Source organism: Meles meles, chromosome 2 (assembly GCF_922984935.1).
Source record: "Meles meles chromosome 2, mMelMel3.1 paternal haplotype, whole genome shotgun sequence".
Taxonomy (NCBI): domain Eukaryota; kingdom Metazoa; phylum Chordata; class Mammalia; order Carnivora; family Mustelidae; genus Meles; species Meles meles.
This window is the reverse complement of record NC_060067.1, coordinates 100,442,837-100,587,015: the sequence shown is the minus strand read 5'-3', so window position 1 is coordinate 100,587,015 and position 144,179 is coordinate 100,442,837. Positions and strand designations below refer to the sequence as shown.

Here is a 144,179-nt window from a genome sequence, read left to right as displayed (position 1 = left end):
TTAAGGTAGTTTTGCTAATAGGTGACCCTTAGATAAACCTCCTAAGAAGAGCGATCATGTCTAAACTTTTAAGCTCTGCGTGGAAGGGAACAACCATCTCATCATCCCTCAGATCAGTTTACTACCAGGTAAATATTTAGTTCAAATGCAAAACAATTCTGTATTGCACTGTTGAAACCTTACTTGTAGCTAACCCCAAATCTCCAATTGTCCTCTTCCCATTGTCATGTCCTTGATGGAACTCCTTCCGAGCTTCCCTTTAGTTTCCAAAAATGCCCCCTAGAACAGAAGTCCTTAACTGGGTGCAATTTTTCCACCAGGGGATATTTTGTAATATCTATAGACATTTTTGTTTGTTATGACTGGGAGGATGATACTGAAATCTACTGGTAGAAAGTAAAGATGCTGTTAAACATCCTGCAATGTAAAGGACAGCCTACCTCCCCCCCCACCCCCGCCACACACACACACACACAATGATCCCTTCTAAGACAGTAACAGTACTGCTGTTGAGAAACCTTGCTCTACGGTATGAGGCATATTAATATCCTGGTGGTCCTAGTGACCACCATAGAGACCTCTCTTGTCTATATTTATTGAATTTAATTGTACTGACATGAAAAACAGCAAACCTGATACTTATAAATAAATAGAGGAAAACATGAGCAATTCACAGAAATTATAAAGATTAATTATTAAGTGACAACGCTGGGCTAGGCATCATGTCCTTACAACTCCGTGAAAAAAGTACTGCTTTCTTCTCCACTTTACAGAATGGAAGTGAAGTTCAGAGAGAAGTTAATAAACACGTTTCAGGTCACATAGATTGAAAAAAAGTAGAGCTGGGATCTGAATCCCAATGTGACTCCAAAGTTCATGTTCTTTCCACAGCAGCTTCAGAATGATCCTTTCCCATGGCGAAGAAAAGCACAGAAAGAAAATTCTCTAATGACTCATTTCCTGAAATTCCTACTTCACAGCCACGAGGCATATGAATCCATTCCCTGACCTGCTCTCTCCCATCTGCCTTCCAGTGTGGCTTCCTGAACAGGAGGAGACTGGTGCAAAGAGGAGACACCCACACTGATGGTGTGAGCTTAACCCTTTATGCAGCATTTGGAAATCCTCCTCTTATCTATCCCTCTTGGTAATCCTCTGAAATAGGCAGTATAAGTATTTTCATGCTCCTTTTAGGCACAAGGAAACTCAAGTTTGATAAGGTAGATTGCCAAAGGGCTTGTGGCTGGTAAGGAGCCAAGAAAAATCCAGATTTTGACTTCTCACTTGAGCCTTTTTCTTCTGCTTGGTGCTTGAACCGCCTCGCTGAGTCTCCCTTTTAACCATCTGCTTGCTCGTTGGTCAATAATTTTGTGGCCTTTATTCCAGACAAAGTCCAAAGCTGACACGGCGAGGTACCGTGATTGCGCTGGTGGCCTTTGTTTTCGTTTTCTCATCCACTTCATATTGTGGGGTGACGGTTAGCCAAACCCCTCCCTGCCCCCCTCAACATCTGTACAGCTATGTCTAAATATGTACGTAAAACTTTTGGTTCACTTTAAAATTGTATCATGAGAATGCGTACTCTTACACTGTTAAGTCTGTTTCTTCCTATTTTTCCAGTACTGGGCAGTCATCATCAATACTTCAGGGAGGTCTCTTTCTTCTTAAACTGAAATTGTGATTCCTGCGCTGTGGGGTCTGGAGAACGATGGAGCTGATTAACTTCCTCCTGTGGTGCCCACCCAGGAACAAAAGATCTTGCAAGATTGGCTATTTGGCAAAACAACTTAATTGAAATTCTCATCCACTTCTTACACAAATGTGAATTACGGTAAAGAGCAAGGTAAAGATATAAACCATTACTAATACTAGATAAAAAATATGGGTGACTATTCATTTGATTTCCAGATCAAGAAAAATTTTATATGTGCAGAAGTAATGAAAGAATTCTCAAAAGAGTAGAGCACAAGGTTGAGAATCAAAGTTTGGAAAATTTTCCTTCCCCAAAGTTGTAAATAAAATTAAAAGGCAGCCATAGAAATAGAGACTGGAAGGGATACAGGGGCTTTGGAGGGGCTGCTCGTGGTTTGTTTCTTGGTCTTGGGCTGGTTAAATGGTGAATACTCATCTCATTGAGGGGTATATTTACTTTATATGCCTATGTGTGTGTATATATATGAACAAAAAGTCAAAGGCAAACAGAGAAAGGCAAAAGCAAACTCATATATTTCATGACTATGATTAACATAAATGCAAAACAATAATGAAACTCAAACAATCCAAAGAAAATTGACCAGAGAAATAAAAATAATTAATGAACACAAAAACATTTAAAAATATTTTTAATCATAAAAGCAATGCCTGTACATGCTACAAAAAAAAAAAAAAACTTTCAACAATACAGAATAATACAGAATTAAAATTAAGATTACTTCATTCTGGGGCACCCAGGTGGCTCAGTGGGTTAAAGCCTCTGCCTTCAGCTCAGGTCATGATCCCAGGGTTCTGGGATCGAGCCCAGCATCTTGCTTTCTGCTAGGCAGGGAGCCTGCTTCCCTACCTCTCTCTCTGCTTGCCTCTCTGCCTACTTGTGATCTCTGTCTGTCAAATAAATAAATAAAATCTTTAAAAAAAAATAAAAAAGATTACTTCATTCTTCCTTGACTCAGTCTTGCTCCTCCGGAGGAAACCACTATTAATAGTTTCTTTTTCACCCTTCTCTAAATTTTCTATATCTAGTATAAATGGAATGATACTATGGTAGTGCTCATAATATTATCCTTCCAGAAAATTTCTATTTATAAACATACATACATATTTAAAGCAAGTGAAATCATACTACATATCCATTTTTGCTTTGTTTTGTTTTGTTTTACTGAACAATATCTCCTGGAGATCTTTCTTTATTAGTACGTGAAAATCTACCTCATTCTTCTTCATGGATTTACATTATTCCATCGTACCATGATTTACTTAACTATTTCTCTATTGGCCATTGAGGCTGGTAAGTGTGTGAGGGTACATGCGTGCATGTGATTATAAGTGATGTTACAATTAAAATTTCTATAATTATTTTTGGGCATTTGTTTGAACAATTGTCAGAAAATTCTTAGAAATGAAACTGTGGAGTCAAAAGCATAGTATTTTTAAGTTTTGTGAAGTAGTTTCAAATTGTTCTTCAAGGAGTTTGCTTACCTTTGTGTAAGGTATGTATATGACAGTGCTTGCTATCTTCCCAATCCTTTACCAATGTTAGATATTACCAGTCTTATTAGTCCTTGACAATCTAATTGGTTTAAATGGCTTTCACTTTTATTTTTTTATATAGGCTTCATTTTTTTAAAGAAGTTTTAAGTTTGCAGTAAAACTAAGAGGAAGAAACAGAGATTTCACATAAACTTCCTGCCCCACACATGTATAGCTTCCCCCATTATTAACATCCCTTACCAAAATGGTACTTTTTTTTTAACCAAGCATGAACCTACACTGACACATCAGAGTCACTTAAAACTCACGGTTTGCTTTAGGGTTTGCTCTTGGTGTATATTTTTGGGTTTGGGCAAATGTGTAATGACATATACACATAATTACGACATCGTACAGAGTATTTTCATTGCCCTAAGAATCTTCTGGACTTCAACAATTCATCTTTCCCTCACACTCAACCCCACTCTTGCCAACCATGGATATTTTTAGTCTTCATAGTTTTGTCTCTTTCAGAACATCATATAGCTGAATCATATAGTATGTAGTCTTTTCAGGTAGGTTTCTTTTACTTAGTAATATGCTTCTCCTTGTCTTTTCATGACTTAGCTCATTTCTGTTTTAGAACAGAGTAATGGTTCATTGTTTGAATATACCAATATTTATTTACCCATTCTTCTATTGAAGGACATTTTGGCTATTCCAAGTTTTGGCAATTATGAATAATGCTTCTATAAACATCTGTGTGTAGGGTTTTGTTGGACAGAGTTTTTAATTCTTTTGGCATGGTAAATACCGAGATGTACATTTGCTGAATCATATGGTAAGAGTGTGTTTAGTTTTGTAAGAAATTGCCAAACTGGGACACCGGTTAAGGTCAGGTCATGATCTCAGGGTCCTGGGATCAAGCCCCACCGTGGGCTCTGTGCTCAGCAGGGAATCTGTTGTTCCTGTCCCTCTGGCCCTCCCTCTGCTTATGCTATGCTCTCTCTTTCTCTCAAATAAATAAATAAAATCTTACAAATTGCCCAACTGTTTTCCAGATTGGCTGTTATATTTTGCATTCCCAGAAGTGTGAGTGAGAGTTCCTATTGTTCCACTAACATTTGTTGACATAAGTGTTCTGGATTTTGGCCATTCTAATTGATTTACAGTGACACCTCATTGTTTTGATTTGCATTTCCTTGGTGACATAAGATGTGGAACATCTTTCCTATGCTTATATGTCATCTATATATCTCTGTGGTAAGATATCTGTTAAGAACTTTGACCTATTTTTTTTTAATTTGGTTGTTTTGTTACAGTTGAGTTGTAAGAGTTCTTTGAATATCTTAGATACCACTCCTTTATGAGATGCATTTTTTGCAAATATTTTCTCCTACTCTGTGGCTTATCTTCTCATTCTCTTAACATTGTTTTTCACAGAGCAAAAGTTTTTGATTTTGATGCTGTCCAGCATATTAATTGTGTTTTTCATGGATCATGCTTTTGGTGTTATATTCAAGAAATCATCTCAATATCCAAAGTTATCTAAGTTTTATCCTATGTTATCTTCCAGGCGTTTTATAGTTTTGCATTTTACATTTAGTTTTGTGGACCTCTCTGACTTAATATTTGTGAAGGGTATAAAGTCTGTGTCTAGATTCTTTTCTCTGTGTCTTATCTTTTGTCAATACACACGGTCATAATTACTTAAGCCTAATAGTAAGTCTTGAAGTTGGTAGTCTCTAGTCTTCAACTTTGTTCTCCTTTAATATTGTGCTGGCTATTCTGGTCTTTTGCTTCTCCATATGATCTTTATTTATTTATTTATTTATTTAAAGATTATTTATTTATTTATTTGACAGACAGAGATCACAAGTAGGCAGAGAAGCAGGCAGAGAGAGAGGAGAAGCAGGCCCTCTGCTGAGCAGAGAGCCTGACGTGTGGCTCAATCCCAGGACCCTGGGATCATGACCTGAGCTGAAGGAAGAGCCTTTAACCCACTGAGCCACCCAGGGGCCCCCTCCATATGATTTTTAGAATCAGTTTATCCATATCTACAAAATAATGTGGTGGGACTATGATTGGGATTCACTGAATCTATAGATCATTGGGAAGAAAGGACATCATGACAATATTGAATCTCCCTATCCATGAATATGGATTATCTCTCCACTTATTTAGTTCTTCTTTGACTTTTTTCCTCCAAATTTTATAGTTTTCATCATATAGCTCTTGTACATATTTTGTTAGATTTATACTTAAGTATTTCATTCTGGGGGTGCTAGTGTAAGTGGCATTTTGTTTTTACTTTGTATGCAGGGAAGTAATTGACTTTTGTATATTAACCTGTGTCCTGCAACTGTGCTATACCCTCTTATTTGTTCCTGGAGTTTTCTTTTGCCATTCTTTCATATTTTTCTGTGTAGATAATCATGTTATCTGCTAACAAAGACAGTTTTATGTCTTCTTTCTTATTCTGTACACATTTTATTGCCTTCTCTTATCTTACTGAAGTAGCTATGACTTCCAGTACAAAGTTGAAAAACAGTGGTTAGAGTACATCCTTGGCTTCTACTTTTGAATTTTGGTTCAATTTATAATGATCTTAGTGGGAAAGTTTGAGTTTCTCACCATAAAGTATGTTAGTTATAGGTATTAAGTTAAGAAAGTCCCTCTCTATTACTAGTTTACAGATTGTTTTTCTCATCAATGGATATGGAACTTTGCCAAATGCTTTTCTTTTGTGTATTGATATGATTATATAATTTTTCTTTTTCAGCCTATGATATGATGGATTACATTAGTCAAGTTTCAAGTGTTGAACCAGCCTTGCATACCTGCCATAAATCTCACTTGATCACAGTGTATAATTATCTTTTGGATTTGGTTGAGGATTTTGCATCTATGTTCATGACAGCTTTTTATTTTATTTCTGCTATTATATGTGAAGTTGAGCATTTATGGAGAAATATTAAACCTCAGAACCTCAACAAAGCAAGGAGGTCATCCATGCTTGGGTAGGGTGGGGGAAGAAGGAAATGATAGTTTTGAAGTCTGAGTGGGGAAGTCATTGACTATGGGTAGTATTTAAAGCCACAGAGATGGATCACAATACCACGTGAGAAAGAAAGAAGAGAGAAAAGGACTGAGAATGGAAATAGAGAGCCTGTTTCTACTTCTAGCTTTGACCTGGACACAGGTCAAAACCAAGACATCCATTTTTTTCTTTATTCTCAGAGAAGATCTCCCTCTCACCAAATTTTCTGACAAATGACTTGTCGTCAGTTTGACTGGGCTTAGGAATGTTGGTAAAATGTTATGTCTGGGTGTGTCTTTGAGGGTAAGTCTGGAAGAGATTAGCATTTGGATTGGTAGACTGAGTAAAGATTGCTCTCACGAATGCAGACTGGCATCATCCAACTCACTGAGGACCTGAATAGAACAAAAAGGTAGAGGAGGGGAGAATTTGTTCTATGTTTGTGCTGGGATATACATCTTCTCTTACCCTCAGATATTGTTACTCCTGAATCTCAGGTCTTGCACTTACACTGAGGTTTAAAGTATCATCTTGCCCCCATCCCACTCTTGGGCTTTTGGACTCAGACTGAGACTTAAACAATCAGCTACCCTGGTTCTCAGGTCTTTGGACTCTGACTAAAATTCACCATTGGCTTTTCTTTTTCTCTAGCTTGTAGATGGCAGGTACAGGGACACCTCTATAATTACATGAGCCAATTCCTATTATAAATCTCTTACTTGTCTCTCTCTCTACATATATATCCTATTGGTTTTGTTTCTCTGGAGAACCCTGACGAGTACATATAGATTACAGAGGTCTTTTCATAGGACTGAAATTTATTCCTAGGGGTTAACCTTCTTCTCACATGTTCCTAAGCAGTTTTGGTTCAATTTATAAAGAGATTTCTAGAAAATCAGTTTCTGTCTCTCCACAACTAGGAAACACTTAGAAACGCACTTACCTCTCCCCTGTATTTATCTGTCTCCCTTTGAGTTTTCCTGGTTTCTCGGAACATCACTCCCAATGAGAAAAAAAGGTAGGTAATATTCTCATCACTGCTACAGCCCAGCTCGGAACCCTCAATGCGTCTCTTATCCTCCTCCTACCATTCAAGGAGACATTTCTGAAAATGTGTTGCTGTTGTGAATAAGTTCTACAAGTTCCTGCAGGTGATCCAGACTATTGAGTGTCCCTGCTTGGCACTACTTCTCTGGAACCATCCGTGGGCCCTCTTCCCTTCTCTCTACTTGGAGAGTAGAGAGAAATATTAAATTTTCCCATTTCCCATTATTTCCAAACTCTGCTGGGACTGACTCAAGTGGTTTTAAATTCCATAGCATCAACTCTGCTAACTCTCCCAGTATTGCTTGATGATTAAGTACCCTCCACCAACTTCTCAAGCTAATATAGTATTCTTGTGGGGAAGTGTTATGATGGCATGATATTATAGGAAAGGGAGGGGGGAAACAGGAGATGGAAAGAGGGAAGAGAATTGACACTAATTAAGCACAGATTCTGTGTCAGGCACCATGCTAAGATGCTTTGCATGTTCTCTCCTTCATCCTTTAAAACTTGGAGAATGGATTATTGTAACCTTGTTTTCCTGATAAGAAAAACAACAGATCAAAAATGTTAAATTATTGGACCCTAATCATTCAATAGGAAAGACTGAACTTCAGCTATGTATGAATCTAAAGTTGTTCTATATTTACTATGTGAGGCTTTATCTCCCTTAAGCTGGATCATATGTTTCTATTATGGCAACCTAAAACCCCAAGAGATACTTTTCTTTGTTTTTGATCTTTTTTTTTGGTAACCATATCACATTGTAAAATTGTTTGGATTTTGTGAAGTTACTTAAAAACAGTTTTACATGAATGGAATCATACTGGGAACATTGTTTTTCAGCTCAGCTTTAAACTTCTTGCTTTTATCACCAACTAACAGCTTAGAGGTATTTTTTGCATGGGCAATTGCATAGACGCTTGTCCCCATCCTATATCTGGTGCCTTTAGTTTTACATTTATCTGCATAACAAGCATTAGTTCATGCCCTTGTAATTTCTTGTATTTGTTTGGAAAGGATTTTTTTCTTAAAAAATGTTGAAAATCTTGAAAAAGTAATATAATTTGATAAGTGAAAATGGTATTTTATTACAGCTTTATTTCGCATTGGCTCTAATTATGAATGAAATTAAGTATTTTTTGAAATTTTTTAAAAAGATTTTTAAAAATTTATTTATTTGACAGAGATATCACAAGTAGGTGGAGAGGCAGGCAGAGAGAGAGAAGGAAGCAGGCTCCCTGCTGAGCAGAGAGCCTGATGCAGGGCTCTATCCCAGGACCCTGGGATCATGACCTGAGCCGAAGGCAGAGACTTTAACCCATTGAGCTACCCAGGCGCCCCAGTATTTTTTGAATATTTAAAAGCCATTTGTAAGTTGTGAACTGTCTAGTCATGTTTTGCTCATATTTCTACTAGATCATTGATCTAGTCTCATTGATTAATGAAAAGTGTTTGTTTATTTATTTATTTTAAAAGACTTTATTTATTTATTTGACAGAGAGAGACACAGCGAGAAAGGAAACACAAGCAGGGCGAGTGGGAGAGGGAAAAGCAGGCTTCCCGCTGAACAGGGAGGCTGATGTGGGACTCGATCCCAGGACCCTGGGATGATGACCTGAGCTGAAGGCAGCTGCTTAACGACTGAGCCACTCAGGCACCCCGAAAAGTGTTCATTTATTAAGGGAATTAGCCCTTATGTGTTGTAAACATTTACCCCAATTTGTTGATTATATTTTGATCTTATTTTCTTTTTTTAATACACCAGAACTTTCTTTTTTGTGTCATCCAATTTATCATTCTTTCCTTTTTTGACTTGAGTTTTATAACATACATAAAAAGCATTTGCACACCTAAAATCATAAGAAGATCCTTTCACATTTTCTTCTATTATTGTCACACATTTCTTTTTTAACTATCATTATTTTGAAATGACTTTGTGATAGCCTTTATTTTTTATTTTATTTTTTTTTATTTTTTAATGTTTTAAAGCAGGCTCCATGCCCACCATGGAGCCCAAGTTGGGGCTTAAACTCAAGACCCTGAAGTCAAGACCTGAGCTGACATCGAGTCAGACACTTAGCCGGCTGAGCCATGCAGAGACCCCTGTGATTGCCTTTAAGTGAATCTCTCTTCCTCCAGCTTCAGGGCTCCTTGAATCCAGCCTTCATCCTGTAGCCACAACGATCTTCAATATATAAGCTGAATTCTGGTACCTTACTGTTTAAAACAATTCATGATTTCTGTAACCCACAGATAACTTTTATCTCCTTAACATGGCATACTCCCTGATGTGACCATTACTTTTTTTTTTTTTCCCCAGTAGGCTCTTCTAGTGATCACTCTGTTGTCTCTCAGTTCTGTGACTAGTCATGATGTTACTTCAGCCTGGCAGCCTTGTGTCTGACCACCTCAGTTCCTTCTCCTTGGAAAATGCGTGTTAATCCAGCCCTGGCCTGCTCATGTGTCACCTCCTTCGTGAAGCCTCTTCGGCCTCTGCCCGTAAGTGTTCCTCAGCATTGGCTCCTTGCATGTACCTCCACCGTGAGTCCCTTATGGTATGGCACTGGCTGACTTACTCATATTTTTCTATTAGGGCAGAGGCCTTGTCTTATTAATGCTTGAGCTCCCGCGCATGCGCAGATTTTGGAACATAGCATGTTCCATAGCATATCGAGCTGAGCTTGACAATGGTTTGCTGGAATGAGATCCTTATTCCATTTCAGTGTTACTCAGCGTAGGATTAGGAAACACTTGCATCAGAATAACTCTGGGTGCCTATTAAAAAGTGGAAATTATTGGATCGACCACAGATGTGCCAAATCAGATTATATTGGGATGAGGCTTAGGAATCCTTAGTTTTACCAAGGTTCTGGAAACCCCAAAGCCTGCTTTTTTCTTTCTTTCTTTTTTTTTTTTAAGGTTTTTTTTATTTATTGGACAGACAGAGATCACAAGTAGGCAGAGAGGCAGGCAGAGAGAGAGAGGGAATCAGGCTCCCCACCGAGCAGAGAGCATGATGAGGGGCTCGATCCCAGAACCCTAAGATCATGATCTGAGCTGAAGGCAGAGGCTTAACCCACTGAGCCACCCAGGCACCCCTGCTTTTTCTTTCTTAACTAAGGTGAAATTCATGTAACATAACATTAACCATTTTGGAGTGAGCAGGTCCACGGTATTTAGTGCAGTCAGCATGGTGTACAACCACCACCTGTATATAATTCCAAAGCATTTTCATCACCCAAAAGGAATGCTGAGTTCTTGGCAGCTGACCATCTTTTCTGTCTCTGTGGACTTACTTACAATGGATACTTCATATGAATGGAACATTATAATATGGGACCTTTTGTGCGTGGCTTTTTTCACTTAGTGTACCATTTTCCACTTGCAGCCGCACTGTAGCATGTCTCAGCAGTTCATTCCTTTTTATGGGTGAAGAATATTCCACTGTATGGATATAAGATCTGGTTTTGAGAACAGACTCCACTTAATTCTTGGCTTCAGGCAGGCAAGACACTTAGCCTCTCTAAGTCTCAATTTTCTGAAATCTAAAATGAGGACAGTTACACGAATTTGGACACCCATGGCCCAGGGTTGTGTGTAGAAAATGAGAGAAAGCACATGAAAATGCCTGCTACTTGATCAGCCCAGTGGCACGTGTCAGACCCAGAGCCCCATCTACCCCTGGGAGCGGAGCTGGAGGGAAGGGCTGAGGGTTGTAGAAAGAACTCCACCTGGGAAGAGAGTTCAAGGGTCTAATGGTAGATGTCTACACGAAATGCCAACATCAGAAAAACCCAGCTGAAAGAAATGTAGTGTCACATTGACGGCTGGAATGCAGCCTCATGGTATCTAGGAATGGCTGCATTCAGACATTGCCACAAAGAGACGAGACAGCCCTCTTCGGCAATTAGTGGCAGGCCTACTGTCTTGACGAAGGACAAGTGGGAGGTGTCATCCAAGTAGGGGATCTTGTCTCCAAGAAAGCAGACACAGTAAGTCATGGGATGTGAGAGAACAAAGTAGCCTGTGTAGTCAGAAAGAGGGTGCTGAGAAGGTCTGGCTCTAAGATTCATTGATGCCGGGGTTTACTTGAACTAGAGTTTACATCTTGCCCTGGGGGCAAGATTGATTCCTCCAAATTCCCTCCTCAGAAAGGAGAGGGGAGCCCTGGGGCAGTGAGGCGGGACACTTACCTGGATAGCATTTTATACAGAGATTCGTGTGATATGTAGCCAAGGGCTCGTTCTTTTCTCCCTCATGGCTCGTGTGTTTCTTCCTCATAAATCTGGGTAGGTTGTGTGTTCATCACATTACAATAACCAGTTCAGGCAACAATAGGTCAGTAAGACAACCTCTGTTTCCTGCGCCAGGAAGGAGCCAGGTATGGAATGCGCCAGAGGGTAAGGAGACCTTTCTTCTGGAGACGGCCATCCCAGGAAAAACCAGGAACCCAGAAGCCTAGATCCTGAGACAGTCTGGCTGGAAGCTCACTCTCCCCACCTCTTACCATCTCAGGAGACATGCTGTGGTAAAACCTGTGGAGAAAAATTATAGAGAACTTGTGATTTTCTAGATGAGATTCTGAGCATCACTAATTTTTTTTTAACTTATGTGAAAGTATTACTTTGACAACAATCAAATTAGAATGTTATGTAAGCAAGGTTAACCACCAAAAGGCTATAGTGAATATTTTATGTATCTATATTTATTTAAAATTTATATATTATTAAAATATATATAGGATTTAATATATAAATATATTATTAATATATTATATATTATGTTGTTAAATATGTAAAATTTATATGTTATTAAACTATGTTTATGAGTAAAGTAAAAAGCAACTTAATCTAAAAAAGGAATAAAAAGAAAAAATAAGACAGCATAGTAGAGATAAGACAAAATATAATGATCATAAAATCCAAAACTATCAAAAATTGCCAATATTAAATATTAAATATCTGTAATCAGTAATAGTAATAGAAATACTCTCAGACTGGAGTAATAAAATATCTTCATGATTAAATAATCTGGAAAAATAGAAGATAAAAGATTAGTAAAAACTATATCATATTAATGTAATAACAACCACAGAAAATCCTTAGCTTTGTCCATTATTTAGCTATTATTTTATAAGTACAATTATAAAATAATAAAAGGCCTATAATTCCTTTAGATTACCTAATGACTTATGTAGCTTAAGACTACTAACTATAGGGGTGCCTGGGTGTCTCACTCGGTTAAACATCCTGCTTTTGATTTTGGCTCAGGTCAAGGTCTCAGGGCCCAAGGTCTCAGAGTCTCATGGACCTCAGTCTCCATGCTTAGCGGGCAGTCGGTTTCAGGATTCTTTCTTTCTCCCAGCCTCTCCCTGCACTCACACGCACTCTCTCTCTCGCTCTCAAATGAGTTAAAAAAAAAAAGAATACTTATTATTTATACCAACCCCCCCAAATCCACAAACTCGGCCTCAGAGGGGAAGTAGTTGAATGAAGGGGAGGTGCTGACTTTGTCTCATTGTTTAGGAATCATGTGTTTAATAGCTGTTTTGCTTCCAAAAATTACTCTTCTCTTGCTGGATATGTCTGCAATGGAATTTGCTGAGCAGGACAACTTTGCTTTTATGGCGTTCGCTTGTGGGACAGTTAATAATATCCTGTGCCTGCCTCCTCATTCAGCTATGACAAGACTGCTCAGGAGACTCAAACAGTAGGCCTCTGTGCTCCTCTCTGGGTAATTATACTCTGCGCCCCCTGACAGATGAATTAAGCCTTCTAACTTAGACCAACCTTGTGACCACAGCTTGGACCCACTGCCCTGTTGCTGTCATTTCTCCTTCAATCATATTATGCTTAATCAGCTGTTTGGAGTCTGATATTATTAGCTAAGCTGCACACATGTACTTGAATCAGAGATGGTCAGCCTAGCTACACATACTCCTGATGGAATGCAAACTTGGCTTTTTTGGTTCTGATGTCTGAGAGAACTGCATTCTCCACCTCTTAAACCCACTCATTTTCTGAGGCTCTCAGATGGTTACAGCTTAAGTCTGATGGTAATTACAACTACCCTTAAACTAAGCACCTACCGCATACTAGATATGTCAGTCACAATAGTTATCTTTTATTGATGGCTTACTATGTGCCAGTCATTGTTCCGAATACTTCACATGTATTATCTCATTGAAACTTCCCCACAGTTCCACGCATTGGTATGGAACTTCACTAATTCTATGTTAATGACGATAAAACTGGAGCCCAGGGATGTTAAATAATTTGTCCAAATTTATGTAACTAGCAAATACTAGCAGTAGATTGGAATCATGGAGTCTGGTTTCTGAAGTCCATTCTTGACCACTAAACTATACTGTTTTGCCTAACAAATACCATCTCAGAGGTAATAAGGGAACAGATCTGATAGGACTGTATTAATAAGGACTTTGGCTTTTATTTCGAATGAGATGGAGGATCCACCCAGAGTCATAGACAGTGACCCGATCTGACCAGCGAGAGGGATGGACACAGATTGGAGGGGGAACTGCAGTGAGGGCAGGGAGACCACTTGGGAGTTTTTGCAATATTCCAGTGAGAGATTTTGGTGGTTTGGACCAGAGCATGTAGGATTGCAGCAGTATCTATTTTCAGAGAAGTTCTTTTTTATTTTATTTTATTTATTTTAAATTCTTATATAGCTAACATACAGTGTTATATTAGTTTCATGTGTACAGTATAGTGATTCAACACTTCCATACAACACCCGGTTCTCATCTCAGCAAATGCCCTCCTTAATCCCCATCATTTATTCTGCCCATCCCCCTACCTGTCTCCCCTCTGGTAACCATCAATTTGTTCTCTAGAGTTAAGAGTCTGTTTCTTGGTTTGGTTCTCTCTTTTTTTCCTTTGCTCATTTTTTGTTTGTTTGTTTGTTTCTTAAATTCCATGTATAAGTGAAATCATATGGTATTTCTCTTTCTCTCACTGACTTATTTCACTCAGCATTATACTCTCTAGCTCCATCCATGTAGTTGCAAATGGCGAGATTTCATTCTTTTTTATGGCTGAATAATATTCCTTTTTAAAAAAAAATTAATTTTTAGGGGCGCCTGGGTGGCTCAGTGGGTTAAAGCCTCTGCCTTCGGCTCAGGTCATGATCCCGGGGTCCTGGGATCGAGCCCCGCATCGGGCTCTCTGCTCCGCGGGGAGCCTGCTTCCTCCTCTCTCTCTGCCTGCCTCTCTGCCTAGTTGTGATTTCTCTCTGTCAAATAAATAAAATATTTAAAAAAAAATTAATTTTTAATTTTTTATTATGTTCGGTTAGCCACTGTATAGTACATCATTAGTTTCTGATGTAGTGTTCAATGATTCATTAGTTACATATAACACCCAGTGCTCATCATGGCATGTGTCCTTCTTACTACCCATCACCCTGTTACCCCCTCCCCGCAAGCCCCTTCCCTCTGAAACCTTCAGTTTGTTTCCTGGGGTCCGTAGACTCTCATGGTTCGTCTTCCTCTCTGATTTCTCCCCCTTTGGATTTCCCTCCCTCCCCCTACGGTCCTCCGTGCTATTATGTTCCACATAGGAGTGAAACCATACGATAATTGTCTTTCTCTGCTTGACTTACTTCATTTAGCATAACCCCATCCAATTCCATCCATGTCAATACAAATGGTGGGTATTCATCCTTTCTGATAGCTGAATAATATTCCATTGTACATATTATTTTTTATTTTCTCAGATCCTTCATAAATTTCTGTGTATATTGAGCCAAAACCACTGATTCTGATGAAATTTCTACCAGTACTTTTTGCATAACTACTTTATGCAAAAATAGATATTTATTTGATCTTAATAACCACTTTTAAGATTCCAAGAAGGTCCAATTCAGAATGTGACCATGCCTTTTATTCACAGCCATTGTGATCTGTAAGATGTGATTATATCCTCTCTTGTCCCTGGATATTCCTGACACACTTGTGGTCTTCAGCACATCTCTGTCAAATGCGACAGGTTAAGGCAGCCTAGTGACAGCCAGAGTTGAGAGAGAGCTCCACACAGCCAGGTGGGAATAGGCAAAGCATAGTATCTGAAGTGGGTGGCAAAGGGTTTTAGGCTTCCAGATGACATTAATAGAGACTTGCGATGGAAGATCAAACAACAGGAGATACCCTGCATTTCTAAACAAGTTGAGAACCAGTGTCAGGGAAGCTTATCGAACGTGTATGATGAAACCACTAAGGTATGATTCAGGGGCAAAATAATACGTCTCTCATTTATACTCTAAATGCCTCACCAGTCCATAGACAAGACTCCACAGATATGTGCACTCTGTCCGTGGAAGTCCCCCAGACCACCTCCTACTTGATTCACCACTTTAATTTGGCCTTATTAACTCCATGATTTCCTGCATTTGGACTCTACCCTAGGCTTCTTCACCTGAGCTGGCTTGCTCTCTAACAGGCTTCTAGCTTTGACTTTGGTTGTATGTCCTCTCCCCATTCACTGGCTCCCAGGTCACCATCGTCTGGGAAGTGTCACTAAGTGTACTCTGTCTTGGAGCCTGGTTGGACTGTCCTTCAGCTGGAGGAAAATCAGACAAGGAGGAGTTAGGACAACTGGAGGCACGTGGGATTCCCACCCGCTAACCTTCACGACTAGTCCTCCTAGCACTCCCAGCCCTCGGGCAGGAACGGAGTGGAGAGGAGAAAAAGGGCCAGAGGCAGGAAGCTGGCTCAGGCCTGACACCAGAAAATGAATAGCTTAAAGCTACAAGGTTATGTATGCTCTCGGGTCAGGACTTCAACCTGATGGATTATTTTATTGGCCTCTCTGACTTAACTGGCTCCATTCTGTCTTTCCTGAGGTGTGGCAATCACAAATATACATAGTAATCAGGTACAAAGCAGCCACCTTTGTGAATATGGCTATAATAAAAGTTCCGGACAGAGTTTTCCCCACATACCTCATAGGCTTATTTAGCCTCAATAATACAGTGGAATATTTGGGGGAAGGGAGAGTAAAATAGATATAATTCTTCTGCATTCTGATTTTAAGAATTCCTACTCTTAAGAGATTATACTACAAGAAAATTCGGATTACATTTTTCTAAAGGTATTTTTTCCTGGCTTTAAAAAAAAAAAAAAAAAAAAAGGCTTTCAAAAGCTTCTGACAAGTTACTTCCATACATTTGGCAATTAACTCCTCCAGGGGTCTACAAAGTGGTACCAAAGCCTCTCTTGGACCAGTAGGCATGGCTTGTTCTCCATTACTACATTTTTAGCAATTATGTATCTTTTTATATTCAATATCGCTAAGGGGTTCTTCTTCATAATTGTTTGTTCCTGCCTTGTGTTCCCAATATCCTCACTTATCTTTGTGAAGATATTTATTATACTTACTTAAATTCCCACTCTGTTCCACTGGTTCAGCTTTTTCTTGAATAGGGCATTTTATTTATTGTCTGTCTGCAGCTTGACTCTTGTTCTCAGATGTCTTGTAATTTTCCATTCTGAATTTATCTTTATTGCCTCGGGACAACAACAGCCCCGATCACATGCAATATCGTTAATTAAAAAAGCAAAACAAAACAAAATGAAAGACTTAGAATAGTGACTGGTAAAGAAAGCACCAAATACTTGCAAACTGTGTTGTATTTACTTTCTATGGGTACATACATATATATACGGAATTACCCCAAAACAGCTGCTTAAGACAACGCCCTTTTATTATCTCATAGTTTATAGGTTAGAAGTCTGGATGAGCTCAGCTGATGTGGAGAGAGAATCAAAGGCCAAAATCAAAGCGTTGTCTGGACTTGGCTCTTAAATCTTGAGGCTCTGAGAAAGAACCCACTTCCAGGCTCATTCAGGTTGTGGGCAGAATTTGTTTATTGCAGGTGAGGAACTGAATTCCCTTTTTTACTGCCTGTTGTCAGCTTGACCACTCTCAGCAACTGTAGATTTCCCTCAGTTATGTGACCCCACTTTCTCGAGCCTGACAGGGTGCATGGAAATTCTCCCTAGGCTTCCCTTCTCTCGGATTTGCTCTTTGGCTGAAGAAAACTCTGCTTTTAAAGAGCTTTCCTGATTAGATTATGTTCCCCCTGGTAATCTCTCTTTTTTAAAATTCAAAGTCATTCATTTGCTAAGGCTAACGCCGCATAATACCAGAAACCAGTGGTTTGGGGGTAACAAACAGCTCCCAGTTCAGGAGACTAGAAGTGCAAAATCAAGGTGTCAGCAGGCAGCTTTTTGATCCTCCAGTGGGCCGGGAGGGGGAATCTTGCCTGCCTCCCCCCAGCTGTTGGTAACCTCAAGCATTCCTTGCCTCTGAATGCTTTTCTCTGTATTTTCACATCATTATCCTCTCTGCATAGCTTTCAATGTCTGATTTCCCCCTTTTCATAGGAAAACAAGTCTTACTGGATTAGGGCCCATTCTGGTGACCTCATCTTAACCTGGTCTTCTTCAAAGACCGTATTTCAAATAAGGTCACATTCACAGGTGCTGGGTGAGGATTTCAACACCTTTTTAGGTGATACAATTCAACCCACATCAATGAGTACCCTTAATTACATCTATAAAATCCTTTTTGTCATATAACATAATGTAATCGCTGGAGTAACTCTCTTCAAGAAAGTTCATGGGGCCATCTTATCATTATTTTCTCTTCTTTTAGACCTTAGCAGTGAAAGCCTTCACACTATACTCAAAGCATAGAATGTAAAGAATGCCTAGTTCCAATCATGTAAGGATCTAAAAAATCTGGGGAATTATCATATATTTAAAAAAACAGTATGAAATGTTGAATCTACTGAATCATTTTCAGTTTTCTTCAGTTATTGGTGACCTAAAAATAGTATAGATTGCTTTAAAAATGTTTTATCTTAAGAAATATATATTCCAAATATAAGGTAGCAGAGACTTAAGACTTTCAGGACTATGGTAATTCTCATTAAAAAAAAGTCTGAATTTTCATTTACATGGGTGCTATTTGCATTTGCTAGAATTTCAGCGATGTGTGATGCCCAAGCAGTCCCTTTGACATTAGCAAAAATACATTTTTAGATTTTAGGACTCATATGCAGACCTGGGAACACTATCTACTACCAGATAAAGTTAATGGGGCTTTGTGGAGCAACTAAGTGAATCACTTTTTTTTTTTTTAAAGATTTTATTTATTTATTTGACAGAGAGAGAGATCACAAGTAGGCAGAGAGGCAGGCAGAGAGAGAGGAGGAAGCAGGCTCCCCGCGGAGCAGAGAGCCCGATGCGGGGCTCGATCCCAGGACCCTGAGATCATGACCTGAGCCGAAGGCAGCGGCTTAATCCACTGAGCCACCCAGGCGCCCCGTGAATCACTTTTTATTTTAAAGAAAACTGTGTGGAAAAATCCATAGGTGGCAGTGTGAATTAAATTTGACATTAAATTTGTAAGGTTGCCTGGGTGGCTCAGTGGGTTAAAGCCTCTGCCTTCGGCTCAGGTCATGATCCCAGGGTCCTGGGATTGAGCCCCACATCAGGCTCCCTGAGCCTGCTTCCCCCTGTCTCTCTCTGCCTGTCTCTCTGCCTACTTGTGATCTCGGTCAAATAAACAAAATCTTAAAAAAAAATCCCAACTAGATACTTTAAAAAAAGTTTTGACATATGTAGTTATGGTATTTTAGTTTTTAGGGTCTTGATGGCTCAGTAATGAATGAGTGATATCTATCTATGAGGGGACGGAGTATAGTAGTTGCCTTAGCTTGTTAGGACAACCATAACAAAAGCTATGGGCTGAGGTCTTAAACAACAGAAATTAATTTTCTCCCAGTTCTAGAGGATTGAAGTCCAAGATCAAGGTGTTGGCAGGATGAGTTTCTCCTGAGGACTCTCTCCTTGGTTTGCAGATGGCTGCCTTCTGGCTGTGTCCTCAGATGGTCTTTCCTCTCTTTGCCAGTGACCTTGGTGTCTGTTTGTGTACTTGAATTTCTTCTTATAAGGATATCTGTCAGATTTTATTGGGGTGCATTCTAATGGCCTCATTTTAACAACTTTAAAGGCCCTATGTTTGACTACAGTCACATGCTGGGGAGCTAGGAGTTAGAGCTTCAATGTATAAATTCCAGGAGGACACAATTCAGTCCACAACAGTGGTTAAGCTTATGGGTTTTAGAATCAGTGGGACCTAGTATCAAAAGTCATGCTTTCAGCATTCTATATCCATCAGCATGGCGCAGGTTAGGCTGCAGTGATGAATAACCCCAAGGCACACAAAGATTTCTCACACATGCTACATGCTGAAATGGACAGCTACTCTCTGCTGTCCCCACTCCAGAACCCTAGTTGACAAGAGTTGACATCAATGTCTGAAACACTGGTAGAAAAAGAACTATGGTGAATTCCACACGGAGTCCTCAAACTTCTGCTTAGAATGACACGTAGCATGTAAGTTCACATTTCACTGACCAGAGCAATTTACATGGCCATGCCCTACTTTAGGGGAGGTGGGGGTGCTGGGGAAGTAAAATCTGATGGGTTTTTAGAAGGAGACAGAAACTGTAATATTTGGGAATAGCCTCAATATCAAGAAAAACCACTGAATAATGAGGGCCATAAGCAAGTTATTTAATCCCTCTAGGTCTCATTTCCCTTAACTGAAAAATGGAATAACATAAATATTAATACCCATCCTGTATGGTTCTTGTGAAGATTAGGTGTGATAATGAAAAGAATGCACTTAACACAGTGTTTAGAAAGGGTAAAATACTCCATAAATTTTAGGTGTTATTATTATTATTATAAATAATATTAGAGCTAGAAAATAGAGAATTAGTCAACCCTTCTTTTTCTTCTTTTAAAATATTTTATTTATTTATTTGAAAGAGAGAGAGAATGAGTGGGGACAGGCAGATGGAGAGGGAGAATCAGACTGCCTGCTGAGCAAGGAGCCCAGCAAGGGGCTTGATTCTAGGACCTTGAGATCATGACCTGTGCTGAAGGAAGAAACTTGACTGACAGCCATCCAGATGCTGCCCCCCTTCTTTTTCAATAAATAAGGGAACAGAGGCCTATAATGGATAAGTGACTATCACTGCCTAGACTAGAACTCAAGACAGAATTTATTACTTCAGTTGATTTTCCTCTATTGGATGTTGATTTTCATAGCCTCTTAAAAATATTTATTTATTTATTTATTTATTTATTTATTTATTGGGGTAGTCAGTTAATCACCCAACTCTTGATTTCAGCTCAGGTCATGATCTCAGGGTTGGTGAGATCCAGCACCGAGTCGGGCTCTACACTCAGTGGGGAGTCCACTTGAGGTTCTCTCTATCCCTCTGCTCCTCCCACTGCTTGTGCTCTTTCTCTGTCTCTAAAATAAAGTATTGAAATATATATATATAAAATTTAGTAATGTATATATAAAATATATATACATATATACCTAATATATGTATATATAATATACATATATAATATATATTAGATATACATAATATATAATACATAATATATACATAAATGTATATATATTTATATATAAAATATGAATGGGCTATAATGAAGGACAATCATGGAATTTATAGAGTTTGGGAAAATTCCAGATCCTGCAATACTTTAAAGGACTGAGGACTGGAAATGCTTTAGGCAGATTCTCTTTATCAATGGGTTAGTGGTTGTGAGATGGGAACAGGAAACCACAGGGAAGAAACCAAATGAACTGCTGAAAATGAGAAAGAAATGAGAAGAAAAACACGTGGCCAAAAAGCTAGTGGGCACCACTGCTCAAGAACAAGGAGTCACCTGAGTTGACAGGTAGATATGAATTGGGTATACAAAATATGAGGGAAAAAGAATTATCTGAGGGTCCACAGCTGCCCTCCTTACATGCACGATCCTTTCACAATGCATTTCCTGAACTAATATTCTCTGCAGGAAAGTGGTCTCTACTGGGAATAACAAACAAGACATTATCAACAGCCCCTTGAGGACAGACCCCTTGGAGGGTCTGCTCCTTCCTGTATCTTACAGAATACCTGGGAAGGAGCTCCCCATTCTTTTATGCTTCTTTCAATTACCAGATAACATTAGCATTCTAATTGAAGAGTAGAGTCTATTGAAAAGATTTGCTGACATTGAAAAAAAGTAAGGTAATTAAAATGTTTATGAAACTGAAAATTAAAAAAATTTGAGGAACAACACTGCAGAAATTGTGACAGTGCCAGAATTACCTAGAATAGCTTTGGCCCAGGCACACTTTCTCATTTGAGAACAGTTTGGAATCAGGCCAAGTGACTTGGGTTGTAATTCCGACTCCCACCCTTTTAACTAAGTGACCTTGAACAAGGTGCTTAATGTCCATAAGTCTTAATTTCCCTATCAATGGAGATAGTAATGGAGATGTGGAGATAATAATAATCAATATTGGAGATATGAATGGAGATATAAAAGGCAGGGTCTCTTTCTGTCAGTTTAAGAAAAGAATGCAGGATTACCTAGGCTGCCTGTACACATTTTGTAGCAATAGTTTTTAATTAAATCAGTAAGTTGAGGTAAGGTTCAGCAATGTCACAGAGGAATGATCAGTGTTTCTGTGTCTCTATTATTTGTGTGTGGTACAGGATATCTGAATTTGGCCAACTGTTCATGTTGACAGGCTTCAGGAATTGTGCTGCCACTAGTTCCATGTAATGCATGAAAAAGGGGAGAATCCGAAATGGTAAAGTAGCAAAGACTTCATAACTGTATCCAGGTGTACACACATACACACATGCAAGCTTAAGTGTCCTTGGTGGCAGTCATACCTTTTCAGTTTTACTACATAATTTACATGAAATTGCATATAGCTATACATTCATACTAATGAATGCATGATTACGACTTTAAGTCATCTTCAGGATCATACTTTCATTCAGTTATTTACATTCATACAATTTCTTAATTTTGTACCAAATAATGTGCTCTGCTAATGTTGGATGTTACTCTTAAGAAGACTAGAAGGTAAATTTTCCATTGGATTAAAGACATACAAAGCAAATAATTTGTATCATTAAATTATGTATGTCTATATGTATGCTGATATACTTTAATAAACAGAACATAATATTAAAACAATTTTAAAACCTGTGGTGCCTGGGTGGCTCAGTCAGTTAAGGGTCTGACTCTTGGTTTCAGCTCAGGTCATGACCTGGAAGGTGGTGAGATGAAGCCCAGTGCTGGGTTCTGGACTCAGTGGGGCGTCTGCTTGGAGAGGCTCTCCCTCTGCCCCTCCCCCCACTAGCATGCTCTCAGGCACCCACGCATGCACAGGCATGCTCTCTCTCTCTCTCTCTCTTTCTCTCTCGTCAAAGAAATAAGTAATTAAAAAACAAAACAAAAAATAAAACACTTCACCAAATAGGAAGTATGTTTTATTTCGTATTGAGAAATGTCAAAGAACAGTATAATAAACACCCTTATAACCTCATCTAGATTCATCAAGTGGTAATATTTTTGCCATACCTGATCTGCCTCCTTCTCTCTCTCTGTCTCCATAGACACACGCACACACACCTATTATGAATGAACCCTAACTAAACTATGGACTTTAGTTAATGACGTATTAGTGTCAGTTCCTCCACTGTAACAAATGCACTTCATTAATGCAAAATGTAAGTAATAGGGGAAAAGAGGAGAGAATGAGGGGCCATATGGAGAATTCTGTGTTCCTTCTCCTCATTTTCTATAAACCTAAAACTGTTTAAAAAATAAAGTGTGTTGATTTAATATTATATTACATTTATTGAATATTTAATTATATCATATAATATTTCAATTAGATATCTATGCTATTGGCAACAGGAAAGAGGATGTATGACAAAGAGAAATCAGTATTTGCAACATGCTCAATGCACCATATGGTGAAATGTTCTTAAATTTGGTTTTACCGGGTTTCTCAGTTAAATTCTTGTAAACTTACTCCTAATGAACTGCACTGCTTCAAGAGAGTTGACCACAAGAGAAATCATTTCCATAGCAAAACTAAGCTGGGGAGAGTTTCCTTCTCAATAATGGTGTGAAGTGGCTTCAAGAACTTCCTAAATAAAACAAGGATAAGTTTATGCAACAGGTAAACCCTGATTATCTTGCCCTCAGGAGGACTGAGACAGGAAAACATTTCCGTGGCTTATATTGGGTCAACTTTCTCTTCAAGTGAAGTTTCTTCTTTGGACAGCACCATGTAGGAGCAAAGAATGGGATGTGGACCCCTGCAATGGCAGTCACAAAAATCCATGTTGTCCTGGAGTCCAAGGCAGGAGTTGTCATGGACAGAATGAATTATTGTTGAGGGCCTCCAGTGTTTCCCACATTAGCTAGTTGTGGGCAGCAAAGGTGGCACACTTGGAAACTAGGACATTGTTAGACTGTTAGCTTATCTCACTTCTTTTCCTTTCAAAGCCTAGTTGAGTTATGAATATTGTGAATTGGAAATTAGAAAAGGGGGGAATGTCATGGAAGGAGGTATCAGTTTGAGTATCAGTTGAGAAAACACACACACACACACACACACACACACAAATACACATGCATGCCTATAGGATTTTGTCTATAATATAGTTCAAGACCCTTGGAGGTTAGAGGCCATGAGCATGAGGAGGTAGGGTGGGCCAATGGCCCTGAAAACAGGACTAAAAGGACTATCCCATTAACCAAGTTGTGTGTGTGTGTGTGTGTGTGTGGCAGAAAAATGGGGAGTTGGGGTGGGGATGCGGTGAGATTTTAAGATGGAAATAAACCTATCTCCCCCATCCCCAAACCCCATGCACATTTATATGCCTGGCACATTTAAGAGTTTCTCTAGGGAATAGTCTTTAAGAATGGAACTGCTGGATCATAAGACATGCAAATCCTCAAATTTACTAAACTAAATCAGATTATTTCTAGTTTTGTTTCTCCTAGTATGTAGTGTTCTTTATCGTACTTTTTAAAGAGCAGAGGTTTTTAGTAAAGTCCAATTAATCTTTAATACTCTTAATTTAATACCTTTTTTGTGTCCTAAGAAATCTTTCTGCGTCCTAAATATTTTCTTCTAGAAGTTTTATATCTTTTACTTTTCTTTATGTTTCTGATTCTTTTTTGAAACACAGGTATGCTGGTTAGGACTGGGATTAGGGTGAGGCCAGTGAGACACTCACCTTGGGCACAAAATTTAAGGGAAACTAAAGATCTTGGTAATCAAGAAAAATATTTTAATGCAATATTTTAAAATCAAAATTGATGCAATAAAATCCACGATGAGTGAATTGTCCAAATTTCAAATAAAGACAGATCAGTATTACTGATTTTTTGTTTTACCTCAGGCTCCCATATAGTTTGGCACAGCACTCCTGTATATAATTCTTTACTGACATATTTCTCACTCTTAGAATCTTAAATATATTATGCCACTGCCTTTTGGTCACCCCTGTTTCTAATGAGAAGTCAGCTGTTAGTATTAATGTGGTTTCCTTGTACATAATTAGTTGTTTTACTCTTGCAGCTTTCAAGATTTTCTCCTTGCCTTTGGCTTTAAAAATTTGATTATGCTATCTCAGGATGTAGATGTCTTTCTGTTTATCCCACTTAGAGTTCTTTAGGCTTCTTAGATGTATAATGATTTACATCAAATCTGAGAAATTTTTGGCTTTTATTTCCTCCAAAATTTTGTGTTTTTTTTTTTCTCTCTCCTCTCCTCTGAAACTCCCATTACACATATGTGGATATGTTTAATATGTCTACAGGTTTCAGAAGCTCTGCCATTTTTCTTTATTCTTTTTCTTATCTTTTCTTCAGAGTGGATCAGTTCTATTGATCTATCTTCAAATCCTTATTCTTTTTCTCTATCAGCTCAAATTTGGTTTTGAACCCCCTAGTAAATTGATGTCTCCGCCTAGTTTTTTTTTTTTTTTAATTCTTTTTACTTTTAAATCTGCCTTCCTAGAATTTCCTGGATGAGCATAACTCAGTAGTCAGTCAATGACTGGTCAAAAGTTTGCTTAGCATCAGTAAGGTTTCTACACTTTGCCATTAACTCTGAGTGTAGATCGGGGAATGCTTTGAAACTTCAGGCATTCAGAAGTCTGCCCCAGATTTTACTTTCTGCACCCACAAGGTCCAATGTTCAGACAATGACAATTAGATAGCCTTTTCCAGTCTTTCCAGTGTTTAAGCATGTCCTTGTGCATGAATTCAATCTTCCTGAGCCATAGAAATACATGGGAGCTTACCAAGACCCACTATGGCTGTCTCATTTCCCAGATCTCCTTGTTAAATTTCTTGCTGATCTGCTGATCTGTTACTTGTTCCAATTACTGCAATCTCGGGCTAACTGCAATGTTGGCCTCCCTGCATATTTGCCAGAGATCATTATTGCTTTCATCAGTAGTATGGGGTATGTGTTTTCTGCATTCTTTTTTAAATCACTCAGCCTGTTCAGACACTGAGGCTTCGCATCTTCACAGCTTGCCCCTCCAAATAGAACTCTGTGCCATGGAGCTGATGGGGCATGGGATGCAGAATGGACACAGCCATAGCCTAAAACTTCACAGACTCCCACTAATGGTACAGTGGTTCAGTAGTTTTTCTTGAATCAATGCTTCTCAAATTGTTTTATGTCTGTGGTGAATTTCCAGAGTCTTGAAAGTATTGTTTTTGAAAAATTGTATCCGATTTATTATTATTCTTTGAGGCAAGTATATGCTAAGCTTGTCTCTGAAGAAGAGAATTTTCCTTCTGGCCATTCTGGAAGTGCTGCCACCTGTAAAGCCCTTGAAAACCTAGCCTTTAAAGCCACACAGCATCATTTCTGCCTCATCCTATGGGTCAAAGTGAGTCACAAAGACAGCCAAGTTAAGAGGATGGAAAAATAGACCCTACCTCTTAGTGGGAAACACAGCACAAAGTTGCAATGCTAAGTGGCTAGCACACAGGGTCAGGATAATTGTTGCAATCATCTTGCCAACAATCTATTACAGTGTGAAGAGATATAGATAGAGAATAGAGGGAGATGGACAGAGATGTGGATAGGGATGTAGATATGGATATAGACATAGGTATACCTTTACATCATTGTAACTTCCTTATCCTCACCTAAATACATAGTGACAAGCGAAAGGCATGCTAAAGAAGAGACAGAAATAAAAGGCATCATTGCAAACAAAACCTCTATTTTAGATGTAGTTTACAAAGTCTTTGCAATGCCCAAATTAAAGTAGATTTAAGTAAAATAGCTTGAGAAAAAATAATGTCTGCTTGTGAAGGGCCATGAGTCACTAAAAGTTCATGCCCTGATTCACCAGCACAGTTGGGCAAAGCATAGTCCTCGTGAAGCAAAACTGTGACATTTTTCCGTGCAGAGAGAAGGAATCTATTTCATCCTCTCTCTTAACAACCTGATGAGGTAGGTAAATATTACTAAAGAGCAAACGGAGATACTAAGCTACTGACAGAGCTGACAAGCAATGCAGGCAAGATTAAAACCCAGATGGTCTGTTTCCACAGTCTGGGCCACATTTCAAATAGTATTCTCCCATGACCCACTGCTGGGGTTCCTTCAGGCCCGTTCAAAGTCCTCTAGTTATACCTAGGAGTGCACAAGTATATGACCCGTGCAGATAGCACTTTGAGCAACTACATCTTATCCCACATTTTCTCTAACATTCCTGCTCTTTTCTGGTTCCCCATAGTTACGGCCCCTCAATGGGCCAAACCTCAGGAAGGCACTGGCTGTCGATGGTGCAACCACTCTATGACTTGCTCTCTCCTACCAGTGGTTCTCCATGCTGAGTTGGGGCCCCCAGTCCAGATACAGCACTAACACCCAGCAGGGGCAGTGTTGCCCGCGCTGGCAAAATCTGCTGCTGCTGGCAGATGTCAGACCCTGTCAGCAGGAGTGCTGAACTGAGCCGGGCCTCCAGTCTCTCTCACCACACTGGCCTCAGGCAAAAGTCAAGGTGGGCAAACTGAGCCCAACAGCAGACACTGCTATCTTCAAAAGTCACGCTTCTCTTTGTGTGGAGTACTGGTCTAGAATATACTTGAGGGCTCTCTCCCTTACGATGACTTTTGCTTCAAGAGGTAATTCAATACAGATGTAAGTAGACTCTTGATGGGTCTGTACCACCAGTCCTCAATCTCTTGACTCATTGAGGTAAGTATGAGAAGGTCTCTTAAGCTCTATTACATTTAAGCTGAGATCCCCACAAAAATGTTGTCTTCAGAACCTAGCAGTGTTTAGCACTGGTCAGTAGGTGTAGACGAGGCTATGCAGTCTGGGCCAGTACTCTGGCATCAAACTCCCATGTAACTAGCACTGTTATTCAAATTACATGAGTAACAATAGATTTAACAAGTATTTTTCTGGTGATTCTCATTCTGATAAATGATATTTTCATATACAGGGGAAAGAATAAATTTCATGAGAAACCTTGGGCTTTTACCTTGGTATTCTAAAAAATTCTTTTCATATTGAAAGTTGGAATACTTCATTAGGGGCTTATTACAATTTGCTGCTTCAGTATGATTTTCAATATGCTATTTTTCCAGAGCATAAAAGCTTACTCTCTTGGAGTAGATTGTATTAACATTTTAAAGTAAAGAGGATTAACACGTATAATTATGATTTTTGTTTTGGTTTCTTTGTCATATTCCCATGAGTGAATCAAAACTATTTCCGTTAGCTTTTTATTTTTATTTTCCTTAATATTACATACACTTCTCAGGCAAAGAAAGCTTCTCTTAGCACATTAGGGTGGGCTCTTAGTAAGTGGTCAAAAGGCATAAATATACCTCATATCATGATTTATTTTTACCCATTAAGAAATTCACCTAGCAAGTAAGTTCTCACTCTATTGAGGATGATAAGAAAAGCATGGAGAATTGAATACATAGTTTTCCCTTAAAGCTGAAATACTTATTTTCTGATTTTTAAAAACATAATCCATATATGTGGAAATACTAGCAATAGGTAAGGCATAGAATTGCCTGAGAATTTTAGTTTTTGAATTAACATATTTTAAAAAGTTACTTCCAATTCCATACTGTTTCATGATAATAAAACTCACTTGATTTGGAAGTTCAATAATCCAAGAACATCCACTGAAGAGGTATTTTCTTTCTTTCTTTCTTTCTTTCTTTCTTTCTTTCTTTCTTTCTTTCTTTCGGAGAGTGAGAGAGTACAAGCAAGGGTGGGGGCAGGTAGGGGCAGAGGGAAAGGGAGAGAATCTTAAGCAGACTCTATGCTGAGTACAGGAACCCCACATGGGGCTCGATCTCAGTCTCACAATCCTGAGATCATGACCTGAGCAGAAATCAAAAGTCGGAATCTTAACAGCATCCCAGGTGCTTCTGAAGAGGTGCCTCTTTTAAAAATATATCCCATGGGGCGCCTGGGTGGCTCACTGGGTTGGGCCTCTGTCTTCAGATCAGGTCATGGTCCCAGGGTCCTGGGATTGAGCCCCACATCAGGCTCTCTGCTCAGCAGGGAGCCTGCTTTCCTCTCTCTCTCTGCCTGCCTCTCTACCTACTTGTGATCTCTATCAAATAAATAAAATCTTGAAAAAAAAAAACCAAAACTTTAAACATATATCCCACAAAAAACCAAGATCCATGAATTCTGAAACATTAGTATATTTGCTAAATTAGTGTCTTTTTAGTTCTCAGGCTCTTAAAATTATTCACTTAGAAAGCTATTTTTTGAACCTGAAAGAAATATGGAGAATGGTATTTCTTAAAACTGCTAAAATGTGAGTATAGTTGGTATTTTTGCTTTGGATTATAGGACTACATATAGTTACATAAATCATATTTAGGAAATATAGATTTTTTAAAAATTTACAGAATGGTTGGAAATAATTTCCATTATAAAGTGGGAGAAGAAACTGCATACCAGGAAAGAGTTTTATCTGAAAATAACAAACTATTGGAATTCCTGGGGTTTTCATGCATGGACAGTACTGTTCCAATCAATGCATTCTTTCCCTACCACTCCTCTTAGTCTTATTTATTTTATATATATTTTAGGGTATTAAGGGAAAGCATTTTTATAGATCCAATGTTTTACATGGCTTTAAATAGTTACAACTACCTTTGTGAAATAGGTCCTAAATCATTACATTCAAGTGTAAGCATGTCTGTGTGTCTGAAGGTTTTGCAAAAGACAGTACAAATAAAGTTTCACCATGTGAAATCTGCAAGTAAATAATTTTAATTCCACATAAGTTAAGTCTTGTGCAGACAGCATTTATTTTTCTTATACCACATATTTTTCTCATGGAAGATCCTTCACATTCTTATGGTGATTTTTTTATGAACAGAGAAGGCTAGATTTGAGACTTAAGTGTGCCGTATTTAATAAGTTAAATCAATGTGTAAAGCTGTACTTGGCACACAATAAATTTATATGTGTATTAGCTATAACCATTCAGTGTAAATGGTGAGTGATGAAAAAGAACATAGAATTGGGTAAGAGTTACATATTCACCTCAAAACCTTCCTCCTTTGTCACTCACAACAAAGTGAAATAATATGTGAAATTTCATGGAATCTGAAGGTGAAGTTTAAACTGGGCAGAATTCCCCAAAATCTCTATTCCCGGGCTCTTTGTTCTTGTTTCATTTTGGTACTTATCTCTAATAATGCTTTAGCAGATAAACAGATAAACCCTGTTCATAAGAAACACATCTTTGACTTCTCCTCTGTAATTGGAGTATCTAAGTTTCAATTTCATACATAATAACTAGCCCCCAGGAGTAATCAAAAGCACAACAGTCATGCCCACATTAACAGGAAGATTGTTTCTCTTCTATCCTGGGTTCTACTGACCTTGATATGTTCCAGAATTTCTTAGGATGCTTACTTGTTATGAAAGATCAGCCTTTTTTGCTTTTGGCTTGCTGCTGGAACTGGAACTCAGATTGTTCCCTCTCTGAGAATGACCACACATGCTATGAGAAGCTGGGTGTCTTAAACATGCTATGTTGCCTCTACATGTTAACATAGTTAATGCCTGTATAATCCAAGGAAATTCTCCATTAATCTTAGCCAGCTTTGGATCTTGCTGCTAGTGCCTCATGGTGATGATTGTTGCAATTACCAGAGTAGTTCTTCAAGGTGCAAAAAAGGATAGCCATCACCAAACCACAAGTAACATTTAGATTGGTCTGCTCTTCTCTCTCTCTCTCTCTTTTTTTTCTCTCTCTCTCTCTTTTTTTAAGATTTATTCATTTTATTTTGGGGGGAGGTGCAGAGGGAAAGACTCTCAAGCAGATTCCATGCTGAACATGGAGCCTTAGGTGGAGTTTGATCTCATTACCCTGAGTTCATGACCTAAGCCAAAATCAAGAGCTGGACGCTTACCAGACTGAGCCGCCCAGGTACCCCTAGATTGGTTTGAGCTTCTAATATAAAAGTTCTTAATATCACTTGGACCACCACTCAAACACAAAAGTCCCATATTCCTGCCCCATAGAGGTGGATGACTAATTTAAGAGTAGTAGTATTGCCTGCCCCCTATGAACCCAAATCTTCAGTTCTCCCTGACTACACACTCAGCGCAAAGAACAGGTCACCGATTCTGTATCTTTCTACTTCATGGAAACTTCTTTCCCTAGAGCCTTCCATGCCCTTCCCTGACCTAGTCAGAGTACATGGATCTTTTTTTTTTTTTTTTTAAATATTTTTTATTTATTTGACAGAGAGAAATCACAACTAGGCAGAGAGGCAGGCAGAGAGAGAGGAGGAAGCAGGCTCCCTGCAGAGCAGAGAGCCTGATGTGGGGCTCGATCCCAGGACTCTGGGATCATGACCTGAGCTGAAGGCAGAGGCTTTAACCCACTGAGCCACCCAGGAGCCCCGTACATGGATCTTTTAATTTAATTTCCATGCCTTCAAATTCACTAATCTTTTCTTCTGCAATGTAAGCTATCATTAATCCCACCCAGTGTATTTCTCAACTCAGACATTGTCATTTTCATCTCCAGAAGTTCAACTTGGCTATTTTTACTTCTTCCACATCTATTTAACTTTTGAACATTCAGAATATAAAAATTGTTTAAGCGTTTTTGTCTGCTAATTCTAATATGTGTGTCAGTTCTACTTTTAATTGAGGGATTTTTCATCTATTTAGGGTTCCTATTTTCCCACTTCTTTGCAAGCCTGGTGACCTTTCATGCTAGATGTTGTAAATTTTTTCATGTTGTATGCTGGATGTTTTTGTGTTCCTATCAATATTCTTGAGATTTGTCCTGAGATATAGTTAAGATAGTAGGAAGACACTTTGATCTTTGGGTCTTGTTTTTAAGATTTATTAGGTGAGGGGCGCCTGGGTGGCTCAGTGGGTTAAAGCCTCTGCCTTCGGTCAGGTCATGATCCCAGGGTCCTGGGATCGAGCCCCGCATCGGGCTCTCTGCTCTGCGGAGAGCCTGCTTCCTCCTCTTTCTCTCTGCCTGCCTCTCTGCCTACTTGTGATCTCTGTCTGTCAAATAAATAAATAAAATCTTAAAAAAAAAAAAAGATTTATTAGGTGAGAACAGAGCCATCTTTAGTCTTTGGCTGATAATTTCCCACAGCTGTGACTAAACCCTTCAGAACAATCTGCCCAATGTCCAGTGCATGGAGAGGTTTTGCATGTGGCTGACACCCAGCTTATGTGAGTGCTCGTACTGTCCCTCTAATTCTTTTGGGTTTTAAGGAAACTATTGTTTCCTTACCTAAAGGAAAAGAGTCACCCAAAAGAATTAGAAACTATTGTTTCCTCACCTAAAGATGTACTAATGAGTACTGTGCTGCATTGTCCGGGGGACACACTGTAGATCTCTAGAGTCTTAGCTCCATCTATCCAACTCAGGAAGTCTACTAGGCACTTCTTGTGCTTCCCTTCTCCACCACAGCCTGGAAACTCATCCTTTGCTGAACCCAAAATAGGGCTCATCTAACTTGTTTCCTGGGGAAACTGCCCTATGTTGCCTGATGTGTCTGTTGTCCTGAAAACCATATACTCCATTTCACCCTCATGTTTTTGTAGTATTAGGAGGAAGCTTACATCTGATGTCTGTTGTTCAGTCTTGGCTGAAGGTGTAATTGCACCGAAATTTTGAATACTGGGCAGACTTTAACAATTTCCCATCTTGGAAGGAAGGATTTGAAGAGGTGGTGTTTAAAGAATATCTAAATAAGAGAGGTTGAAGGATGGAAATCTTATTAGAAGAAAGGACTTAAAGCTTTGTTTTCATAATATTTTACATAACACTGAAATAAATATACATTACATCAGAGATTGAAGGAGATTATGGGGAGGGGTTGAACCTGTTCATCGTACTGCCATTGGATTGGGAGTCTCAGTGTCTGTGCTACCAATAAGTGCATGGGATTCTTATACAAGTCTGTCCTAAATCTCAACTGAAGATCCCAACATCATCTTGGCAAAGTTTTTGTCCACAAAAAGATTAAAATTGTACCCACCTCCTTTCAACAACTTAACCGATGGAAAGGAGAACACTTAGTAGAATATATAAAACATAGCAGAGCCTTCTGCTCTGGAACTTCGCATAGTCTGGCTTCTTAGTTGTGGATCTGGGATGCAATACACAAGGGAACGTACGTAGTGTGCGGTACCACGGGAGTGGGATGAAGCTAACAAGCAGGGCCCTACTGAAATCATGGGGTCACGTTTGCCAGATTTATCACATGATCCATATTTCATGTGGATATAAAACAGCCCAGCACGTGCTTTCATGAAGCCTGGGTGACTCTTCAGAGGAGAGTAGTAAGGACCATCAGAGAAAGAGGTTATTCGTCTACGGCCATACCACCCTGAACGCGCCCGATCTCGTCTGATCTCGGAAGCTAAGCAGGGTCGGGCCTGGTTAGTACTTGGATGGGAGAAAGAGGTTATTCTCCTCTGCATGTACGAGGAAGTACTGATCTAAGTAATGCCTGCCCTCCACCTGAGTTCTTAAGGAGACTATGGTTTCTGGCACCTCTAAAGTAGACGTCATTTTTTGCAAGAACCTATGCTTACCCACATGCAGTTAAATTTTTGAAAGAACTCCACAAAAATGGCTGCTTTAGATGCTGCAGGAAATACAGAAGTGGGTGACACGGAAGTACCTGTGATCTAGGAAGGGAATAAGTCATGTATTTATTAATAGTAGCACAAGGGGGCGCCTGGGTGGTTCAGTTGGTTGAGCGACTGAGTTTGGCTCAGGTCCTGGATCCTGGAGTTCTGGAATGGAGTCCTGCGTTAGGCGCCCCGCTGGGGCCCGCGGTTGTGGGGGGGGCGGTCTGCTTCTCCCTCTGACCTTCCCCTTCTCATGCTCGTTCACTCTCATTCTCTTTCTCTTTCTCAAATAAATAAATAAAATCTTTTTTTAAAAAAAGTAGCACAAGGTAAGGAGAGGTCAATAACAATATCAAGTGTCAACAGAAGAAATGTCAAAAGATTACAGATAAGTGACAGAGAAAATAATAGTATTTTTCAGTTCAGAACGGTGAGCAGTCACTAGATGGAAAGGCTTCAATAGGCTTTATGGAAAAAGTGGGGCGTAAAGGCTGAGCTTGTGAGGATTTCAGTGAACAAATTTTGAATCTGTTTTGAATCTTTTTTTTCCCCCTGCAAGATTCATTCTTACTCATTTCCATAGAACTTGCATTTTACAGGGTCACCTTCTGGGGTAAAGGAAAATTTCAAGAAAGGGAAAATGGCAGCAATTATGAAATTCTGCATTTCTCACCGTTGAAACTCTAATTCGTTACATCCTAGAGACAGCTGAATCCGAATTGTTCCTGGTTCTCAAGCTGTGGCAGTCCCACAAAACTGCCTCTAGACTCTGACCTCACCAAGGCCGGGAGGGAGAGACATCTTTCATAAGGCGGATACCTTTCCATTGAATATGAAATAGCGCGAGGAATCACCCATCATTTTGATCACTACCCGAGTCAGTGAACATGACTGATGAACAAGAGACAAAGCTGTTCCAGTACCGCTGTGTATGTTCATGCAAGACCGGTAGCATCATTTTTCTGCGGTCTGTAAGACTATTTCATAGACTGCAGGCTCAGAAAACTGCTGAAGGCAGAACTCTTGCCAGTGAAGCGGATAGAGTATGCTGCTTACTCCTCTCTCCCCACTGGATGTGGAAGAGCAAATGTGATCTGCATATACCAAGAGGAATGCTAAGTAGAGCTAGGGAAGTGAAGACTCATGAAACCGGACAAATAAAGACAATTAAACTGTAAGAGAATGCTGTGTGCAAAGGTGACTTGGGGCAAGTTGGAGAAGGGTGCATACAGCCAGTGAGGAGTGCGGAGGTGACGGGTGCATTCTAAATGGAGCAGAATAGAGTCACCCCCTCACTGTACAGCTTCTAAGTGATTGGATTATGAGACCGTTTCTGGACTTGGTTCGATTGTGTCACTGAAGATATAAAACATAATTTCAAAACATCTTGGACAAAGGTTGGCATTATATTCCATAAAATTATCATCACCGTTATAATTATTCTTCAGATTGAAATTTCAGGAAGTCTTTTTTACTTCATTTCCCACTTCCTACAACATATGACATTTAATGTCAAATTGAACTTTTTTCTCATCATGCTAAGAATTTGACATGTAACTTTTCAAATAGTATGAGTGCATTAAGAGAACATTCAAAGATATAATGTCAAAACTTCGTTTTTATTATTCTAGTGCCAAATAGTTTAAAACCATTTCTATGTAAAAAGTATTGATAATTGAATCCAGCAATTCCATCGTACTTTATTTTTCTTTTAGAAATAACTAGCAGTAAGTAAATGAAATAAAATTACTGTATATCAGAACTTTATTCATATCAGAAGTGGAATCATATAAATTGCATTACGAATACCAAGATGGATACACATTCCGGAGTATGTTCATCAGACAGAGGTAAGGATGTGAGGTCCAGATAATCATATAAATTAATATTGCTTTAATTATTGTGTATACAAATGGTGTTGGGAAAACTGGACAACCACATGCAGAAGAATGAAACTGGACCACTTTCTTACACCATACACAAAAATAAAATCAAAATGGATGAAAGATCTTAGTGTGAGACAGGAAACCATCAAAATCCTAGAAAAGAACACAGGCAGAAACTTCTGACCTCAGCTGTAGCAAGGGAAACAAAAGCAAAAAGGAACTACTGGGACTTCATCAAGATAAAAAGCTTCTGCACAAGGGAACAATCAACAAAACTAAAAGGCAGTCTATAGAATGGGAGAAGATATTTGCAAAGGACATATCTGATGAAGGGTTGGCATCCAAGATCTACAAAGAACTTATCAAACTCAACACCCAAAAACCAAATAACCCATTTAAGAAATGGACAGAAGACATGAAGAGACACTTTTCCAAAGAAGATATCCAGATGGCTGACACATGAAAAGATGCTCAATATCACTCAGCATCAGGGAAATATAAATCAAAACCACAATGAGATATCACCTCATACCTGCCAGAATGGCTAAAATTAACAACACAAGAAAAAACAGGTGTTGGTGAGGATGCAGAAAAAGGGGAATTCTCTTGCTCTGCTGGTGGGAATGCAAGCTGGTACAGCCACTCTGGAGAACAGTGTGGAGGTTTCTAAAAAGATAAAAATAGAGCTACCCTAGGACCCAGCAATCGCACTACTAGGTATTTGCCCAAAGAATACAAAAATACAGATTTGAGTGGATATATACACCCTGATGTCTATAGCAGCATGTCTATAGCAGCATTATCAACAATAGCCATACTATGGAGAGAGCCCAAATGTACATCAACTGATGAATGGATAAAGAAGATATATATATATATATATATATATCTTATATATATATATCTGACTCAGCCACTAAAATGAATGAAATCTTGCCATTTGCAATGATGTGGATGGAGCTAGAATGTATTATGCTAAGTGAAATAAGTCAGTCAGAGAAAGACAAATACTATAGATCTCACTCATATGTGGAATTTAAGAAAGAAAACACATGGGGCACCTGGCTGGCTCAGTGGGTTATCTTATATATATATATCTGACTCAGCCACTAAAATGAATGAAATCTTGCCATTTGCAATGATGTGGATGGAGCTAGAATGTATTATGCTAAGTGAAATAAGTCAGTCAGAGAAAGACAAATACTATACGATCTCACTCATATGTGGAATTTAAGAAAGAAAACACATGGGGCACCTGGCTGGCTCAGTGGGTTAATCCTCTGCCTTCAGTTCAGGTCATGATCTCAGGGTCCTGGGATCAAGCCTCACATTAGACTTTCTGTTTGGTGGGGAGCCTGTTTCTCCCTCTCTCTTTGCCTGCCTCTCTGCCTACTTATGATCTCTCTTTCAAATAAATAAATAAAATCTTGAGAAAAAAAGAAAGAAAGAAAACCCGTGAAAATATGGGAAGGTGGAAAAGGAAAAAAGGGGAGAGGGAAACAAGTCATGAGAGACTCTTAATGATAGAGAACAAACTTAGGGTTGATGGAAGGAGGTGGGTTGGGGATGAGCTAGATGGGTGATGGGTATTAAGGAATGCAATTGTGATGAGCACTGGGTATAGTTTCCAAGTGATGAATCACTGAATTCTACTCCAGAAACCAATATTTCACTGTATATTAACTACCTAAATTTTAAATTAAAATAAATGAATAAATTAAAAAAATTGTATATAGGGGCACCTGGGTGGCTCAGTGGGTTAAAGCCTCTGCTTTCGGCTCGGGTCATGGTCCCAGGGTCCTGGGATCGAGCCCCACATCGGGCTCTCTGCTCAGCCGGAGACCCGCTTCTCTTCCTCTCTCTCTGCCTGCCTCTCTGCCTACTTGTGATCTCTGTCTGTCAAATAAATAAAATCTTTAAAAAAAAAAAATTGTATATAAAAATCAGCTTATGATTTATATCCTCAGAAGACAGAGATGAATGAAAAGCACCAAGACATTATAACCACTATTCCAAATTGAAGTCAATTCCTAAACTCAAAAATGCTTTTAAAAACGTCCTGTTCTATGGTGAGTGCTGTGAAGTGTGTAAACCTGGCGAGTCACAGACCTATACCCCTGGGGCTAATAATATGTTACATGTTTATAAAAAAATTTAAAAAATTATAAAAACAAAACAAAACAGAATAAAAAAAAAACCTGTCATGTTAACTGTGCATTCATGTATTACCAAATTTGTTGATTGCCTTCTTATGTGCCAGGCACTATGACAGAAAAGGAATTATTAAATATTACAAAATAGTTAATCTTATAACTAATAAACCATGGGAAGAGCCTTGGGCTGGATGTCTAAATGTGGATCTTCCCTCATCTGGCTTAGAGACCTTTGGAAGTTTACTTAATCTCACGCTAAGTCATAGTTTCCTTGTCTATAAACTAGGTTATATCTAAAATTGCTTTGCAGCTCTAAATTGCTATGTTTTTATGAACAACAAATTGCTTTGCAGCTCTAAATTGCTATGTTTTTATGAACAACAATTTTGCGTTTATTTTTAAATAAGTTATGGTTGAATAAAATCTTAGGACAAGTTAGAAATATTGGTTAGGCTTTGATGCTAATGAAACCATGCTCATAACTTCCATTTTGATCTAAGTTCTAGAACAGTCTCATACCAAGTCCTACTGACCAGCTGTGCGGAAATTCAAGGTTAGGGCATGGGTGTGACAGATAAGTGGCAATTCAGCTGGGAGCCCAAGTCCTATGAGATAGCACCATAATTTCACCTTTGAAGACCAAAGGACAACACTAAGATTCATTGATTCCTGTTGATTTTCCATTATAGACACATAGAAAGTCTCTCTAGGAATTGGTAAAAGGCAGAAAGTGTAACCAGGACAATTGTGCTTTTGTTTGCTACCTCGAAAAGGCACTGACAGTTTGAGGATGCTCAAGCTCATTGAGAAGCTGAAGAAACCTGGAGAAAGGACTTTCTCTACTTAAAGATGGAAAGTGTGCTCCCTATGTCCTGAGTAGCAGATCTTGTAGCCAGTTTGGGGAGAAAACAAGGCACAGGCATTGTGTATTATTCAAAGCCAGTTTTTGTTCAGATTCCCAAACAAGAGATATTCGTTTTGTGCCTTGTATGTACTTGGCACACTTCTAGCAAAGGAGATACCACAAGAAGTTCCACTTGGTGGAGCCTACAGTCTTATAAAACAGGTGATACATTAATGAGTGACTAAGAGAAATGACTTCAGGTGCAGAGAAGGTTATGAAAACTATGCAATCGTGTAATGGTATACAAAGTGCAAGGGAGAAGGGAGGAAAGCAGTAATGAAAAAACTAAGGGCCCCTGAGAAAGTGACATTTGAGATGGGGCGTGAGAGGGGAGAAGAAGACAGCCTTGCAGGAGTGTTGGGGAAATGTGTTTTTGTTTTTTTTTTAAATTTGTTTATTTACAGCATAACAGTGTTCATTGTTTTGGCATCACACCCAGTGCTCCATGCAGTACGTGCCCTCCCTATTACCCACCACCTGGTTCCTCAACCTCCCCCCCCCCCCGCCCCGCCCCTTCAAAACCCTCTGGTTGTTTTCAGAGTCCATAGTCTCTCATGGTTCATCAAGATGCCCTTCAACAGATGAATGGATAAGGAAGATGTGGTACATATACACAATGGGGAAATGTGTTTTAAGGGAATAGCCCAGAGAGGGGACTCTGGAATGTTCAAGGAACAGAAAGAAAGTTCGAGTGAATGGAACCCAGGGGATAAGAAGAAAAGACAACTTGAGGTACTTGCAGTAGAAAAGACTTTCAAATTGTTTCAATTGCATTGGGAGGCTATTGAGAGTTTTAAGCAAGAAGTAAGATGATTTACATTTTTAAAAGATGACTATGGCTGCTGTGTATGTGTATTGTGTTGTGTATGATTGAGAAGGGAAAAGTAAACTTTATAAAGAAAAGTTTCATAAAGCTTTTCTTTACTAAAAAATAAAATCTGATTTAAAACATTCGCTCTATTGGCATATGTGTGTGCATATCACACATCTTCAATAAAAGCTAAATAGGGTATGTTCTTATTTGACTGTCCCGTAACCCATGCTGTAAAAACAGCTTCAAGGGAAGGAGTGACAGTAAGTAATGCCCAAAGGACAGCCCAGGATAGATGGGTGGGGAGGGGCATGGCAGGGCGGGGTGGGGCATGGGAGGGGTTGGGGGGTCACGTGGGAGAGAAGAAAGGGAGGAAATGCATAGCACAAGAAAGGATATCTCAGAACAAATTAAAGATCAGTAATCAAAAATATGATTTATGGCAAGATGCAAAAAGAAGGAGCCCAGATAAATAATTAATCGTATCCTGCTAAAACAGTAATATGGAATGATAGCAGGAAATGGATTTGTATTTTCTAGAGACAGTATAATGTCTTTTCTGAGTTTGCTTAACTCATCAGATCAAGATTTGGAGGAGCTGGTTATTACCGCCCAGGGAAGTCAGAGATGTTAATAAACATCTAGGTTTTTTCATGAAGGACTAGAGCCAGTATGCTAATATGTGTGTGTTTATCTTTCACTAAATACTAAATAACATAGTTTCAGGAAAATGCGCAAAACAAAGTAAGAAAAACAACACAAAAAACTGCAAAAGAATTTTCCTGGAATCCTATATGGGAAAACCAAAGAAAATGATTGTTTTTTTTTTTAACCCTTTGATTTATGTGTCCTGGGCTTTTATTTATGCGTATATTTTTACAACAGGAATTTCATGTTATACATGTCATTCTGTTGTCTGCCTTTATCACTTAACGTATGTAAACAGAGATTACATTTTGTCCATTTTCTTTTTTTTCTTACGATTTCTGTATTTGTTATTAAAACACTCAAATACAATGTTACAATAAAAATTAGTATTTTAGGGGCGCCTGGGTGGCTCAGCGGGTTAAAGCCTCTGCCTTCAGCTCAGGTCATGATCCCAGGGTCCTGGGATCGAGCCCCGCATCGGGCTCTCTGCTTGGCTGGGAGCCTGCTTCCTCCTCTCTCTCTCTCTGCCTGCCTCTCTGCCTACTTGTGATCTCTGTCTGTCAAATAAATAAATCTTTAAAAAAAAATTAGTATTTTAGAGTGAAAAAGTGGTAAAATGTTGTATAGACTTAGTCCAATTTTTAAATTTATAATTTCTCGGGGGGGGGGCAGGAGTAGAGGGAGAGAGAGAGAGGAAGAGAGAGAATCTTATGCAGGCTCCACCCCACAACCCTGAGATCATAATGTGAGCCAAAATCAGGAGTCACACGTGTAATTGACTGAGCCACCCACATGCCCTTAAATTTATAATTTAAAAAGGAAATTTGTGTTTCCTTCAACTTTAATTTTTTTTGTGATTATCATTTTATCTACTCGTTCTCTGTGTATATCTTCTATGAATTTGGCATCATGAGGTACAGTTTGGGGAATACAAAGAGATTGAAAAACATAGCGAATGACCCTAACCTCAATATATTATATGGGGGAAAAGGCATAAATATGTCAAGTCAGTAAAAACAACTCAAAACAGCAAATGAATAAGTGGAAGACAGTGTGCAACACACATTCTGCAGCACTTTGGAACAAAGAAAAGCTAATTCCATGAAAGTAAAGTTAGTTTCTTTAGTCAAACACATTTGTGTGCAGACATTACACCAAATACTGTGAACGCAAACAAGCGAGAGATAAAATCCTGAAGATCTAGAGCTATGCTGTCCACTAGAGTAACCACTTGCTAAGTGTAGAGCACCTGGAATGTGGTCAGTCCAAACTGAGATGTGTTGTAAGCATAAAATACACTAAATTTTGATAGTATGGACAAAATGTAAAACATGTTATTAATTTTTATATTGAGCGCATTTTAAAAATTTTGAGTGCATGAAATGACAATGTTTTGGGCATATTGTGTTAAATAAAATATACGACTAAAATTAGTTTCATCTGTTTCTTTTTCATTTTTTTAATGTAGCTACTAGAAAATTGAAAGTTACATATATGGCTCACATTTAACTTCTATTAATCAGTGCTGCTCTGGATTTTAAAAATCTGAACAGGAAAATGGCAAATTAAAGCCCCAGGAAACAACCTCTACAAAAGTGCAGGGAGATAGGTAAGAGAGGCTGAGATGGTCAAGCACTTACGATCCACCCAGCAATGTGTGAGGGGGAGGGATGAGTCTTGGCTGATGCCATAAAGAACTGTAATTCTCAAATTTAAAAATAAAATATGGAAAGGAATGAGGAGATACAATGTTCTTGTGGGGAGGGATGATACTCAGCTTCAGACAAGCTTGAATTGCAGATGATGGTGGGATATACTGGTGGACACAGACTGGCATCATTTTGACGTTGAATCTCAGGAGAAAATTTGGATAGGTGATGAAATTTGGGGGTTTTCTGAATAGAGGTAATGGTTAAGTTATCCAAGGCAGGGAGAGAAAGAAGGGAAACTGTTTGACTGTGGAGGAACTACATTTAGAGGAAAAGAGGAGAAGACATTAAGAAGACAGAATGCGTGGAGAGAAGAACCAAAGCCATGGAGTGTCATTGGAACTGAGGGAAGAGGACAGGTGAAGGCAAGGAAAGGTTCATTCTTTTTTTCTCTGCCCTTTTGTTTATATTCGTTCAGTCTTCATTCACCACACATTTAGTAAACACCCACTCTATGTCAGGTATTGTGAGACTTGCTGGAGACACAGCAAAAAACACTGGTGGTGAAAAGAGTGTGGTATAGAGGGAGGTTTGGGGGGTAGGAAGCTGTGGCGGTGGAAAAGCAAATGTAGAGATTATAAAGCTTTGCACAAATGACAAAGTCATCAGTGTATCGTAGCACCAAAAAGAACATAAACCAACCAAAGACAGCATTAGAAGATTGCTTAATGCATATATAAAGCATATAATGAAGTTAATCTAATATTTAATTATATTTATGTTTACCATAAATACACTTTTCCTTACATTTGTTTCTAGAGTATTTATGTTTGCGGCAAATATACTTTTCCTTACATTTGTTTCTAGAGTATTCTGAAGTGCAAATAAAATGACCTCTGGAAAACAGACATAGACAAAGCAGGAGCTCAGCCTCAGCACCCACGATGGTTTCACAAGATAATGCACGAGAAGGCTGTCCTATGCTTTGTAGGCTCTTTAGCCTGATCCAGGGCCCCTTCCCACTAGAGCCTAATAGCAACCCCCTCACCTTCCCTCCCTGAGGCTTGACATTCAGAGATGTTGCCAGATATTTCCAGATGAGCCCAGAGGGAAGGGCAAAATTGTCCATGGTTGACAACTGCCAGCCTGAAGTAAAAAATCCACAATTAATAAAACTAATCTGTTGGATAATGGAAACTAGCTAAAATCATGGTGGAGGGTAAGTCCTTCAACTTGATAGCTAAAGGAATAGAATTTAATTTCTTATTCAGGTAAGACTCCATTCGTAGTGTGGAGATGGGAAGCGGTATGTGGTTGTTGGAAGGCTGAGACATCTTGCCTCTTGTGACTCTTCATTTCCAGTATATGATTTTCCAGATTTCCACGAATGTCAACATGTAGCTGGCAGGCCAAGGAAGAGAGTGTGGAACCACACAGGTGGTATTTATGCACCAGGTCTGCAGAGAAGTCTATTAGCTAAAATAGAATTACATTTCCACAGTAAAGAAGACTGAGAAGTGTTGCCGCACTGTGAACCCAGAAGGAAAGGGAAATGTGCTTCATGAACAACTAGCCAGTCACTGCCAATAAGCCACAATTAACTCGGACCTCAAATGTCATTTCGCCCTTAATTATCAGATTTGAGTGTCTACATGAGTCGAATTGATAAAACTGTTAGTTAAGTCTCCATATGTCTTATTGCCATGTGCTGACACTGTTTTGTATTTTTTTAAATGATTTATTTATTTATTTGAGAGTGAGAGTATGAGCAGGAGGGAGGGGCAGAGGGAGGAGAAATCTCCCCGCCCAGCAGGGAGCCCCTTGAGGGGCTCTGTCTCAGGACCCAGATCGTGACCTGAACCAAAGGGAGAGCTTAACCAACTGAGCCACCCAGGAGCCCCTGTGGACACCACTGCATTGGAGTTGGGAGTTTTGAGTTTCGGTTGCTAAAGGAAGGCAAAAAAGCAAGTACGGGCCTCTGCCAAATGACACACACTTAATATGCAAACAATTTAATAAGCATTTGGGCAAATGAACACTGCTGATCTTCAGAGAGATGCAGGATAGAATGTTAGGTGTTATGACTAAAATCACAGATCAGATGGGAACTTGAATGCACAGCCAGAGTTATGCCAGGAAAGCAACATGGCTGACTCTTGATATGGGGGTGAGTATACTTACTCCATGTCTATAATGCTGTAGCTGAGACTCATGAACCCATCCATCATCAACAAAACAAAATAGCCTTTAATAAAATCATCTGTGATGATAACTCACTGAGTTCCTGAAATCTATGACTCACTTGAAATATAGAATAACAATTAGTTTGCATCAAACAACATTAGTGCAGGACACTTCTCAAGCTTATTTTTTTATTCTTTCACTATTCTAATATTTGTCATCATTTAACTAATAAGCGAGGCAGTACTTATACTACCTAGATCTCAAATCTAATTTCTCAGCACCGCAGGGCAAGAGGAGCACCCTTGGGGCAGCAGAGGGCACAAAGTCGTGCAAGATCCACATCCGCCTCAGCTCAGGGCATGTTGAGCCGGGGGGGGGGGGGGGGGGGGGGGGGCTCCCAACCACGTGATAGGCTTGACGATAAATAGGCATGTCTTCCATGTTGGACCTTGTAGCACATTTTTCTTAGAAACAATATTGTGATTTGTTGCCTAGGCTAGTTGCAGGATCTACACAGTCTATAATGTAAGCAAGATACAAAGTTATTCATGGAGGAGTCTGGATGAACCCACAAATAGTACTAAATTCTTTTTGTTGGATTTGGATGCAGCATGATGTGGTAAGTAGCAGCTGGGGCTCATAATAACTAACTCATAGAATTGCTGGATGCATTAAAAAGACAGCAAATAAAAGACATCTGGCAGCAAGTATGTACCATGAAGGTTGGTTCTGTGTCATTCCATTTTCTTCTTCTTTCCTTCCACCTGAATGCAATTACTTTTCCTTACATTTGTTTCTAGAGTATTCTGAAGTGCAAACAAATGACCTCTGGAAAATAAAATAAAAATGTATCCTCCTCATGGTACAGGCCTGTTCAGAACAAAAATCAAGTTAAAATACATATTCAGAGCAGCAGTGATAAGAAATGAGCATAAACTATCAGCATGTAGCTGAATAATCTTTACAAGGACGTGAAGCTAGAAGGGACTTTGCCTTGGACATGATCTTAGGTCTTTATAAAAATGTCAACAGCAGTTGGCACAGCATTTTTCTTCTATGTATGGACTTTTTTCTGAGTTACTGCAGTGGCCCAGCAAAATAAATCCTATAATGAGGGAGGTCAGGGTGGGGCAGGCATGGCTAGCTGACCACCAAAGACAGGTTCCCTTGCTCCTGAATGGTGGAGCTGTTGCTGTCCGCCTGTCTCTTTGCTTTTAAGAGGAGTCATGTGACGAGTTCTGGGCAATGGTACGAGTGAAAGCAAAGCTTAAGACAAAAGCATACTAAAAATGTGATAAACAAAACCCAGAAGAGATGTCAAGAAAAGAGAACACCAACAGTAGAAACAACATTCCTGTAACTCAGATGGATGACTTTGATCCTTTCAATGCAGTTAAAGCCTTTACCCCCAAAGAAAACAACAGTTAAGGATACATTTTATTTGTTAAAATTAATGTGGTAATAAAAAACTTTCAAACCAAACAGCCAGTGTTAATAAATAAAATTTGGAAAATTATAGTTCTTTCCTCTGAAAGAAATAATATTCCCAAAGAAAAAGAATGGATCTCTTAGAATTTTTGTAGGAGATAAACTCTGATATCATCATTGCTAGTATAATTCATTCAGAACTTGTATAAAATAAAAGAATGTCAGGTGAGTTATTTTCCCTATCCCAATGTTATTTTTGGAGACTTCTGCAGATAGGAGAAACAAGAGAGAGAAAACATTGCCAAGAATTTTGACACAACAAAGACTGAAAAAAAATGTTGAGTGAATTCAGCACATTAGGAAGTTTTAAAATTCAGAATCTAGAGCTATTGTTTAGTGCACTGGGAAAATTTATAAAAACAATTTTGAAATTCTGAGAGCAACAGAAATCTGGACTATATTATCACTATTATTTTTCTCCTGCTGTTTCTCTATCCTCCCACAGTCTCCCAGTGTATTTGTGATATTATATGAATATAATATGAAAGCAGTTTAAAATTATAGAAACAATAAATCCTTTTGTTTTCTTTGCTTTTCTGAATATTCAAAACTTCTGCATTCTAAGAACAAAGTGTTTATATACATGTCTTTAAGAGTATTTACTACCATTTTTAATGAATGTCCACATTTTAAAGTTTATCTTAGAATTCCTTGTCCAGTGTTAAGACTTAAGTGTTTATTGAGTCAATATTAATTTGTTAATGAAAAATGAACAACTGAATAGTGGCCCAGACACTTTTTGAGAGGTAGGTAAAGTGAACTGATTTTTTTCCAGGGTAATCCAAATGGATAACAGAAATATGATTGTTGGAGTGTCTCGGTGGCTCAGTTGTTTGAGTTTCTGACTCTGGATTTCAGCTCAGGTCATGATTCAAGGTCCTGAGATTGAGTCTCCATTCCAGGTCCATGCTCAGCAGGGAGTCTGCTTGAGAATTCTCTCCCTTTCCTCCTGCCCCTCCCCCATCTCTCAAATAATAAACAAATAAATCTTTTTTTTAAAAAAGAAACATGATTGTTGCCTGTGACTAACGAAACCCTGGTGCACGTGGGTGATGTGGGTGAGGGACATCATGAAGACAATCTTTGTACCCCAGAAAACCCTGCAGAAGGACTCTCAAGTCAGTCTGGAAACAATAAAGAATAGAGAAGACATAAACCGATCATTTTGTTGATTTTTATTTTTTGTTGAATTATATTTAGATATGTTTTGGAGGTTTCTTCTCATCACCTTCTTTGAAAATCCTTCTTCTTTGCTTCTTGACCTCTTTCTCACTCTATTCTTCCTCGTCTTCCCTGCTGTATAGCTCTTCACATTGTGTGAGTCTTTGGACAAATTCATTATGACCAACTAACAAAACTTAGATGTGGTGTGCTAAAGATTTTCTGTCCTGATATCTGCAGTTTTTTTCAGCTCTTGGAAAAAGTTCATTGAACTTTTCATTTTTCATTTTTCATTTTCATTTTTCATTTAATCTTGAAACCAGCTGAACCCTTTAAAACATTTGCTGAGTCCAAATAAAGGATGAAGAATAGGAAATAAGATGTAATTGACCAAGATGTAATTGACCAAGATGTAATTGACCAAGATCACACCCAACATTGCCAGAAGGATTTAATCTTCCTGGTCGGCCGAGTCAAATGCAATGGTGCTCTCCTTTTGCAATTCCAGCTAAACCTTTATAGTAGGGAAATACCTGAATTGACCATCGGGTTTATCAAACTGACATGGTTGATAATGGCAACCCTGTAGCAAACTGAAGACAAACGGGTTCCCATCCTCTTTGTTCCCCATATTAAACAGCCTGATTTGCAGATTCTGCTTCTTCTGTGATGACTATAGCTTGCCATTATTGTTCGTTATTTTGTTGAACCATGGAGTTCAGCTCTGATCAACTGATAGGAGTAAAGAGTCAGTCAAATAGTTACACTATTGCATTAATTACTGACATTTTTGGAGATATTCCTAGTTCTCCAGGGTGAGCTGGCAGCACCCCATGTCCATAGAAGGCTCAGTAGCCTCTGGGATAAATGTCATTCTTGGGACCTAACAGAAAAGCTTTAAATTGAAGCTCCAAGTGAAAAAGAGAGGTCCACATTGTATATTCAGTATTACAGTATGTCTCTTAGATCAATCTACCTGCTTTGGGAAGGAATTAACCAAGAAGTCTCTTATCTCCTCAGGATCAGGTGTGATTTCCAGGTCCTCATCTCTAGGGAGTCTCTTTCCAGTCACTCTTGAAATTTGAACTGAGTTTATCTCAGCATTTTTGGTATATTATGCCCATGAACCCCTCCTAGTCTGGATTTTTGGTGTTCTTTTCCCTCCTTTCTATTTATCCATTCATTTGTTTATTCAATAAGCAGTCAATGAACATTTATGTCATAGACAGAATAGAGACAGAATAGATATTAGACTTTGTTCCTTGGGTACAAAATAATAACATATATTGTCAAAAGCTCTGGACAGCCAGAGTGTGGTCTAGGATCTATAAAGAACAGCTCTGCATTCACTCCACAGGCTTGAACCTACTAAGTGCAAACTGACCAGAGGTAGCCTTTTCAAGTTACTTATATCTAATGTAAATTTTTCAACACAGGATTAGCCAATGGAAACTGCTGAATCTAGGTGAGTGCCTACAATAGTTCATTGGTCTCCTTGTTGAAATAGATTCTCCCTCTTTCTCTCTCTGTCCTCCATCAGTGACTGCCTTGACCTTTGCTGTGGATTAGATTTGGCTTTCAAGATCAAGCGCCTCCTGCCACAGACTCAATATTTCAGTGTCAATGAGAGGAAGGACAGCAAGTACTGCTGTCATGGAATGCAGTGTCATCAAATTATGAAAGCTAGGGGCTTTATATTTAGTAAACCCTAGTATGTTGATCCTAGATGTATGTAATGCACACGTCAGCTCTGCTACACCCACTTATCTGGCTGGCTGATTTACCTCTACAAGGTCAGCTGACCCCCATCATACCGATACTGATCAGATGTAGAGCCCTTCACTGGGCGTAGGCAGCCGTATGGGTTGGGACTAAGATGCTGTGCTTAGAGCTGGGACTTAGACTCAAAATTTACACAGATGTGTGCATGTGTGTATACACACATACTACATACATGAATTTAAGGTATGGTATTTCTATCAAAAAGGTCACATTTAAGTAATGGATTTTTTTATGGTGGAATTTTTGGCAGAAGAAGGGAGATATTTTGTAGCAGTTGACCATTCTTAATCCCCTTTAAGTGCACTCTATCCCAAAGGTCTAGTCTTTTATTTTATAAAGGTTCTGAGTGAATTATACTAGCAATGATGATTTCAGAGTTTATCTCCCACAAAAATTCTAAGAGATCCATTCTTCTTCTTCGGGAATATTATTTCTTTCAGAGGAAAGAACAATAATTTTCCAAATTTTATTTATTAACACTGGCTATTTGGTTTGAATTTTTTTATTATCACACTAATATTAACAAATAAAATGTCCACATTTTAAAATTACATTTTCGGGGCGCCTGGGTGGCTCAGTGGGTTAAAGCCTCTGCCTTCGGCTCAGGTCATGATCCAAGGGTCCTGGGATAGAGCCCAGCATAGGGCTATTTGCTCAGCAGGGAGCCTGCTTCCTGCCCCCCCCATCTCTCTCTGCCTGCCTCTCTGCCTACTTATGATCTCTCTCTCTGTCAAATAAATAAATAAAATCTTTTAAAAAATAAGTAAATAAAATTACATTTTCAGTCTAGCCACAAGCATAGGGCCGGTGGTAACATTGTTGTCTTTTCTAGTTGAGGTTGAATTTAAGAGTTTCAAGTGTGTTTGTCCTAACTGAGATTATTTTAGAAATTCTTCCAGTTTAACACAGTTATGTACATTTTTCCAAATACTTTTCATTTTAGTCATTATGTTGAGATAACTATGATCCACATTTTCCCTTTCATTTAGTGAAATGTCAGGTGATCGTTCCAATAAAGAGGGGCTTTCTAAAAGGCTCAAGCTCAGGAATTTGATTTGCCAAAACTAAATATGCTATGATTTAAAAAGTCTAGGATTGCTTGCTTCAGAATGTGAAATTAGCAAGTATAAGTGAACTTTTTGTAGTTGAGAAAAGTATATCCCACTTCCCTTCAATTCTATTTTTCTTACTACTCTTTTTGGCGAGAACAATGGAAAAGTACAGAGCAAAATGGACTCTTTGGCTTTTAATGTCTTTATTCCCCGTCCCCCCCCACCCCCCGTTTGTTTAACTGGTAATTCAGAACACTTTAAGTAGCATTTCTGAGTATTCCATGGAACACAAGTTCCACAAAAGTTACCTCATCAAAAATGGTCTCTCATCAACTCAATGTAAAAATTATTCAATAGTCTATCCTGTCTGGAGATTCACAATATACATTACCATCTGGGGGCTCTGAAAGAATGGACGGTAATAAAAGAACATTCTTAATTTTACCTAACCCAGCATTGCCTCGTCTGCAAGTACATCTATTAATACCCATGAATTGTACTTTAGGAAATACTGACAAAGATTTTTATAACTACTTAACCCTTCAATATTTCTCCTCTGCAGAGAATGGAGGCATTGTCAGTAGATATACTGACTTTGGACTCAGATGACCTGGGCACAAACTCCGATTCTGCTATTTGCTGATTGTGTGACCTTGTTCAAGTGCCTTAACCTCTGTAAATGTCAGTCTTCCCATGTCTAAGATGGGCATCAAAATAGTACGAACCTTATAGAGTGGATGGGAAGACTCAACTAAAAACTTCTATAATGTACTTAGCACAATGCCTGGTGCATAGTAAGCTCTCAAATTTTTGATAATTATTATTGAATCATTACTGTTAGAGATGGCCTGGGGTTTACACCTTAGCTACTCATGAACGTTCAAGTCCCTGCTGTGATTTCTGTCTTGCCTTGTCATTCAGAGGCAACCCGATTTACACAGATAATAGATCTCCCAACAGGCCAGCTTTCCACATCTGGTATCTGCTGCAAACATGATCTACACATCAAAGTCTAAGGAAGCCAATCTCACTTGGAGGCCAACTGCAGAGATGAGTTTATCTACCTCAGTGTAGTTATTTAACCTAACGAGTTTATCTTCCTTGTGTTCTGTCCTTTCGATCCTTTCCCTTTCTGCCTCTTTTTTTTCTTTTTTCTTTTTATGCTCTTCAGCTCCAGGACCACTTTAGCTAATTTCACGTTCCCTCCCTCTTCCATCCGGACTGAACGGATTCAGAGTCACTTGGCATTGCTTTGCTAATCCAGCAATTCAACAAATATTCACGGACTACCTCAGTGGTCCTTGAATTTTTATGTATCCCTTTGCATGTCCAAGTCCAGGGTATGACTTTGGTAAAGGCAGAGTCTGAATGTTTATGTAACGGGAGGGGAGAAAAACCGAAAAGAAAACACTTGGCTTCCTTGGCTAGCTACCTGATGAAAGGCTGAAATCTAAGAAGCCCTGTGGTTAATTAAGAGAGACTGTGAGCACAACAGGAAGGAGCCACAGACCCAGTGGCAAAGGTTGAGTTTTTCTATCGCAAGCACACTTCTTCCCCAGAACGCTCTCTCCCTGAAAGCTGCTGACAGGGCTTTGGCAAAGTCTCACCCTCCCGCTCCCTGATAAGCTGAGCCCTATTTTATGTTTAACTCACTCCTGAGCAGGAGGGGCCGGGTGGGGATGCGTTGTTTATAAGGAGTTGCGACAGTATTCGTCAGTCCTCTTCCTCCAGCTCAGCCTCCCCTCTGGAGCGCTTATCCCCCCCACCCCCACCCTTGTTTCCGCGTCCCTCCTTGAGTGGCTGGTGGGGAACGTGAACGGAGAGGAAAGAGGCAGGGAGCCAGAGAGGGGTGTGGGAAAAAACGAAAACAGGCTGCCAAGCCAGGGAATTCCTCCCAATTTGAAAAGGAAGTCAGCTGACCTTAATTAGTTAGGTAAATTTAACATCCTTTTATGCGTAATATTTGACTTTGGAAACAAAAATGAACTTTGCGGAGGGAGAGGACGCTAAGAGGTACTGCATTAAAACGAAACATGTGGCCATAATCTGTGTGGTGGTGGTGGCGGTGGGATTAATAGTAGGACTTTCCGTGGGCTTGACCAGGTGCAGCAGCTCCACGGGGGACGCCGGGCAGGGCCCAGCTCCGGTCCCCTCTGAAGCTCCTTCCCCGGAGAGCCCACCTGAGGACCAAGGGGTCTGCCCTGCCAGAGAAGATGAAAGTGGAGGCTGGAAAAACTTCAGGCTGCCGGACTACATCAACCCAGAGCACTACGACTTGGAGGTGAAGCCCCTGCTGGAGGAGGACACGTACACAGGCAGCGTGACCATCTCCATCAACGTGAGCACGCCCACCCGGTACCTGTGGCTGCACCTGCGGGAGACCAGGATCACCCAGCTCCCCGAGCTGAAGAGGTCCTCCGGGGAGCAGGTGCCAATCAGGCAGTGCTTCGAGTACAAAAAGCAGGAGTATGTGGTGATGGAGGCAGAAGAAGAGCTTGCGCCCGGCAGTGGCGAGAGCGCCTACCTTCTGACCTTGAAGTTCGCTGGCTGGCTGAATGGCTCACTGGTGGGATTTTACAGAACGACGTATGAGGAGGACGGACAAATCAAGTAAATATTCATTTTTGTTTTATTTACCTTCAGCTCACATATTTGCTTTCCATTTCTTTCCCTTTCCTTTTCACTTTCCACCTTTTAATTGTTTTGTGGTCTGTTACCTAAACCTGGTTTCAATTCTGCCTGTCTGCCTGGGGGACAAAAACTCTTTGCCCTGTGGTATTTTCAAAGCCTATCAGAAAACCTCAATGTACAGAGTGAGCTTCATGGAGTCCAAAGAATCAGTGTAACTCTTTAATTTCATCAGGAAAAATCATAATGTACTACATCCTTTCAGAACGCTGAAACTACTTACAGAAAGTACCTCCGGTTTTTAAAATACATGTGTTTGGTAAATTTTGCTGCCATGGTCTTCCGTTTTATGACAATGATTTAAAAGTGAACTTTAAAAAATATATTACACTAGGGCACCTGGGTGGCTCAGTCGGTTAAAGCCTCTGCCTTCAGCTCAGGTCATGATCTCAGGGTCCTGGGATCAAGCCCCACATCTGGCTCTCTGCTCAGCAGGGAGCCTGCTTCTCTCTCTCTCTTTTTCTCTGCCTACTTGTGATCCCTGTCTGAATCAATAAAACATTTTTTAAAAATTACACTTAATTTAAGAGAAAGTCAGTAAATGTCCATTATAATTTTGAGTCTTTTAGTGGAGAAGGGATGTTGAAAGGGTATGGAAAGGGTATGTAAAATCCACAGAATTGTCTTTGTGTCTTTATCTAGGAAGGAAGGCAGAAGTCTGTCTTTATCTTGTACGGCCAGAACAATGATCCACACATAAGCTTTTAATAAACACTCATTGAGTTCACATGTTAGTGGCAGCGTATGTATAACTTTGGGCTTATTGTCAATCACACAATACGTGACGGTAATGCTAAGCCGTTTGCAACATAAACGATATATCAAGTAATTGAGGATATAAAGATATATCAAGTAATTAATATATGTCTTTTTGCATATGTCTTTGCTAGACACAGAAACATATTTCTGTGTCTAGCAAAGATGGTTACTTGCCTTGACAATCTATCAGTTGCTATTAGTAGAACTATGTTAAGGCATAAATTCTCTCAATGAATTAAAAAAAAAAAAAAACTTCACTCTGTGGGTGTGGGTCTTGCATCAGGAAGGAAGGCTATACTGAGGTATCAGTGAACTTGAAACTGCTTTGACCTTTGCTTATGTGGATTCTTGACAAATCATTAAGAACCTTAGTGTCGGGGCGCCTGGGTGGCTCAGTCATGAAGTGTCTGCCTTTGGCTCAGGTCATGATCCCAGAGTCCTAGAATCCAGCCCTGCATCAGGCTCCCTGTTCAGCGGGAAGCCTGTGTCTCCTTCTCCCATTCTTCCTGCCTGTGTTCCCTCTCTCACTGTCTCTCTGTCAAATAAATAAAAGCTGTAAAAAAAAAAAAGAGAGAGAGAGAGAGAGAGAGAGAGAAGAGAAGAAACCTTAGTATCACAGTTCAGCAATATGAGTCTGGGGCCAGCTCACTGAATATCCCTTCCCTATGTTGTTTTAAGCATCTTACAGAGCAAAGTAAAGCTTTTGGTCAGAATTCTTCCCATTGTTTGCCAGAGAGACCCAGGGACTAAAATGAAATGTTTAAGTACTCCTATATTACTGTAGGATACACTAACAAACTGAATAGAAATGATAGTTTGAAAAAATATTTGAAGGGAACAGGCTCATATACTGTATCTCTATCTTAATATCACTAGCAATAAAACAAGCTTCTTTATTGTTGACATACTTTTTGTGTTTATAAAAATTAACAATAATAAAAGCATGGAAAGTTATAAAGAAGGAAAATCAAAAGAAACTATAAAGAGAAACTTCACATCCAATGGTAACTTCGGTTACATGTTAATAAGTACTTTTTTAGGCAATCAAATTGTAATTATATAATGTCTATGTATTTGTCTATATACCTTTTTGACTTCATATAAGGATTTCCTCTCATTCTTCCATATTTTCAAGAATATGATTTTAAAAGGCTGTGTGTAAATGCACTGTTATTTTTTAAAGACCTGTTTCCTAATACTGAATATTTAAATTGCTTTCAGGATTTATTAGAATAAAAGCATCAGAAAAGAACTTAGTTGGAATAAACCTTTAAGTATACATCTGTTTATTTCAATATGTTAGGTTATATTCAATGAAAAAGAATTGATGGGTCAAAGAGTACAAATATATCAAGAAACTTGTAACATTTATTTTGTTCACTTCATAAATAACACACATTCACTCCAGAAAACTTAGAAAACAGAGAAAATTGTATCCCTTAAGTATAATCATTATTAATATTTAAGTAGATATTCTTCCTGTATTTTTTCTGAATACAGATGAAGATGGCATTGTCTTGGACTGTATTGTGTAACATGTTTTTACAATATATCAACACTCTAACATGGTTGGGTAGATGATCTAATGGATACGTGATAGTCTATCATATGAATATAATATACTTTATTCCACTTTTCCATTAAATTTGGACATTAAAGTGTCTCCCACTTTTTTTATAAACACCTATGAAAATATAACAACATTCTTATAAAAATATGTATAACATTTTCTAATAATTCTATAGGAAAATTTCTAGGGCATTGGCCCAAACTGCATACATGTGGATGCATGCAATTGTGTTTATGTATACAGGTATATACATATGTATAATATGTGCATGCACCTATGTGTGTCTCCAAACTGACTTTCAAAAATATATCCCAAATTACATTTCCACAAATAATGAATAAAAGTGCCTATTTCTCTGGGCTTCACTTAGGATTTAATGAGTTTTTAAAGCGTTCCCAATTTGGGAGGGAAAGGCATAATGTAAGGAAAAATATCCGCCTTCAAGAGATTCTAAAAATTCATTAGTTGAACTGAAGACAAGTCAAAACTTCCAAGTGATTATTGCAAAGTCTTTAAAATTGTTCCTTGGGTTGAGACAGTAGACACTTCATCTGAGTAAAGCCACCAAAGTATAAAAATTCTATACACTACAGGAAGGCCAAAAAATATGGAAGATTTCATTGGTAAATTTCTCTTATGGACTTTACACGTTTAAGAAAGCATTATATACTAAAATATATAGTATTCATTTGACTTTGAATTATTTTACTGTACCAATAAATTTTACCATAAAATACATATACTTGAGGGCGATCTCCTGAAATGCGGCCGTCCTAATGGCTGGCCAGCAAGTACCGAGTTACAGCAAGACTGGTGAGGGAGGCAGGCTCAGGTGGGTTCTCCTGGAGGCCTGGTAACCCTGAGCTCAGCAGCTGTCCTTGGTAGCAGTTGAGCCTCTCAGGTTACCCAGCACGCGGCTAGTGCTGCCCTGTATACATGGTTTTGAAACAGTTCTACACATATTCGGTAACTCATTTAGGCTAAATGGAACACTTTTTGTTTTTTTTTTCTTGTTATGAAATATTTCAAACATATAAGGAGAATCCATTGTTCTTTTTTTTTTTTTTTTTTTTTTGGCAAGCCTGCAAGTAACATTTTTGACAGCGCAGGGCTGTCGGGGTTCTCATCCCCAGCGCCCACGTAAGGATGCAGGAGTGAATTCACTGAGAGCAGCAGTTTTCTTTCCTATTATATAGTGACCTACATAATATTTGATGCTGATACAATTTAAAATGCCATCATAGCAATACAATTTTAAGCGTGCAGTCAAAGTATATTTCCTGACACTTCTGTCTTATTGTAAAATTCAACTCCAGGTCTGAATATTCACAGTTGCCTGTTATCATCGGGATGTTACCGTTGCAACCACAACGCAAACTAAACCTGAGTATGCTCAGTAGTAACCAAAATTATTTGATTTCTGCAAATACAACCAGGGCTTGACCTTGAACTTCACAGAGAGGAGTCAACTGTCTGAGCTTCTTGTCCTCAAAATTTAGAGGCAAGAGGGGAGTTGGAGAAGAAGGTAGGGCCAGGTTAGAGCTCCCTGGCAATGACAGCCATATCGTCTTCCTGGGGACAGAGTTGTACTGAGGCTTAGGACTAGAAAGTCTGAGAAGCTTAGAAGTTGCTTTCCCTACTCTGGTCTGTTCCTTATGATTGGAAGAAGCCACTTTTAAAAGGATTGGAAGGTTTGGAGTATTTTTCTGCCCCCACCACCAATACACTCCACATTCTCACTGTGTTTTGTAGCATTTCCAGTTGCTTTCTTCCCAAGCAGAGTTCCCCTCTCCTCACATCTCCAAAGTGCATACTATTTTCTTCTCTCCAAGGGCCAGCATTTCCTTCTCAGTGTTTGGACTACCCTTACACAGCATTTTCCAACTCGTTATTCCACACAGTTCCAGTTGCACAGGATATTAATAGCTATTGCTGGGGTGGGGGGAAAAGCAGGGGAGGGATTCTGTGGCCAAATTCATTTGGGCAATAATACTAAATACAAAAATGATACGTTTCTTTCTTCCTTTCTTTTTTTTTTTAATGATGGGACTTCTGAGAGACTTTTATATAATATCCATTCTGAACCTCTAGAGGCTACCATGAATCTCTGGAGTATGCAGTTTCCCAACTGTACAAGACTGTGGAATCTTCCATAGCCGGGAGTTGGGCTGTCCCTCTCTTACTCACCAGCTAGCACAGTGAATACTTAAATATTGCTGAATGGATGTAGAGAAACATTTTCCCATACAGGCTCTCACATGACTAATGTCCTCTGGTACATGCTGGGATATGATACAGAGTCCCAGCCCATTTCCCATTGAGGAGCCCAATTTCCACCAATAACCTCTCTATCTTCCCACTCAGTTAGGATGGACATTTTTTCCTTGGTTTCTTTTCTCCCCATCTCCTTAAGTGGAAGAGATCCTTTTTTTTTTTTTTTTTTTTTACTTGGGGAAGCAGTCTTCATATTTTAAGGACTGAGAATCATTGGAATTAAGAGGAATTACAGGAATTTACAAGAAGGACAGATGTTTTCTAGTTTGGGTTTTCTGGGAGTTTACAGCATTGCTAGGATTGAAGCCAAATTCTGATACAATAGGGGGGTGGGAAAAGGCAAAGGCAAGTAAGAACATAAAAGCAGGTAAAAAGGAAAGGCACTAAATCCAAAAAATAGAGTGAGGATAAGAAATTAGTTTGTAGAAGAGGTTTATATGAAGAGGCTAGCTAAATATAACTCCGGAAAACCTGTCAGGGAAAAGAAAGAAAGCATAGCTAATGGCAGGCTTGTAGGAAAAATTAACTGGTGCCTATTTAGGTGGATGGTGAAGGAAAGAGCTAAATTCATGTGTAGGTATATGGGAGATATTGCAATGATCCCGGAGAGAGAAGATGGGATCAGGTAGGATGGTGATTTCAGAGCAGTCAGAAGAGGACACAATGGAGAAAATAAGAGGTAACATGGTCAGGATTTGCAGATTAACTGACTGCGGAAAAGGGTGTGTTAGTTATGGGCATAGAATGGCCTAGATACCAGATCTGATAGCTCACACAGTTACCTGATCCTGGAAATAGAGGAGAAGAACCAAGGTTAGGAGGGAAGGTCATGAGTTTGTTGTCAGATGCCTGTCAGGCATCCAGGAAGACATGTCCAGTAGGCGTTTGGATAAATAAATCTGAAGCACAAGGTTAGGGCTTATGAGAAAGATCGGGAGTCAAGGGGAAGCATGGCAGGAGGGAAACCAGTGAGATGGTCTTAGTTAATGTTCACATGTAGGGATCTGTATACTCACTGGTGGATTTGAGCTTGACATTTGAGTTGTATGTCAGTTTATTCATTATATTCTCAGACTGATATGTTATCAGTTTAAGAACAGATTTTTGTTGTTGTTGTTGTTCTTGTTACAACTTGTTGCTGGAAGCTTGGTAATTTCTTTTATTTTGGAAGCAAGGAAAAAAAAGGAAATTTAACTTGACCTTGAATGCCTTTTATATAGAAAAAAAGCAACTGGATAATAAATTTAAATAATTAAATGGTTCATTCAAACCACCACAGAAATATGCTAGAGTCTGGGGGCGCCTGGGTGGCTCAGTCAGTTAAGCATCCGACTCTTGGTTTCAGCTCAGGTCATTATCTCAGTCTCCTGGGAATGGAGCCCGACACTGGGCTCCCTGCTTAGTGGGGAGTCTGCTTCTCCCTTTCCCTCCCCCTCCCCCTTGTTCACACACACGTGCTTTCTTTCTCTCTCTGTCTCTGTCAAATAAATATATCCTTAAAAAAATACATTGGACTCTGAATAATCTAGGTGGGTTTTCTTGCCCCAGTCAGCTCCCCTGCTTAATTCTGGAACCCTTTACTTAGTCTGCACAGACTCTTAGCAATTGTGGGTGCCTCCCCTCCATCAGATGGCCTTTGTTTAAGGTTTTCACCCAGACCTTGCCCTTTCTTTTGCTGGCTTAAGTTACTAAATTGCTGAACATAGCCCGAGAGTCTTCATTGGAAACAGTGCACCAGATGATTTATGAGGTAATCAAGTAATTCTTTTTAAAGTTGACTCAGAGTGAACTTGGTCTGTGACTTGCATCCTCACCCCCTCTTTCTCCAGCTTTCTCTAAAGTCACCTTGAATTGATGTGCTCAGAGAAGTCAGAGGGATTTCTTTCCTTTTGTAAATTAATAAGCTACATAGAATTGTATTTTTAATGTACTGGGTTTAGTAAGTGACTTATTAACATGACATAGGGAGGCCCCTATGGAAAAATGGTTGAGCTCAGCACATTTGCCTGGGATTATAATTATTCAGGACATGCTCAGGAGTCACTCCTGAACATGCTGTACTCTCAGCCAGGCTTTTCCCATTAATTTGCAGCACAACGCATCCAATTCTAAAAAGAAGACGTTTTTAATCGCCAAATAAAACCTCCCCAAAGAAGTTATGTTCTAAAGTTGTTTTGCATCTCAGATACTTTGTTTTAAAATTTTTAAATGTTTGGAAAACTTCAGTAACTTTGGGTGGAATTTAGGATATAGAAATAGGGGCTTTTGAGTTATACAGGAGTTTGTGAGAAAAAAAATCACAAGTTACCATGGAAAGATATCGTTATATTGCCGATGGTATTTACACACTGAGTGCTTTTGTTACAGTACGGCTACTCCTGTTTAATGGATGAATTTGGGAGTCTCTTCATTGTGGAACATGCATTCACAGAAAGCATAGTTAGCCTTCTGAAGTCAAAGAAAATTGATGAGATGTATCCTAATCCTAGCATGTAAATGTGAAGGGAATTTCAAATATATTACTATGTGCGGTCTACCCCTTCTCACCCCCACATAACCCTGGGGAAGAGGCCAGATGTACTTTGGTAACCAGGTTTGATAGATCAGGACACTAAGAATCAGTATGTTTTGTGACTGGCACAAGATCACATTTTATTTTTTTAAAGATTTTATTTATTTATCTGACAGACAGAGATCACAAGCAGGCAGAGAGGCAGGCAGGGAGAGAGGAGGAAGCAGGATCCCCGCTGAGCACAGAGCCCGATGCGGGGCTCGATCCCAGGACCCTAAGACCATGACCTGAGCCAAAGGCAGAGGCCTTAACCCACTGAGCCACCCAGGCGCCCCCACAAGATCCACATTTTAAAAGAGCTGAAGTAGGTTTGGAATCTGGGGATTTTTACTCTAAGAAGAGGGTTTTCCCCGGGGCATCTGGGTGGCTCATTCGGTGAAGCATCTGACTCTTGATTTCAGCTCAGGTCATGATCTCTGGAGGGATCCCAGGATGGAACCCCACATTGGGCTTCCTGCTCAGTGGGGAGTCTGCTTCTCTCTCTGCCTCTTCGCCAACCTCCTCCTCCCGGTGTAGTATCTCTCTCAGATAAATGAATAAAATCTTTAAAAATGAAAAAAAGAAGAAGGTTTCCTCCCTCTTTCCTCCTCAAATCATATTGGCTCTGCACTCTTAAAAAAATAACAACACCACAACAGTACATATGTGATAACCCTTCGGGTTGTTGAATGAAACTTCACCTACATCAATCACTGTAATTGAGCAGGACTTGGTGTGATTAACGTTCACTGACAGGACCACCAAGATGGACCAAACACATGATACAGACACAACACCAACACCATTCTGTTCCATTTCCAAAGACAGTTTCCAAGATACTCTAATTTAGGGAGGCAATTTTTGTGTACAATCAAGCACAACCTCTTTTAAAGAGCTAAGGTGAGGAACCACTGAGAGTTCTCTCTGTTGGGTACTTGGGGATATGAACTTGAGCACAGAGCAGAGACTGAAACAGAGCATTTGGAAACCTACCAGTGGCTCTTGCTTTGGAAAGTGGACTCCCACTCCCTCCTCACCCTGACCCTCCACCCTCTCTCTCAACCTCTCTGACTTGTGTGCTTGTGTGCATGCGCATGCGCGCGCGCACACACACACACACACACACACACACACACACACACAATCATATTCCCAAATTAGTTAGCTGGCTTATTTCTGAAGTGTGACTAAACTGAAACAGTCTTGCAGAGAGTGATTTTTCCTTTTCTTTTGCCTCTGGAAGAAACCAGAAGCCAGAAGAATTCAGAAGAAAAGGTAGCTGACTAAACATCAGGCTGGAGCTTGCTGGAGCTTGTTGTAAAATCTTAGTACCCTGGGAAAGTGTGCAGGTTTCTTTATATCCTATGTGTTTGAGATTCTCTACAGTCTGCACGGTGTTAGAGACTTAACTGACTAAGATGTTATCATCACAAAAACTAATCAGTAACGACTCTATGGAAGAATAAATTCTTGAGGCTCTTCTGGATCAGCTATCTTGAAAGAATTTCAAACTTACAGAAAAATTACAAGAATAGTACAAAGAACTCCTAGAAACATTTTACTCAGATTCACCAATTATTAACATTTTGTTCTACTTCCCCTCCCACCCCATGCCTCTGTCTCTTGTCTCTTTCTCCCTTTAGAGTATTGGACACATTATTTCCCTTTACATCTTAACATTCACTATGTATTTCTGAAGTACAGGGACATTCTCCAACGTAAGCCCAGTGCAGTTATCAAAATCAGAAAATTTAACATTGATAATCATATAATTATCTAATCCACAGTTATAATCAAATATCATCAATTAACCCGAAAATGCCCTTCAGAGCTGTTTTTTCTCAGTCCAGGATCCAGCCTGGATTCAAGCATTGCACTTCAGGTTATGCCTTTTTTAGATTCCTGCAAACTGGAACAGTCCCTTAGCCTATCTTTGCCTTTCACAACCCTGATATTTTTGAAGAGTACAGGCCAGTTATTTTGAGAATGCTCCTCAATTTTAGTTTATCTGACTTTCCTCATGATTTAAAAATGCAAGTTAAGCAGTTTTTATCAGAAATGTCACAGAAGTGGTGCCGGGTCTCTCTCAGGAAATCCTATCAGGAGGTTTGTTCTGTGTTAGTGATGCTGTCATTGATCATTTACTTCAGGTGGTGCCTGACATTTTCTCCACTGCAAAGTTACAGCTCTTCTCATTGTAATTAATTTTTAGAGACATTCTTTGAAACCACTCAGGTACCCCTTTCTTCATCAAACTGTCACCCGCTTGTTTTGGTATCCACTGATGATTTTTCTAAAGTCACCATTCTCCTAAAATCACTAATAGGCAATCTACTGTAAACAACAACAACAACAACAAAAAAACAAACAGCTTTCCTTTCCTCCTCCCACCCCCCAATATACATATCAGAACAAGGATTCATGGATTCTTATTTTAGTTAGTGGCTTATAATTTTATTATTTATTTTGACATTCTAATTTCCCCAGATTTAACCTAGTCCACTCGAGCGGGCTTCAGTGTCCTTTGACTTGTTCCTATGATTCCTTGATAACTTCCTTCCTTTGGGGCAAAGCAAGATGTTCCAGGATCATCTTTAGACTTTTCCTGACTCATCACTGGAATGGGCCATTCCTCTAAGGAGTCTGGTTCCTTTTAGTGGAGAGTGGTATTTAGAAATCATCATCTGGGAATTCAATGTGCTCATTTGCTACAAGCTTGTCAGAGCTGCTAGTTCTGCTCCGCAGACAGAACTAGGAAATATATGTCTCAGTTTGGAATTTTATAGCCATCTACGTATATCTACACAAAAAATCATTGCATTTACACCAAACCCACTATTATAATTCAATATCAAGGGTACATTCTAGTCTTTCCCCTTTACAGGGTTGTAACTCTTTTCTCTAACAGTAAGAAGCCTGCCTTCCATTATCTTCTTTTTTTTTCATTTGCTCAAGCTTAGAATACAGAAAAGGTTGTTTCTGAATTGCTAACTATACCACTGCAAAATACCACTTACTTGCTACAACTTAATGTTCATTTACAATGATTTTTTGGTAGAATTTATATATGTTAAACACACAAATCTAATGGGCACAATTCAATGAATTTTGACAAATGTATACGTCTTAGTTACCCACAACCCTTATAAGATATAGATGTTTTTTCAATCATCCCAGCAAGTTCCCTCCCTCAGTCAATTGTCTCCCAAAAGTCAGCCACTTTTCTGGTTTTGATTTTTACAGATTAGGTTTCTTGCCTGAGCTTTTAACAAGTAATTTTTATATCTAGGGAGTTTTGTTTTTTAAAGAAATTCAAAAATATTTTAAGTTCTTACAGATGGATGTTGACCTATGGCATATTATTTCCCATATAAATTAATGTATATAATACATTCTTGAACCAAAATGAAATACAGACTCTTACCATGGCCCCTGCTGACCAGCTAAACTCTTCTGTGGCCCCAGTCCCTTTGGTTCACTGGACTTCAGCCACGCTGGACACCTTTCAGGTCTTCATCCATATTAAGTTCTTTTCCACTTCAGCAACTGGGCCTTTGCTGTTCTCTGCTAGAATACATTTTTCTTATGCTTGCCCTGTATGGTTTTTTCTCATCATTCAAATCTCAGCAAAACATTACCTACTTCTAGAGATTGTGCCTGAATCTTTTACCTAATGGTGCTCACAATTTTTCCTAGGTTCTTCTCTGTCGCTTCCCCTGTTTTATTTTCCATATATCTCTTATCACTCTCCTGATGTGTTCATTTAGTCTTTGTTATTCCTTCAGCCCCTAGGATAATGCCTGGCAAATGTGTTTGTGTGTGTGGTGCTAGGGCGGGGGAGGGGCATGGGGGTATGGGAGGAAAGGGTTCAGTAAGAATTGGATGAAGGAAAGATATAATGATTCAGCTTGGTATTCTTTTTCGTATACCTGAAGGACAAAATATTTTCCTCACTCAAATTGTTAATGAACATGGCAACATTGCTTTCTTTGTTTGCTGTTGCAAACACCTTCTTTCTTCCCTAATTTTTACTTTGCTTACTCTTCTAATGAGCAGATAGACAATAGCTTACTGTGATATAACCACTTGTAAGAATATATGTTCTTTTATTTTTCTGAGCAGTTACTCAGAAAAGAATATTTCCACTTTGAAATGTTGGAAACATTAAACATCAACATTTTAATTTACATGGGCATTTGTCTAGTTAGAGCCATTAAAAAAAAAAAAAAAGCTGTCTCTTTTCAAAAGCAGGTTTTTAGCCTGGCCAAAGGTTGTTTCACTTGGGAGCTTACTCAGAGCTTTTCATTTGCGTGGAAATGAAATTGGAATTTGTCCCTGGTGCAACATAAATAAGAAAGAATGTGTCATGAGGGACAGGAGCTGGGGATTCTGGAAGATACTCCTCTGCTCTATGACAGGACACAGCTGTTCCCTCTCACAAGGACAATTAGAAACAAGTCCTTGAGTTTAACTTTGCGTTTATCTACTTGTTGCTCAATGGCTTTCGGGTGGAAAGAGTCAGAGCTCCTAATTGGACTTATTTTTACTTATCTACGTTTCACAGATTTTTAATTATGGCCCCAAAATAGTAAATGATTCATACAAAAGATTGCAAGCAGTTTCCAGACATTCATTTCTTCCTTAACCTGAAAATTCCAAAAAGACCGTGACAACTATTTGATTGTTTTCTGGATGGAAGTTCATCTTAAGAAATGCAGTATAATCACATAGTGGTTATAATTATACGCAGTTGTAATCATACAGTTGACTTTTTGTATAGGAATAGAAACACAGGGGCTGTCAGAGGTGACATGTATTTTGTTTGTGTGTTTGTTTCTAAGGAGCATAGCGGCCACTGATCACGAACCAACAGATGCCAGAAAATCCTTCCCTTGTTTTGATGAGCCCAACAAAAAGGCAACTTACACAATATCCATCATCCACCCCAAAGAATATCAGGCAGTTTCAAATATGCCAGTGGAGGTAAGCCCTTTATATATATTTTTTGTTTATGCAGATCATCTATTTATAGTATCAGGTAAGTTATCTTCTTTTGCTATGAGAGAACCCACTGAATTCTAAAATTAAATGTGCTCTCATAGTTCATTTAGAGGCCTGAAAACGCACTTTGGCAATCTCTCTTCTTTGATTTCAAAAAATCTTTAACCTCGCATATCATAGGTCAAAAAGCCATGGTTGGGCTCCAAACAAGAATAAATACAGTAGACACTCCTCAGATGGGCTGTGCTTAACTGAATGAATCCCCTAGTTCTGACAGACTAATAACCAACTCAGTGAATGAGAGGCTTTAAGATGTTCCTGGACCCTGTCATTCTTCCTGTCGTGCCCGCACGACAAACAGCAAGGGGAAAAGAAAGGGGAAAAAGAGGGAGAGTCCCGGGGGAAAGGGAATGTGAAGAACACACGAGGGACACCAGGCCGATTGACACAAGTGACAAAGTTCTTTATTAAGCACATACTCTTATAATCTGTTTCATAAGTGATTACCATAGCATATTTCTGTTTCATAAGTGATTACCACAGCATTTTTGCGCAAAGATGAGACATGTCTCATGTACAGGATGTGTCAGTCATAATTATAGAAAATGCAGCTGCAGGGTAGACCACAAGGTCCGCTTTTGGAATGACAGCAGAACACGGGAGAATAATCTTAAGGCAAACAACAGGGCCTTAACGAGCCCAGGGGATTAGCCATGAGTGCCCTCCGACCGAGGACCAGGGAGCCTTTGCTACCACCTGCTCAACTCGCTCTAGGAGGGCCACTCATAACATCTCCCCCTTTTTGTTTTAATTGCCAAAAATGTAGGTGGGCATTAACACGTTGCAAGAAATGTTTCCATACATTGTAGAAACAACACCATATAGCAAATAAAATTCCTAGTAAGATTATTAGTCCCAGAAGATACCAAAAGGTATGTTGCAGCATGTTACCTGAGTTAAAACCCTGTATAGTATGCAATATAGAACGAGCAAGGTCAGAGGGGTTAGCAATGTCAAGGTGGGCATGCCCAATGGCAGATATACTCTTTTGGAGTTCGAGAAGGTCAAGGCTAACATTTGCATCATGCCATATGCCTTTAAGATGATTTTGGATTTTGGGCCAAGAATAATTCATCGCTGGTAACGGTGTGACATAAATATGTTGAAATGCACCATGACATATTAAAGACATTTGTGTTTTTAATATTGATAGTTGCAAACCTAAGAACTCCACTGCTTCCTCTAGACCATCTAAGCGGGCTAGGATTTTTTGGTCTATATTTTGTTGTATATGTAGAGCGGCCGAAACATTTTTTGACAGTTGATTGACATGAGTAGCAGTATGAATGGTATTACTAAGAGCCACAGTGGAAATTGCGGCTGAAGCAATTAAAGATATCAGAGCAGTGACGCCAGCTATAGCAAGCCCAATAAATCTTTTAGACCTGCGTAAGTGATTTTCCAACTCAACTGCAAATTGATAGCCATAGTTAGTGTACCAGGGACCCTCTACTTCAACAGGAAGGAGAACAAAAGGTGGCTGCATTACCAGGAACACATGTACGGGAGATCGAGGCCAGCGCATGGCGTCTATAGGAATACAATTGGTTAGTCTGTACCTAGGACAATGGATATCATAAATGATTGTACCATTAACCCTCACGGATGCAACAACCCTTACCCCCACGACTAGCAGAAATGGACGCGGGACACAAGCACGTAGTGTTAGTTGGCCCGATACAAGATCTTGGTTTCGCATGGGCCCCATGGCAGCGACGAGTTTCTAAAGTTCAGGATGAAACATACCCTGGGGGGTGGACAGCATAGACCCAGGGAGCTGACCAAAATTTACTTCTCGAGGTCCAGTCGGACGCAAAGGAATATGGGGGATGTTTAATTCTTCTTCCTTTCTTTTCGACCAGTCTGTAAGAGGAAAGTTGATGTCAGTTGGAGCAAGGAGTAATGGTTCCTCCTGGACACACTCAGTCCACAAACTGTCGGATCTCTTCCAGGCATAGGTAGTTGCACAAGGGGGATGTCCCAGGGGACGCATTCCGAATTTCTGAGTGATGACTGGGGTCGTGGGCACAACTTCGAGAATACTCCAGGGCGTCGTAGGTCCCTTTGGCGTGTGGGGGACGTACCCGGTAGTGCCAGGATCCCTAAATAAAGCTCGAGAATATTTAGCAGTGGATACATATCCGTAAGTGGGGTTATCATCGGTAAAGAACTGGAAGCAAATGGGGGGGTGGTGGCTCGAGCTTGCCAATCAAAAGGGCGAGCCACCGTCTCTCCGACATTATAATCATTAAGGCCTCCAAATCCCCAAGTGAAATTAGTATGCACTCGAGGTGTGGGATCATTCCAGGTAACAGGTTGAACAAGAGGGGGATCAGGGAGATAAGCCCAATAAGGGGCAGCTTCTGTGTTTGCGGTAATCAACGCTATAAAAGCCAGAAAGAGCATAGAAGGGGTGCATGGTTGATTCTGTTCCTTTAAAAGGAATACTGCCTTTGTTGACATGGCCTTAATTTGGCCCCAAGATAACATGGACTGGGGGGGAGACCGTATAAGGCACGTTGCAAGGGAGTGACACCTATGGCAGAAAAGGTCAGAGCTTGTTCGTCCTGAGCAGAACGAATAACTGGACATACCTTTCGGGGAGCAGGCAAGGGTGGCCTACTAGGAGGGGGCAATTTGAAACGTTGTTTTTTCCATTGGGCATTATGTTCGGGATCTGATGTGGGAGGTGTCCTTTTAGGAGGGAAAAGGGTTAATCCTTCCAAGGGAATATTACCAAGGTCGTCCTCTCCCTTATCCAAAAAGGAACGTAAGGGCTGAGGAGACGAGGAAAGGTTAAAACGTCATTATTATTATCATCATCTAGATACACATCATCATCCCCAAACTCATCCCCTCCTGATAGAACATTTGGAGGAGGGGGAGGAAAATCATCTGTAGGATGCCTTAAATGGGACCCTGATCGAGAAGAGTCAGAAGATATTGACATAGGGGACCCCCGATATAAGGGGGGAGTCGGTTCTATATAATCAGGCTCTTCAGATAAATATTCATCCGTCTGAGTAGGGGCTAAACTGCCCGCAGGCGAGCCAGGTTTTGGAGAAACTAAGACTATACTATGAGAAGGGTCCAACAAATCACGAATGACGGACCAGGTAGTCATGGTCCGAGGGGGCACCGCGTCAGCACCCCTAGCAAAAATTTGGTTCTTAATCTCCTGTCCAACGCGGCTCCAATGTTTAAGGTCTATATTCCCTTCCTTAGGGAACCAGGGACAAAAATCATGTATCACTTTAAAAAGTCCCTCAAGTTCCTTTTTGGAGATTTTTGACCCCCTTTCTCTGAGGAGAGTCTGCAAAGTTTGCATGAAATAAGTGGACTCCGCTGATTGCGAAAGTCCCATTTTACTCGCGGCGTCCCGGGCCAACCGGGTTCCCTTACCTGAATCGAAAGCAGCACCTCGTTCCCGAGACGTCCCTGTTCGGGCGCCACTTGTCGTGCCCGCACGACAAACAGCAAGGGGAAAAGAAAGGGGAAAAAGAGGGAGAGTCCCGGGGGAAAGGGAATGAGAAGAACACGCGAGGGACACCAGGCCGATTGACACAAGTGACAAAGTTCTTTATTAAGCACATACTCTTATAATCTGTTTCATAAGTGATTACCACAGCATTTTTGCGCAAAGATGAGACATGTCTCATGTACAGGATGTGTCAGTCATAATTATAGAAAATGCAGCTGCAGGGTAGACCACAAGGTCCGCTTTTGGAATGACAGCAGAACACGGGAGAATAATCTTAAGGCAAACAACAGGCCTTAACAAGCCCAGGGGATTAGCCATGAGTGCCCTCCGACCGATGACCAGGGAGCCTTTGCTACCACCTGCTCAACTCGCTCTAGGAGGGCCGCTCATAACATCTTCCTGCTTTTCTGTTGAATATAAGCCCAATGTTTAAGATAGAGCTACTGCAAAAACCTATTGGAGGACAGAATCCAAGTCCAGGACAACCCATGCCCATAGATTTTCTAGTAAATGAATACTGCTCATGAAATGTTAACAAAAAATAGGGTCCAGTAATTTCTGCCTATATAATTGCTGGCATAAGGCTTTTTTTCCTATTACCCTCAATCACAGAATGGGTAATGCAGCCAACTGAAGTGTCATTACCTAAAGATGAGGGTTATTGTACCTTAGACCTATAATAAACGCACATATATTGACATATAAAAAGGTTGGGCTCATCCTTAGATACAATTGTCATCTACCTAATACCAGAAAAACACCTTGCCTAAGTTGTTTCTCCCGTCTTTCTGATCTGCTATCTGAAATGTCATCACTGACATTGATCCCTTTTAATGATAAATATTCCTCCAAAAAGCAAGAACCAAATAAAGCAAACCAAAGCTTTGAGAGGGTTAAAAAGTAAATCGTTGGCAGCTCTCTGCACCTCCCAATGTGAATTCGTATATCAATTTGTTTTCTTCTGGTGTTGGTCACCCGACCCATTGAGTTTTGACTGGAGAAGAAAGAGGAGAAAATAAACTTAAAAAGTCCAACCCACTAATCTAGAAGACTGGGTCAGGGTAAAAGGCCCTTTAAATGTTCTTTCTGGAAGGAGGAGGGCAGACGCGAGGAGAGAGGATGCAAACCTTACCAGCCTCTGCTTTAGACCTCCCAGATGACCTTTGCGTTTTGCAGAGTGTATTTCCTCCCCCATCACTCGTTCCCGACAGTTGTCCTGGTAGAAGGAGAATATTCTGGGTCATTAGGAGATCAAAATTAGTTCCACTGCTAGTTCCTACTGTAGAGTAACTTTGCTGACGCTTGCACACTTCTCTCCCGGCACTTGCCCTCACAGGCTTACTTGTCAAGGAGCACTGATTCTAGTCCAGCCTTCCTCACTTAATCCCCCACGAAGGTGTCCCCGCTTCCCCCAGTGGTGACTTACTATGTGGCTGCAGGGCCCATGGAAGTATTGAAACAATGGTAGCAGGAGTTGGGCAAGTATCCATGGATAGAGCTGGACTGGTGATTGGCGGCGAGGAAGGCAATGCTGGCATGGACAGCAAACTGGACAGGTGGAATCAGTAGTGACATCAAGGAATGAAATCCTTCTCTCTGTCCGTGGTAACCAAGGCAGTGACTTTAGTGATGATGATACCTTGGGTCTTTGATGGAGACCCCAGCGATGGAAAAGAGAACCTACCATCCTGCTGTGGCTGGTACAGCGACTGCCCTCTCATGCTCCCTCGGAGCACGAGCCTCTTCTTCATTGATGGAGCTGGTCTCCCCTCAAATATTATGGTCAGGATCATGTATTAATGCAGAAAGACAAATTCCTGCACCACAGTCAAAGTTCTATACTTCCTTGGGAAACCTCATACAGCGCACAGCTGAATCACTCTTTCACAGGACTAAAAATAAATGCCTTTTCCTTCCGTCTTTTTCTTTTATCACCATTCAGGAGTAAGAAGAAATGTTATCCCTAAGCTCTGACAGACTGGACCGAAAAGCCAGATTTGGAGAGCTGATTTGTTTGTTGGGTACATGATTGATCTTTTGATCAACAAAAGCTCATCTTTTGTTTTCAATAGAAAGAAGAGTCGATGGACGATAAATGGAAAAGAACAACTTTCAGGAAGTCTGTCCCTATGAGCACTTACCTGGTGTGCTTTGCTGTACATCAGTTTGACCGTGTTGAGAGAATGTCAGAGCGGGGAGTACCTGTGAGTCCCATTATACTTTTTAAGATTTCCTACCTATGCGTTTGTGATTAATTGTCTATGGTTTTTGAATAGTTTTTCTCCTCACATAACAGACGGGAAAAGCCCATTAGTTCTCGGGATCTGTGAGCCTGATGATAGATACACTGAACAATCTAGAACATCGTAAGCCAAAAGGACATGTGTGAAAAATAAACAAACATGACCAACATAGGAATGACTAGTTTGGGATTATTTTAAAAAGAAAATTCACTATTAAAACAAAACAAGCTCCTAAGTACATCAGCACAAATATATTAAATTATTTGAGTGTGCCCAGTTTAGTGAAGTGGTTGAGTATGTGTGTTTGGGTGGGGTCCTGGTTGGATACCAGAGAGGCAGGAGGAGACTGCAGGAAGATGAGTACCCTTCAGAGTCTGCGCTGCCATTCCTATATATAATTCAAAATAAGACAACAACAAAGTGCCAAAAAACATTTTTAAAAGTATGAGAGATAAAAAAAGCTTTTTAAAATCAAGATGACCAGGATGCCTGGGTGGCTCAGTTGGTTAAGTGTCTGCCTTCAACTCGGGTCCTGATCTCAGGGTCCTGGAATCGAGCCCCACATTGGGCTCCCTGCTCAGCAGGGTGTCTGCTTCTCCCTCTGCCCCTTCTCCTCCGCCTGCCCCCCCCACCCTCGCTTGTGCTCTCTGGCGCGTGCGCACGTGCTCTCTTTCTCTCAAAAAATAAATAAAATCTTGAAAATAAAATAAAATAAATTAAATTAACATGACCAATAATTTTCTTTTGAAAATGCAAATACTTTTACCTAATTAGTCTTCTCATTTTGGAGTCCCCCTTTTGCTTCTGCCCTAAACACTTGCTCAATCTGTCTTTTGGTTAGTTCGCCTCTGTGCAACATACTACATATATAAAACCTCATACTCTTTGCAATATAACTTTTTAAGGAAAAAAATCATCGCTCCTATTTTACAGATGAGAGAAGTGAAATTTAATATGTTTAAGTAATTTGCTCAAATCACCTGGGTGGCAAGTGGTGGAGACTCAAAATCTTTCCAAATATCATACCCTGCTACACCTTCTGAAATATGATATTCTAAAAATATGTTTACCTCTTTACCAATCACTGGAAGGAAGGGATGAATTCCTCTATTTCCTGTGAAACTGCCTCCCGAGGGAATTTACCTTAAGGTTGAGCACTAGAAGTCAATTGTGATTACCAGCGTGCTGTCTGTAGTGTGTCCAGATTGTAGCAAATGGGGGAATGTCCTGAGACTTTTCAAAGGCACTGTATATCATGGTGATATACCATGAGTTCTGTCATTCCTTACCACATGCGTTGCTTTGATGTGATCTTCAGTCATGGTAAAGGGCACTATTGGGGGCTAATAGTTAATATTAGGTGTAAAACAGAAATGCTGCTGGAAAAAGTAAATGGTTTTTCTGTGCTGTGCACGTCACTGCTGGTGCTCTTCCCATAGAGGGGAAAGCATTAGTCCAGCTTCTTTTCTCTTCCTTCTCACAGCAGTCATAGAATTTTTGACTGGCGGTGCTTTCTTCATCCCCTGCAGTTGAGTTGCACGAATGTCTTTCATCGTGTGCAAGTGTTTTCACACCAATTTTTAAACATGATGATTATGTTTGGGGCAAGTTTTTTTATTTTGGGTAGAAATGCCAAGGCAAAGCAGAAAGCTTAAACAATTCACTAATGATGATGTAATTTCCTAAATGAAGACCATGCAACCAAGCAATCAGCAAAATGGCAGGGTTCTTGGTGTTATTTCCCACAGTGACAGTATGTTTGCATTTCCAGTGTGACTCTATCACCTGGTCCTCTGACCAAGGACACTTATTCATAAGGTGGTGACAGTGACTGGTTGAGTCATTAGAGCCTGTACCATCTAGTGATGGATTTTATATAGAGGATTTGGATGACATTATGGAAAATATAATTTGGCAGAAGATCCCAATGGCCTTGAAGTGGTAAATATTTCTTAAATATCAGGGCTGAGCCTATAACATATAATCGTAAATTTGGTGAAGTTTTCACCATCTGGGTGGGAAGTGAATATTGTCATAATACATTGCTTTCTGGTCACCTATTTGTTAAGAGAGGAACAGAAAGCCATAATCTCCTTGGACACTTCCAAGAGACTCTGGGTCAGGAGAAAGCAGTGAAAGTGAGCATGGAGCTTAGCAAAGTGGGTGCTTTTCCTCCCACCCCATCTACAGAAGACTTGCAACCAGATTTTGCCCTCCTGCAAAACCTGGTAGGCTGTTTTCTACAAAAGGTGAACAGAACCTTGTAAGAAAACTTTTAAGACATCTAGTGTGAATGTCAGCTTGTGGTAAATTTCTCCTCACTGGCATTTTAGAAGGTCCCTGCCTGGCTTTTCCTACCCACTCCCTCTAAATTGAAATCTGGCAGCATTCAAGCACAAATGCCCCTGTGCAATTTCCCACTCCAGAAAGAATTACCAGGAAACCAAACTACGTAAGCCTACCTAAATGTGACAGCGGCGGGAATGCAATCCAACTCTGCTGCGTTTTTAGAGCTGAACAGACAACTTCAGATCAACAGGTGTATGAGGAAACATAAAAGAGAAAATCCAAGACAAATAAACAGAGAAACACAATGGGGGCAAATAGTAATAACTGGGGAAAGTAAAGAGAATTCCAAAAAAAAAAAAAAGGCCGTAAAAAATGAAATTTTCTCACACATACAGCCTTCAGTTATTGCTCTTGGAGATTCAAGAAGGTATGATCACCATAAAATAGAACAGAAAGCTATGAGAAAACAATGAGACATCAGTAGCCAGAGTTTAGAAACATGATTTCCAAAGCATAACCTACCTGGCCCTGACCCTCAGGAGCATGTTACCAATTATCAGTTGACCTGTGCCTTGAGTTCTGACAATTGCTTTGTATTTTTATCAAGTCCATGGAGCTTTTGTTTAAAGTCCTAATGTGTCTTGTGGGTTTTTCATTTTTACATTGCACCTGTCATTCCTGTATATGGGGGTACATCAGAGCTTCAGGTTACTGTAGCATCTTGACCCAAAGTCCTTGTGTTTCTATTTCAGTTAAAAAAACGAAGTAGTTTTTGTGTGATACAATACTTTTAGTAGAAATTTAATGAGCCCAAAGACCATTCTTTTTTTTTTTTTAAGATTTTACTTATTTATTTGAAAGAGAGAGAGCGTGAGAGCTCGCACAGCAGGGGGAAGGACAGAAGAAGAAGGAGAGGGACAAGCAGATCCCTCACCCAGTGGGGAACCTGATGTGGGGCTTGATCCCAGGACCCTGAGATCAAGGCCTGAGACGGAGTCAGACACTTAACTTGATGTGCCACTGAGGTACCCCCAAAGACCGTTCTTATCCACCTTATCCACTTGGCTTCTGACAGTATTATTCTGGTACAGCAATCATTTGCTATTTGTAATCAGATTATACCGTGCAATCAAGAATCATTAGTACCCTGATTAAATTCTCTTGGAGGTGTTCGCTATTCTGACAGTAATTCCTTTATATCAGCAAACACAGAATCCAGACCTATGTTCTTGTTTACTGGAGACTGCATTGTGGTTATAGTAGTTGAACCATTCTTAAAATGTCCTTGTTCCTCATGAGAAAAAATTAGATTAGAGGACTCACCCCAAAATATTGTTAAGAAGAAAGGTAACTTAAAGAAGAAGAAGAAGGAGGAGGAGGAGGAGGAGGAAGGTAACTGAGTTTGGAAGGTAGCTCCAAAGACTTTTAAGTTTAACTCTGTATATTTCTTTTTTTTTTTAATATTTTATTAATTTGACAGAGAGAAATCACAACTAGGCAGAGAGGCAGGCAGAGAGAGAGGAGGAAGCAGGCTCCCTGAGGAGCAGAGAGCCCGATGTGGGGCTCGATCCCAGGACCCTGGGATCATGACCTGAGCCGAAGGCAGAGGCTTTAACCCACAGAGCTACCCAGGTGCCCCTATTTCTTTTTTTGAATATTATTTGCATTACATTTTGATTCAGTCCAAAAAAACCCAGGATAACTTGAAGAGTTACTCCAAGAAATTTAGCAACAATTGAGGCCAGCCCTTGATGGAAAGACTTTAAACTCTGTTGGTTAAGAAAACTCTTGGGGCGCCTGGGTGGCTCAGTGGGTTAAAGCCTCTGCCTTCGGCTCAGGTCATGATCCCAGGGTCCTGGGATCGAGCCCCGCATGGGGGGGGGGTGTCTCTGCTCCGCGGGGGGCCTTCTTCCTCCTCTCCCTCTGCCTGCCTCTCTGCCTAGTTGTGATTTCTCTCTGTCAAATAAATAAAACAAAACAAAACAAAAAAACTCCTGAGGCCTTTTTCAGGTTCAGTTGATTGTTTAAGTGTTTTAAAGTAAATAAAATCTTTAGGTATTTATCCAAAGAAAATAAAACACAAACTCAAAAAGATATATGAGGTCCTATGTTCGTTGCAGTATTACTGACAGCAGCCAAGATATGGAAACAACTTAAGCGTCCATTAACGGACAAATGGATAATTACACACAAACATACATACACACAGAGGACTATTATTCTGCAATTAATGAATGAAATCTTGTCATTTGTGACAACGTAAGTGCATCTTCAGTGCTAAGTGAAGTCAGACAGACAGAGAAAGACAAATACTGTGTGATTTCACTTACACATGGAAGCTAAAAAACAAACAAAACAAAAATAAAAATAAACTGAAAAAATAGGCTCATAGATACAGAGAACATGGTGGTGGTTGCCAGAGGCAGGGGGGTGGAAGGTGGGTATAATGGGTGAAGGGGGTCAGAAGGTGCAAACTCCCATTTATAAAATAAATAAGTTATGGGAATGAAAAAATAAAATAAATGAATCACTGAATTCTATCTAGAAGAGCAAAACTTAAAAAAAACATGTTCAGTACAAAATGTGGAGATTATATGACTTTTTCACTTAAGTGAATTAACTCCTGAATTATCAACAAAATGCACTGTATTATTTTAATAGGAGTCAAATTATGGGAAACAATGTCCTTGATAAAAATGTCATTAAACTGACAGGTTAGTTCAAAGTTTTCCACTGGGCTATATTGCATTCCATTTTCAAATCCAGAACAACATGGATTATGAATATATTATTAAATTTTAAAAATTATGGGTTAAATACCATACATTATTGAAAATTTGGATCGAAAAAGTGGATAGAAAACAAGGAAAATCACCCATATTACCGTGTATAAAATCATTCTAAGTTATTAGCTTTACGAAGTACATTTGACCTATGACTTTAGTAACTTAGCCAGAATTTTTAGTTTTGCACTAATCATCCAGGAATCAAATTAAGGACAAGTTACATGGTAAGGGTGATCCTGTTCCTGAGAAAGTAAGTTCTATTTGGGTTTCTTTGGGCATTTGACCTCTGTCTTTTGTAAAGAAGAATATGCAAAAAGTCAGCTTTCTGGAGATTATTTCAACTCTAGTGTCTCCTTGGCTTTCATGAACAGGGGAAGAAGTTGAGGGGGACTGCTCACTAAGAGAGTGCTGGTATTACCCATTATTTAGGTTTATACTATAACCATATTGATTTGATTAACTCAGTAAGAGAGATTATAGTGTGCCTGCTTCCAGAAAGTTACAGGATGATTCTTGAATAGTTGCACTGGAATTACATGTTTGAGTGAATCCTTCCTACTTGTCTGTATCTTCTTACTTCCTTCTGGCTTAGTCCATTATTTGTCTGCATTGGAAAGATTGGTTGAGGGCAGGAAACAGGGGTCTGGTGTTTGTTTGTTTTAATAAGCTTCATATTTTAGAGAAGTTTTAGGGTTTTTTTTGCCATGGATTTTCATTTATGCATTCCCTCACATGGAAATAGTCATTAGAAATAAGTTTCATTGTTTTATACTCAGATATGTTTTTAAACTTCTTATTTTGAGATAATTTTAGAATTAAGAATTACAAAGATACAACAGAGTCCCTATGTGACTTTCACTCAGCTTATGCCAAAGTTAACATCTCACAAAACCATTTATTATCCATTCATCAAAACTAAGAAATTAGGTTTGTGCAAAACTATGAACTAGACTACAGACTTTCTTTGAATTTCACCAGTTTTCCCACTAATTGCCTTTTTTGTTCCAGGGTCCAATAGATGATACCACATTGTGCTTAGTCATGATGTCTCCTTAATTTTGTGCAGTCTATGGCATTTTCTCAGTCCTTCCTCATTTTTAATGATCTGGATACTTTTGAAGGGTACTGGTCAGATATTTTGTACAATGTCCCTCAAGCTGAGTTTGTCTGATGTTTTCTCATGATTTGAGTGGGGTTTCGGATTTGAAGGAAAAATAACACAGAGATAAGGTACCCTTCTCATTAGATCACGTCAGGGGGTAGGTGCTATGAACACAACTCAGTACTCGCAAGGCTAATTTTGATCACTTGGTTAAGGTGATGTCTGCTAGGCTTCTGTAGTATACATTACTATTTTTCTTTTCTGTATTCTATCTCTTATAAGTGATCACTAAGTACAGCCCATTCACAAAAGAAAAGGGATTAAGCCCCACTTCCTGAAGGAAAGATATCAGAAAATTTATGGAGATATATTTTAGCCTTAGTGATGAACAAATATTTACAGGGTGAGATAGCTAAAGGTTACATACCTATTTCTCCTTAAAGCTTTGACCACTCATTTTCTTACTCATCAGTGGATCTTGCCCACCTCTATTCTTACTGTCACGTTCTAATGACAATTTTCTACTGCCCCAGAGCTATTTTTGACGTAGGTTTACCTTATTATTTAAAAGGACATTTTTGCTATGGCTTTGTGAAGCTTTCAGAATGACTTTAATCTTAATAATGTTTTTATGAGCTTTTTAAAAAGAATTCATTTCTTTACTGGAAGGGCTATTCTAATTTCATGGCTCTTAATCTTCCCCAAAAGAATGTATTCAATTCAGAAAGCCATAGAGGATCGCTAATGATTGGTATTCTTGATTTATATTTGCAAAAATGTAAACATAATATGAATTAAAAATACTATAGAAGGCTATGAGGTAAATTAGACTTTTTAAAGTTTGGGTTTTTTTTTTTTAAGATTTTTATTTATCTATTTGACAGACAGAGATCACAAATAGGCAGAGAGGCAAGCAGAGAGAGAAGCAGAGAGAAGAAGGGAAGCAGGCTTCCCTCTGAGCAGAGAGCCCAATGTGGGGCTCGATTCCAGAACCCTGGGATCATGACCTGAGCCGAAGGCAGAGGCTTTAACCCACTGAGCCACCCAGGTGCCCCTAAAGTTTGGTTTTTGTTCTAAAAAAAAATTATACTGCGTTAATGATAATCATCACGCCTCACACAACTTCAGTTCTGACTCAAAGGAAAAGTAAGCTTCTCACAAATCCTTGGTGGAACCCAGGTGAAGGTGCCAGGTTGTTTCCCAAACAGCACCTCCCAGCAGCTGAGTTGCAAACCCAGAGTTCTGGCCATATTTAAACCTGCAAAGCCAAGGCAGAAAAATAGTCCTTAGCCCCCCACACTTGGAGCCACGGTTTTGCATATTTCTGATGATTTTTCTGTGGGGAATGGGCAAGCTCAAACTTAGGAAGAATAGACCACATTGCAGGGATCAGGCAGCCTCAAACAAAACTTGAAAAACCCTCGGTGTACCACCACTGCTTTCTGTCAAGTATTCCTCCGCCACAACGCTGCCCGCCGCCAGAACGTGCGGAGGAATACAGACGTCGCAATTCAACACACGATGGCATGTTTAAGTAACACCAGCCCTCTACCTTTAGGGCGCGTTTCTGGCCTTAAAAACGAAGTGGAATTATTTTCTCTTTCTCATCCTGGCTACCCGGGCAATGGTAATGAAACAACCAGTCAGATTATTTTGGTAACTTTTTTGAGCCCCGGCCGTGTGCACGGGGAGAAGGTTAAGGCCGGATGGGAACCGAAGATGCTAAGGTACCTGTGGTTCAGTCGCGATGTGAAACAGGTGGTCACCACTGCCTAGTGTCACCCAAGTGGGTTTTCAGGTCTTTGCTGGTCATATCATCTCTTACAACGCCAAAGATCTCGCCCTGTGTTTAGAGGCCCTGTAGATATCCTGGGCCTTATATAGTGGTGCCCCTACTTGGAGCAGTTCAGGTAAGACTATAAAACCTCAAGAGATGAACAGGTGTTAAACCTGCGAAATGATCGACGGCGGAAAGGCAGGCTGTTGCCGATAGGTCAAGTATATTTATTTATTTATTTATTTTTAAGATTTTACTTATTTCTTTGACACAGAGAGATTACAAGTAGGCCAGAGGCAGGCAGAGAGAGAGAGAGAGAGAGAGAGAAGCAGGCTCCCTGCTGAGCAGAGAGCTGGATGCGGGACTCGATCCCAGGATTCTGGGATCATGACATGAGCTGAAGGCAGAGGCTTAACCCACTGAGCCACCCAGGCGCCCAGGTCAAGTATATTTAATAGGTAAAATATAAATAATAGAGATAGTGCTATGAATTATGCTGGGACTAGAGATGTACACAAATAAGCAATAGACTTATATTCCTTGGCCATTCCTGGGCAAACCGGGATGGCGCAGTCAAGAGAAAGCACTCAACACACAAGGACAGTAGGAAATGGAGCGGGGGCACAGCTGACCTGTAGCGCTCTCAGGGGGCTGTGGGAACCCTGCAGGCATTGGCTTGGCTTCTGACCAGGGTGGTGGTGACAGTGGAAGCTGGCAGTCTGTTCAGGCTGATGTCTCTCTGTGCATAGGGACTTTCTGTGTTCAGGGCCTTCGCCTCTGACCCTGGCACGTTCTTCCAGTCTTGACTCCTTAGCCTCACTACCCTTCTCCTGGTGCAGGTAATTCTAGCGTAGTTTTTTGAGGGAGAGCTGGACCTTCCTCTGTTCTCTTTCCAATCTATTGTTACAGCATAAATTCTGCAGGTTGCTTTTTTCTTGGCCCTCTGCTTATACGTCCCAAAGCCCTTCTAACCAGTCTTTGGCAATTCTAAAGGTTTTGGCTTTCAAACTTATTGTGTGGGCAGGAAAAGCCTATTTTGGCAGTCAAACAATTTTACTTTTTCTGGTATCATCTTAATGTCGCTACTGGTAATGGGGCTATCACTCACCTACAAGGAAGGGCAGACAAAGAAAATTACAGAGGTTAATCATTCAGTGTCTTATCAGTAGTGATACCAGTGTTCTTGATGGGATGCATAAAACTTAACATGTCGAGCCCTGCTTTATGCACTAGCTTATTTAATGCTCCTCATCACTCCATGAGCCATGAGCTGAGGTGAACTCGAATTTGCAGCCAGGGAAAGTCAGGTTTCACTCTTAGAGGAGGGAGAGGAGACAGAATGATACAATAAAAACCCAACTTTGGACTGAAGACTACTGTCAGTTTTGCCTTAATCTTCATGTTTCTCATGTACACAATAAGGAAGTTTATTTTTTAAACCATTCAAGCTCTAAAATATGAAATAGAGGTCTACGGTTCTTACCTAAAACTGGATGGCTAGGGGCGCCTGGGTGGCTCAGTCGGTTAAGCGTCTGACTCTTGGTTTTGGCTCAAGTCATGATCTCTCGATGTTGAGATCAAGCCCTCTGTTGGGCTCCCTGCTCAGTGGGGAGCCTGGTTGAGATTCTTTCCCTCCTTTCCCCTCCCCCTGCTCACTCTCTCTGTCTCTCTCTAAATAAAGAGATAATCTTTTTTAAAAAATAAATAAAATCGGGCTGCCTGGGTGGCTCAGTGGGTTAAAGCCTCTGGCTTCAGCTCAGGTCATGATCTCAGGGTCCTGGGATCGAGCGCCGCATCGGGCTCTCTGCTTGGCAGGGAGCCTGCTTGCCCTTCTCTCTCTGCTGCCTCTCTGCCTACTTGTGATCTCTCTCTCTGTGTCAAATAAATGAATAAAATATTTTAAAAAAATAAAATCATGTAGCTAGGTATATGTTAAAATTTGGAGATTTTCGCAATTGCAAAGGTAATATGGTACAACTATTGCATATTCTTTTTTTTTTTAAGATTTATTTATTTGAGAGAGACAGAGAGATCACAAGTAGGCAGAGAGGCAGGCAGAGTAACAGGTGGAAGCAGGCTCCCTGTGAGCAGAGAGCCCGATGCAGGGCTCGATCCCAGGACCCTGAGACCATGACCTGAGCTGAAGGCAGAGGCTTAACCCACCGAGCAATCCAGGCATCCCAACTATTGCATATTCTTGAGTACCACAGCAGCATCTGGGGCAACATTTTACAATCAGAGAGTCATTATTTACAAAAGTAGCAATATTCTTGTAGTGAGATGATGATAAAAAGATGATTAAAAAACTACTATTTGTTCAGGTCTAACAAGACTGCCAAATCAGTGTGCTCTGAACATATAAAAAGCTTTTTATTTTCAGAACTCTTTGGACTTTCTAATTGTGGAAACTAGAATAGTGGAACTTAAGAGTGAGGCAAAAAATTATATCGTATTACTATGAATATGCCAGATTCGTAGAATTGATGTGTAGAGTGAGACATTGCACAGAATGCGCTTATCACATTACCTGGAAATTTTAAACGCTCAGTAGGACTAATGATTAATCATAATGATGACACATGAAGCAAGTGACCACAACCAGTCAGGTTGCTAATTTTCATGGACATAAATTCCATCTCTCAAATTCCTGGAGTCACTTGAATGAAAGGGACAATATGAAGAACTGTGGAAGTCTTCTTTACAGGCAGTTCCCATACGATAAGAGAAAAGTAATAACAACAATGATGATGATAAAGTATATAGATATATCACACCTCCCAAAAGAATAATCAGCTGAGTATATCCATTGGAAAGCGTAGATCTAAGATCTGACACCAGCTCCATAGATTCCATGTTTTGAGATATGACTAATAGTATCCAACAGTGGTATATCTAGGTAATTTGATTCACTTAGGGTACATATTATCTCTAAAAACCAAATATAGGTTTTTGAAGGCTTACAAACTGGATACTTCTATATAAGATTATAAAGCTTAAATGTAAACTTCATATTTGACCTTTAACAGAATCCTCGAATAATAAAGGATATATGTCTCTTTTAGAAGGCAGAAAGAAGAAAGAGTGTATGTGCATATCTCCCTCCTCACTCCATGCCATTTTAATATTGTCAGCCATAGGCTTTGAAAAGTCATCTTAGTGAAACAAGCTTGTAAACTCAAAAAATGACAATTATTACAAAGTGATGACAATTCAGGGGTAGTTTCCTAAGCTTTGTCATGGATAAAGGCACTGTGGCTTAGCCAGTGATGGAGGAAGGCTAGCTACCTTTACCAAAGCCCACAAAAAGGAGTGGGAGATGTGGATGGACCATCCACTGAAGATGAGGTCAGAGAGTAGGAAAAACCTAGCAGAGGGGGAGTGCTGGCAGCTAGCAGAGGGGAGGATGCTTAAATCACCAAATCTGAACATCACAGTTGATCTGCTATTAAATGGATGCTACGTAAAGGATTTTGAAGCTTCAGAGAGCACATGATATTAGCATGTTGGTAGAGTCTTTAGAGTAAGAATGTTTGTTACATATGGCAGATAGGACACACTCTGGATAAACTTCATCTGATTATGTTACAAGATTAATGACTGAATCTATATATTCTTGAGTGCTTAGCTCAGTGAATCAGAGCAATGGTCAGAAAATATGATTGATGACCCTTCAAAATAAAGGTCACAGATCACAGGTGATCTTCAGACTGGCCAGACTGTAAAGACAGAACATACTTTCATGGTGGTGTTTCTCAGAAACAAAAGAGGAAAGGGCTACTTTCATTCTGATTGAATTTACATTAACATCAATCCAACCACAGAAATATGGAGAGTGAGAAAAACCAGATTATGTTGTTCTCAGAAGCATTCTCTATGAAGGGAGCCAATCCACTAGCATGGGAAAGAAGATTCAGCACAAAGAATATAGTCTTTCTCCTTCCAGATGTTCACCTGGGGTTCCTACTCTTAGCTCTTTCTTCTCTTCACTCACAGCAGTGAGTCTAGGGACTCACTGTTATTACTTCTTCCTCTTTCTCCTTCTTTCTCAATACTTTGATTCTCCAAACATTATGTGTGGCACAAAAGTAGGTAAGTGGATAACAGTGGAGTAGGTCAAGAGGAACTATCCTGCCTCAAGTTTCTCAACGGTAGAGAACAGATGTGATAGAAATTCCAAGGGAGTTTTGACACTCTAATTCACAGATGAAAGGTTCTGAGAATCTCAGTGTGCGTTGTGGCTGTCCTGTCTGAACACGATGGTCTTGATTTCATAGGGGGCGATTACCTTTGCTCTATACAGTGGCCACCAACTGGATCCTTAGTTTCACTCAACTTCTTGGAAAATTCAAGTCACTGTTCATAAAGAGAATGAGAACAGTGAGAAAATGTATCACTTATCCTGGTAACTGAAAAAAACAAACCAAACCCAAACCCAAGACAAAGCTCAAAGACTGTTGGGATGGTAGTTGAGTGAGTTGGTTGCCTTTGAAGATGAAGATGAACACATCTTTACTTTTGCAATTAAAGCAAGAATGTCAGCTACCCAGTGTATGTGGGAACAGTGAGCCAGCTCTAGTAATTTCAGGGATGCTCTTTCAGTAGTTGGCCTTTAAATTCTTGGATCTTTCTGCTGTTTTCACATCTAAGAAAAGATGGCCCGAGATGTGTGCCTTAGAGAACACCAAAACTAGCAATACTTTTGGAATAATACGGGAAGAAAGTAGGCATAATTTCTCTCCTCTTTTCCTTTTTTTTAATGATGAGTCATGTGTCTCAGGTAGATGGGCTTGTATTTACCAAATAAGCATATTTTTCTTTACTTGAGGGTTTTGAATCAGGTCTTAAGTTCAGCAAGTATGCTTCCTTTGAATTCCTCATAAACTTTTTTTTAGGATTTTATTACTTTGAGAGACAGAGAGAGTGATCGAGAGCATGAATGGGGAGAGAGGGAGAAGCAGGCTCTATCCCAGGATCCTGGGATCATGACCTGAGCCCAAAGCAGATGCCTAACTGACTGAGTCACCCAGGTGCCCTCCCACAAACTTTTTTTTTAAAGACTTCTTTTTCAACCATTGTGTTGTATTGATTTACTTGTCTATTCTTTTGCTAACATTGCTCTTTCTTGATTAGTGTAGCTTTATAGTAAGTCTGTAAGTCAGGCAGTATCAGTCCTCCAACTTTGTTTTTTTCCTTCAATATCATGTTGGCTATGCTGGGTCATACATGCTGAAACCGAGGGATAAAAAGTCTATACTTAGATGTGATTTATAAATCATGTCATAGGGACACAAAATAATATCTTAGAGACTTAGAGGATTGATGCCTCCCCTCAGAAAATTTTGAATTACTGTACTTTAGACTCTGAGAGTAAAATAGTTAAAATATCAAAAGGGTAATTTGGATAGTAATGGGTAGACAAGTACAGTGGAAAAATATACCTAAGAACTCTTTAGATGAGAAAAGTCATATGATTCATTTCCTCAAAGATAAATAACACAGAGATACATAGATAGATAGATAGATAGATAGATAGATATTGATAGAAAGATGGGTAGACACACAGATATGAAGAACATATGTTCTAAATGGAAAAAAGTAATAACATTTAAAAAACATATTGGACACAACCATCGTGTCTTACATTATTTCTAGTTATTCAAATCGCTCAAAGAGTTATACAGTATTGTTTTCCTTCACACTTGAGTCTCAGAGATGTGAAATCATTTGTCCAAAACTCGGATTCAAATAAGTCCTTACCTGACTCCAAAGCTCACCTTCTTTCCATTATGTTTTATATCATAGTTTTTGTGTTTTATCAAATAAAGAAAAGTTTTCACTAAATTTTTGTGTTTTGTTTAATAGCTCACTATATACGTCCAGCCACGGCAAAAGCACACAGCTGAGTATGCTGCAAATGTAACTAAAATTGTGTTTGATTATTTTGAAGAATACTTTGCTATGCCTTATGCTCTTCCTAAATTAGGTGAGACTCGTTTTTTATTTTCTTATTTTTAATATGCCTTTGTTTTTACCTAAGTCAAACCATTTCCTCAAGTTTTCTCATTCTTAGTTAATAGTCACCCCTTAGTCTCTTTATTATATGCCCAAATATGTGTCTAATATTTACTAGATGCTGAAAGATGCACTTTGGATTCCTCCAAGAATAATGTCCATATTTACTCTGGTCGTACCTGATAAATGCATAGAATTTTACTTGCAAATAAAGACTAATGTGCAAAACTGCAGGTGTTGATAATAATGGAGCCAGAAATAGTAACCTAGATTCCTTGATTTCAAAATCATGACCCTTTGTATAGCTTGCATTGCCTCCCTGCCATCAGTGAGTTGATAACTGTTAAGGATAAATGATGCTATAGGAGTCCCATGTGCTTCTAGTCTTTCCATTGTACAAGACTAATTCTAGATTCTCCAGCAGTTAAAATGAAACACTGATACTCCTTCCATAAATATTTTTTTCTAACTGGGGGGAGAGGGGGCATGTTTTCTTTTTAAAATAAAATTAGGGCTATAATCAAAATGGTGTAGATATGATACTTCTACCCACAGTAGAAGTGCTTTATTAGTAATTTTGAGTGATATTAACAAAGACTTTAAATGAACCACCCATATAGATATTTGTAGGGATAAAATGAAGACGACAAGGAAGCAATCAACCCAAAACTGATTTCTTTATTTCTGTGTATGCCTCTACTTTAATAAACTATCAATGCAAAGTGACTGGGAATGCCAGATTCTCTACGTGGGGGTAGCTGTTGCTCTGGGCAACTTTGCAGATGCTCCATTTTTCTCTTCAATGGCATCAGCTCTCAAATATTAGAGAAAGAGATGGGAAGAGAAGCAACTGTTCATCAACATCAGAATAATATTTAATAAAATGTTAAGCACATTAATTTAAAAGTCTCTTTTCTCTTTATCTTACTTGAACCACCCAGGATAAGGTAGGCAGTGGAACTCTCACAAATTTATTTCTCTGTTCCCCTTTTCTCTTTCCCCCATACACCTTCTTCTTTATACTTTTAAATGCATTTTCAATCCTTACTGAGTTGACTCTGTCTTAGACTTTCTGTACAGTTGACTTCTGCATTTATTACACTCCCCACTTATTAAATACAATGGAGTTAATTAATTTTAATGTCAATACTCACTAGAGAAATGAGGTCACAAAGAAGTCCATCCTTTCAAGGATTAGGTAAAAATTACACTCCATAATATTATAGAAAATAATGGCCCTTGCGGGGAATACTCCACCTTTTAAGTGGGATTCTTGTGACAAAATAACCGAACCTAAGAATGAAAATAACACAGAAAGGAAACCACTGCTGTAATCTTGACTTTTATTTAAGATCTATCCACTTTTTGTTCTTTTATAAAAAGCTTTAAGAATCTTTATGGTAACCAGAAAGGACCTTTGCTTGTCTATTAGATAAAAATTTAATTTATTTTTATTTACATGCCTCATTTAATCATATAAGTAATAATATGGGGTGCCTGAGGGGCTCAGTTGGTTAAGCATCTGATTCATGACCTCAGCTCGGGCCTTGATATCAGGCTTGTGAGTTCCAGTCCTGCACTGGGCTCCACACTGGGCGTAAAGCCTACTTTAAAAAAATCATGTGTAGTAATAAAGAAATTACATTTTTATCATAGTTCATTAGTTGAAGAATCTGTATTTTGTCCACTAATCAAGCTCAACATTTTCTGTTTGGGATTTAACTCAGAACTGACAGGCACTGCCTCTTCCTGTCTGATGTTTTATCAAAGATTATAGGCTCAAGAAAAAATAAAGAATAGAAATTCCTGGTAGTATTCAACATTTTAGGTCTGGAAGAGAGTTTAGAAAGAACATATTCTATTTCATGTTGATCCAACTTATTTAATGCATGCAAATGACTGGTAACCAGTAAAGAATTGGGTTGATCTCAAATTGTACAGAAATAGCGGAAAAGTGAATTTGATATTCTTTAATATTCTGCATCCTTGGATAGAAATATATTTCTGTGCACTGGGAAACAGTGTACCTCTAAGTCTTCATTTGAAAATGGCACTTCCTTATTCCTCACAGCTTATCCTCAAAAACAGATGCTTTCTGTCACCTAAGTAAAACTCTTAAAAAAACAGCCCCAAAACAGCTAATAAAAAAGAAGTACAGAGAGAAACAAAAGATGTAAAATTATAGAGAACTGAAAAGAGTATTGCCATTAGTATCCTTTGAAAACTAAAAGACACATTGATATCTGGGGCTAACAGGAAAAGTTCCATGGAAAGTCTGAGTGCATGGAGGCTGAAAAGTTCATACAAATAGATGATTGTTTTTTACTCTAAGAAATTATTTTTAGCCTTTTGAAAAAGCATTTGTGCACAGAACTTAATTTAGTAAGAAATGTTATAAACAAATTCAAAGAAGTATTTCTCATAGGATTGTTTCTTTCTCCATAGATAAAATCGCTATTCCAGATTTTGGCACTGGGGCCATGGAGAACTGGGGTCTCATCACTTACAGAGAAACAAACTTGCTTTATGACCCCCAGGAATCAGCCTCGTCAAACCAGCAGAGGGTGGCCAGTGTGGTTGCCCATGAACTTGTGCATCAGGTATAGAATCTTCGTATCAAATTAGCTTGTTTTATTTTAAAAGTGGCTTAAGACAATAGGAATGATTGAGATTAATAATAACTTAGCAAATAAAACACAGCCAATCAGACAATCTTGCCTGTTTTCTTAGTGCTAGCAAATATCTTACCATGAAAACCTTTTAAGACACATTGTTTTGCCTTTAGTAAATACGCACTTCAATTTGACTATAAATAGGCCCAGTAATAATACCTAAATAAAGGCAATAAACTAAGGAGAATTTAAGATCATTTAAAAATCAGGAGGAATAGAAAAAAAAAAAAAAGCAAGCAGGAAACAAATGCTAATTAAGTATAATGCCTGCCGCTTCTCTATCCAGTGACATTTACATGGAAAAATAAACGTATTGCAAATTTCTAGGCCTCTCTACCACAAGCATAATAATTTAACTGTCTCTTTATTGCTTATAATTTCAGTGGTTTGGAAATACTGTGACCATGGAATGGTGGGAAGACTTGTGGCTAAATGAAGGATTTGCTTCCTTCTTTGAGTTCCTCGGAGTAACCCAAGCAGAAAAAGATTGGCAAATGGTGAGCCCGAAACACATAAGCTCTCAATATCTAATGGCCTCATGCAAAGTGAATGAAACCTTCACACCATGACAGTGTTCCTGGGTCAGGGGCCTGGTGCAGTGGTGAACTGGGAATTCCCTTCTGAGTACAGAGTGGAGTCAGTTCGTTCCACTGAACTATAACTTGTTGAGGGCCAATGCCCAGGCCTTGGAGGGCAACTGACCACCCCAATCTGAGGATGTCCTGGACAGAGTCTCTCAATAACACGTGCCAAAGCAGGAAAACAAAATAGTGAGCTCAGACAACACAGCTCTGTATTTAAGTTCTGCAGTGTTAATCCTTTGAAAAATCGAAGTCTAATTTTGCAAAGGACTTACCTTCCAGAGGTTGTTGGAATAGTGTGATAAAGAGAGAAGAGCATAAACTGAGTGTTATAGGGGATGTGACCTTGAGCCAGTGACATATCCTGAGTCAGTCCTCTCCTCTATGAAAGAAGAACATTGTTCTCTATCCTGTAAGCTTAAAAGCTCCAAAAAAGATGTGTAATTACTGTGTCATCCTACCGGGTGTCCCTGAGGGGCCTGGAACAAAGACATCTGTGAACCCTAAAGGTTTTTTTTTTTTTTCCTGAAAAGCTTAATCTGTTTTTATTGATATTTAGATGGTGTAAGTGCTCTTATCTGTTTGTATACGTGAAAGTAGAAGTGTGTTGCTGTGTGACAGTAGGAATTACAGGTCTTGTAATGTACAGACTATTGCCCTCTACTGGAAAAAATAAAAACACACCCTTATATGCCTAAAGCCCCTTGGCCCCTTCCCATAACTTACTTTAAAAAGTAAGAAACTTAATTTACAATAATTCCTGCTTAAAACTTTAATCTACATCAGGATGTGTCAACCATGGAAATATTGACTTTTGTGCCAGATAATTTGGGAGTGGTTTACAATTGTGGGGGTTGTCCTGTGCATTTTAGGAAATTAAGGGTTATTCTTGGCCCATATATGCTAGATGCAAGCAACCCTCCCTGCCCAGTTGTAAAATCAAAAATGTGTCCAGGTATTTCCAGCTGACTCCTGGGGGAAAACTTTTTCCTCACTGAGAATCACTCATATATGTTGAAAATTGTTGATTTTGTAGTTTGTTGAAATTAAACTGTATAAATGAAAAATTATATTGTTCCTTATTTTCTATAAAGTAACCTGAGGCCCTTCTTATTGCAAGATATTATAAGAAATTATAACATTTTAATACTGTTGTATTATATATAAGATAATTAACATTTTAATATTCTAATTCAGTATTTCAAAACACCAATTAAATTTCAGAAGAATTTAGTATAAAGTCCTTTTTTAAAAACTTATGTATTTATTTGAGAGAGAGAGAGAGAGCGTGCGCAGTGGGGCGGGGCAAGGAAGAAGGAGAGAGAGAGAATATCTGCTTGAGCACAGAGCCCGACAAAGGGCTTGATTCCACGACACTGAGATCATGACCAGAGTTGAAATCAAGAGTCAGATGCTTAACTGACTGAGCCACCCAGGTGCCCCAAGTATGCAGTTCTTAAATTAAATTTAATCACATCGTCCATCCCAACCATTCTTCCATCCATTCGTCCATACAACCATTTTTTTATACATTTATTTAATCTTCTGTGTTCAGTGAACACTACAGAGGATCCCAAACAGAAGAAAACACATTTCTTGCCTTCAAGGAGTTCCCAGTTAAGGTTCTGGTGGGTGGAGGGGAAGAGATAAACACAGACAGATGGTAAGAAAGGCTGATAAATACCACAACAGTGGAGCCTCATTTCATAGTGAAAAAGCTGATGCCCAGAAAGGGAATAAAACTTTCCAGTCTCACATAGACAATTGGTAGCACTACCAAAACCATTGTCAAATTTCCTGACACGGAGAACTGAATTCTTTCTACTTAACTTAAGCCTTTTAGGTTTAACAAAATTTAAAATCCAAGTGAAAATTACCTTGATTGGTGGTCATTGCTTGAAAATAGTGCCTTGCCTATTATAAATGGGAATAGCAAAATTGGAAAATGTAAATATAGCTCGCTCTTCTTTGGGGAATGTTTTTAATTAAGTAAGACCATAAATCTTGACTTTTTTTTAAATAGTGATTTAACAGAATGAGATTTCAGAATCTAATTGATTAAAAATCAAAATAATAATAGCAGCTAATGTGTTAGGTTTCACTCTGCCAGTTACTATGCCAAATGCATAGCATGCATTGTCATTGAATTCTCTAACAATTCCAAAAAGCATAAGCCATTATCATCCCTATTTGATGGGTTAGAGACCTTAAACTTACATACCTAGAAAATGGAAAAACTGAACTATAAACCATGAAAGTCTGACTATAGGGCTAGACCTCTCAACCATTCTGTTTTACTGAGAAAACATAGCATTGGGGTGAGAAGACGATTATTAGAACTAAAGCAAGAACTAATATTTTCTTTGAGTAAGTATGAATCATCCAAATTCTAATAATTAGTTGACAAAAAAAAAATCCTGAACACCAATTTTTGGTCAACATGCATCCTGTCTTAATTCTGGGAACAAATCTGTGAAGTGATATTATTCCCATTGCATGGTTACGGAAATAGGGCTTGAAAAGTGTGGCACATGTCTTAAAGTCACACTGAAGTAGCAGAAACAGAATTCACAGATGCTTGTGTCTTCTTGTCCCATCATATAGGGTTGAAGTCAAAGAAATTACAATAGAAGGAGAGAATGGAATCAGTATAGATCAATAAGGGTAAAATATGATTAATTCGAACACCTAATCCTTGTCTTAAGTAATTTGAGTCATTTATATTTATTTTCCCCCAAGTGATATATAAATGATATTTTGAAATATAAGCCAGTATAAAGGAAGTGCTGTCTTTTTTTTGGTTCATTCTGTTCTTTCAGAGAGACCAGATGTTACTTGAAGATGTATTACCTGTGCAGGAAGATGATTCTTTGATGTCTTCACACCCAATTGTTGTCACCGTGACAACTCCTGCTGAAATAACATCTGTTTTTGATGGAATATCCTATAGCAAGGTAGGGAAAATATGACATTGTTGTGAACATCTTCCTGTTTTGTGACTTTTAGTAAATGCTAAAAATGGAAAGAATGGTGAGACTATGCTAATGGGCTCTAGGAAACAGTGTAGAGCTTATTCTGGTTGCTGAATATTCAACAGTTTGTACTTTTCAGTCAAACTGATCAATGCTGGTCATTGTCACAGGATTTTGAATCAGATTTTTAAAAATTTCTCCTTTCACTTTTGTTTATAACCTCTTTCATTCTAACTGAACATTTACATTTCAAGCTTCAAGTTTAAAATTATTTTATTTGACTTTTTAAGGGCAATTAATCTTCTTCTGCTATGTGGTCTTTGGTGCCATATACGTGGATACCTTTTCTAACAGAAGCCTTTAGGGAAGGCAGTAAGAAGTTAAACCCAACTCAGTTTGAAGAAATGACGAAATGACATTTAATCATTTTTATATCATACAAAGATGACTTTATGAGCATGCTGTAGATGGGGCATTTTTATCCATGAACATGGTCTGCAAAGCTACTGTAGATCTATAGTGACCCACTTTCTCCCACAGCTTTTCCTATAGATCCTCTTCCAAACAACTTCATGCCTGCATGCAGTATAATTTAGTCATTTTGCTTTTGCTGCTCATGGCTTACCCACTATGCTAGGTGGCTCAAAGGCTGCTGAAAATGAATCCATTTTCTTATTCTGGGTAATACCTAAAATTTTTTTATTTGAAACAAAATATTATAATTATTAAAATAAATGCAAGATAAAATGGCTTGAGTGAAAAAAGCCTTCTATGTCTTACCATTTCAAAGTTAAACATCATATTATTGGCTTTCTGTGTCATTATTCCCATGGCATCTTTTTAGGCTTCCTTTATTCATTTTTGTCTCACATCACCAATAATTCTTTCCTCTGTTAAAATGGACACTTCTAATCCACTTATAGTATGTTGTAATAACTCACACGGGGACACTTATATTTTATTAAATCAGTTTCTTTGAGTCAGAGATATTCCATGGGTTTAAGGTATTAGGTCATAAATAAATAAATGTTCTAAGTCTTTAGCCTTCTAGTAGGTACAAAAATAATGTATACTTAAATGACAGTAAAAATTGCTCCCTTACTAGGGAAGAACATGTTTTTCTGGCAAGTTATTTGAAAATTGATTTAAAAGTGTATAAATAGTGAATTTTAGTATTAATCTTATAACATATGCAGGGAAAGTTGAGAGCAGAGGAGTTCCTCAGATTCTTCAGATAAAATAAAACCAAATGAGATAAAACTACTTTTGAAGAGGATTTTAGGCATTTAATGATATATCTAACTGTATTAAATAAACTATTTGACCAGATAATTCCTCAACTAACTATTTCCACTAAATGTAATCTTTTTGAAGTATTGAAATATACTTTAAGAAGTAAGCAGAATTTTATCGTGGAATTACTTTACTTAGTCCCTGAAAAATAGGAGTTTTCTAAGTGTTCTAACGTTTCTCTTTGATTAGAAAAGCCCCATCTGCTGGTTCATCTGGTGAAGTGCAGTGATTATTTAAACCTTAAGTCACTGAAATGATGGCCACTGTATCAATTTCTCTTTACCTTTTAGTTATTTTAGAGGCGGAGATATAGGAGGTGGCCAAATCACATTTTTTATCCTAAAACTATGGAGTTATGGCCAAGTGACTTAGTACGGTCATCTTGAATAATCTCACAAATAAGATATTGCAATACTGGTCACAATTGCGACCCCCGGTGTTTGTTTCCTGCCTATCCTTTACTAGTTCAGCCTGCCATTCTTTTATACCATAGGGAGCGTCCATTCTGAGAATGCTTGAAGACTGGATGACACCAGAGAAATTTCAAAAAGGATGTCAGGTGTGATTTATTACTTTTAATATTATTAAACGTAAGCTACACTGATCAATGGCTGATGGGTGACAATATGTGATTAATTAAGGACAACCCCCTTTTTACTTTTTCTCTCCTTAGGAGAGATTAAATAGCAAAACATGAGAAGGTGACTTCACACCCAGCTAAGTGCCTACACCGTCTCTGTAATTACCATTCAGCAGAAATTTCATGGAGAGGGTGCCTGGGTGGCTCAGTGGGTTAAGCCACTGCCTTCACCCTGGTCATGATCTCAGGGTCCTGGGATCGAGTTCCACATTGGGATTTCTGCTCAGCAGGGAGCCTGCTTCCCTCTCTCTCTCTGCCTACTTGTGATCTTTCTCTGTCAAATAAATAAAAAATCTTAAAAAAAAAAAAGAAATTTCATGGAGAAGTTGAATAGACTTCTTAGTTATTTTAGATACCCTTTACACACATATTAGCTCAGTCTGCCATAATAAATACCATCAACCCGGTCATTTAAACAACGGAAATGTATTTTCTTACGGTTCCAGGGGCTAAGAAGTCTATGACCACATCCCCACAGATTCGTGTCTCTGTCTCAGGGAGACAGAGGGCTGTCTCCCTGCCTTGTAGGTGGCTGCCTCTTCGCTCTGTTCCAGAGTGAGCAAGAGACAGAGCTCTTATCAGTGCCTCTTATCAGACAGACTTCAATCCCGATGAGGGTCCCACCCTCATGACTTCACGTAAACCAGAGGCTGCAAACACCATCACCTTGGAGATTAGAGCTTCCATGTCTGAATTTCAGGGAACACAATTCGGTCCATGGCTACATGACTTAAGAACTTAAACATATGTATGAAAGTCTTCCCTTCCAGTTTGTAAAAGGATTTTTTCCCTTTTGGATTTTAAAAAATGGCAAATATACACATTCCTATTATGATGGGGTCAACAGTGAATAAAGAGGGCCTGCTTCCTTTTGGAAACAGAAATGATAATAAATTTTCAAAAGCATTTCACACGTCCCACTTAAGCTGATTACTCCAGGGGATATTTCAGTTTCAATTTCATTTTTCTAGCAAAACCTAAGCCAACTCACTCGGGCTTTTTTCTTTTTTTACACTAAAGGAAGTATTTTTTTTTATTTTTTAATTTTTTGCATATTAAAATTCTAATTTATTTTTCAAATGTAAATGGAAACACTAGAAGTCTCAGGTATTTTTAGTATACTGGAAAAGGTGCATTCAAGTCCTTTTGACATTTTTCTTTTTTTAAAATTTAATTTAATTTTTGTGTGTGTTCTAAAATTCATTGTTTATTAATTGTCAGTGTTGCTACAATCTGTCCCAGCAATGGTCCTGTCTGCAGGTTGGTGCCATTGCCACCTAGAGATGGAATAGTCTTCCTACTTTTTCCCTTCCATCTCTGTCCTCTCTGCTGTGATGCCCCAGGTAGTCTGGCAGAGCAGTGGTGATGGCAGCCAGTCCAGAAAGCAGAAAACAGGTCAGAGCAGCACCCCGCCCACTTTCCCAAAGAATGCTAGTACTTCTTTTCAATGTGATTCCCCAGGACAATGCCTGTTCCCCATTCCTTCAAGTCTTCTTATGTGACATCCAGCAGTCTCTGGGCTCCCCCAAAAGGAAACAGTCCCTTCCTACCCAATGCTAAAATTTCTAGGTGACTATGAAAGTAAGAAATAAGACCAGGACTTGGGAAATATTCAAGAAGTATATCCATACATTTTACTCCTTTTGTCCATTAATCAAAAATTCCGTGTGGACACTGGCAGAAAGGAAAAAGCTATGTGCTTGTTCTTACGTGCGCATTAGAACATCTTGTAACTTTCCCCTCAAATTCAAACACATATTTCATCATGTCTTCTCTCACAGTGAGCACCTTCAGTGAGGAACTCGATCTTCTATACCTTTGCATTATATTCCAGTATCTAGTAGAATGCAATATGCATGTTAGGCAATCCAAAAAGTGTTTCTGGAGTGAATGAATGGTCTATAATAAATGTTATAAAATATAGAAAGAAACAAAGACAATTCTTTTTTGAAAATTCCATTTGCATAGTGTTCATTATAAATGAAACTGATCAGTAACACATTCTTAGAATTTTCAAAACTGACTTCAAATTAAATGATTTTTGTGGTAACTTCTAGGGATGTACGAACAGAGTCCTTAAAAGTGAATAGCTATGCTAATAATTCAGAAATACTCCCGTGTTTCTGTTAGCCCAATATCTATGGTATAATTAATTAAAAAGACACTAATGGTCTAAAACTAATATTTCTCAAGTGAAAACTGTCTTCCTCCACCCTATGACTATAGATGAAGCTAGAAACTGAACTAGAATGAACAGGTATTAATGTTTTTCACGCCATCATAGTGCTGTGGAATAAATTTACCAAAACAACAACACCAACAACAAAAACAACACCCACTAAAACCCTCTCTTGTCCCCTACAATCTTCAATCACTAGCTCATATCCGAAAATAGTATAAGCCACGCTCAATTGCTCTCAAACCAATTGGAACATTCCTTTCCTTCATTCGAGTATCCGAATAGTATCTCTCCTTGAGTTATCATCATGTTATGATTGCTGCCTCTAAGTCCCACAATCTGTGACACCGTTCAAAAATTTTCCCTTGCAAATACTAACTTTCTGTCCAAAGTGACTCTTCATGAGCTAACTTGGTGTAGCAGGAAATCTGGAGATGGCCAGCTCTCTGTTCTCTTTCATGCTCATCCCCTTCCCCCAAACTCCATCTCAGACAACAAAGCAGGTTCAGAGTGCAGGGAGATAGGGCAAAACCATCACCTGGAAAATCTTTAGGGCTGTGCTTGTGCATAAAAAATCATACTAGAGGGTGCCTGGGTGGCTCAGTGGGTTAAGCCTCTGCCTTCAGCTCAGGTCATGGTCTCAGGGTCCTGGGATCAAGCCTCACATCCCGTTCTCTGCTCATCAGGGAACCTGCCCCCCCCCACCCCACCCGCTGCCTGCCTCTCTGCCACTTGTGATCTCTCTCTCTCTGTCAAATAAATAAATAAAATCTTAAAAAAATCATACTAGAAAATGGGGCATTCATAATAGTACATGGTCATGAAATCAAGCTGAGAAACGTATCCATCCTTTCTTTTTCTCCTAGTATCAGCAGTATCCCTGATAGGACAGAAATGGCTCAGCTAGAACATGCGCCTTTCCCTTCCTGGGACACTAGTAACAGAAAGAAGACTCCTTTCCTTTTGTGCTTACCGTCCCAATACCAACTAATGAGGGACCATTATTGGGGGGACCTAGGTCACCATAAAATTTTGAGTAGAATGACTGCATTGTGATCATTCGAAGTGAAGAAAGAAATTTCTTAATAGAGACTATTCAGAAGTGCACTAATCTAGACAAAATAAAATTGATGTCTTTTAATATATTGTTTATATAAATATCCATGTAGCCTGTACTTCAGGAGAAGCAAGAAACTACAGTTTAAAAAGCACTAATAATAACACCACCACAGAAACCTGCAGAGAGTTATCCAGGAGTCGGAATTCGTTCAAGGTTACCACAGGAAACTCTCTTCACCCCTCTAGGCACCAGTTTCCTATACCCCTAAAAAGGTGACAGTTGCATTAAATAGTATTTAAAATTCCTTCTAGTTCCCAGATTGCGTGTTCTAAGCTTAAGGCATTGTGAGTATACAAGTAAACTTCTCTACATTAATATTAAGATGCCACTACTTACTAGAAAGAATCATTAATGGGTAGTTATGGTAATAAGTAATTATTACTCTTGTAAGTATACCATTATTTTATTTAGAATAAATGATTTGTGCAAGCTCTGGAACAAATACCTAAAATTGACTATTGAGTATATGCCTTTCATGTCGTCTCCTTTCCTCTGCCTGCCCTCCAGTGGTAGTGCTGAGCAGTGAACTCACCGAAAGAACAAATACGAAGGTGGCTTTCCAAACTAGTCTCAACCCTCATCCAGGCTTCTTGGAGCAGTACTGTTAATATTGTTTTATCTCTCTGTGCCTGAAAAGAAAGCAATTTAGAGGCTAATGTGACTAAGGCACAGTGACTCCTGAAAATTATAGCAACTTAGAGTGAAAATGTCTGGTGCAAAGTCAACCACTGGTTATTTTCTTTGAAGCTCAAGGAACACTTAAGAAGGTTCATTTCTATCAAAGATGTCCATATTTTAAATGGGACAATTCTTTGAGAACAACAAAGGCATGATATGGCAGGAACTTTGCATGGTTTCCTGGAGAACCACAGTTATGAGAGTAGGAGAAAACTGGGCATTTTCTTTAGGGACACCCCACATTATTTCTGAAGACTCATATACAGAGATATTGTGAACAGAATGGCCAAAGGGGAGACACTTCTAGTTTAGAAATTCATATTTTAAAAATAATTGAAGAGTGAAGACATTCTTTAAAGAGAATAATTTCCCCAATTTATTCGTGATCATGATCATCATTATCATTCTGATTATTCAAAACATCATATATCCATTTCTTCAAAGCTGGGGTCTACTGACTGCTACCTGTAGGCCAAATCTCACCCACCACCCATTTTTTGTAAGGTCTGCACTTACACTTTTACAATAAAAAAAATCACTTTTACAATTTTGAATGGTTGGAAATTCAAAAGAAGAATATTTCATGACACCTGAAAGTTATATGAAATTCAGATATCAGAGTGCATAAATGTTTTATTGGAAGACAGCTATGGTCAATCATTTACATATCATCTATGTATTATTTTGTGTTATAGAGGCAGAGTTGAGTAGATAGGACAGACACTATAAAGCCCCCCAAACTTATATCTTTACAATGCAGCTTCCTACAGAAAAAGTTTGCTGAGCCCTGCCCTAGAGCCAAGCTCACCTGTTTTATCTTTGCATATTGCCTTGCTCATGTGTGATGGGGGTCATGTAGGGTCTGAGATGAGAAAACACCACTGCAGAAGAAGGTGGAGTGTGGAGCCAGTAGGGCTACAGTGGTTAACACCACTAAGTGAAGATCATAGAATACATATCTCTCTTCATATTGGATCACAAATGTTGTGGATTGTTGACTGTTTGCTGAATGCTTGACTGCCCTTAAGTATCTTATATTTCTTCTGAAAAAAATTAAACTTTTCTTCTCCTACCCACAATTCCATTAGATTTTAAAAAGAACAAGCTATATCATTAAAAAGGAAAAAAATATTTGTGCTTTACAAATACATTATTTGTACAATATTTTCATAGGTTACAAAATGTTTTGCATACAATGTGTCATTTTATTTTAGGTACACTTGCCATATTGTACATTAGAATGAGATATATCTAAGGGTTCAGCTCATGTGGTAGAAGTATGAGGAAAGCATACATTGACTTCTTCTTAAAAAATTTTAAAAATTTATTTATTTGAGAAAGAGAGAGAGTGTGAGTGAGAGACTCTCCACTGAGCAGAGAGCCCGACACGGGGCTTGATCCCAGGACCCTGAGATGATGACCTGAGCAGAAGGCATATGCTTCACTGAGTCACCAGGCGCCCCCTACGTTGACTTCTAAAATACTTGTTCTCTTTCACATACAGATTTACTTGAAAAAATACGAATTCAGGAATGCAAAAACTGAAGATTTTTGGAGAGCGCTTGAAGAGGTAAGGAATGTATCCCAATTGTTTCTTTGTCTGATTAACAAATGATTTATCAGTCATTTCTTTATCTAACTATTCTACATTTTACTCCCCTAATTTACTAATTATTCCTCATGTTCCTTAAATATCAGGCAAGTAATCTACCAGTGAAAGAAGTAATGGATACGTGGACCAAACAGATGGGCTATCCTGTACTTAATGTCAAAGATAGGAGGAACATCACACAGAAACGCTTTCTGCTGGACTCAAAAGCTAATCCTTCTGAGCCACATTCAAATCTTGGGTAAGGATCTATAAGGCATTTCAAGAAAAAAGCAGAAATTTGATGGAAATACTGGCCGTTTGGTTGGATCATGCTCTTCAGTACATGGTTTATGGGTGATAATATAAAAGCACAGTGTCTTTAGGAAGCAAACACATTCAAAGATAGCTCCATGGTCTCCAAGTTCAAAATGGTGGACTGAGCACATGCATCCAAGTCCTGTCCTTCCCAGAAATCACTGAATAAAAAACAGAAGTGCTAAAAGAAATAAACTCATAAAGGAAAGAAAATAAAGAGGAGGGGCAAGACACATCATAGAATTCTAGAAGATAGGCCAAAAGGAGAAATATTGGTAGAAAACAAACAAAGGTAGATGCGGCCAGATAAAAAGAGACTTGCGGTAGAAGTAGAAGTAGCTTCCCTCCCCCTGGGCAGGCTCTGGGCTCACTGTCAGCACAAAGAGTGGAGCGCAGGAGTGAGAAGTGAGGCTGAAAACAGGGCAATTAATTTGAAGTCTAGACTCAGGACAATTGTGCCAGGTAGACACACTCCCATTCCATTTTCCCTTCATCTACTGCTATCCTTCCCTGTTGAGAGCTCTCAGAAGTCTGCCAGAAGTCTGGCAATGACCCAAGGCAAAAATCCAAAGGCTCTTTCCCTCCCCCTAAATAAATAGACTAAAACAGTGGGGGAGAGCTAAGGATTTTCATTTGGTTAGGATGCCCAGAGTAAAGCTTTCCTCCTCATGGCATTTGCGGGATGGATGGGCTAGAGCTGCCAGCTCCCCTTATACATACACAGAGCTCCCGTCAGACTTCCTATTCAGAGGAAGAGCCTGTTTCAAAAATACACCTCACCTCTCAACAGCAGACGGATTACCTACAAGATACCAAGAATAATTAATTTAGTCCTTCTTTCTGAAATATGGGTGGACCATTAAGATCACGACACATTAAAAAATATAAAAGGTAAAATCCTAAAAACATAAAAGGTAAAATCCTACTTGAATAAATGAAAAAATCTGTAAGAAACACAATTGGAGAAATAGAAAATAAATTTATGAAATACCCTTGGAGATCAAAGAAGCTATTAACACCCATTGACTATGAGCAGAATTTCTTTGGAAAAAACAAACTTAAAATACAGAATTGCTCTAGAAGTTTAAATTTTTGGTTATCAAAGAATTATTTGACCAAGTAGAAATAAATCTGGGGAACTGTCTCAAGCTAGAAGGCAAACACATAGAGCTGACAAATGTGAAAGAAGAGAAATAGGCAACGTCCAGTACCCAACTAAGAGATGTCTCTCAAAAGAGAAAGCAGAGAAACCTGAGAGGCAAATCATATCAAAGAAATGATAAAGGACACAGAGATTCTGATTAAAAAGTCCCATAGACTACACAGTACAAAAAAGGAAATATATATATATATATATATATATATATATATACTTAGCTACATCTTCAGAAATGTTACAGTCATCTAAAATGGTTGAAGAAAAAATATTTTCAGTGTCCAGTTCTCTACCCAAAGTAAACCAAATGCAAAAGCACAGCAAAGATGTTTTCAGTCATAGAGCCCCAGAAAATGCTTTCCACCCAGCACTTCTTAGAAGTTACTAGGGGAGAAAAAAGAGGAAAAATATGGATAAATCAAAAAAAGAAGAAGACACGGACCCAGGAAACAATGCATCCAACCAAGGAAAACCATGAGAGAAAATGCTGGCCGTTAGTGAACCAAGGGGCTCACAGTGCCATGCATAAGAGCCCGATGAGTGGGCTCAGGTAGGTGATGGCCAGCAAAAAGGAAGTAGGGTGGAGAGAGTGAAAAAACCCAAGGAGCTGGTGAAGGCCCATCATTTAAGTCAACTATAAAGGAGAAAATTAGAGAAAACAAATTAAGGCTGTATGTAAAAATCATGATCAAAAAATATAAACGAGGTAGAATAATTTTATGCCATTGATAATTACAAGAAAAAGGAGTCCATATGACCCCTATGTTAGGGAGTTAGGGTAAATTTTTATTGAAGTGACGCAGGGAGCCATGGAATTAGCCAATAGAAAAGGAAATGGAACTCCAACACACTTCCTGGCCAACAATATGTATACAAGAGTATAATTTCATAAGTGTTGCTTACTGGCTTTTAACTTGTATGATCAGGGATGAATAAGGTAAAATTCTGTTACAGAGGCAGAGAAGATTGCAAATAGAAGCAGTCTTAACATTGTAATGAGAAAAAAAACCTGGCAGAAGAAAGGAGTTGGAAGAGGGAGGGGAGGTGGAAGGACGGGTTGGGTACTGATTTAGTGGTATGCTGGTGCTGACCCTAATCCCAGCTCAGAGCCTCATGCTGGTAGTTTGAAATCGATCATATGGTGAGTTCACGGAAACCAGCAAATATTATGTTCGGTTCCACCACCCCCCAAGAGCCCGTTGTTAAGTATTTACAGCACTCCCCAGGATAGCCTACAGTTTCTCCTCCCTGTAAAATAGGGATAATATCTCCTGTTTTACAGTTAGGAGAGAAGGGCAATACTAAAATTTATGAGACAGGAAATGATAACTTGAGTACATAATTGAAAGGAATAATTATAACTGGTAGAAAAGTAATAATAATTTTGCTTTCTTAAATTTTGACTGTTAATGGGAGAATGGAAAAGAAATTAGTATAAGAAAACTAAATCACCCCATCTCATGGATGAGTTAACAAATCCTATCTGGGGCAAAAAAAATAAAAATAAAAATAAAAAGAGCTATTTAGAGTTACAGAATTAGACATCAGGGTAATTAAATCCAGAAGTATTTTTTAAAAGATGATGCTTCTAAGAGTGGGGCTGGCCTGTAGGAAGGGTGCAAAAGGAGACTGGCTTTTCAATAGCAGTCTCTCCAGTTTTTGTTTGTTTGTTTTGTTTTTTTAAGATTTTATTTATTTATTGGAGAGAGACAGGGAGTATGAGCAGGGGAAGAGGCAGAGGGAGAGGGAGAAACAGATTCCCTGCTGAGCTGGGAACCCAGACGTGGGCCTCAATCAATCCCAGGACCTGGAGATTGTGACCTGAGCCAAAGACAGATGCCTAACCATCTGAGCCACCCAGGCACCCCAGTCTTCCTAGTTTTTGATGAGATGTTTCTATTTATAAATTGCACAAATGAAATTCTGATTATTTAAACAGCAATTATAAACTCAATCACTCAAATTGTCTTGCTAATATCATTTATAAGAAACTTCTGAACATCACCACTTAAAATTTTATTAAATCCCATTTATAATTTCAAAATGCAAACAGCTAAAGATACAGATTTATAAACTGAATTAAAATTTTTTTTAATTTTTTAAAAAATTGATTAAAAAGTTTTTTTAAAAAGTTGATAAAAATGTTTTTATCAATCTAACAAATTAAAATTCATGGAATATATCAATTTCTTGGGCATTTTTAGCATATTGAGAATCAAACCTTTAACTTTACAAACTCAGACTTTTCTAGACATTTAAATATGACTACTGAGTTAAGGAATCTTAAGAATTTCAGTTAAAATTATAAATAATAATAATAATAATAATGTCATTTCCCTCTAATTTGCCAGAATTTTTTCCTTTTTTAAAAAATTTAAGTTCAATTAGCCGACACATAGTACATCATTAGTGTTTGCCATAGTGTTCAATGATTCATTAGTTGCATATTAATTTGCCAGATTTTTTTAAACGTTTCAAATATTGTAAAAGCTGATGAAACATGTGCAACACAGCCCATGATTTTAACTGATCACACTTAGTGTGAATATAGTTTGTACGGAAAGTCTCAATATTATATCCATTTCTGTATGACTAGTTAATTTTGTATGCATTTCTGGGGTGCCAATTGCTGCCAACAGAAGAGAAGGAAATCAGGATCTCAGGACCTCTGGTATGGGACTGGCCACAAAAACCTGGGTAAACCATTTTGAGGGTATCATCTCAGCCCCTCATCTGTAGACAGATGAGCCTCTGTCTACAAAGGATCCTGGCTAAATGCGAACGACATAGGATGTGTGGCACTGGTCACCTGGATAATGTTTCTGTTTCACCCTAGCCAATTTTTTTCCCAATTTTATTGAGAAATAATTGACAAGCATCATGTATAAGTTTAAGGCATACAACACGATGGTTTGATTTAGGTATATTGTTAAATGATTCCCACAATAGGTTCGACTAATACCCATCACCATGCCAGTTTTAATGGTCTCTTCTTTCACTTCTGAATACTTGGTTTGGTAGAAAGACTTTGGCACCCACGGCCACTTCCAGTGATATCTAATCTCCACCGCCCGATTTCCACTGAAAAGGCCCTTTGCCTTCTTTATCTCCTTATTAATAGTCTCAGTGATCTTATTATATAGTATATATATCTATATCTATCTATCTATCTATCTATCATAGATAGATATCTATAGATAGATAGATATCATCACAAGACCAATTATTCGGTAGCAATTAAGATAACACAAGGAAGGACAATTATAGGGTATGACAAAGGTGTCCCAGAATATCTATAAACTGGTTCTTTGAGAGGCACTGTTTTGTTTGGCGAATTAATTTTGGCCAAATTTAATACTGCTGGAGACTTTAGATATTAAAACTCAAAAATATTTCTCTCTTTTGAAACAAGCTTTCCTTGGGGAGTTTCACAATGATTACCTCTCCCTCTGTATGTGCCCATTGCTACACTGAGCCTGGTTAATGGGTGTGTTGGGGGGTGAGCTTGAGGAGGGTGGGCCAGGGAAGATGTTCTTTCTTAAAGAAGTGAGATTCAAGCTGAGTAGATTGATATGAAGGGACCACCATGGCGGGGGTGGGGGAGGGGCGGTGGTGGTGTTCAAAACAGAAACTACATGTATGAAGGCTCCAGAGTTTAAAAAGTAGCATTACCCATAAAATATGCAACACTTACTGAGGATTTACTAAGTAGCTGGCGCTACTGTAAGCACTTTGGAGCATTTTATTATAACAGGTATGAAAATGGAGAAGTAACTGAAAATGATGAAATAATTGATTCAAGGTTACACAGACTGTAGGTGATGGCAGTCTGGCTCCAAGAAGCTGAACAGCAGAGACGCACAGGCCCAGCAGTGAGAGAGGAAGCAGGGGCCGGGCGTGCACAACGTGTTCATGATTTTGCACAATAGTGTGCAAATTCGAGGACTTCAAAGAGAGACTGGGCAAGCTCACCTTTACATTTTTCCAAGTTCCCCTCTGGCTGCATTAAAGAGAGCAGGTCAGAGTAGGGGCAAGAGTGGGAGCAGGGAGGCCAGTTACTATGGTAATTGTAGTGAATGACTCACGCAATAGGTGAGACAGAGGATGGAGTCTGCCTAAGGAGAGGAGGAGAGTGACCCTGAGCTGGAGGGGTGTGGCAGGTGTTCCAAAGATGAGGTTGAGCTCAAATTTCTCGCTTAAAAACAAACGATATGCAGGGAACTGCATTGGATGAATTTGCAGATAAATATCTCATTTTAGAAAATCGTTCTCATCTTTCTATAGTGGCCATTGCCAAATTTTTAGAGAAAGTTCTTTAGAGAACTTTATCATACGTACTCTATATGGTGAGTAACACAACCTGTTTCCCGGCTTCTGATTCAGGGCTTTGAAAATTAGGTCACACTAATAGCACACTCGGGCATTTTCAATGATTCAAACTGCCAAAATTCAAACTTCCTGTCCAAGGCATCAGAGAATGGAGAGCACTCAGAATTATTAAATTAGCTACTTTCAAGATACTGGTTGGTACCTGAGCAGGAAGAACATCAAGAAAGTCAGGGTGCTCCCCTTGTTACAACCTCTTCTGGAAACATCAGACACTCAGCTCCACCACAGTAAATGACCTTCATACAAACTGGGTATCTTGCTGTATGCAAATATTGAAAATTAATAGTTCATGCCAAAACAAAGGAAATTTGAGTTCCTGCACCAAATGAGATCAGTCAGGGAGTGCCTGTAATACTTCTTTATCTTCTCTTTATTTTGGAAAGGAAAGATTATGATAGAAGAGCTTTGTTTTCATTCTTTCCTCTTCATAATATATGAATGAACTGAAACCCTCGATCGTAGGTGATAATTAAAAAAATCCATAATTTGTGTGATCATTCTATTAACTATAAACTGTTTATTTTATAGTTACTGTTTTATGTTCTAGCAGATTAGATTGGCCATATTTAATACTGCTATTTAGTAGCCTCTAGATATTAAAATTAAAAATATTTCTCTGAGAAACAAACTTAAAACTTCATAGTAATTTTTCCCTTCTGTCATATGTATCCACTGATTTGTTAAGACAAAGACATACCAAACACTGTTTTTAAACTAGTGGGATTGCATTTTTTAAACTACTTCTTGGCTATGCATTCCCCTTCAAACAAATAAAAAAACTTATTACCCAGCAAATGAAATATATCATCAGGTCTTCACTTTTTAAGTTATAACAAATCTTTAAATTGTACTCATCAAGATTTAGAACATGGAACTATATAACATTTATACTTTTCCTCTAGCATTTTCTTTAGTTTTTATCTTCAGATACCATTTTTATTTTATTTAGATTCGATACATGATTTTTTAAAAAGATTTTATTTATTTATTTGACAGAAAGAAACACAGTGAGAGAGGGAATACAAGCAGGGGGAGTAAGAGAGGGAGAAGCAGGCTTCCCACCACGTAGGGAGCCTGATATGGGGCTCGATCCCATGATGCTGGGATCATGACCTGAGCCGAAGGCAGAGGCTTAACCCACTGAGCCACCCAGGCGCCCCTCGATACATGATTTTTAATGATCACTTATCATAAAGTCAATCTATTTGCTCCATTTTTATATAAAAAAAGTTATATATGCACAGAAAATAAGCCCAGAAAACATGTGCTATCCTGTTGAGAACATTTGTTAAAAATTTATAGCAGCTCCTGAACAAAGAGGAGAGAAAACATTATATCAAAAGTGATCCTTCATGATTTTTTACTTGATTGAAAACCTAGATTGTAACATATGCCCTAATGACCCCAGAAAGGAATTAGCCCTTTCTCCAACGCTAATGTTCACCCACTCTCTCTCTAGGTATATTTCTGTCTGGTGGGAAATGTGGTTGATTAAGTTGTACTGTAAACTCAATGGCCTCCTCCTTTTTCTCACTGCTTAAATATTCCAAGATTAGGGAATTCTTACAGACCACATACTTTGTACAATGCAAATGGCCCACACGTGTTGTAAGTTATTGTTTTAACACTGTGGTCTCAACCATCTGGTAGAAATAAACAAATTTTGGGTGTCTGGGTAGCTAAGTTGATTAAGTGACTGCCTTTGGCTCTGGTCATGATCCTGGAGTCCTGGGATCGAGTCCTGCATCGGGCTCTCAGCTCTATAGGGAGTCTACTACTCCCTCTGACCTTCTCCCTCTCATATTCTCTCTCACTCTCCCTCTCTCTCTCAAATAAATAAATAAAAACTTAAAAAAATAATTTCTTGTTCCAGTTAGGGGGAATTCCCTATCAGGGACATGTCTTCAGGAATCCACTCAATGTAGATGGGGGTAAAAGGAGAGTAGGCGTGTTATTTTGGGGCAATCAAAGTCAATTTCTTTAGTGAAAATTAGGTTGACCATATTTAATACCACCAGAGTTCGTTAGAGTGTTAGATACAAAAAACTGGATTCTGCCTTTAAAAATGAAATCCGATCCTCCTAAATTGTAGGTAACATATACAAGACTCTCTCACTCCATTTATGTAATTTCCATTTATTGATATTTTGTACTCAAATCTATTATTTTACTCACATTAGATTAGATCCTGAAAGGCATTCTAAACTTAGGAAATCATATAGCCGCAACCCTTGATCCTTTTAGTCTTTTTTTTTTTTTTTAAAGATTTTATTTATTTATTTGACAGAGAGAGATCACAAGTAGGCAGAGAGGCAGGCAGAGAGAGAGAGAGGGAAGCAGGCTCCCTGCTGAGCAGAGAGCCCGATGCAGGACTCGATCTCAGGACCCTGAGATCATGACCTGAGCTGAAGGCAGCGGCTTAACCCACTGAGCCACCCAGGCGCCCGATCCTTTTAGTCTTATGATCCCTTCAGACTTCAGAGAATTTTTTTTTTTTTTTTACATAACTTAGTAGTATATCTTATGTCTACTTTTAGGCACAGTGTAGTCCCAGAGACCGTGTTTTATGGGGGAATGGTCAAAATATGAAATCCTGGCTGTGCACAGAGGGCATCCAGACATTTGCGTGCTCCATCCTTTCAGTCAGGTCGGCATTGGAGAAATGTAGAGAAGGGAAGAAATGTTAGTTTATGTGGCATTACCAAAGCAAAAGAACAGTGAAAGAGTGAAATATATAGGTGGGATGGGACCTTTAAAAGTGCTTGTTTGTCTGTTGAAAAGCTGCAAGGGATCACTCTTAGGTCAGTTTCCCTAGAAGTGAATTCTGAAGTGATGATTCAGGTGAAAGCTACTCACCCGGAAGTGTTTTTAAGACTGGAAGGGAACGGGGATGTGGGGTATCAGGCAGCAGAGTGCAATATCGAGCTGAGCTGAGCTCGGGCTGTGGAGGGTACCTGTCCAGGGGGAGGCTCTGGGGACAGTACTGTAGAGTGCTCCTGAAAACTGGGGCAAGGAAGATACTCATGCCCTTCCATCATTGGCTAAGGGTTGCATCCAAGAATGTAAAAGCTAAGGAACTTCTGGCTTTCCTTGCTTGGGCATTTAGAGGGCAGTCCTCTGACAGAGAGACCCAGGTGATTAGCTGTCATCAAGGAGAGCACATTGGAGTTTGGGGTGTACAAAAATGACAAAGAGATTCAAGGGGATAAGATTGGATCACTGACAATGCTTGCAACATGACCCAAGAAACAATGTATATATTGGTTCTATAGAATTGAGCCAAAATCATTCCATCAGCAATACAATCCTCAAAGAAATCTACTAACTCAATCTTATAAAACATTTCAATCCAGTTAAAAAAGAAAGGATTACTTCTTTTGTGTAGATGGCAAAATGTGTTCTCCCCATGGGGCGCCTGTGTGGCTCAGTCGGTTGAGCTTCTGACTCTTGATTTTGGCTCAGGTCCTGATCTCAGGGTGCCGGTTCAGCCGGGAGTCTTCTTGTCTCCCTCTCCCTCTGCCCCTCTTTCCACTCAAGCTCGCACTCTCTCTTTCTGAGATAAATAAATAAATCTTAAAAAAAAGTATTCTCCCTGAATTACATAAATTTTTATTATATCTTGAAAAGGAGAAATATCATCCCCCATTCTCTGTTGGGGGCTTGAATGATCACATATGACAAAAAACAAGGCAAACTTTGAGTTGAAACCTGAATCTAAACACGGATTCATCTTCTTTCTAGGTCTCTTGTATTTTCTGATTGATAGTACATGATATGAGAACAATCAAAACAATTTAAGACCTCTTTCATGAGGTTTCAAGACGAAAATATTAAGTATATATTGTACCAAGGTACAAAGCTCCACAAGAAAATACTAAGTAGCTAATGAGAACACTAAAAAAACCAAACAAACAACAAAACAAAACAATAACAAACAAACATGAAACATGTTTATCTGATTATTTTTTTTCCTTTGCAGCACACCTGACTCAAATGCTGCAAAATAGGGGATATGGAAAGAACATGAGAATCTTTAAGGGATGGATGGTGGTGGTGTAATTTAAGTCTCAATATAATTCCTAAAATGGTGCAAAATAGGGGATATGGAAAGAACATGAGAATCTTTAAGGGATGGATGGTGGAGGTGTAATTTAAGTCTCAACATAATTCCTAAAATGGGTTATCCCCTGCATGGTATTTTAAGATTGCCTTCTGAATGTGAAAAATGGTTTGTGTTCCTTAAAGAAACTAAGCATATTAGAATATGTGCAAGTATGTGTGTGAAAGCTCAGTGTTACCATGTAACATCCTACATTCATGCAGCATCTTTTTTCAAAGTCCCAAGGCATTTCATTGAAATAATTTTCATGCCTAGCTGGTTTGTTGATACAAAGTTCCAAATTTTAGAGATTTATAGAAATTAAAAGTAGTTATATGGCCTATTTTCATCACTAAAGGGTATTATATTAACTGTATCCTATACACTGAATGATCATTTGTGAGGAAAACATGCTTGTCTATTGCTTTTTAAGTATTTTTACTTTGGAAATGTTTTTTGTTTTTTAGTAATAAAAGTTAAATTTTTCTTTTAAAAAAATTTTAGTTACACATGGAATATTCCAGTAAAATGGACTGAAGATAATGTATCAAGTATTACATTCTACAACAGGTCAGAAACAGGAGGTAAATGTCATCAATTGATTTATTATTTCTTCTTTTGAATTAATGTACCACATTAAACTAATGTAAAGTGTAAAGAAACAACACTGGAACTTATGATATACATTAAAGCTAAAAGAGACCTCTTAAGTAATCCTCCAATGAATTCAAGCCCTTATCTACAACGAGAAATTTTCTACCTTGAGATATTCTTTTTAATGATTTACCATGACTGACACAATTAACAAATACCCATATCCAAAGAAGGGTCACACACCCAACCACTGGATGATAGATGTGTAAGTTTTCTTTTTTTCTTTTCCCCTTCTTCATTTCTTCCTCCTTTCCTTTTTTCTTTCTTCTACTTTTTTTCCCTTGGTATCACAGAAGTAAATCATGGAATTTCTTGAAATGCTATGTGACAAGCCTGGTTTCTTAAAATGCTGACATTAAATTAGACCTATCATTTTTCCAGTTCAGTTTGGCATTAGAATCTTGAATGATTCCAAATTATCTTTTCTAAGTTGTAAATTGTCCCCAGTAGCTCAAGGCACTATCTATACATATTTCAATCCATCCATCCATCCAGCTCCCTAAATGAATTACTTGGCTTGTGCCTGTGTTAAAACTCAGCTCTGACTGCTCTGCTCACTTATATCAACTGGAAATATATTTCTGTATCCTATCTCCCTTGGTTTGTCTTTTCCTTTCTTGAAAAAATTTTGTTAATATTAAAACAAGGAGGCCTTATCACATGTTCTTTCCTCCAGATTACTGACAGAAATAATGGGGCAGGTTTTAGCATCTGTCCCAGAAGATTCCTCCTTTTTGCACTTTTACCACTGTACTCGTTTTAGGCTTCCAAGTCACTTATTTCTAAGATAAATGATACTCTTCTCACCCCATCCCACACAGAGTTGGTTTCAGAAAAGCGGTTGGCATGCGCTTTTCACCTGTGGCTTCTTGGGGATAAAAATAAGGTAAATCACTTATCCTTTATTTACATATGCCTATTTGCTCCTGCAAAATATTCTGAAATATTAATTAGGTATGATTTCCCCTAGCAAGTAAATTTTTATCCTATACCTAGAGGGCTGATTTTTTTATTGAGATAAAAGTCACGTATTATACAATTCACCCATTTAAAGTGTAGAATCCAGTGGTTTTTATTACATTTGCAAATATGTGTTACCATCACCATAGTCAAATTTAAAGCATTTTAATCACCTCAAAAAGAAATTCCATGCTTTAGCTATCACTCTCTCTATCTCCCATACCCCCAGCCTTAAGCAGCTGCTACTTTCTGTCTGCATACATTTGCCTATTTGGGACATTTCATATAATTAGAATGATATGTGTGGTACTTTATGACTGTTTTCTTTCATTTAGGGTAATGTTTTCAAGGTTTATCCATGTGGTGGCATGTATCGGTACTTCTTTCCTTTTTATTGACAAATTATACTTATATCATCTCGATTTCCACCTCCCATTCACCTATTTATCAGTTGATGAGCATTTGGGTTATTTCTACTTTTTGGCTGTTAATGGTGCTATAAACATTTCTGTACAGATTTTTCTGTGAATCCAGTAGGTTTTTTGTTCACTTTTGGGATTATGTACTTATAAGAGGGAATATTTGAATAATAAATTTAATCCTTATTAATCAATCAATCAATTAGTTCTTTCAAGGAAGTATTTACCAAGGGCTGACTTCTGTGCCGGACACAGGGGTAGGCATGGAGATAATGCTGAGGGAAAAAAATCCCTTACCCTCTTGGTACTTACTGTCTAGTGAGGGCAAAGACCGACAAGACAGTAGGCAAATGAGAGTGCCTGGTATGCTAATAGCCAAGGGGGCTCGCTGAAGAAAGACCAGCCCAGATTTGGGGGTTCAGGAAAGGTTACTAAAGAAAAGCATGTCTAGGCTGAGGGCTAGGGGTAAAAGGTAGTATTTAAATGGATGATAGGCTTGACCAAGTGTGGATAAGAACTCTGCTCTGGACAGAGAATGCTAGTAGGAAAGTGAGGGCAGAAGGCTCTGCCAGCAACTGCCCCCTTTGTCTTTACATTGAACATATTTTTTTTTTTTTTTTTTGGCTCTATGGATTTAGTTGCTTTCCCCTCCCACACAGAATATTTCTTAAGGAAATGGAGCTTATTTATTTTGGTTGTGGTTGTTCCATGTCTTCAGCTGTTACCCAGTAATTGTTTATTGAATGAATGAGTGAAAGAATGAAGAGGCTGCAATGTTCACAGAGTTTTGATGACAAGACCTGTCTTTATCTGAAACTTCAGAATCATGACTGCTCACTGAGCCAGAAGCAAACTAGACATCTCTTCCTACTTCAAAGTGTCTGCTCCATTTTTAGCCTATGCAATAAGTTCCTGTTTCCTGTCTGGGGACATCTTCAGCTCTCAGGTCAGAGCACAGATGACAAACACATCCCAAGTGCACTGAATGGGCAGTCAGCTCAGGTTACCAGCCCTACCTCCCTCTTCTTGGTTTCTTTGATGATTCATCAGTCAGAAATTTCCCAGGCAATGTTGGGACTTCCCCCAAGGCCGTTTATTTACATTTGTGTTGCACATGATATTTTAAACATTAAAAAAATTAAACATGTAATTTATAACAAAAGAAGAGGATCGCTATCACAGACCCTTCCTTCTCTGGCTATTCCAGCCTGCCCTGTGTCACCTCTCTTTTCACTGTTTATAGTATATTTTGTGCTATTGGTTTAATCAATCCTACTTTATTCCTAGTATTACTACTTTATATTTTGAATATCACATTGTTATTTAATCTTCATTTGCTCTCTCTTTTCTTTTTTAAGTAAATGACAAACTCCTTGGAGATACAACCTTTACATCATACTCCTTGACGGCAGGTCAGGATTACCACCCTATTGCCCGCGAGGTTCTGTGCACATCTTAAGACTTACTAAGAGTTTAGTAAGTCCTTGCTTAACGGAGGCTTGTTTGCCCGCAGACTGCGGTGCTGTTGGAGAATGGAGATACTTTAATTGTGCCTCTGTCTTTAGTACCAGCTGTTCTTTATCAGTGCATTTACATTTAGTAGTATATAGCCTTTTTTTGCTTTTTAATCTGCGGCTTTCTAACATTTAGAAGACTTAAAGGTTATCATGTGATGTCAGATAACTAATCTTACCAAAACATAATATTTTAAAATAGGTATTTCTAAGTGTATAGGGTCTAGGAGAAGGCCTAGGCCATAGGAAATGGTATAGACTTTCAATGACTCTTGCAGATCTAAGGATACATTCTGGATGATTTAGATAACCAAATTCTGACTACACATAAATAGAATATTACTAGAATTTCATGGTAGTTATATTTAAATGTTTCATGTCAAAATAATTATGAGCATATGTTTTTTAATTTAATAACAGAGAGAAAGAGAGAATTTCTTCATTCTTTCAAGCTGAGTCTCATGGGATGTTTGAATTTTGATTGGATCATTATGAATTCAGTTTTGCAGATTCAAAAGCTCAGTTTCATCAATTCATCCCTGGTCAACCAAGGCTTGGAAGATTTATTCACACAAAGCAAACATATAAGAATGCTAATTTGTTAATTTATATAAATAAAAATATACTGGCCAAGGTGAACCAGAATACTCATGTCAGCTAATCAGGTATCTCCTTCCAGGAAGAAAGTTTACTTAATAAGAGTAAAGAGACAGTTAAGGTAGATCAATTATTTCAGAGAATTCATCAAGCTGTGATAGCTTCATATACTGCATCAACCAGGGGAGTCTAATTATTGCATTTAGAGGCTATTTTGATGCAATGAAAGTTTCTTATTCATGCAAAAGGCCAATGGAGGTATTCCTGACCTGCCATCTTTCCTAGATAGTTCACTGCCAAATATTAACTTAGAAATCCTGTCTTCCTCCTTCTTATGGCTCCATTGCTTCCTAGACCTCAAATTCCTCTGCTGGATCTTTGCATCTGACCAGAAGACAGGGGAAGATAAGGGAGGGCGCAGGTTGAGAAGCGCATCTATTACTACTGCCCACACTTTGTGTCCAGTTGTCAATCCCATGTTGCTACCTAACTGCAAGGGAGGCTAATAAATATAGTCTAGCTGTATACCCAGGGAGGGAGAGAGAATAGTGCAGTAAATAACTAACAGATCTCTACCACATACATTGTTCTCTATAGGAGGCAATCTGTTAAGAAATCTGGAATACATGTACCAGCTCAACTGTGCATCCCCTTCCCTCTGCAGACTAAGACACTCTAACAGACCTTCACTATCGAAACTCTTCTTTGCAATTACTTCTTCCCAATCACCAAAACCATCACCAGATAGCCAGGTTGCATTTTTCTAGATTCCTGCTTATTATATGTTGCATATTAATACAATACCTTTCTTTTTAGGGAAATTCTCTAGGCCACTTGCTGATATTCAGGAGGGACTCTGTAATTGTTACTAACATAATGATTACTATTTCTTAAATACTTCCTTAAATGATTTGTTGAAAATATTACCACAAATGTATAACCAATTCATTTTACAATAGATCATGTCAGACTTAGTTTCAGAGATTAAAATTTTCTTCCTTGATCCTAAATTTTGATAGGGCATCCTACTAGAAATTTTTAGCTCTCCAAGTACACATAGTGTGTCATTGGTAAAAAAATACTATTCTTGTATTTTTCATCTGTTTTGCTAAAAAATGATGCATAAAATTTAATAAGATATAAACTAATTTTAAACTGAAAAATAACTTGCTTAAAGCATCAATGCAACAAAGCATCTACATCACTAAAGAAAAATACTTCTTTAGAATTATCAAGCTATCACAAGAGCTGTCTAGTTGTCTAAAGTTTTTTATGATTATTTATATAAAACAGAATACAAGCATACCAAAGAGATACTGTGGGTTTGCTTCTAGACTACCACAACAGAGTGAATATGGCAATAAAGTAAGTCAAAGAATTTTTTGGCTCCCCAGTGCATAGTATAAAAATTATGTTTACTCTATACTATAGTCTGTTAAGTGTGCGATGATGTCTAATAAACAATGGATGTAACTTACCCCCAAAATACTTTATTGCTAAAAAAGCTAACCATTACCTGAGTTTTCAGTGAGTCATAATCACTGAGCACAGATCACCTCAACAAATATAATAATAATGAAAAGTTTGAAATGTTGCAAAAATTACCAAAACTTGACACAGACACAAGGTAAGCAAATGCTGCTGGAAAATGGTGCCAATGGGCTTGTCCATGCAGGGTTGCCACAAAACTTCGATCTGTAAAAAATGCATTATCAACCAAGTGTAATAAAGCAAATTGCAATAAAGTGAGGTATATCTATAGTAAAGAACTGTTATGAGAGATCTGTTACTAAAATCTATGTGGGTTGAAATTAAACAGCCCCTGGATGAAATTTTGAAAAAGTTAATTACCCATCTTCTCCACCATCTAGACAAATAAAAGGGAAAGAAAGGAATTTTCTAGAAAGAGCTCCTACCCAGAAACAATTCATTCAACTCGTTTATGTATAAAACTAGCAAGAAACAGAACAAGATGATTTATTAATTGAATGATAGGGTGTTATGTGGCCATTCAACTTACATTTTCACATGCATGTGTCCCTGCTTTCTGAAGGTTCACTTCATTTTTACAGAAGATCTACAAGGTCTGGTAATGGCTTTTTTCATAAAAATGAAAAGTGGAATTAATACAGACTCTTAAAAAGTGTGAGGTACTATTTTCTTTATGCCATTTCAGCTTATGAAGGGTTTCACAGGAATGCTCCACTTTCAGATAGAGGGGGAACTCTGTATAGAAAACAAAATTGCAAGATGTTTACAATATGCTTTCAAATGAAAAGGAGTATGAATCATAAAGACAGTAATGTCCCATCCTGCATACTGGATGCGGGTATATGCACATATACGGAGAGAACGCATGCAGAAGACAAGAACAATATGTTAACTAGTGGTGGTTAATTTTTTTTATTCTTCATTATACTTTTTTGTATTTTGCAAATACATATTTGGAACTGTAAGGAACACATAGGACTGTTATGATCAGAGAAACAATAGTAAATGGAGCAATGAAAGGAAACCTAATACGTGCTGACTCCCACGTGCTGCCGGGAGTGGGCACCAGTATTCTTGTCCTACATCCCTCACTGTGTAACTAAACAACCCGAGAGTATGTTGCTGTTAACAACTGTTGGGAAAGTAGCATGAACTTGGAAAGTCCATAATTACTGACTTCCTGGATCTCAGCTTCCTCATCTATAAAGTGAGAAAAATCACAGTAACTCTAGATAGGCTTAACTAGGTATATATAAAGCACACTGAAATACTGCAGTATTTAGATGGAGTGCCAGGAACTTCTCAATGTTATTTATATTTGCTTCGCTATTTATAGAACTGCGGCATATCCCCTTTCATAATAATGAGGATAGCTACCATCTGTTGGACAAATAACTGTGTGACCAACACTTTACCGATGTTATCTTATTTAATCTTCACAACAGCCCTGTGAGGGATTTTTATCTCCATTTCCCTTATGGTGAACAGGGACACAGAGAGGTCAAGTGATTTGGCCAAGATCACACAGCTAGTTAGTCACAGAGCGAGGGTTTTGTCCTAGATCTGTCAGACTCAAAAGTTCATGCTCTTTTTCTTATTAACGTATGGGTCTGTGCTTAGCAAGAGGCTCTCCTCCAGATACAAACATTCAAAGCGTACAGTTGCCAAAAGATTAGCTTCCTTTCAACAACTTGTCTGTGGGAGAATGACAAAGAAAGATAAATACTGAGTGAATGAGGTAAAGGTTTATAATTTGTCAAGCACCTACTCTGAACATTCCTAAAAAAAAGTATTGTCTTGTTGGAGAGCTTACTCATATATTATGAAAAACTACTGTGTCCTGGATGTCTTCCAAACCTTGTGAATACTTCCAAAGTTTAAATCTTCTTCCCTCCCAAACTAACTCATCTGCCTCTATTCTGTAATGGCAGCATCATTACTTATCTGATCATCTGAGCCATTTCCCCCTCCTCTGACCATCCACTCAAGTAAGAAAACCAACTGTTGATTTTACCCGTGAAGTGTCTTGAAAACATCACTTTTTTTCTTTTTTTCATTACCTCCTACATCGGAGTAAGCCCTCCTTCCCTCTTGCCTTGGATGATTATGGGAGACTTTAAAATCTCCTTCCAATATATCTTTTGTACCACCATCAAAATTATCTTTCTGGAAAGCACACTTGAGCATGTTATTTCCCTGCTTAAAGATCTTTTCTATCTGACCATGTTTCAGAAGATGGATTCCTTCTCATGGCATGTGGCTCTTGTACTCCAGAGCTCTAGACTCTATTTCCAGCCTCATCTTCCATTTTCCAGTATCTCATCCTTACAGCGCCACTACATTAAACTATTTGAAATTTCTCAATAGATGCAGTATTCCTGCACAATTATTTAAAGTGTATATTGTCCTTGCAAACAAAAGAGTGTACAAGTTAAAAAGTATAGAAGCAAAGCTAACTAATGAAAACTGGTCATGTCAGAGCACAGTTATTATTTTATGTGAATTCTTTTTTTACCTCAAACAGAAGTCTCTGTTCCTTCAACGTTTAGCCTCTAAAAATCTATATACTAGAGCCCTGTGTAAATACTGGGTGCTACTTTAGAAAGAGAGTTAATTTGGCAAATCCTTTGATGAAAAGCATTGATGTAATCAACTGAAATAAGGAAAGAGAAGACTTTTCAAAGATAAACAAAATTAGAAGAGCCAGTATGACACGGATTACAAAATCGAGAATGTTGTATTTGGATTTCAGTTCTACTGCAGGCCTTCCTGACATTTTAAAAGCATTACTGATCTCAAATCATTATTTTGCTAGGCAATAGACAATGCCATCAATATGAATGTTGATTTTAATAAATAAAGTATTCTTTTAGATGTTTACATTTTTATCCCCTCCCCAGGCTGCCCAATGAGTACTCTTTGTGTAATTAATCCATCATGATTAGCATTATATGGACTACCCCCAAAAGCAAGGACCTCTTTGTCTTTTGGCATTGTTTTCTTCTGTTGGAGGATTGAAAAGCACAGAATTATTTCACCCATTTGGGAAGCTTCTACCAGTAAGGAGTATAAGTCACAAATCACAGGACACTTATTTACATTGGTTATTCTTCTTCAGCTCATGTGCTACAGTGACATCCTAAAATTAGGCAACTAAGTAAGAATTAGGCTTTGGGGCTTTGGATCCAAATCAAACTTGACTCCTTCAGTTGATATTTCTTTTCTTTTCTTCTGACTCTCTGGGCCTAATTTCTCTGTGTTTACAGTATATGCAAACATGTTTCTTATTAGTGTTTATTTACTACCACAGGAATCACTTTGAATCCTGCTGGAGATGTTTTTCTCAAAATAAACCCAGATCATATTGGGTTTTATCGTGTAAATTATGAAGTACCAACTTGGGAATGGATAGCTACCCATCTCTCCAGCAACCACACGGTAAGACTAGCAGTACTCATGAATTGTTTTTTTTTTTTTTTTTTTGCTCTAAGAACAGAATCTTCATGATATTAATTTTCTCAACGTGCTTTGGTTTAGGAATTGTGCTGCTTACCTCTTTTTCTTCTTCTTTTCAGGGCTTTTCTTCCGCTGACCGTGCAAGTCTTATTGATGATGCTTTTGCCTTGGCAAGGTGAGTTTTGGAATGAGATTGGGCTATTTAAAATACTGTGGATTTTTTCATAAATCTATTTTCCTGATGAATTGCCATGAAATTTAAGTATTAATTATAGTTTAAAATAGCCAAAGTCATTATTTATAACATTAGTGTCTTCCTTAACTCTCTTTTTTAAAACTCGCATAAACATCATAGCCAAACTACTGCAATTTGCTGTTAGCAGACACACAAAAGCTCACCTACCATATTGACTTTGAGTAGGGTTCATCTGTATCAAAGTCCTTGAGCTAATTAGGAGTGACATTTGCAAATGTTGAGAAGTGCACCTTCATAATTCGATTTAATAAAACAACAATGTGTTTCATTAACTTACTTCTATGAGCCCAAGCCCACTGTATGAGTTTATGGCTAGAGTTGTCAACTCTTGTTCAGGTCATCAGGGTAAGAAGAATGAGACATGGTACTCTAGGATTGATCAGAATTAAGGTACCGCCTAAGAAACTGGACATTTTTTGTTTTCATGGCCTGAAGGTGACCTACACTTAGGAAAAAAAAAATCAACATTGATTAGGGGAATGAAGGAGTAATAACCATACCATCTTTGAGATTTTTTGTTTTGTTTTGTTTTGAAGTAGTCTGACACCACTAATTCAACAGATATTTGTTGAATTTCTGGTACTTCTATAGGAGCTAGGGACACAAACAGTAGGTTTTTCTAGCTTTGTAGTGGCCTCCTCCTAGATACATGCAGTGTACTGAGGATGAGCTGCTACTTCTTCAAAAAGCCTTCACTGCCCCTTTGTTTGGATTGGGTGTCCCTTTCGTGGGCCCTTGTGTTTAGCCACAATGTTATGCTGTCGTTTCTTATTAACTGTCCATCTTACACACCAAACCGTCAGTTATGTGAGGGTAGGCACCCATATCATGTTCCTGTTCATTTTATTCCCAGCTCCTAACTGTGACTGGCCCATGACAGAAGTTCATTAAATATGAGCCGGACACATGTTTGAAAGATAGTACACCAGCACTAAAGGCATGGTAGAACTATTTTCTACAGACTTCCTAGATGAGATACTGGAAGTCAGAAAACCTTCTTGACATTTTTTAAGGAGGGAATTGATAGGGTTAAAAAACAGGCTCTGAAACGATTCAAATCTTGGTTCTGTATAACCTTGAGTAAATTTCTTAACCAATCTCTGACTCGATTTCCTTATGAGTAAAATGGAGATGACCTTATAAGACTTATAAGATTATAAGACCTTATAAAATTTCTTTTGTAAGAAATAAATGAAATAATGCACCTAAAGCACCCCAAACAATGTCTGGCCCAAAGCAAGTGCTTAATAAAGTATACCACTTGACTGTACCAGACAACTGCATAGGCCTGGGAACTTAAGTGATAAAGGAAGATAATCAACATTTTAAAATACAATAGAACCATTAAGAATTCTTTAGAGGGAAAACTCTCCTAGAAATGCATCATGACCTTTTCCAAAGCTTGGCATCTTGGCTCTTAGAAATTACAGAGAACTACAAAATCTTTATAATTTAATTCCCATCACAACACAATGCAGACAGTTCTTCTTGCTTTAAAAAATGAAAGCCTCTTGAACAGGTCTCTCTGGAGTACTGTGTATAAAGCAAATAATTCTCACAATTGAAAGGCTTTCTTGCATTTGCTCAGCTCCTTGGTCATAGCCCCCATAAAATTTTGGAGAGATATGGAAATGAAGAATGTGAGACTCACCTGAAAACCAAAAAATACGTAGAATCACACAGCAACCGATCTGGAAAATACCTGAGCTATCAGCTGAGCTATTTAGTTATCACCCAATTTCCTTCTGTAACACACGGGGGAAACAGGACTCAGAGAAGTAGAGTCCACCGGTGTTGGCTACAGCTAAGTGCAGTTCACTCAGAAGCTTTAGGGACAAAAAAGGAGAAACATGTAGTTGAACAGGTAAGCGCCTGTAGTAGGGTAAGAATTATACAGTACCACTTGGGTGTTCAAAAAGAAATGTTAACTATCATGTTTCATAAGCAGAGCTAAAAGAGCACATCTAAATATAAACATTTTCTTGATTCCCTTGTCCCCAAATTTGAGGAGCTAGTACTCTTACTGCCCCAGATGAATATCCAGATAGGCACATTTGCTCAAGCCAAGGAATAAAAATTTTCCCGGCTACTTTGAGTCATCCAGACAGGCTCAGTTTGAGTGTGAGCACAGTCCCATAAAACCATCAGAGTTATCAACTTCATTTAAGTTCCTCCCTGTCCCTCAGGCTGGTGTCAGGCCAGCCACCTGAAGTGGGAACCAGGTGCTTGACGTCTTCACCATCTTGTTGCACGCAACTTCTGCTCCTCACTCACCAGGCTGCCTCTGACTCCTCCAGGGCTAAGGCCAGGAGACCAGGGAGGGAGAGCAGGTGAAGGGAAGGAAAGATCCTGACATGCTGTCAGTCCTCTCTGGACTTTGAAGATGTTTAATACTGACTTTCCGATGTGATGTTTTCTTGGGGTATTTGCCATCCATACTCATTTTGATTGCTAAGATATTTCTCTTGCAGTTCCTTGAGGTGGGTGAGTGAAAACCTCTGAACCACATCTGGTCCATAAGAAGGGTTCATATATCTTTACCCCCAACAATGTCTGGAAGGATGGGCCATCCCACACAGTCTTATCTCTTTACTCTGAAGTTAGAGCCGTAGTCAACCGTAGTTTCTTAACCTTTAGATTTCTCAGGGTATCAGACACCAGGCCACTGTGTCCCCAAACTCCATGATACACAGGTAAAACTCTTCAAGTGTTTTCACTACAAGCCCTTTTCTTAGGCTTGAAGTGAGGTAAAAAGCTTCCTGCAACCTCTCTCCTGTGGGAGGAGAGCATTCACAGTACCCTGACAGTGATCCCCTGAAGCCCTCTGTTAAAATGTCTCCTTCTGCCCCTAGCTTCTCCAACGTCTTTAATAGGCTGGTGATGGGTTATCAACTAAGAGTCACAAAAATCTCTCCTGACCATGTTAGTTCCAGTTTGGTGGGTCTGCATCTTTGGGGCTTAGGCCAACAAGCCTGGTTTGGGGGTTAGGCAAAGGGCCTTGCCAAAACAGAGATAGAAAGAATCCTTTTTTGTCCACCTGTTACAGTAGAGTTTTCCTTTTCAGGAGCTTGGATTGTGCTCTGTAGCCTACTGTGTGGTAAAGCCAGGAGAGGGCGAGGAATAACATAAGACAAAGCAGAAAGCACTAGCTAATAGGTCTGTGGGTGGGAGCAGGAGTCTCTAGGTGAGGAAAGGATGGCTTAAAAGGCCACCTAAGCTAATGATCCAAGCAGAATTCTAGCCCCGCCTCACATAGCAGTGGCTCCAGTGATATCCGAGGTGAGAATCAAGTTAGCAAATAAAGGCCACCAAGTGAACATCAGCCACACCAAGATTACAGACTTCTAGGGTCACTGGTTTTACCATTTTACAGGTGTTTGCAGAGGTAACCAGAGCACAACACAGAACTGGATAAGCAACTTCACCCTCCTACCTGCACCCCCATCCTCACACTTCCTTTTAGAGAAAGGAGAAGTAGGATAATCAGAAAGACTCCAAAAGGACCTAGTTCTTTGCAAAAAGACTGTTATGAGCCAGAAATACGAATTTAATTGGCAAGTGAACACTGAGAAATCAGACACAATGGAGATTTTTTGGAATTCTCCACACCACCAAAGACTTTGCTGGGAAACGAGCACATGGGGTCAGCTGCATCAACCTAGACACTTCTCTGAAGGGTTTCTAATGTCCCAATGAAGAGCGACATTTGATAAGACACTATGCTTAAGTCAGCTTCTCTGAGGACTAGAATGTACTTCCAGGTCACACCCAGGGAAGCCAGGACAAACCTTTTGTTATACGATTCCCCCAAACTTCCTGGGTGCCTCAGCCCAAGATAGGAGGGCAAGAATTCTCTCATTAGACCCATTTGTCCTTTTTTCCATCGAGTCTGGTAGGAACTGTCTTTAACTTAGAGCCTCCAACTTCTCCAGATGATAGGACAGTTCTATGATTTGAGTCCCTCAGGCTGGGCTTTTACTAGATTGATGGAAGATTTTTAAATAAAGAAAATTATTGAGATGCCTGGATGACTTGGTTAAGCATCTGCCTTTGGCTCAGGTTATGATCAGAGAGTCCTGGGATCAAGCCCCGCATCGGGCTCCCTGCTCAATGGGGAGTCTGCTTCTCCCTCTCCCCACTCCTGCTCTCTCTCTCTCACTCACTCTCTCAAATTAAAAAAAAAAATTTTTAAAGATTTTATTTATTTATTTGAGAGAGAGAGGGAGAGAAAGAGCACAAGCAAGGGAGAGGGGCAGAAAGAAAGGGAAAAGCAGACTCCCCACTGAGCAGGGAGCCTGACATGGGACTCGATCCCAGGACCCTGGGATCATGACTTGAGCTAAAATCAGATGCTTAAACAACTGAGCCACCCAGGAACCCCCAAAAATCTTTAAAATAAAATAAAATAAAATTAACCACATCTGGCTTTCAGAACTGCTGTATGCCTGTGAATTTAACAAAAGGAGTTTGAGACTCAAAGTTGCTTAAGAATGCTGTCTTAGGTTGAGCTCCCTAGAAGCAGTATATGAAAAGGTTCATGAACATGTAGGTTATTGAGAGAGTACTCTCATGAGATAGGGAGTATGAAAAAGAGGATGGGGCAGGGATAAAAAGCTAAGCCATGATATGGTCTCAGATGGAGTCTAGCTTTGCCAGATTCCACTAGAAAGCTATGAATTATGCTATAAAGTGGGTCTAACTTGAGGGAAGCAGGCTGGCTTGTTGCCTTCCTGAATCAGAGAATTAATGGCCTGGGGTGAGATATTGCATTACCTCTTAGGCAAGATGGATATATTTGGCCAAGTGCTCTTCTCTGAAGAAGGTGGCAGCTGTGAGGCAACTGAGCACTGTAAGGGGATCTGAGAAGGGCACTATAGATGTCTTTGTTCTCAAAACCAGGTCTTCACATGGGGTCCCACCAGTATCAACACTGCCCAGGGGAGCTTATGAGAAATGCAAATTCTTTGGCCCTACTCCAAAACTGCTAAATCAGAAACTCTGGGTGGGGGCGGGAGTATGTGATTTAATGAACTTTCCAGGTGTTGTTGATAGATGCTCCACTTTGAGAATCATAGTTCTAAATGATACTGCTCTTGCTCTGGAGAATCAAATATGACCAGTAGGAGCTACAGAGTAACATTATTTGTGGGAAATGAAAAATATCTCAGCTAAATTCTCAAAGGTTATCCTTGTAATAACCAGCAAAAAATCACCCAGTCTGATGTTCTGACCCTATGACTCAGACTTAAAGAAAACAAGTGATACCAAAATGGAACTATTGTATAGTTATCAAGCCTGTTGGAAAAATAAGGCAATAGGATAGGATATTGATTTTCAACATTTGAATACACAGTATTTCCTCAGAATCTCTAATTTTTGGATAACTGGATTCCCTTCTTACTTCTACTTATGCTACCTAATTAGTTAATTCTTCTGGCCCTGGTAACCAAGACCCATTCCCTTCAACCTTTTCACCTACCTGAAATGTACAGACCACTTGGTTTCTGACCAAATGCTCATTCTTCCTAAACTTTCATTATTCTCTTTGCTAAATTGATCCTTAGAGCAACAATTATTTTTCATAAACCTTAAAATCATCAGCTGGACATAGTTAACTGTTCTATAGGGAAAATAGAGAATCATTAAAATTAGAAAATTCTCAAGTTTCAAATATCAAGACAAAATTTTATAATTTTTCTTCCTTAACAAACATTCTCAAGAAAACACTCCATTTTTTTTCACTTTTTAAAAATTTCTTTTCAATGTAACAGTATTCATTGTTTTTGCACCACACCCAGTGCTCCATGCAATATGTGCCCTCACTATTACCCACCACCTGGTTCCCCAACCTCCCACCCCCCGCCCCTTCAAAACCCTCAGGTTGTTTTTCAGAGTCCATAGTCTCTCATGGTTCATCTCCCCTTCCAATTTCCCTCAACTCCCTTCTCCCATCTCCCCATGTCCTCCATGTTATTTGTTATGCTCCACAAATAAGTGAAACCATATGATACTTGACTCTCTCTGCTTGACTTATTTCACTCAGCATAATCTCTTACAGTCCCATCCATGTTGATACAAAAGTTGGGTATTCGGGGCGCCTGGGTGACTCAGTGGGTTAGGCCACTGCCTTCGGCTCAGGTCATGATCTCAGGGTCCTGGAATCGAGTCCCGCATCAGGCTCTCTGCTCAGCAGCGAGCCTGCTTCCCTCTCTCTTTCTGCCTGCCTCTCTGCCTACTTGTGATCTCTCTCTGTCAAATAAATAAATAAAACCTTTAAAAAAAAAAGTTGGGTATTCATCCTTTCTGATGGAGGCGTAATACTCCATCGTGTATATGGACCACATCTTCCTTATCCATTCGTCCGTTGAAGGGCATCTTGGTTCTTTCCACAGTTTGGCGACCGTGGCCATTGCTGCTATAAACATTAGGGTACAGATGGCTCTTCTTTTCACTACATCTCTATCTTTGGGGTAAATACCGAGCAGTGCAATTGCAGGGTCCTAGGGAAGCTCTATTTTTTATTTCTTGAGGAATCTCCACACTGTTATCCAAAGTGGCTGCACCAACTTTCATTCCCACCAACAGTGTAAGAGGGTTCCCCTTTCTCCACATCCTCTCCAACACACGTTGTTTCCTGTCCTGCTAATTTTGGCCATTCTAACTGGTGTAAGGTGATATCTCAATGTGGTTTTAATTTGAATCTCCCTGATGGCTAGTGATGATGAGCATTTTTTCATGTGCTTGATAGCCATTTGTGTGTCTTCACTGGAGAAGTGTCTGTTCATATCTTCTGTCCATTTTTTGATATGATTGTCTGTTTTGTGTGTGTTGAGTTTGAGGAGTTCTTTATAGATCCTGGATATCAACTTTTTGTCTGTACTGTCATTTGCAAATATCTTTTCCCATTCCATGGGTTGCCTTTTTGAAAACACTCCATTTCTTAATATTATTTAATAGTGCTTTTATTAAGGGAGGTTGCATGCTCCTAAATATAATTCTTTCTAAATAAGATCAGGACCTGAGAAAATAGAAAAAATCAGCTTTCTGCACTGAAAACAAGCACTGCATCGTATCTCATTAGTACAAATCAAATGATGCCAAAATTCTCATTCTTATCTATCTGTCCAATACTACTAGTTCGTCCTCTAATCAAACTCTTAGGGAGAAATCAAGATATAATTCATTCTTCATTCACAAAATACTTTCAAACATAGTAGCATTCAATGCATCAGTATTACCAATTCAAAAATTCAAAATTTATTCTTTAATTTAAACTTTCAAAATGTGGGTTTGAAAAGGTAGAATTCCCATCTTGGGTTTTTTTTTTTTAAAACCTAGGCTAAAATTTGAGACATAACAGGTTTCTGAGAACAGTATTTCCAAAGGTTCTAGAATCCCTTTTAAGGAGGAAGAAATTGGATTCTTTAAACTTTGAAGTGTCAATAGAAACTTCAAATTTTGTGGAGGAACAAAATCCATTTTTTATTTGTGAATATTGGAAAAAAGTATGAAAAATTAAATGTTTTAAAGGGAAAAACTAGTTCAACTGGAATGTTTTATGCATTCATAATTCATGAGTATTGTTATGTCTCTTCATATCAAAGGTAAGTCATTTTAATAAGATATTTATCATGGTGCATTTATATATATTATTTTCTTATAAAGTATTTTTAAAAGATTTTATTTATTTGTTTGATAGAGAGAGAGATCCCAGGTAGGCAGAGAGACAGGCAGAGAGAGAGGAGGAAGCAGGCTCCCCACTGAGCAGAGAGCCTGATGCGGGGCTCGATCCCGGGACCCTGAGATCATGACCTGACCCAAAGGCAGAGGCTTAACCCACTGAGCCACCCAGGTGGCCCTCTTATAAAGTATTTTTAAAAGATTTATTAATTTATATATTTAGAGAGAATCTCAAGTAGACTCCTTGCTCAGCCTGGAGCCCAATGTGGGGCTTGATCCTACAACACTGAGATCATGACCTGAGCCAAAATCAAGAGTCAGACACCTAACCCACTGAGCCATCCAGGTGCCCCACATTTGTACATTATAATCGGCTTGTGTCTATCCATCAATATTAACTATAGCTAAATGGCTTTAGTTTTATCCAGAATTTCTCCTCAGCGATTTTTCAAATGTACTTTTTAATGTTCTGTCTTCCTCTTTACTATTGAATATATGAAAGCACTAAGACATCATTGTGAACAAACTTCTTTGATTGTGTCCCCCCAAATAAATGCATTTTCTTAATTGCTTAATAGAAGGATTCTCACTAACATTGAATTCTATGATTTCCATATTAGTACTTTTAGTCAAATGAGTACTAGTCTATGGCTGGATTTTTTTGTTTTGTTTTGTTTTTAGTCTATAGTTTTTAATTAATGGTTTTTTTTTCTCTTCCTTAGAGCTCAACTTCTAGATTATAAGATGGCTCTAAACCTGACCAAGTATCTCAGAATGGAAAAAGACTTTTTACCATGGCAGAGAGCAATTTCAGCTGTAACCTATATTATCAGCATGTTTGAAGACGATAAAGAGCTATACCCTGGGATTGAGGTGATGTTAATGTTATATCTTATGACAGTAAATGTGCAGCAATGAGCAGAATAAGGAGATTTCTGAGACAAGGAGCTTCTGAGAGACACAAAAGCATATCCATGTGCCAAGTGAAATTAAAGGAAAGTACAATGACACAACTAGTCCAACCAAAAAGATACTATCTCTATTTTTCTCCGACTTGAAATGTGCCAGTATTTCTGGTTTAGTATACCACTTTATGATATATTTTAGTGTTAAAAAGAATATAGTACAATATATTGTCTTGTAACAATAGATAAAATACAAACTCGATCCTATTTTCAATGGATTTATCTATGTTAAAATGAATTTATTCTTACTAATGTATAACATTTTGTTTCCTTATTCCTGGACAATAACTGGACAAACGATTTAATATTTGTGGTCTTCATTTCCTTCATACAATAGGAATGTCGGATAGGATAGTATAGGTCATATAAAATAAACATCCTTTGTAAACCCAAAGGCGGCATATATATATTAGTTATCAGTATTTTAATTTCATCAATACTTGATTAATCTTCTAAGTGCAATAAGTATGTCAGGCGTTACTCCACTTCTTACAAATGTTAACTAAAGAGTAGAGGTTAAAAGAAGCTTACCCAAAATTTTATAAAACATTAGAGAATGATCCAGGATGTTCTTATCTTCAGAACTGAAGCAAATTTGCCATGTGATAAGAACTGAAAACCTCTCTTTCCTAAGGAGAGGCCCAAAGTTCTCTGAACTAGTAGGAAAGAAGATTACAACAGGGGGCTATAGATTATAATAAATGAGGAACTGTTGATAAATAGTAAATTATTACTCATTGTACATGGTGCTTTTATTTCAGAAATACTTCCAAAGTCAAGTGAAGCCCACTGCAGATCTTCTGGGATGGAATGATATCGGAGACCACATTACAAAGTTATTTCTTACATTTTTTTTAAAACTAATTTTCATTTAATATTTGTTTGTATGTGTTAAAACATGTTAAAAAGTGCTCACAACCCCCGCTTTGTGTGTGTTTGTTTTTAAGGTTGCTCCGTGCCTCCGTGTTAGGGTTTGCATGCAAAATGGGAGATCAAGAAGCATTGGACAATGCTACCCAATTATTTCAGCAATGGCTAAGTGGGACTGTAAGGTGACTGTTCATGTGCTCATTTCTAGAGGACCTCAAACTTAGAAATGAAGAATAAAAATCTCTGAAACATTGTTTCTTCTTCTAGGCTTCCGGTAAATCTCAGGCTTCTGGTATATCGGTATGGAATGCAGAACTCTGGCAATGAGACCTCATGGAACTACACTCTTGATCAATACCAGAAAACTTCATTAGCTCAGGAAAAAGAAAAACTGTTGTATGGATTAGCATCCGTGAAGAATGTTACTCTTTTGTCAAGGTAAGGGTTTTTTTTTTTTTTTTTTTTTTTATTCATATGAGTGGCATTTGATGGTTTATGTGTCACGGTCACTTTAAAATGTGAATTAAAGTAGGATACGTTTCCAACAACATCTATTAAAACTTATTTTCCCAGCAAGAAACAAAATATCCATGTAAGAGTGGAATAAAGAAATGTAATCTCATATGAAAACACTCTGGGAGTCAGCAGTTTCTAGTTGTGAGCAGTGGTTCAACATTGTGATTCAGGACCTGGGGTGTTTTTCTTTCTGTCATCCTCAACATGTTGGATGTCTCATAACCTCTAGAGCTCCAAATAGTTTGTCTTCACACAAATATGTTCAGTGAAAGAAGAGCAAGGACAAAAGAGTTCCTTCTCACTCGGCTTTGTCTTTTATGCTAAAGGTGAGTTATTTCCGCTTCCCCTCATAACCAGAACTGGATCACACTTGATCATTCTGGGTTATACTCTAGGTCCACCTCTTGGTCATTTGCCAGAGAGGATGAACTTGAATTCCTTTGACTGATTTGGGCCATCATCATACTCTGAGGCTGGGGTAGGAGCCTACCTACTTCCCTAGGATCAAGGAGACCTTGATCCAAGCCCAGAACAAATTGGTTTCTGTCATCAGAGGAGCGTGTGCCACAATATGCACACATACACACAAAATATATTTATATTCCACTCAGAAAGACTGCTTGAAGCACATCTGTGAATCTTCTGCCACTACAGACATGCCCCAAATCAACTAGCATCTGCTCTAATTCATTAGTTGCCTAGTTATGGTTTCTGAGTTACTTACTGCATTCACTTAACCAACATATAGGATGTCCTTTCTATGTGTAGGTATATAAATTGTGGGAATAAAAATGAATAAGGCATGATATCTATCCTTGAGAAACGTACAGGTCATGAACGAGGCAGAATATAAATAGGAAATTATGATGCAGTAACCAATTTGTAAGGATTACCAGAAACAAAGCCAGCAATACTCCTTCACCATCTTGCTTTAGGGTAGATGTCCGTTCTTCTGCTCTTGGCTCTAAAATAGTCTATCAAGAACTTGATCATTTTGTCATTCCATAAAATATCATATTGATCCATTATTTTGATGCCACTGTGCTGATTATCTGATGAGAAAATTAGCAAGTGCTTACATGTCTTACCAAGACTCTTGTGAATTAGAGGATGAGTGATAAGTTACACAAAAATTCAGGACTATCACTAAAGTGCAGATTCTGGAAGTTGAATGGTCTAGAGTATGTCAAGATATTCCCTCTAGGTACAGCCATGGCATACAGTTAATAAAAATCTGTCAATTAGGTCACTTAATTTATCTTGGACTTCTTTGCGTTAGACTATAATTAGAGCTAATTAATCTAACCATATAAATTGCTTTAGAAGGTTGTTTCTTACAATCTAGGAAAGAACAAATAAGATGTAACTGTTATTCTTTAGAAAATAAAAGTATAAATACTTTCCCTTAATTTACTTGTTTTTTAAAATTTTGTAGTTCAAGGGGATAATAGGTAAGTGGGTGAAGTGCTTGTATACAATAAATTCAGTTAATTTTTTAAAAGTTAATAGTTAACATTTTGAATTGTTTTTCTATTTGTGTTTTCTTAGATATTTAGATTTGCTCAAGGACCCAAACCTTATTAAAACTCAGGATGTGTTTACAGTTATCCGATATATCTCATACAACAGCTATGGGAAGAATATGGCCTGGAATTGGATTCAGCTCAACTGGGAATATCTAGTCGACAGGTGGGATAATCAGATAATGGCTTGTTCTCTTTGTTTGATACCATTGACAAGTTCTTTCTTTTTCTCTTTGTTGTACTTTCTGTACAATATCTGGAATGGCATATTACTAGAAGTAAAGGATCATGGTATTTTCCTTCTAGGGAAGCAATAAACTAGTTAATTTTAGACCCAATTCCTTTTCTGGAAATTATTTCTTCTAACTGATCTACAGAGTTCTGAAATCTGGAGAGATGCCTAAATTGCATTATTTTTAGTTTGGTTAAAACAGGTTAATATAACTTTCTGTTGTGTTAGCACCTAGTATAACGCCAGGCATGTATTTAATTCTCAAGATTTAATGAAAACTAAGTGAGTTTCTGGACTTGGGTTCAAACTGGAGCCTTATATCTTACTGAGCTTATATGAATGAAAACTTTTATCTCCCTTGACCAGATAATTATACTTTAGGTATTAAAGGGACCTACAGTCTCCAGGCAATAGCAATTTTAAAATGGGAAACAGAAAGGACAAGAGAGGAACAAAACAAACTAAAGAGATGCTTTCCCAAATTTCTCATTTCTTCAGCCCCGTTTAGAAGAAATATTGCTATTCTTGGTACTAATCCTCTAAATTTAGTGGTTATTCCCACTAAAAATTTTCTTTACAGAATATAAAATAGAATATAGATTATATATCCCATGTAGACATTGACAAAAAGACCTTTACTGTCTGTAATTCCCACACTGGGAAACACGCCCTGTTATCCTCTCCTAATCTCTCCTGTTTTCCCATCAGCACTCCCTCATTGATAATGACCGCCTTATCAGAAACACTAACTCTGAAGATAACTTTTATTTCTGTTCTCTTTTCTACCCCACAATTCACCAGGCTGTCATTAGGTTCATTCACATTTCTCATCCTTCTGAGATTCAGATAGTATCTCTATCTTTCAACTAAGATACCCTACATTGCTTTTGCCTATTTGTGAGGAAGTTTTGGTTTTTCTATTTTTGCAGTGATTGCGTGTAACTGCTCATCCATCTCTACAAAAATTGATTGGCGTGTGTGTGTGTGTGTGTTGCTTTGTCCATCTGTTTATAACTGTTTCAATGAAATGCATGGCTTAGAATTACTTAATCTTTCTATTGAGAACATGTTCTTATCTGAAGATAAAGTTTCATGTCCTGCAAGCTAGTACCTTTCATTTGCTTAATATATGCCTAGTGACAAGTACTGAGTATTTTGTTTTAATCAAAAAGACCATAAGTCTTTCATTTTTTGAACACATGATGCAGGAAGCCTATGCAGATGAAGAAGAATGCTTACTTTTGAATTATTGTAAAAAGATAAGTAAATAATGTTCCATTTTGTATTATAAAATGGCCATTCCCTTACTGCTTATTAAGTATAAAGTACTTTTTAAGGCTTATTTGAATAGTTATGGTGTGATTTATTTCAAATAAGACATTTTTCATTTAAAAAATTAGTTCATTCTGTACTTCTTAATAATTAATAACTAGAAAAAACAGGTGTTATTTTGTCATGGAAGTCATAAACATCTGGCCCTAAAATAAATTTATTAGACCTAATCCTGAATTTAAAAAATAATAAATTGATATTTATTTCCAATGCTAGTTCCAAAACACTCACCCAAGACTTTTAATATTTCTTCATAGTCTAATGATCTAATTCTCATGAGGTATTATTTCACATAGCCTCAAACATAAAATTATACTACAACCACATGTTGGACACAAATATAACACCCGATATTAATTATGGTTAGTTTGAATAAATAGAATTTCCCTGCTAAAATCGGATAGGAGGAATTAAACAAAAATGAGCAAGCTTTATACAAATATTTCCAAATTCCTGAATATTTTCCAGAATTCACAATGAGTGATTTTCCTGCCTAGGTTACTGAATAGTTTGTTGTCATCCTAAAATAAATAAGCTGCTTTTTTATAGATGGTTTTGTCATGTGATTGTTTTATGACAACTGATGGCCACACCACTAATGCCCTTTCTAGTTCGAGACTTAATCAAAAAGTTCCAAAGACACTTCTTTTTTAAAAAAATTTTATTTATTTATTTGAGAGAGAGAGAGTGAGAGAGCACGAGAAGGGAGAAGGTCAGAGAGAGAAGCAGACTCCCTATGGAGTTGGGAGCCTAATGCAGGACTCCATCCCAGAACTCTGGGATCATGACCTGAGCCGAAGGCAGCCGCCCAACCAACCAAGCCACCCAGGCGCCCCTCCAAAGATACATCTGCAGTTAGTCTTTGCTTTTGTTTATTCCAGTAAGGTCTTAGATGAAACTGTGAAGGTGAATGAACTCAATAAGTCAGCAGCGTAGTGTGCTAAGGTTTGATTTTAATTTATGACTATGGTTGAAAATTAAGTCAATGGGACATGACTGAAACCACTTAAAGACTGCCTCATAGACAAAAAGTTTAGTAAGAATTTAATTATAAGTTTTATGTGCATTGAAATAATTTCTTTTAGATAATATAATAATACTTGTATAAATATTAAGTCCAAGAAGATGATTGCTATATAATATATTTTTTTAATGTTTAAGATAAATCCTTATTTTAGTTCTGAAAGTAATTAATATGATAAATATACAACATACTTCCCTTTAAATGCTACAGTTTATATGATATTGGTTTATTGGGATTAAACTATTTTGTTCTTACATTTTTAGTTTTTACATAGGTAGTTTCAGTCTTTATCCAATCTATTCATTGCTAGTTCCCCAAAATATCTTTTAATTTGTAGTCATTAAGACAAAACAGAAAAGGAACATTATAGAATTATAGAAGGTCACTGAGAAAAATTGTTTTCTTACCTCTAATTAACAGACTTTCTTTGAATCTACAGAATATCATTATAGCAACTTGGTGTGATTCTTTTTCTAAATCTCCCATTTTCTTATTATAAACTGGGTAGGTATTTTTTTCTTTTTTTTGCACAAAATACAGATAAGCAAAAATAGGAATACAAAAATTACCTGTGATTCCACTACCTAGAAATAACCCTTTTCACACTACTATTTACCTTGAGACATTTTTCCATGGCTCTTTATTTACAGAAATGGAATCCTATAATACATGTGGTTTTATAACCTGCTTCTCCCCTTGCATCATCCTTTATTGTGGATATCTTTTCATGTCTTTAATGTTATTTTTGATGCTTCCTTAATGTTATTTTTGATGCTCAATCATATTTCAATGTGTAGATACATCTTAGTTTATTTAACCAATCTCTGTGTGTTGGATAATAATACTGTTCCAAACTGTCTGATGAATGTTGCAGAATGGCCACCCAGAAAAAAAATTTACTATTAACTTTGCCCATTTTTCCAACCCTTGCTCATACTCAGGGCTGTCTTTAGAAATATCCTTGCTAATGAAAGACCCATATGTGAGATAGGAAACCATCAAAACCCTAGAGAAGAATACAAGCAGCAAGTTCTTTGGCCTTGGCCACAGCAGTTTCTTACTAGACACGTCACCAGGGACAAGGGAAACAAAAGCAAAAATGAACTATTGGGACTTAGCAAGATAAAAATCTTCTGCACAGTGAAGGAAACAATCGGCAAAACTAAAAGGCAGTCTACTGAATGGGAGAAGATATTTTCAATAACATCTGATGAAGGGCTAATATCCAAAATCTATAAAGAACTTACCAAACTCAACACTCAAGAAACAGATAATCCAGTTAAGAAATGGGCAGAAAACATGAATAGACATTTTTTCCAAGAAGTCATACAGATGGCCAACAGACACACATGAAAAGGTGTTCAACATCACTCATCATCAAGGAAATACAAATCAAAACCATGATGAGATAACACCTTACACCTGTCAGAATGGCTGAAACTAACAACACAGGAAAAAACAGGTATTGGCAAGATGCAGAGAAAGGGGAACCCTCTTGCGCTGTTGGTGAGAATGCAAGCTGGCGCAACCACTCTGGAGAACAGTATGGCAGTATATTTCTGAGTATAGCTCAGAAAGCTAAAAATAGAACTACCCTATGATCCAGGAATTGCATTACTAGGTATTTACTCAAAGGATACAAAAATACACATTTGAAGGAATACATGCACCCTGATGTCTATAGCAGCATTATCAATAATAACAAACTACAGAGAGAGCCCAAATGCCAATCAGCTGATGAATGGATAAAGAAGAGGTGGTGTATATATACAATGGAATACTACTTAGCCATCAAAAAGAATGAAATTTTGCCATTTGCAATGACCTGGGTGGAGCTAGAGTATATTATGCTAAGCAAAATCAGAGAAAGACAAACACCATATGATTTCACTCATATGTGGAATTTAAGTAACAAAACCAATGAATATTCAGGAAGGAAAAAGAGAGAGGGGGAAACAAATCATGAGAGATTCTTAACTATGGAGAACAAACCAAGGGCTGATGGAGGGAGCTAGGAGGTGGATAGGATAGATGAGTGATGGGTATTAGGGAGGGCACTTCTTATGATGAGCACTGGGTGTTATGTATAAATGATGAACCACTGAAATTCTACACCTGAACCAATATTGAACTGTATGTCAACTAACCAGAATTTAAATGAAAGAAAAAAAGAAATACCCTTGCTAATTGAGTATATAAAAACTGATACCTCATTTTAAGTTATAATCCTTTTAGCCAGTAAATATTATATAATATCTATTATGAACCAGGCATTGTGCTTGGGATTGGAGATACAATAGTAGAAACAGACCTGGATCTCTGTCCTCATGGAGCTTAAGATCTGGTAATGGAGACCAATACTAATTAGAGAATCACACAAATGCATGTACACTTAAAACTGTAATAAGTGCAAACAGAAGAGGTTCTAGTCACACTGGAAGAGTATAAAAGGGAAACTGGCCAAGTCAAGAGCATTTGGACATTAAGGACTTCCCTAAGGAAGTGATGGTTGAGCTGAATTCTAAAGGAAAAGCAGGAGTTATTTAGGTGAACAGGAGATGAAACATTCCTGGATGAATACCTTCTATCAGAAAAGAGAAAAGATAAGGGCCAACCTTTGCAGGGTCAGGTTAAGATTTGGGCTATTGTTATAAGAACAGTGCAAAGTCACTAAAAGATTTTAAGTAGGAGAGTGAAATGACTGATTTTATTTTGAAAAGAAAGCTCTGGTGGTAAAGCACAGACCTAGATGGGGGCCAGAGTGAATTTGAGAAAAGCTGTTAGAGACCTATTGGCGCAGTCCCAGAAAAAGATAGTGGTAGATTGGACTCTGGTTATAACAATTAAGATGGAGAGGTAAGAACATTTAGAGCTTGGTGAATTAGAAATAGAAGTGAGGGAACAAGGATAATGCCTAGATTTATAGAAATGATAAGGAGAAGGAGAACAATGAATTCAGTTTCCTATTTATGATGCCATTGAGTCTCTTTTGAAATGCTGAATTAGAGATTGTTTGAAGGAAGTTATAGTCTCTTGTCAAATGCTACTTAAGGTGGAGTAAATCCAAGACTGGAAAATGTCCATTAGATTTACTGGCATAAAAGCTATTGGTAACTCTAGAAAGAGTTTTTCAGTGGAACGATGGTGGCAAAACCTAAATTGAAGCAATTTAATTAATCAATCAGTGGAGAGGAAATGAAGATATGAAATGTAGATAACTGTCTTGTAAATCTTGACCATGAATGAAGAGGTGAGATAAAGAATATTAAGAGACGCCAGATCAAGGAAGAGAATACTTTTCTTTTTCTTTGTGGAAGATTGTTTGTTTGTTTTTTTAAAGATTTTTATTTATTTATTTGACAGAGATCACAAGTAGGCAGAGAGGCAGGCAGAGAAAGAGAGGAGGAAGGAGACTTCCCGCAGAGCAGAGAGCTCAATGTGAGGCTCAATCCCAGAACGCTGGGATCATGACCTGAGCCGAAGGCAGAGGCTTTAACCCACTGAGCCACCAAGGCGCCCCCATGGAAGATAGTTTTAATATGTTTACTTTATTTTAAAGCTGATGAGAAAGAGCCAGTGATGAATGAGAGATGTAATATGTAAGACAGAAAAGATTCTTTTTTAAAATAAAATTTTTAAGAAAGTGGGGAGAAGTTGGAGTCAATGCACAGATGACAGAAGAAAAACAGGTATCTTTGTATGTCTGTAAACTAAAAGATGTAGGAGTTACTATGTATTTCCTCTGTGAATTAGAAGACAAGGTCATCTTTGTTGGAGAAGGAGGGAAGCAGGAGAATGTCTGGAGGTTGAAAGAGAGTGAAAACACTTGAAAAAAGTAACTCAAGGATTAAGAGAATGAACTGTCCAGGGTAATGTAGGAGGACTGTCAACATGGAGGGTCCATCTAAGATTGATATTCATGAATTTATACCGAAACATTTTGGAAAAAGTTGGGTGACCTCCCTTGACTGATGAGCCACTTGACGCAAACACAGAGGAAATGGGCAGTTGATTTCATCCAAAGCTAGAGTGTTTGTTGCTAGACACAAGTTATTAAACTGTAAGGGAGTTTAGGGCTTAGGAAAAAATGTTATTGGAAGTGGTAGACTCTGGAATCTAAACTATATAAGGAAACAAGTGCAAGAAAAGGAAGAGCTGGTGGTCCAGGAGAGTAGGGCTAGGGATGGTTGATGGGCCAGAAATCCGTATGAAGTCAGAGAATGGTCACAGTGGAAACTGAAAGGTAAATTTTGTCATGAAGGGTGCATGAATGAACAATTTTAGAGACAGTGTACTTATTGATGATCACAAGGCATGATCATGGGAATTGACAGTCAAAGCAAAGAAAATATCATTGGGAATGAGTATGTCAAGAAACTAAGGAGCTGAGATGTTATATTTATCATCGATGTGGGTCTTGAAATCACAGCTTGGAGTAGAGAGGAAGACTAGGAGTCAGGTGCTAAAGTGTATCATAAGTTAGGTGAGGGGGAATAACTAGAAGGAACAGAGGTTTTTAAAAAGAGTGGAGAAATACTGGTCTGGAATCCACAGTGGGGAGCATGAGCACATCAACTCCATTTCTGACCTGCTTCTATGAAGGATGTGGGAAAATAAATGTTCTCCAAATGAGAAGAAATACTCCCTGGAAAGAGTTCATTCCAGAAGGCTAGTTGGAAGAGATCTCAGAGTCTGTCAGGGGTGAGGACAAGCAGCATATACATTATATTTGGGATAATGACTAATGACATTGAAGGGAAATTGCTTACACTAGATTGTTAAGACATGAGAGATGAAAGAAATGGTGGATTTCAGTTCAATTGTGTCTGTGATAAGAGTGAGCACTGGACCTAGTTCACTGAAAATCATGGTTACTTATTAGAACATTTCCTGTTTTTTCCCCCACTGGTTCATTTTCTCTTTATGTTTCTTTTGCAAACTGCTGATTCATTTCTTTGATAATTTCACATTGGCATATTTCTCCTTTTTACCAGTTTGTAAGTGTTCTTTGTATAGTGAAAATATTTGCTCTTTTCACAACAAAATAATGAATTTTTACTTAATTTTATAAACTTTTTAGCATAAACATTTAAAAAATACATACAACAAACTTTATTAGCTTTTATCTCCATGGCTTCTGCTTTTGTTATGTGATAATTTTTAAATGTAAAATTTCTTCTAATGTTTGTTTATCTCTCCATGTAGTGATAAGATTTCTTTTATCCTTCCCTGGCATTCCAGTGGTTCAAAGTTAATACATAATTCTTGTGGTTATGTTTTCACACCGTGATTGGTTGCAATGAGATTTTTAATAATCAGAATTATTTGTATTGTGGTCTGTTAGGAAATTTCTGATGCTTGTTCTTTAAGAGAGAAAGTATGACAGGGACAGGAATAGAGAATCATCTCTAAAATCCTATCCTTGCACTTAGCTTCAAGTGTCTTTGTGTAGCCTGACTAATATAGATCATATAGAGTGATACAGACTAATACAGTATGCAAGTAGCTCATAAAGCTTTTTGAAAGAAGAATAAATAGCTTATGTTCAAATTTCTGTACCTGAGGGAAGATGCATGGAGGATTTATCAGGGTAAAGTTGACTAGAGCTGCTTTGCTGTGTGGGAAGCACAGAAATGCAGCAGCTTAAAGGACATACATAATTATTTCTCACTCATGCTAGTTTCCCTAAGCGAGAACTACAAGTTGTTAAAGGGCTCTGCCCCATGAGGCCTAGGACCTTATCCTGTCGGTGTGGCTAGAGCTTGGAGGAAGAGAACAAAAGGCAAGCAATTTTCCTTCACTCAACAAGGAAGCAGAGGAAGAATGTGGCATTTCTGCTCCTGTTCTGATAAGAACTGAGCTGCCCATCTGCACCTCGCCCTGAGGGAGGTGGAGGAACCTGATCTCTGTCTGGGTTCTCCTGTGTGCAGGGTAAAAGAACAGACTGGGAGAATCCAACCAGCATCAAATGTATTTACTTACTGTTTTGCTTACTTTGAAAATTACTATTTTTAAAACCCCACAAATCAAAAGGAAATTTCTACATCTAGAGAAAGGATTTAAAGTTCTGGGCACTTATATTCCCTCTTCCTTCTTTAAATTTCTCTTCAGATATACACTCAATGACAGAAACCTTGGCAGGATTGTCACAATAGCAGAACCTTTCAACACTGAACTTCAGCTCTGGCAGGTATGAAGTGAAATCCCTCTAAACTTGTCTAGGAAGAACAGAATTAAACTTTTCCTTTTTTTTTTTTTTTTCAAATGGAAATGGCATTTTCTCTATTCAGATTTCAGAAGACAAGGAGAAAGAAATAAGTTTTATATCTAATTAAATGTAGACCTACTTTTTCTAAACTGAAAACAATTCAAGTAACAAAGTGTAAAAGTTGAGAAAGCTGAGGCCGTGACAGGCTTAGAAGGCTACATGAGACCTTCTGGCTTACCAAAGTGTGGACAGTATGTCTCCCCCTTCCTTGTAGGTAACCTGGAATAAGATAGTCAAGATTTGATTCCTTTCAAAATTCATAGTTTTGGAATTTAAAGATATTTAAGTTTCAAATATCTCAGTTCCCAGAGGGAAAAATGTTTATTAATGTTGGAAAATTGAGGTTGTATGCATTTTCATTATCAGTATATTATGTATTGGAATGTTAACATTCTTCTGAACAAAATTATTCTTATTTTTGGAAGTGACAGACAATATATGATTGAGTTTGGGGGAGGATTTTGGAAGGAAGATGAAAGAGAGAACCAAGGTTAACAGAGGTGGTATTATGAGGCCTTAATAAGGGAGCTGAAAGTATATTAAAATAGTCCCAGCTCCTGAAGCGAAAGGCAAAACGAAGCCCGCATTCCACACATTGGGTTTTCCAGGAACCATGCACAGAAAACAGAGAAGCAGCGGAAGCACAGAGGGGCATGCAGCCGTTGGTGTGCTGCTCTCCTTCCCCAAGATGGCAGAGCCTCTCTGGACCTGACATGCTGCCAAAAGTCCAAAAGTCACGGGTAATGATTACCAATCTGAGAGAAGGGCTCAGTCTAATTGATGCACCAAGACATGTAACTCAGTGTTGTGCAATGATAATGAATTTCCAGGGAAGAAGAAGACAAATCCAGCTTGTAAATAAAAGCCTTGAATACTAATTAGGCTGAAAATGACTTTCTTAATTATTTCTTTCTCATTTCTAGATGGAGAGTTTTTTCAAAAAGTATCCAGATGCTGGAGCAGGAGAAATACCTAGGGAGCAAGTGCTGGAAACAGTGAAGAACAATATCGAGTGGTTAAGGCAAAACAGAAACACCATAAGACAATGGTTTTTGGATTTACCTTAAGAATGGTTAATGTGTCCAAATGTCATATTTTAATTTTATGATTCTATTGTTTCTCCTATTACATATATTTTGGCCAAATTTACAAGCACTATGGAGGGAGTCTTATACACAGATACTGCTTTTGCTAAGTAGTGTGTTTCTGTCTTGCAAAGCTTTCAAATTGTTCTTCTTTGTTTATGAAGGAAGATACTAATACAGTAGTTAATGTACTCAGGGATTTCTTCTAAGTGTACTTCATAGGAGATTCTTTGCAAACTGAAGAGAATTTAATAGCCATTTTAATGTCTTTAAATATCATTCTTTATATCTTAAATCTGTGAAAATAGAACAATTTGGTCTTAGCTTTACATTTTTAGTACCAAAGAAACACCACTTAATCTTCTCTCTTGATTGATTTTTAAAGTTTAAATACCAGTACTTGAGGGACCAAAATTACCATCTTAATCTTTATTTTATTATTCAGAATTACACATATCTAATATCATTGTATTCACATGTGTCCTACTCCTTTAAATCCTACCAAAGTAACCCAGGTTTAAATTTTACTCAAGGACTGCATGAATTAGCCAAAGAAACGCCTATTGCCTTCATTCTAAAATCAACAAAAACATTCTCTTCTCCTTTTTAAAATAAATCTGAATGGTTAATCTGAAGAAAATATGTTGTTTTCCAGTGTCACTTTACTCTTGAATAATAATGACTGCTGCATTCCCCAGATAACTTAGCATGAGACAAAAACAATTCAAGAACCTAGCCTTTTTCATGCTTGGTACTCAGTCGTCCTGCTCCATTCCCTACAAAGCTCCTTCAAATATGCTATGAAATTAGAGGAAAGATAGTGCTTAACTTTGCTCCATGGATTTTAGAGAAAAAAGTCTAAATAATTGGAAACTGGTCAGGAAAGAGAGAAGCCTGATTATTCCATAAAACTAAATGGAATTAGAATTTAGCTTTGATCTAACCTAGCAATCTAAGTGTGAAAATGAGGAAACCCATGTATGTCTTCAGCATGACTCTGCATATCTGAGGATATATCTTCTTATAGATAACTTTTATGTATAAGCCTTTAGATCCTAATCCATACAAAATAGCCCTGATCAAATTTATATTCGTGACTTGATTAAAGACATCAGTTTTGTAGAAGCCGGTGGCAAGAATAGGTTTACTATGGCACTGGGTGCCTAGTAGATCCACAAAGTAAGCTGAATAGACAGCAAAGAAGGTAAATGACTACATTTCAGTCGGCTGTATCTAGAAAATCTAAATTTATTTGGAAACTTCAGAAGTATAAAATGATTTAAGATTAATTTGATGCTAATTGGAGCACATGGAAACAATCAAAATCTTAGCTTTGACTTTATCTATGGTATATTATGCCTTAATTAAATACTCTCAGGCTTTGTAAACTTTCTTACTGCTATTTCTTAATTATTGCTTCTCAATCTACACAGCTAAATTGACAAATTCAAATACAGGCAGGGGTGGGGTGGTGGTTGTAGGGAAGATTTAAAAAAAGAAAAAGAAAAAGAAATTTCCAGACCAAAACTTTAAAAATGCTATTTTAAATAACTTCAGAAGAAAAAACACATTAACACCATAAATCATCAGGAAAGCCCTATTATCTTCACAAGGTTTAACACCCTAACTTCAAATTAATCACAATCAAAACCAGCACTTGAAGTCTATGCATTGTTTCCAGTCGACATAAAAGGAGGGGGATGGACTATCCTCCTGCTTTATATAATAAACACATTTTTAAAGAAAAATATAAGTTTGAGGGGGATGGTAAATAAGACAATTCCAACTTGCCTCTAAGTCATTCTGTTTCATTCCATTTTAAGCAGCAAAATGGAAAATGAATTGTTTAGTTCTCTTTACTCCACGTGAAAAAGAGCCGTGCACACTCTGTCATAATAACTTCACTAGCCTATCAGGCCCTTCTCAAACAGCATCTGGTTTTTAAAATGCTGGTGACTGATGGACAGACCTTTGCCAAGAAGAATTTACTACTCTGCTTGCTTGGTTTGTCCTGATTTTCATAGGGGAGGAAAATTAGTATATTGTTTCTAAAAGTAAACTGCAGTAAGCCATCAACTTTTAAAAATTAACTGGAAGAAATGATCAGCAAGGTCATGTGGCAAGGAACAGGGCCAGTATTATTGCCTTGGACCTAGGCAGTCTCCTCCTGTATTCTAGATCATTGCTTTGCACCCACATAAATATAAACTAAGAGTTCAAATAATAAACCATGAGCAAAAGTGACAGGTGGGGAAGGTTTGGGAAGCAGACCTATACAGCTAGGTTGAAAGCAGTGGTATTCCTGCATACTCTCTCTGTTGGTAAAGTGTTAGTCCCAAAATAGGTAAATGTAAGGGGGGAACAAAAATTTAGAACAGTGATTCTCAAAGGAAATCAAGACTAAGGAGAGAACTGAAGGTAGGGGAATAGAATTACCAGTGGAGCTTTCTAAAACATTAACTAATAATAATAGCAAAGTGGTTTTTGTTTGTTTGTTTGTTTTTTAAGCCAAGCACTATTCTCAACACTAGTACTCCACACACTGTCCTAAACACTAGGACTCCACATACCTTAATTTCTATATATTTACAAAAACCCCATGAGGTAGGTACTGTTAATATCTTATTTTACAGATGGAGAAACTGAGACAGAGAAGCTGTAGAACTTGCTCAAGCCATAAAGTAGTGTCTGGCACCAGGCAGGATTTCGAACCTAGGCAGTTTATTACCAGAATCTATGTTCTTAATGGCAGCATTAGAATAGAAATGTGTGCCTTAAAACTGGAGGGATCTGATGGGGTAACTGGGTGACAGGCATTAAGGAGGGCATGTGATGTAAGGAGCACTGGGTGTTTTATACAACTGATGAATCACTGAGCTCTACCTCTGAAACTAATGATACACTATATGTTCATTGAATTTAAATAAATAAAATTAAAAAACAGAAAAATGAATTGGAGTGATCTGGATGTGAATTTCAGCTACTTGGTAGTCAGGTACCTTTAATCTCTCCGTTGTTCAGTGTCCTCATCTATAAAGTGGGGATAAAAATATAACTACCTCAATGGGTTGCTGTGAGAATGAAATGCAAGAATGCAGATAAAGGCTGAATGTATGGGAAACAATAATCACTGAATAAACGTTAGATGCTTTTATTGTCATTATTAAGGCTCCTAGTCCCCACTTGTGACACTAGTGTGGGTAACACAGTAAACTTGGGTTCAAGAATCACCGAACGTAAGAAAGTGAAGGCACTAAGGAGAGACAATATGTCCGACTATGGTATTGTTCACAAAGAGTTCCTGTCCCTCCCAGGGGAGGATCCCATTATCTCGCCCCAACAAAGTCTAGCATGGGTATGTGACTTATGGTGGTTGGTGAAATAGGAGTAAAAGTGATGTATGCTGATTTGAGTTAAAAATATTCAAAGTGAGCACATGTTTGCCATTAGATCCAATAATCCTATACATGGTAGAATGTTTAGCAGCATCCCTGGACTTTATCCTCTATTTGCCAGTAGTGTCTCCCCCATCCCCAGATGTCTCTAGACATGGCCAAGTGCCCTGCAGGACGCCAAATCTCTCCAGTTTAGGATCACTGCCTAACCTTAAACTTGTGAATAGATGCTATGGGCACCATTTAGCCAAAGTAAATGACAAGTGAGAAAAGCATAGCAATTAAAAGATCATTGAAAGGAAAACGAAGTTTGGGGAAAGGAATGATAATGAGAAGTCTGAATAAAGTACTCATTCATTCACATATTCATTCAAATAACTAATATTAAAAATTATCTATTATAGGGGCACCTGGGTGACTTAGTCAGTTAAGTGCCCAACTCTTGATTTCAGCTTAGGTCACGATCTCAGGGTTGTGAGATCAAGCCCCTCTGTTCTGGGTGTGGAGCTTGCTTAAGATTCTCTCTCCCTCTCCCTCTGCCCCTGCCCACCCTCTCCCTTTCACTCTCAAAAAAAAAAAAAAAAAATCTATTATATAGCAAGACTTGTTTTAGGTACTGGTTGGCCTAGATTCAGGAATAGATTTAGAAGACAGCTGGAACCAGTGTGCCTGGGTTGTTCAGTCTGCTAAGTGTCCAACTCTTGACCTCAACTCAGGTCTGGATCTCAGGGTTGTGAGATCAAGTCCAAGTTGGGTTCCATGCTGGGCATGGAGTCTTCTTAAAAAACAAAAAAATAGAAGACAACTGGAAGAAAAATTGAGTCAGGGGATTAATGGAGTGGGATGAAACACATGGGGCAAGGAGAATGTGGGAAGTCACTAACACCAACAACACCTTTACTTGATGTTCTACTGGAAAACCTTTAAATACTATTTGTCATGAATAAAATGTTCTTTAAATACTATTTTACATGAATAAAATGTTTATTTCCTAACGACAATGTGGATCATCTGATTTAAATTGTATCTGACAACGTGCTAGACATTGTCTATTGTCCCTGCACCTCCATTTCTCCCAGCTTCTCTGTCCCTATCCTCCTGTACTGCCAAGCTGGGATGCCAAAAATTGCACTTCTTTGGCTTCCACATGATTTAAATTCTGCCAATGATATGCACTTCTATGTGACTTGAAAGGAAAACAGAGGAGAGGTTGTTCTTCCCTTCCAGGAGAGTTCAGGGGAAAGCAGTTTCTAGGGTACATGTGAGCTGACAGCTTCTGAACTCATATCCCTGTGTATTTGCCATCTCTGTGGTGCAGGGAAGCTCTGATGAGATACTCACAGTTTCCTCACTTCTGTGTGATACTAGCAGTTTCTGATCTCTGGATCAAAATGGCAGTGATATGCAACCTTGAAACCAGAAGCCTGGCACTAACTCTCTGACTTCTATTCCTCCTGCCCTTTTAATGGTGTGTAAGTGCCTAATGCCTTGTATTTCATCTTTTTCTGCTTGGTATATCTACAATATTTTCTGAAGTGACTCTTGAATGATACAAAGTGTAACTACAGAGTTTGTTTGGGTTTATGTTTCCATTTTACCCAGTGCTCCTTTCCTGCCATCTTCCTTAGCATGTAAAAAGCTCCAAGCTGGGTCCTTTGCTTGGCACAGACTGATGAACTAGAATGACCCTCAGAGAGTCTGTTCTAGTGTTGATGAGTTTTAGAATATAGGAGAAATTATGATAAGCAGCATTTGAGACAGAGTCATATTTGTAATCAAGGAGAAGAATCTGGAGCGGTGTGTTTCCCTTTTATATTGGGATACATAAGCACACTAGAATCATCACTGATAAATCATCAAACTTGACTTCTCCAATTCCTCAAATGTTAAACACAGAGTTACCAAATGATGCCACCACTTATAATATACCCAAGATAACTGAAAATATAAGTCCACACAAAAAACGGATACATGAATAATCAAAGAATCATTCATAATAACCAAAGGTGGAAATGATCTAAATGTCCATCAACTGATGAATGGATAACAAAAAAGGGGGTATAACCATACTTTAATATGATATATACTTTAACATGGATGAAACTTGAAAACATTATGCTAAGTGAGAGAAGCTAGTCACAATAAGCCACACATTATATAATTCTATTTTTATGAAATGTCCTAAATAGACAAATCTTTTCAGACAAAAGGTAGATTAAGTGGTTGCCAGGGGCTCAGGAAGAGGATATGGGAAGTGGTTGCTAATGCTTTATTTTTGAGATGATGAGAATGTTCTAAAATGTGATTATAGTGGGGCACCTGGCTGGCTCACTCAGTAGAGCATATGCGACTCTTATTTTCAGGGTTGTGAGTTCAAGCCCCATGTTGGGTGTAAAGCCCTCTTAAAACTAAAAAAATAAAATAAAATAAAGGTTATGGTTGCACAAGTCTAAATATACTGACAACAAATGAATTGTAATATTACTTTAAAAGGTTGAATTTAATGGTGTATGAATTATGTCTCAATAAAGCTACTACAAAAAAGTTGTCTTCCCTTTTTGGAGTCTCACTAAACTAAATCACACAGTAGTACTGGCTCATGAGAAAGCTTTATATTCT

The 144,179-nt window shown here is 38.5% G+C and overlaps 1 protein-coding gene across 1 annotated transcript; it reads left to right on the top strand.

Annotated features, from left to right (window-relative positions):
* The first annotated feature begins 50,753 nt into the window (after positions 1-50,753).
* LOC123931857 (glutamyl aminopeptidase) lies at positions 50,754-138,805 on the top strand. Its single transcript, XM_045989486.1, has 20 exons — positions 50,754-51,655; positions 63,729-63,870; positions 69,502-69,633; positions 83,489-83,609; positions 86,084-86,238; positions 86,694-86,807; positions 89,711-89,845; positions 91,650-91,715; positions 97,278-97,343; positions 97,472-97,623; positions 107,828-107,907; positions 116,269-116,396; positions 116,534-116,589; positions 125,073-125,223; positions 126,077-126,150; positions 126,263-126,367; positions 126,453-126,623; positions 128,250-128,390; positions 136,924-137,002; positions 138,004-138,805. Exons 1-20 carry the CDS (start codon positions 51,027-51,029, stop codon positions 138,145-138,147), a joined length of 2,841 nt encoding a protein of 946 aa, XP_045845442.1. The 5' UTR covers positions 50,754-51,026; the 3' UTR covers positions 138,148-138,805.
* Positions 138,806-144,179: the final 5,374 nt, after the last annotated feature.

What these genes read in the sequence shown, in the direction of transcription:
- LOC123931857 (XM_045989486.1), top strand. Translation starts at nt 51,027, where the DNA reads ATGAACTTTGCGGAGGGAGAGGACGCTAAGAGGTACTGCATTAAAACG. An exon ending in ATCTCTCCAGCAACCACACG is followed by an intron (nt 116,397 to 116,533) that starts GTAAGACTAGCA and finishes TCTTCTTTTCAG; the next exon opens with GGCTTTTCTTCCGCTGACCG. An exon ending in TGGCTAAGTGGGACTGTAAG is followed by an intron (nt 126,368 to 126,452) that starts GTGACTGTTCAT and finishes TTCTTCTTCTAG; the next exon opens with GCTTCCGGTAAATCTCAGGC.